We start from the raw sequence: 140,551 nt of genomic DNA, 5'->3' as shown, positions 1-140,551 counted from the left end.
CGAATAGGCAGATATTAATTCAACTTTGAATGACTGGCGCCCAGAACATTCCCTTGTGAATTATTTTTTACACTGCCAGCACACTTGAAAGTGCAACCCCAGAGGTCTTTGGATATTTGATTTCAAAACTTAACTGATACAAGACATCACTGTAACTCCATTTCCTCCATCACAGGAAAATGGCTGTAAGTTGGCATTCCCTTCATATTCAGATATCTTTGAAGATTGACCTTCTAAACATCATCACGCCCCTGCTCCCAGAGTGAGAAGGAAGATACCGTACCTGTGTGTGCTCAAGGCTCGCTGAGAGTCCACTTGTTCCTTCTGTGACTCTGAGTCCCTGGAAGACTTGGTTGAATTGGCTTCTGGGTTGGGGGGTGATTGATGGGGCATCGGCCTCTTCCTCAGTGGGCCAGCGTTTGCTTGGAAACGCTCCCTCCGAAGAGCAAACTTGGATGGCGCATTTCCCCTGGACGTATGAGGCCCTTCCTCTTCATGGATCTCTGCTCCTTGGGGATGAGGTGGAGGTACTTTGAGCCTCATCACCGACTCCGCTCTCATTTTACGCCCCTTCAGCAAACGACTCTTGCCCCTGAATGACAAGGGACGGCCGCCAAATCCCCTAGGGGTGTTGAAGTAATGTGGAATCTCTCTGCGAGGGCGCTTTGGGTGTCCATGCTCCACATCAGGGCCTGCAGGAGGGATCCCGCGCTCCTGGAACTTCCTCTTGTGTGGTGGTCCACTTGGCCTTGCCTGAGGGCTGTTCTCGTGGAAAGAGGACGACGACCAACCTCCTTTCCATGTGGGGGATCTGTGGGGAGGGCTGCCTTCCTGTGCCCACTCAGTGCTGCGGCGTCCGCTGCCCTCCCGCTCCCTTCCCACCACTCCATGCTGCTGCCTGGGATCTTGCTCAGCAGACCACCTGCACATCCATCACAAACAATACAAAAAATGATTACATTGGAAGATCCATTATCGTGTGAAGTGGGAAACGGAGGTTTAGCTTTCCTTTATGCTGCCCCTTCACCATTATGCCATGATACAGGTAGGAGAGTAAAACCTTCAGAGAGCATATACTTTCCAGTGGCAGGTGACTAGTAGTGTAATAACATCAGATCACGGCATTTTACTGTTTATCAGCATTGTAATACTGAACGATAATTTTGACCTCTGACGCAGAGGACTACGTGAGTTTACACTTTTCCCCCTCCATTTATATTACCCAGCCCATACTGTATCTTCACTCCTGTACCTCTCTGGATAAGGACCTCTGCCATGAAAATCCCGTAGCTTTCTCTGGGGGGAGCCAGAGGGCCCACGTTCACCATTGTGTGGTCGGGGAATGGGCCCTGGCCCATTCCAGCGCATCCCCCCGCGACCTGGGCGCTCAAACTGCCTCTCCCTGGGACTATAAGGCGGCCGGACACCCCAGCTCCTGTCCTCTTCGTGAGACGGACTTGGGCGCTTGTGAGGGCCCCTGAAGGAACTGTGGGGGGACTGTGAGGGTTGTGGCCTCCTGTCAGGAGGTTGGTTATGATAATGGCGTGGTGAGGGGGATCTGTAACCTGAATGGTTTCCATGGATAAGTGCACCCCTCTGGCCCTGGGGCCCTTGTCCAGGAGTATGAGGGGAGGACCTATGCTGAGCTGGGGGGGGACGGTTTGGCCCGGAAGGGGAAGGCCTCCTGTGGCCATGATGGGGCTCCGTTTGGGAGGGGTATGTGTTGAAGGAATCCTGGTTTTGGGACCTCCACTGATTGAAAGGTCGCTCCCTCCGTTCTCCCATCAGTGGGGGCCTCCGTTCTCCCATCAGTGGGGGCCTTTTGGCAAAGTGAGCACGTCCTCTGCCTCTGGAATCTCTCCAGCTTGGAGGGACCTTTCCTGAGTGGCCCCGGAATCCTCTCTGACTCCTGGGGTGGGGGCTGTAATTCTCTTCATATGGCATGTTGTAGCCATCAGAGTAGGGCCTGTTGAATAACAAAACAAAGTCTTGAAGAAACTTGAAACACCCACACAATTAATGTTATTTATATCATTATCAATATATAGTCTACACAAGTAAAATAGACTAAAATCCAAATTAATTGACATCACCAATTATTAATTAGTATACACTGCCCCTTTTGTTGTAACTCTGCACATACCTGGGTTTGAACCGAGGAGGTCCGGAGTAAGGTCTGACCATCTTTGGGATACACTGAATAATCTGCAGACAAGAAATAACGTTTTTGCATTGACAGAGGTGCCAGTTAGTGGTAAAAAAAAATATGCCTAACTAGCTAGCCGATTTTGCGAAACTATAGCTGGTTAGCTACTGACGTGACACACTCGAATAAATAAGTACCTAGCTGAACCTTTACGACCCTTGCGGCCATTTTAAAAGGGCACATGTTAGCCGGTAGCTTGTTAGCTAGCTAACGTTAGCTACCCCGGGTTGTCAGAACTGTGCGAATGTATCTAATTAGCTAGTTACAGTTGTAACGTTATGTAACAGCTGCTATAAAAAGTAGTTCGTCATCTGATAAAAATTGAGATCTACGAGTGGAGGGAAATGTGGGATGATGTTATGACTAAACGCAGTGTACCAAACAACTTCGACTATAGTAGGCCATGTTATATCAGTAACGTTATATTTTGATATCGTCTCGCAAAACAAGTCCACCTAGCTAACTAAGTCAACTAACATTAGTTGGCTCGCGTTAATAAACAAACGTTGCGGTTTACATGATTAAATAGCCATCTGTTATTGAATATAATTTAAGAGGCCAGTGTTACACTGTACGTTCCCGCTAGCTAAACTCCCAAAGCCTGTGTTGGCTAACGTTAACTAGCTACCAGCTAGCGACGTCTCTATAAAGTTGATTTGCATACCACCACGTAAAACTAGTTGTTTGTAATGGGACATTTTAATAGTAATTTACCTTTCAATTTTGTAACCGACACTAAACGCCTTCGTTCTTCTACAGTCAGATCCGTCGAAACGAAAATACTGTACTAAAGTTAAATGACATACAAATGTGCAACAACAAAAAAAGATATGGTGGAGGGTGTGCCGCTGCAAATCTTATTATACCCAGTCAAATATTTGTATAACTAACCCTCAGTGCTGCAAACGCTTGAGGCACAGTTAGAACAATGAGACATATTTCACCAGATGTGAAGCAATCCGCTTGGCGTTTACACTCACTACAGAAGATGGAACGAGATGAATTTTGGCCGACGTCCTGCTAATCATCTCATCGATTAAAACATCTGATCTCAATACAGTTTTCAGTTCCCAAAACAGAGTGGACTAATTTTTGTCAAATGTACCCTTTGCCAAAGGAAAAAAACTAATTGCGTTGTATAGGAGTGCATAGGCGAATTGAGTTATTGCACACGCGCACTTCAGAGTAGGCGTCCCCTAACGGAAATACTCCAATAAAATCTCGCTAAATTGTGATTAGCACTGCCAACCTCCTTGCTTGTTCCGCCCACTCTTACTCACTTGTTCCCATTTGAAACGATGGGTTGTGGTTTATCTTGGTTTAGTTATTAACATCTTTGTGTAAACGGTCACTCAGAAACTTTCTTCTTCTATGGTGTTATGGCGGTCCTATAGAAAAAAATATCCATTGTAGTAAAAAAGTGGGAAAGCTGACATCATACAAAATACACACATAAAAAAAAAATCCATTCCATACCTTCTGTCACCTTCCAATTCAAGTCACTTTTATTTTATTTTAGTTAACCTTTATTTACCTAGGCAAGTCAGTTCAGAACAAATTCTTATTTATGATGGCCTACCAAAAGGCCTCCTGCAGGGGGTGGGATAATAAAAAAAAAAGATAGGACAAAACACACATCACGACAAAAGAGACACCACAACAGAGAGACCTATGATAACAACATAGCATGACAGCAACACATGACAACACAGCATGATAGCAACACAATATGTCAACAACATGGTAGCAACACAACATGGCAGCACCACAACATGGTATAAACATTATTGGGCACAGACAACAGCCCAAAGGGCAAGAAGGTAGAGACAACAATACATCACATGAAGCAGCCACAACTGTGAGTAAGAGTGTCCATGATCGAGTCTTTGAACAAAGAGGTGGAAAAAAACTGTCCAGTTTGAGTGTTTTTTGCAGCTCATTCCAGTTGCTAGCTGCAGCGAACTGTAAAGAGGAGCGACCCAAGGATGTTTGTGCTTTGGGGACCTTTAACAGAATGTGACTGGCAGAATGGGTGTTGTATGTGGAGGATGATGGCTGCAGTAGGTTTCTCAGATACAGAGTAGTGAGGCCTAAGAGGGTTTTATAAATAAGCATCATTCAGTGGGTCTTGCAACAGGTATACAGAGATGTTTACAGAGGAGTATAGAGTCTAGTGATGTGTCCTATAAGGAGCAGTGGTGACAGATCTGATGGCCAAATGGTAAAGAACATCTAGCCGCTCGAGCACCTTTACCTGCCGATCTATAAATTACGTCTCCAAAATCTAGCATGGGTAGGATGGTCATCTGAATCAGGGTTAGTTTGGCAGCTGGCGTGAAAGAGGAGCGATTACGATAGAGGAAACCAAGTGTAGATTTAACCATAGCCTGCAGCTTTGATATGTGCTGAGAGAAGGACAGTCTAGCCATACTCCCAAGTACTTGCTCTAAACCCTCAGAGGTCGTAATCACACAGGTGGGGAGAGGGGCATTCTTCTTACCAAACCACATGGCCCTTGTTTTGAAGGTTAAGGGAAGGTTAAGGGAAGAGAAAGCTGGTTGGACACTAAGAAAGCTTTGTTGTATAGTGTTTAACACAACATCTGGGGAGGGGCCAGCTGAGTATAAGACTGCATCATCTGCATATAAATGGATGAGAGAGCTTCCTACTGCCTGAGCTATGTTGTTGATGTAAATTGAGAAGAGCATGGGGCCTAGGATTTAGCCTTGGCGTACTCCCTTGGTGACAGGCAGTGGCTGAGACAGCAGATGTTCGGACTTTATACACTGCACTCTTTGAGAGAGGTAGTTAGCAAACCAGGCCAAAGACCCCTCAGAGATACCAAAACTCCTTAGCAGGCCCACATGAATGGAATGGTCTACAGTATCAAAAGCTTTGTCCAAGTCAATAAAAATGGCAGCACACCATTGCTTAGAATCAAGTGCAATGGTGACATAATTTAGGACCTTTAAGGTTGCAGTGACACATACATAACCTAAGAGGAAACCAGATTTCATACCAGAGATAATACTATAGATAAGTTTAAGGAGCTCCTTTAGCACCTCGGACTCAGTGACCACCTGCAGGGAGAAACTTTGTAGCGGGGCAGGGGAAAAAGAGGGAGGAGCATCTGGGCTAGTCGCATTAGAAAGGTGGGATATGAGGAAATGTTGGACGGGCAAGGAGGCATGGCTGAGTCAAATAGGAATCCTGGCTTAATGAAGTGGTGATTACAGCTCAGTCATGTGCTCCTTGTCAGTAACAACCACATTATCAACATTAAGGGACATGGGCAGAACTTCTCCTTAAAGTAACTAACTTTGGCCTTCCTGATAGCATGAGTGCACTTATATCTTTTTTGCCTGAACGAGAGCCAGTCAGCCTGAGTATGCGTGTGCCAAGCTTTTCACCAAATGTAATTCTTGAGGTTAAGTAACTCTGCCAGATCACGGTCGAATCAGGGGCTGAACCTGTTATTAATTCTCATTTTCTTTATGGGGGGCGTTTAACAATACCACTGAAAATATTAAAAAAGAAGGTCCTAAGCGTCTTCGACAGAGGGGATCAAGCTGATTCTATACCAATTAACAGGAGGTCAGGTCATGAAGGAAGGATTGCTCATGAAAGTTTTTTAGCAAGCACTATTACAAATCAGGACAGGTCGTTTCACTGAACAAGCATTACAAACACAGGCTGTAAGATAGTGACCACTAAGGTCATTACAGACAATACCAGACTGATACCTATCAGGATTATTTGTGAGGAGCGAAGATTATTTCACAATAATTTTTGCAATGCCTCAACTCTAACTCGCTGAGCCCCAAAAAGTTATCTGCTGCACTCACAATAATTACAATTTTCTCTGATTTCTTCATTGTTTGTGCTATGCAGTTTATGACCATTGCAATAAATTCTACAAAGTCCACCTTGTTCATGTAATATATCAGGATCCCTTGGTTGCTGAGAAACATTCACTGGTGCAGTTCCAATTACCATTGAGTCTTCAACTCCACTCGCTCCTTCCACTCTTCTCACTGCCTCCAGATAGGAGACACGCTGGACAACCCTTATTCTTGCCACCTCTGTCTCCTTCACCCTAACAGGGAAATCCGGGGACTCAGGCTCACGTTCACCACCACAGTTGCAACATGTAACCTCAGCTGGCATACAATATTCTTCCCGTCTGCATACACTTGATACATGCCCAAATCATTTCAGTTTATAACACTGGAGGGGCTTGTGCACAAAAGCATAGCTTTACATGAGAAGGGAGAGACTCAGCAAAAAACAATAATATAGACAAAGTGGGTTTTCTTATACCATCCACCATACAGGGCATTCCTCCAAAAAGTACAATCTTTGTCCCCATGTGCAGTTGCAAATGTAACAGTACAAATTTAGACCGTCCCCTCGCCCATACCCGGGCGCGAACTAGGGACCTTCTGCACACATCAACAGTCACCCTCGAAGCGTCGTTACCCATCGCTCCACAAAAGCCGCGGCCCTTGCAGAGCAAGGGGAACTACTACTTCAAGGTCTCAGAGCAAGTGACGTCACTGATTGAAACGCTATTTAGCGCCCACGCTAACTAAGCTAGCCGTTTCACATCCGTTACACTCACCCCCCTTTTGACCTTCCTCCTTTTTCCGCAGCAACCAGTAATCCGGGTCAACAGCATCAATGTAACAGTACAAATTTATAAACCGTCCCCTCGCCCATACCCGGGCGCGAACCAGGGACCTTCTGCACACATCAACAACTGACGCCTACGAAGCGTCGTTACCCATCGCTCCACAAAAGCCGCGGCCCTTGCAGAGCAAGGGGAACTACTACTTCAAGGTCTCAGAGCAAGTGACGTCACTGATTGAAACGCTATTTAGTGCCCACGCTAACTAAGCTAGCCGTTTCACATCCGTTACACAAACCGTAGTCTGGCTTTTTTATGCCGGTTTTGGAGCAGTGGCTTCTTCCTTGCTGAGCGGCCTTTCAGGTTATGTCGATATAGGGCTTGTTTTACTGTGGATATAGATACTTTGTACCTGTTTCCTCCAGCATCTTCACAAGGGCCTTTGCTGTTGTTCTGGGATTGATTTTCACTTTTCACACCAAAGTATGTTCATCTCTAGGAGACAGAAAGCATCTCCTTCCTGAGCAGTATGATGGCTGCGTGGTCCCATGGTGTTTATACTTGCGTACTATTGTTTGTACAGATGAACTTGGTACCTTCAGGCATTTGGAAATTGCTCCCAAGGATGAACCAGACTTGTGGAGGTCGACAATTTCTTTTTTGAGGTCTTGGCTGATTTCTTTTGATTTTCCCATGATGTCAAGCAAAGTGGCACCGAGTTTGAAGGTAGGCCTTGAAATACATCCACAGGTAAACCTCCAATTGACACAAATTATGTCAATTAGCCTATCAGAAGCTTCTAAAGCCATGACATAATTTTCTGGAATTTTCCAAGCTGTTTAAAGGCACAGTCAACTTAGTGTATGTAAACTTTTGACCCCCTTGTGTCGTGCACAAAGTAAATATCCTAACTGACTTGCCCAAACTATAGTTTGTTAACAAGAAATTAGTGGAGTGGTTGAAAAAAAAGTGTAGGTAAACTTCCGACTTCAACTTTAAGTGTTCAGACTTGCTGAGACTTGAAATTGAGCTTAGTTGCATCCTGTTTCCATTGATCATCCAACTTGATTGGAGTCCACCTTTCGGTAAAGTCAATTGATTGGACATGATTTGGAAAAGCACATACCTGTCTATATAAGCTCTCACATTTGACAGTACATGTCAGAGCAAAAACCAAGCCTTGAGATTTAAGGAATTGTCCATAGAGCTTCGAGACAGGATTGTGTCGAGGCACAGATCTGGGGAAGGGTACCAAAACATTTCTGCAGCTTTAAAGGTCCCCAAGAATACAGTGGCTGTAAGGGCGTTCGTCTGTAGGAGGAGGAGAAGCGGACCAAAGCGCAGCGTGGTGGTTATTCATATTTTAATAAATCACTACACATGAACAAACTAACGAAAACAAGAAATGTGAGAACGCAAAACAGTCCTATCCTGTGACGACAAACACAGTGACAGGAACAATCACCCACCAACACACAGTGAAACCCAGGCTACCTAAGTATGATTCTCAATCAGAGACAACTAATGACACCTGCCTCTGATTGAGAACCATACTAGGCCGAAAACATAGAACTGCCCCACAACATAGAAAAACAAACAGACTGCCCACCCAACTCACGCCCTGACCATACTAAATAAATACAACACAAAGGAAATAGAGGTCAGAACGTGACAGTACCCCCCCCCCAAAGGTGCGGACTCCGGCCGCAAAACCTTGACCTATAGGGGAGGGTCTGGGTGGGCGTCTGTCCGCGGTGGCGGCTCTGGCGCGGGACGCGGACCCCACTTCGCCATTGTCTTAGTCCGCCTTATTGTCCGCCTCCGTGGCTTACTCACCATGCCCACCCCTCTCAATGACCCCACTGGACAGAGGGGCTGCTTGGGACAGAGGGGCAGCTTCTCGGGACAGAGGGACAGCTGCTCAGGACAGAGGGACAGCTGCTCGGGACAGAGGGACAGCTGCTCGGGACAGAGGGACAGCTGCTCGGGACAGAGGGACAGCTGCTCGGGACAGAGGGGCAGCTGCTCCGGGCGGAGGGGCTCTAGCGGCCCCTGGCTGACTGGCGGCACTGGCGGCACTGGCTGACTGGCGGCACTGGCGGCCCCTGGCTGACTGGCGGCCCCTGGCAGACGGGCGGCGCTGGCGCTGGGCTGACTGGCGGCGCTGGCGGCGCTGGGCAGACGGGAAGCTCCGGCAACGCTGGGCTGAGTAGCTCTCCTAGCGCCGAACAGGCGGGAGACTCCGGCAGCGCTGGAGAGGAGGAAGGCTCTGGTAGCGCCGGAGAGGCGGGAGACTCCGGCAGCGCTGGAGAGGGGAGAGCCCCTGCAAGGATGGGCCGGAGAGAGAGCCTGGTACGGGGAGCTGCCACCGGAGGGCTGGTGCGTGGAGGTGGTGACGGATAGACCGGGCCGTGCAGGCGCACCTTACCCGGTTGAATGGTCCCGGTCGCCCTGCCAGTGCGGCGAGGTGGAATAGCCCGCACTGGGCTATGCAGGCGAACCGGGGACACCGTGCGCAAGGCTGGTGCCATGTAAGCCGGCCCAAGGAGACGCACTGGAGACCAGATGCGTAGAGCCGGCTTCATGGCACTTGGCTCGATGCCCACTCTAGCCCGGCCGATACGCGGAGCTGGAATGTACCGCACCGGGCTGTGCACCCGCACTGGGGACACCGTGCGCTCCACAGCATAACACGGTGCCTGCCCGGTCTCTCCAGCCCCCCGGTAACCACAGGAAGTTGGCTCAGGTCTCCTACCTGGCGTAGCCATACTCCCTGTTAGCCCCCCCCCAAGAAATTTTTGGGGCTGACTCCCGGGCTTCCATCCACGACGCCGCGCTGCCTCCTCATACCAGCGCCTCTCCGCTTTCGCCGCCTCCAGTTCTTCTTTGGGACGGCGATATTCTCCTGGCTGAGCCCAGGGTCCTCTTCCGTCTAATTCCTCCTCCCATGTCCATACCTCCTCGCGCTGCTCCTGCTGCTGCTTTCTCCGTTGCCCATTACCACACCGCTTGGTCCTGTTGTGGTGGGTGATTCTGTAAGGGCGTTCGTCTGTAGGAGGAGGAGAAGCGGACCAAAGCGCAGCGTGGTGGTTATTCATATTTTAATAAATCACTACACATGAACAAACTAACGAAAACAAGAAATGTGAGAACGCAAAACAGTCCTATCCTGTGACGACAAACACAGTGACAGGAACAATCACCCACCAACACACAGTGAAACCCAGGCTACCTAAGTATGATTCTCAATCAGAGACAACTAATGACACCTGCCTCTGATTGAGAACCATACTAGGCCGAAAACATAGAACTGCCCCACAACATAGAAAAACAAACATAGACTGCCCACCCAACTCACGCCCTGACCATACTAAATAAATACAACACAAAGGAAATAGAGGTCAGAACGTGACAGTGGCCTCCATCATTCTTAAATGGAAGATGTTTTGAACCACCAAGACTAGAGTTGGCTGCCCGGCCAAACTGAGCAATCAGGGGGAGAAGGGCCTTGGTCAGGGAGATGACAAATAACCCAATGTTCACTCTGACAGAGCTCCAGAGTTCCTCTGTGGGGATGAGATAACCTTCCTGTTAGAGGAATTTATTTCCTATATGTTCAATTAAAACACTGTCCGTTTCTAAGAATTTGTAAGACACTTATTTTTATAAAATGGACAGAGACCAGTCTCATAATTAATCAGCAGCGTTTATTTTCGAGAGCTCTTGTCATAATACAATGTACATTGGTTTATATACATAACATTTCGTTGTAAATGTCTCTCCTCCTCTCAGATACAATGGCAATATAGTTCACAAGCCTTCCCACATTGTCTGTCACCTGTTAAACAATCTACTACTAGCCCAAGGTCTCTCCCCTCCCTGGGTAGAGACAGAATGTCCTGTAAGGAACACAGTATTCCAGCCGGTCTGACGATAGCTCCATTCGTTTCTAACAAGGAACAGAAAGTCCTTGTTCTAATTTTTGATGAAAACTACACACATTACATTCAGTATTATGATTATAATAAGATTTATACATCCCTACAGTAACATAGTAGTATTCTGTTTAGTTATAGATCTGATTTAAATGCATACATAATTTAGTCATTATTCATAAAAATCCCTTAACACTTCCAGAACTACAACCGTCTCTGCAGCACTTCCACCAATCAGGCCTTTCTGGTAGAGTGGCCAGACAGAAGCCACACCTCAGCAGAAGACACATGACAGCCCGCTTGGAGTTTGCCAAAAGGCACCTAAAGGACCCTTAGATCATGAGAAACAAGATGCTCTGATCTGATGAAACCAAGATTGAACTCTTTAGACTGAATGCCAAGTGTCACGTCTGGAGGAAATCTGGCACCATCCCTACGGTGATGCATGGTGGTGGCAGCATCATTCTGTGGGGATGTTTTTCAGCGGCAGGGACTGGGAGACTAGTCAGGATTGAGGGAAAAGATGAACGGAGCAAAGTACAGAGAGATCCTTAATGAAAACCTGCTCCCGAGCGCTCAGGACCTTAGACTGTGGCAAAGGTTCACCTTCCAACAGGACAACGACCTTAAGCACACAGCCAAGACAACGCAGGAGTGGCTTCTGGACTGGTCTCTGAATTTAGTTGGGTGGTCCAGCCAGAGCTGAACTTGAACCCGATCAAACATCTCTGGAGAGGCCTGAAAATAGCTGTGCAGCAACGCTCCTCATCCAACCTGACAGAGCTTGAGAGGATCTGCAGAGAAGAATGGGAGAAACTCCCCAAATACAGGGGTGCCAAGCTTGTAGCGTCATACAAATCAAATCAAATGTTATTTGTCACATACACATGGTTAGCAGATGTTAATGCAAGTGTAGCAAAATGCTTATTTCTAAATGCTTTTACACAAGTGTAAAGGGATAAAGAATATGTACATAAAGATATATGAATGAGTGATGGTACAGAACGGCATAGGCAAGATGCAGTAGATGGTATCGAGTACAGTATATACATATGAGATGAGTAATGTAGGGTATGTAAACAAAGTGGCATAGTTTAAAGTGGCTAGTTGTCATGTACTGTCATGTTGTGTCTTGTCTCTGTCCTTTCCCTTCACCCTGTCTCCCTCTGCTGGTCGTTGTTAGGTTACCTTTTCTCCTCCTCTTTCCCCCAGCTGTGCCTTGTCTCCTCCTAACTACCCATTCACCCCGTTTCCCACCTGTTCCCTTTTTCCCTCTGATTAGGTCCCTATATCTCTCTCTGTTTTTGTTCCTGTCCTTGTCGGATTCTTGTTTGTTGTGTTTCATGCCTGAACCAGACTGTCGTCATGTTTGCTGTAACCTTGTCTTGTCCTGTCGGAATCTGCCGGTCCGTCTGAGCCTACCTATGTTTGGTAATTAAAGAAGCTCTGTCTAAGTTAATTCGCTTTTGGGTCCTCATTCACGCACCGTAACAGAAGAATCCGACCAAGAATGGACCCAGCGACTTCGGATCCTCTCCACTCAGCCGTCGGGATCCAGGGAGCGATGCTAGGCAGACACGAGCAGGAAGTGTCTGCTGCTCGACATGCCGTTGAGACCCTGGCCACCCAAGTCTCCAACCTCACAGAACAGGTTCACCATCTCCGCCTCGATCCACCGGCCACTTCCAGGGCTTTCGAATCTCCGGAGCCCAGAATCAATAACCCGCCGTGTTACTCTGGGGAGCCCACTGAATGCCGCTCGTTCCTCACCCAGTGTGATATTGTGTTTTCTCTCCAGCCCAACACTTACTCCAGGAGCACTGCTCGTGTCGCCTACGTCATATCTCTCCTTATTGGACGGGCTCGTGAGTGGGGCACGGCAATCTGGGAGGCAAGGGCTGAGTGTACTAACCAGTATCAGGACTTTAAGGAGGAGATGATACGGGTTTTTGATCAATCTGTTTTTGGGGAGGAGGCTTCCAGGGCCCTGTCTTCCCTATGTCAAGGCAATCGATCCATAACAGACTACTCTATTGAGTTTCGCACTCTTGCTGTCTCCAGTGGCTGGAACGAGCCGGCCTTGCTCGCTCGTCTTCTGGAGGGTCTCCGCGCAGAGGTAAAGGATGAGATTCTCTCCCGGGAGGTCCCTTCCAGCGTGGATTCCTTGATTGAACTCGCTATTCGCATTGAGCGACGGGTTGATCTTCGTCACCGAGCTCGTGGAAAGGAGCTCGCGCTCTCCGTCGCCCCCCTCTCCGCATCACTACCGTCTTCCTCTGCCGGCTCGGGTGCTGAGCCCATGCAGCTGGGAGGTATCCGCATCTCGACTAAGGAGAGGGAACGGAGAATCACCAACCGCCTCTGTCTCTATTGCGGTTCCGCTGGTCATTTTGTCACTTCATGTCCAGTAAAAGGCCAGAGCTCGTCAGTAAGCGGAGGGCTACTGGTGAGCGCTACTACTCCTGTCTCTCCTTCAAGATCCTGCACTACCTTGTCGGTCCATCTACGCTGGACCGGTTCGTCAGCTTCCTGCAGTGCCTTAATAGACTCTGGGGCGGAGGGCTGTTTTATGGACGAGACCTGGGCTCGGGAACATGACATTCCTCTCAGACAGTTAAAGGAGCCCACGGCCTTGTTCGCCCTGGATGGTAGTCCTCTCCCCAGGATTCAGCGTGAGACGCTACCTTTAACCCTCACTGTTTCTGGTAATCATAGTGAAACCATTTCTTTTTTAATTTTTCGTTCACCTTTTACACCTGTTGTTTTGGGCCATCCCTGGCTAGTTTGTCATAATCCTTCCATTAATTGGTCTAGTAATTCTATCCTCTCCTGGAACGTCTCTTGTCATGTGAAATGTTTAATGTCTGCTATCCCTCCTGTTTCCTCTGTCTCTTCTTCACAGGAGGAGCCTGGTGATTTGACAGGGGTGCCGGAGGAATATCACGATCTGCGCACGGTGTTCAGTCGGTCCAGGGCCATCTCTCTTCCTCCACACCGGTCGTATGATTGTAGTATTGATCTCCTTCCGGGAACCACCCCCCCCCCGGGGTAGACTATACTCTCTGTCGGCTCCCGAACGTAAGGCTCTCGAAGATTATTTGTCTGTAGCTCTTGACGCCGGTACCATAGTCCCCTCCTCCTCTCCCGCCGGAGCGGGGTTTTTTTTTGTCAAGAAGAAGGACGGGTCTCTGCGCCCCTGCATAGATTATCGAGGGCTGAATGACATAACAGTGAAGAATCGTTATCCGCTTCCTCTTATGTCTTCAGCCTTCGAGATCCTGCAGGGAGCCAGGTTTTTCACTAAGTTGGACCTTCGTAACGCTTACCATCTCGTGCGCATCAGGGAGGGGGACGAGTGGAAGACGGCGTTTAACACTCCGTTAGGGCACTTTGAATACCGGGTTCTTCCTTTCGGCCTCGCTAACGCTCCAGCTGTCTTTCAGGCATTAGTCAATGATGTCCTGAGAGACATGCTGAACATCTTTGTTTTCGTTTACCTTGACGATATCCTGATTTTTTCACCGTCACTCCAGATTCATGTTCAGCACGTTCGACGTGTCCTCCAGCGCCTTTTAGAGAATTGTCTTTTTGTGAAGGCTGAGAAGTGCACTTTTCATGCCTCCTCCGTCACATTTCTCGGTTCTGTTATTTCCGCTGAAGGCATTAAGATGGATCCCGCTAAGGTCCAAGCTGTCATTGATTGGCCCGTCCCTAAGTCACGCGTCGAGCTGCAGCGCCTTCTCGGCTTCGCGAACTTCTATCGTCGTTTCATCCGTAATTTCGGTCAGGTGGCAGCTCCTCTCACAGCCCTTACTTCTGTCAAGACGTGCTTTAAGTGGTCCGTTTCCGCCCAGGGAGCTTTTGATCTCCTCAAGAATCGTTTTACATCCGCTCCTATCCTTGTTACACCTGACGTCTCTAGACAGTTCGTTGTCGAGGTTGACGCGTCAGAGGTGGGCGTGGGAGCCATTTTTTCTCAGCGCTCCCTCTCTGACGACAAGGTCCACCCATGCGCGTATTTTTCTCATCGCCTGTCGCCGTCGGAACGTAACTATGATGTGGGTAACCGCGAACTGCTCGCCATCCGGTTAGCCCTAGGCGAATGGCGACAGTGGTTGGAGGGGGCGACCGTTCCTTTTGTCGTTTGGACTGACCATAGGAACCTTGAGTACATCCGTTCTGCCAAACGACTTAATGCGCGTCAGGCGCGTTGGGCGCTGTTTTTCGCTCGTTTCGAGTTCGTGATTTCTTATCGTCCGGGCTCTAAGAACACCAAGCCTGATGCTTTGTCTCGTCTCTTCAGTTCTTCAGTAGCCTCCACTGACCCCGAGGGGATTCTCCCTGAGGGGCGTGTTGTCGGGTTGACTGTCTGGGGAATTGAGAGGCAGGTAAAACAAGCGCTCACTCACACTCCGTCGCCGCGCGCTTGTCCTAGGAACCTTCTTTTCGTTCCCGTTCCTACTCGTCTGGCCGTTCTTCAGTGGGCTCACTCTGCCAAGTTAGCCGGCCACCCTGGCGTTCGGGGTACGCTTGCTTCCATTCGCCAGCGTTTTTGGTGGCCCACCCGGGAGCATGACACGCGTCGTTTCGTGGCTGCTTGTTCGGTCTGCGCGCAGACTAAGTCCGGTAACTCTCCTCCTGCCGGCCGTCTCAGGCCGCTTCCTATTCCCTCTCGACCGTGGTCTCACATCGCCTTAGATTTTGTCACCGGACTGCCTTCGTCAGCGGGGAAGACTGTTATTCTTACGGTTGTCGATAGGTTCTCTAAGGCGGCTCATTTCATTCCCCTTGCTAAGCTTCCTTCTGCTAAAGAGACGGCACAAATCATCATCGAGAATGTTTTCAGAATTCATGGCCTTCCGTCAGACGTCGTTTCGGACAGAGGTCCGCAATTCACGTCTCAATTTTGGAGGGAGTTTTGCCGTTTGATTGGGGCTTCCGTCAGTCTCTCTTCCGGCTTTCACCCCCAGTCTAACGGTCAAGCAGAACGGGCCAATCAGACTATTGGTCGCATCTTACGCAGTCTTTCTTTTCGTAACCCTGCGTCTTGGTCAGAACAGCTCCCCTGGGCAGAATACGCCCACAACTCGCTTCCTTCGTCTGCGACCGGGCTATCTCCTTTTCAGAGTAGCCTCGGGTACCAGCCTCCGCTGTTCTCATCTCAGTTCGCCGAGTCCAGCGTCCCCTCCGCTCAGGCTTTTGTCCAACGTTGCGAGCGCACCTGGAAGAGGGTCAGGTCTGCACTTTGCCGTTATAGGGCGCAGACTGTGAGGGCTGCTAATAAGCGTAGAACTAAGAGTCCTAGATATTGTCGCGGTCAGAGAGTTTGGCTCTCCACTCAGAACCTTCCCCTTAAGACCGCTTCTCGCAAGTTGACCCCGCGGTTCATTGGTCCGTTCCGTATTTCCCAGATCATCAATCCTGTCGCAGTTCGACTTCTTCTTCCGCGATACCTTCGTCGCGTCCACCCGGTCTTCCATGTCTCCTGCATCAAGCCCGTCCTTCGCGCCCCCGCTCGTCTTCCCCCCCCCCCCCCCCCATCCTTGTCGAGGGCGCACCCATCTACAGGGTCCGTAGAATTTTGGACATGCGTCCTCGGGGCCGTGGTCACCAGTACCTCGTAGATTGGGAGGGGTACGGTCCTGAGGAGAGGAGTTGGGTTCCCTCTCGGGACGTGCTGGACCGTGCGCTGATCGAGGATTTCCTCCGTTGCCGCCAGGTTTCCTCCTCGAGTGCGCCAGGAGGCGCTCGGTGAGTGGGGGGGTACTGTCATGTACTGTCATGTTGTGTCTTGTCTCTGTCCTTTCCCTTCACCCTGTCTCCCTCTGCTGGTCGTTGTTAGGTTACCTTTTCTCCTCCTCTTTCCCCCAGCTGTGCCTTGTCTCCTCCTAACTACCCATTCACCCCGTTTCCCACCTGTTCCCTTTTTCCCTCTGATTAGGTCCCTATATCTCTCTCTGTTTTTGTTCCTGTCCTTGTCGGATTCTTGTTTGTTGTGTTTCATGCCTGAACCAGACTGTCGTCATGTTTGCTGTAACCTTGTCTTGTCCTGTCGGAATCTGCCGGTCCGTCTGAGCCTACCTATGTTTGGTAATTAAAGAAGCTCTGTCTAAGTTAATTCGCTTTTGGGTCCTCATTCACGCACCGTAACACTAGTAATACATGTATTACATAAAGATACAGTAGATGATATAGAGTACAGTATATACATATACGTACATATGAGATGAGTAATGTAGGGTATGTAAACATTATAATAAGTGGCATTGTTTAAAGTGGCTAGTGAAACATTTTTTCCATCAATTTCCATTATTAAAGTGGCTGGAGTTGAGTCAGTGTGTTGGCAGCAGCCACTCAATGTTAGTGGTGGCTGTTTAACGGTCTGATGGCCTTGAGATAGAAGCTGTTTTTCAGTCTCTCTGTCCCTGCTTTGATGCACCTGTACTGACCGCGCCTTCTGGATGATAGCGGGGTGAACAGGCAGTGGCTCGGGTGGTTGTTGTCCTTGATGATCTTTATGGCCTTCCTGTGACATCGGGTGGTGTAGGTGTCCTGGAGGGCAGGTAGTTTGCCCCCGGTGATGCGTTGTGCAGACCTCACTACCCTCTGGAGATCCTTACGGTTGTGGGTGGAGCAGTTGCAGGCGGTGATACAGCCCGACAGGATGTTCTCGATTGTGCATCTGTAGAAGTTTGTGAGTGCTTTTGGTGACAAGCCGAATTTCTTCAGCCTCCTGAGGTTGAACAGGCCGCGCTGCGCCTTCTTCACAACGCTGTCTGTGTGGGTGGACCAATTCAGTTTGTCCGTGATGTGTACGCCGAGGAACTTAAAACTTACTACCCTCTCCACTACTGTCCCGTCGATGTGGATAGGGGGATGCTCCCTCTGCTGTTTCCTGAAGTCCACAATCATCTCCTTTGTTTTGTTGAAGTTGAGTGTGAGGTTATTTTCCTGACACCACACTCTGAGGGCCCTCACCTCCTCCCTGTAGGCCGTCTCGTAGTTGTTGGTAATCAAGCCTACCACTGTAGTGTCGTCCACCAACTTGATGATTGAGTTGGAGGCGCAGTTGTGGGTGAACAGGGAGTACAGGAGAGGGTTCAGAATGCACCCTTGTGGGGCCCCAGTGTTGAGGATCAGCGGGGTGGAGTTGTTGTTACCTACCCTCACCACCTGGGGGCAGCCAGTCAGGAAGTCAAGTACCCAGTTGCACAGGGCGGGGTCGAGACCCAGGGTCTTGATGATGAGTTTGGAGGGTACTATGGTGTTAAATGCTGAGCTGTAGTCGATGAACAGCATTCTCACATAGGTATTCCTCTTGTCCAGATGGGTTAGGGCAGTGTGCAGTTGCGATTGCGTCGTCTGTGGACCTATTGAGGCGGTAAGCAAATTGGAGTGGTGTCAGGTAGGGTGGAGGTGATATGGTCCTTGACGAGTCTCTCAAAGCACTTCATGATGACGGAAGTGAGTGCTACGGGGCGGTAGTTGTTTAGCTCAGTTACCTGAGATAATACCTAAGAAGACTCAAGGCTGTAATCTCTGACAAAGGTGCTTCAACAAAGTACTGAGTAAATGGTTTGAATACTTATGTAAATGTGATAATTAATTAAAATATATATATACAGTGCCTTGCGAAAGTATTCGGCCCCCTTGAACTTTGCGACCTTTTGCCACATTTCAGGCTTCAAACATAAAGATATAAAACTGTATTTTTTTTGTGAAGAATCAACAACAAGTGGGACACAATCATGAAGTGGAACGACATTTATTGGATATTTCAAACTTTTTTAACAAATCAAAAACTGAAAAATTGGGCGTGCAAAATTATTCAGCCCCCTTAAGTTAATACTTTGTAGCGCCCCCTTTTGCTGCGATTACAGCTGTAAGTCGCTTGGGGTATGTCTCTATCAGTTTTGCACATCGAGAGCCTGAAATTTTTTCCCATTCCTCCTTGCAAAACAGCTCGAGCTCAGTGAGGTTGGATGGAGAGCATTTGTGAACAGCAGTTTTCAGTTCTTTCCACAGATTCTCGATTGGATTCAGGTCTGCACTTTGACTTGGCCATTCTAACACCTGGATATGTTTATTTTTGAACCATTCCATTGTAGATTTTGCTTTATGTTTTGGATCATTGTCTTGTTGGAAGACAAATCTCCGTCCCAGTCTCAGGTCTTTTGCAGACTCCATCAGGTTTTCTTCCAGAATGGTCCTGTATTTGGCTCCATCCATCTTCCCATCAATTTTAACCATCTTCCCTGTCTCTGCTGAAGAAAAGCAGGCCCAAACCATGATGCTGCCACCACCATGTTTGACAGTGGGGATGGTGTGTTCAGCTGTGTTGCTTTTACGCCAAACATAAAGTTTTGCATTGTTGCCAAAAAGTTCAATTTTGGTTTCATCTGACCAGAGCACCTTCTTCCACATGTTTGGTGTGTCTCCCAGGTGGCTTGTGGCAAACTTTAAACAACACTTTTTATGGATATCTTTAAGAAATGGCTTTCTTCTTGCCACTCTTCCATAAAGGCCAGATTTGTGCAATATACGACTGATTGTTGTCCTATGGACAGAGTCTCCCACCTCAGCTGTAGATCTCTGCAGTTCATCCAGAGTGATCATGGGCCTCTTGGCTGCATCTCTGATCAGTCTTCTCCTTGTATGAGCTGAAAGTTTAGAGGGACGGCCAGGTCTTGGTAGATTTGCAGTGGTCTGATACTCCTTCCATTTCAATATTATCGCTTGCACAGTGCTCCTTGGGATGTTTAAAGCTTGGGAAATCTTTTTGTATCCAAATCCGGCTTTAAACTTCTTCACAACAGTATCTCGGACCTGCCTGGTGTGTTCCTTGTTCTTCATGATGCTCTCTGCGCTTTTAACGGACCTCTGAGACTATCACAGTGCAGGTGCATTTATACGGAGACTTGATTACACACAGGTGGATTGTATTTATCATCATTAGTCATTTAGGTCAACATTGGATCATTCAGAGATCCTCACTGAACTTCTGGAGAGAGTTTGCTGCACTGAAAGTAAAGGGGCTGAATAATTTTGCACGCCCAATTTTTCAGTTTTTGATTTGTTAAAAAAGTTTGAAATATCCAATAAATGTCGTTCCACTTCATGATTGTGTCCCACTTGTTGGTGATTCTTCACAAAAAATACAGTTTTATATCTTTATGTTTGAAGCCTGAAATGTGGCAAAAGGTCGCAAAGTTCAAGGGGGCCGAATACTTTCGCAAGTCTTCAAATAGTCACCCTTTGCCTCAATGAGAGCTTTGCGCACTCTTGGCATTCTCTTAACCAGCTTCAACTGGAAGGCTTTTCAACAGTCTTGAAGGAGTTCCCACATATGCTGAGCACTTGTTGGCTTCTTTTCCTTCACTCTGTTGTCCAACTCATCCTAAACCATCTCGATTTGGTTGATGTCAGGTGATTGTGGAGGCCAGGTCATTTGATGCAGCACTCCATCACTCTCCTTCTTGGTCAAATAGCCTGAAGTTGTGTTGGGTCAATGTCCTGTTGAAAAAAAAATGATAGTCCCACTAAGCCCAAACCAGATGGGATGGCGTATCACTGCAGAATGCTGTGGTAGCCATGCTTGTTAAGTGTGCCTTGAATTCTAAATAAATCACAGACAGTGTCACCAGCAAAGCACCCCCACACCATACCAACTCCTCCTCCATGCTTTACGGTAGGAAATACACATGCAGAGATCATCCGTTCACCCACACCTCATCTCACAAAGACACGGTGGTTGGAACCTGTTAGAATTATTATGAATAAATGAATAAACAATATCCCCATTTCAAATAGAACTGTAACTAAGTAAACTTATACTCTGTTTTATTATATCTGATTAACAATATGAGTTCATAAGAAGGGAATGTGTGACACGGACAAGGAGTAATTAAAGTTAATGAACACCATTCCAACTAGGAAGAAACGAATGGGTTGTGGATTAAGTAAACAGATAAGGTAGTTAACCTATGGTTGAACCGACAAAACTGAGCTCTGGGGTTTTTAGATAAGGAAGTGAGTGCATTCCTAGGTTTTCTATTAATTAGAACTGTCAGCTAAGTGGTGATCGATAATGTTGGTGGGTCAAAAGTTAATTCAGTTATGTTGTGTGACCTGTGAGTGTGTTGGTAAGTTAGAATGAACTTTTAACCTCACTTTGTCCCGGTCGAGAGGAGGGGATTCTGTTAAGCAATGAAATTACATCATGTTATTGTATATAAACTGTTGCTCGTGGTAACGTGGCAGCGCGCTCCGAGAATAAATTATGTTACCTATTATTGAAATGGCTGGTGTCTGTCTATTTTATGCAAACAAGAATCTTACAAATTCTCATAAAATAGATTAAGGGTTTTCAATAAATGAAAACACATTGGCATAATTAAATTACAGTAACAGAACCCAAAATTTCCAATTTGGACTCCAGACCAAGGGACAAATTTCCACCGGTCTAATGTCCGTTGCTCGTGTTTCTTGGCCCAAGCAAGTCTCTTCTTCTTATTGATGTCCTTTTAGTAGTGGTTTCTTTGCAGCAAGTCAATCACGAAGGCCTGATTAACACAGTCTCCTCTGAACAGTTGATGTTGAGATGTGTCTGTTACTTGAACTCTGTGAAGCATTTATTTGGGCTGCAATTTCTGAGGCTGGTAACTCTAATGAACTTATCCTCTGCAGCAGAGGCAACTCTGAGTCTTCCATTCCTGTGGTGGTCCTCATGACAGACAGTTTCATCATTGCGCTTGATGTTTTTTACGACTGCACTTGAAGAAACTTTCAAAGTTCTTGAAATTTTCCGTATTCACTGACCTTCATGTCTTAAAGTAATGATGGACTGTCGTTTCTCTTTCCTTATTTGAGCTGTTCTTTCCATAATATGGACTTGGTCTTTTACCAAATAGGGCTATCTTCTGTATACTAACCCTACCTTGTCACAACACAACTGATTGGCTCAAAAGCTTTAAACTTCTTCAGGATTGGTGGGTCCCCCACAGGATGGTTGAGCTAACATAGGCTAATGCGATTAGCATGAGGTTGTAAGTAACAAGAACATTTCCCAGGACATAGACATATCTTATATTGGCAGAAAGCTTAAATTCTTGTTAATCTAACTGCACTGTCCAATTTACAGTAACTATTACAGGGAAATAATACCGTGCTATTGTTTGAGGACAGTGCACAGTTATGAACTTGAAAAGTTATTCATAAACCAATTAGGCACATTTGTATGTATTTTGGGGTAATTTATCTTGTCGCAGTACAATCCTGTGATGCCCATTGTATGCAAAGGATAATGTGTCCAATGTTGTTGTTATTAACCACCGTTGTACCCTGAATTGCCAGCCTATTTCACATGAAAATTGAAACAACATTTTTAACAGAAATACAATGGTTCATTGGATCAGTCTAAAATGTTGCAGCTACACTGCCTCCATCTAGTGGCCAAAATCTAAATTGTGCCAGGGCTGGAATAATACATTAAGGCCTTTATCTTGCATTTCAAACATGGTATAAAAAAAATACAAAGAAACAATTGATATTTTTCTTTGTATTTTATTTTACCAGATCCAATGTGTTATATTCTCCTACATTCATTTCACATTTCCACAAACGTCAGTGTTTCCTTTCAAATGGTATCAAGAATATGCATATCCTTGCTTCAATGCCTGAGCTACAGGCAGTTAGATTTGGGTATGTCATTTTAGGCAAAAATTGAGGGGCAGATCCTTAAGCGGTTTGAAGAAGGAAAGAAATCCACAAATTAACTTTTAACAAGGCACACCTGTTAATTGAAATACATTCCAGGTGATTACCTCATGAGCTGGTTGAGAGAATTCCAGTGTGAGTAGAGTGTGCAAAGCTGTCATCAAGGCAAATGGTGGTTATTTGAAGAATCTCACATTTTGATTTGTTTCATACTTTTTTGGTTACTACATGAGTCCATATGTGTTATTTCATAGTTTTGATGTCTTCACTATTATTCTACAATGTAGAAAATAGTAAAAATAAAGAAAACCCCTTGAATGAGTAAGTGTTCTAAAACCTTTGACTGGTAGTGTACATTTGCAAAAATTTCTAAAAACCTGTTTTTGCTTTGTCATTATGGGGTATTGTGTGTAGATTGATGAGGGGGAAAAAACATTTTCATACATTTTAGAATAAGGCTGTAACGTAACAAAATGCGGAAAAAGTCAAGGGGTCTGAATACTTTCCGAATGCACTGTATATGGCTAAACCTTTCCACATAATTGGAATGAATAGCACAACACCTTAAGTGCTATAGCCAATAGGATAAGAAAAAGTCAATCAGTTGGTAGAGGCATCGGGCTGTTTTCTAACAATTGATGAACAATTGATTGTAGGATGAAATTTGGGTTGGTACACTGACTTTGTACAACATTTTTGCAGTGCAAACATCATTAGTTATTATCAAATGATTGTACAGGACATGAAAACATTAAGACATTGGTATTTACCCACTGGGCACACACTGGCTAGTCTTGTTTTTGACATTTCATATTCAGATTTTTATCAGATATCAATTATTAGATTTTTAAGTGGCTTTGTGACCTACTGTAGGCATTCAGATACAACAATACATTATTGTTTTAAGGTTTATTAATAGTACTGATATTTATCATCTCATGCTAATGACCCATGCACAATGTCTACAATAGTCACATTTTTTAAATTCATTGCAATGCTGCTTTAGTTAGAGATACGACAGACACAGTAGGTTTGAACTGTTCATTTTCTCTTTAAAACTGATTTTCTCTTTAAAACTGATTTTCTACATCCCTGGTTGCTTAGACTTCAAGTAAAAAATCTTGCCTTCTTCTGGTGCATTATTTCTCAAAACACAATACAGTCATAGTGGAACCAGTGACTGTCCACTTACATCTGTGCAAATACACACCAAAAGTACTTAATTTTGACAACACAGCCAACTGGATTCCATCTTACAAGCCATTTAACATTCAAATGATACCAGCTTACTGGCTTCAGACTTTTGAAGGATCAGGCACAGCTCCATACTTTGTTGATCGAGGAGGAAAGAGAGAACAAAACCTGCAATGCATGGGTTGGTGACAATCTGGATTATACTGAGGAATGTTTCTGTACAGCTTCTTTATTTTGACTTTTGAGTTGCCTACTGTTTGACCTGGGTTCAAGTATTATGGCACACATGCTACAATCCCAATCGCACAGCAGGTTGGACACATACATTATGACAACAAGCTTGAGTCTCTTGGGAGTGAATTATGTCCAGGGAGATACAAGCTAGCCTGAGGCATCCACAGACAGAAAACGGTGGACTTTTCAGTGGAACAATCTAATTGAAAGATCAGTACATACTAAACTACAGTGGGTGGATACATACCAATATTAATCTTTCAATCATTAAAGGAACAATACTTCTGTCATTAGAGGAACAATACTGCAGTAGCAAAGGCAAATTACTGATATGATTCTCTACATGGGTGTGGGGTCTTGCTTCATGGGCACTTTGTTTCATTGAGACAGTCTCTCTCACGCAAGCACGCACGCACGCACGCACGCACACACACACACGTTTCAGACACTAACAACAGCTCTATGCAGTACATGACATGACACAGATAGCTATGACTATCATCAAGGTATTATCTGAGAAGTACAGTAAATCTATGAATATTATTGTCACTTATGCTCCGTGGTCCAAGGCTATAAAGACAGATGTATTGTAGGAGGTTGAAGGTTAATGGACATTCAAGGTTGGAGACCAACAAGGAGGATCAAAAACTACATTCAGAGTGCTTTCTCTCTCATCTCAAGAGGTGCCAGATTTCCATCCTCAATAACACCAGACAACATAGATGCTTTCCCCCTGCTCTCTCCATCATGGCTTGCCAGTCCAGAGCTCTGAAAAGAAAAAGGTCATCATAAGATTCTGTGTGTTTGAGAGAAGCTAGTGTGGGCGAGCTACTGTATGTGACAACTTGCGTTTGTGATTTAAAGTGTGTAAACATGCACCTGTGAACATTCTCACAGATTCACATTCTCATCTTCACATACAATTTTATGTACCGGACTACTGGATGTTGAACTTGTGTGAGGGTGGAGGATGAGATTGGATGAGCTTGGAGTCGGCACCGGGGCTGCAGAGCCCCTCGATCAGGTTCTTGTTGCAGTCTCCTAGGCTTCCCATGGGGGAGAGTTTGGGGTAGGCCACATGGCCCGTCAGGTCCAGCAGATCTTCCAGGGCTCGGGCATTACTCATGCCAATGTGCTGGACCTCATTGACTGGGGAGTACTCTGGGATGGAGACGAGCTCCTCCTTGGAAACTGGGCTGAGAGAGGACAAGGGATGGAGCAAATTTGTGAATGTCATAATGGTTATTCCCTCGATGGTATACTACTATGGAGCATGCTGCCCTTGAGTAAACGAGGGCGGATATGAGGTGAATAATAAATGTGAAGCCATTTTCATTATCAATATTCCTCAGGGTATGACGAAGTGCTGTGGAAAAGCTCGGAATAGGATTCTGTTGATACAAAATACGCCCTGAGGGTAACACACATAGGTAGCTGGTATGGTGGGCAATACATATGCAAATGTTCATACAGTTGCATTTATTGTTTGAATCAGTTATACGTACATCATCATGTATTCCTGTAGATAGACATGGCCTTGCTCTGATGGCTTACCTGACCTCCATGGACTGCACCTCGTCATACACCCCGCTGCTTTTCACAACCAGAGGCTCCAGGTTGATGAGTGGAGGTGGGGGTCGGCCCACCGGTAGGGACGCCATGGACGGTTTCTTGGGCTGCACCTCTTGTGCGATTGTCTGTGTGGTCAACTTCACATTTACTTGGGTACACTCCTGGATTTTGAGCTGAGCAGTGGCTTGGCTGCTCACCTGGGTTTCCTCCGGTTTCTTCACCTGTACACTCTCTTGCTGGTTCACTTTGGAAGCGACCCGTCCCTTTACAAAGACACTCTCTTGCTTGAGAACCTGGGCTCCACCCTGTCCATTCACTTGGGCTGTCTGTTGTTTATTTATTTGTTTAGCGTCCTGTCCCTTTTGCAGATCAGTCTTCAGTGGGGTTACCTGGTAGGTGGCTTGACCCTTCACCAGGGCACTGTCCTGCTTGTTGACATGGACAGTGACCTGTCCATTAACCTGAGACTCAACCTTTGGGTTTTCTTGCACATTCACCTGAGCATTAGTTTCAATCTTCAACTTTGAGTTAATTTGCATTTCCCCTGTAGAGAACAAAAATTATCACATTGCACAGGACTATTCCCCGAGAAAGAGCACCACAAGACCTGACCAAGGACAGCTTAAAAATATGCTAAATATACACAAATCCCATGCCTCCCCTAGAATCATGTCAGAATTTGTTAAATTACCCCTTGAAACATATCATACATGCTTTGTGAGCCAGAGGGGTTTCCAAGATCAAGTAGACAGGCAGATTTGCTACTGCCCTCTGTTCTACATCAGCTAATCAAATAGAACAAGAAATGCAGATTGGTCTTTCTCTTCAATTTCATTACATTTTCTAAATACTGTATGTATTAGGTAACAACACATCCGCCACAGGAGGGAGGGGTGCGTGCTCAGTTCCCTCCTGTACTCCCTGTTCACTCATGACTGCACGGCCAGGCACAACTCCAACATCATCATTAAGTTTGCTGATGACTCAACAGTTGATCACCGACAACGATGAGAGACCTGACCATGTTTTTTTTACATTTTTTATTTATTTTACCTTTATTTAACTAGGCAAGTCAGTTAAGAACAAATTCTTATTTACAATGACGGCCTAGGAACAGTGGGTTAACTGCCTGTTCAGGGGCAAAACGACAGATTTGTACCTTGTCAGCTCGGGGGTTTGAATTTGCCCAACGCTCTAACCACTAGGCTACCCTGCCGCCCCCATGTGGTGCAAGGACAACAACCTCTCCCTCAACATCAAGACAAAGGAGTTGATTCTGGACTACAGGAAAAGGAGGACCGAGCACGCCCCCATTCTCATCGATGGGGATGTAGTGGAGCAGGTTGAAAGCTTTAAGTTCCTTGGCGTCCACATCAACAATAAACTAACATGGTCTAAGCACACAAAGACAGTCGTGAAGAGGGCACGACAAAACCTATTCCCCTTCAGGAGGGTAGTGTGTACGGCCCAGTACATCACCGGGGCCAAGCTTCCTGCCAACCAGGACCTCTATACCAGGCGGCCCTATACCAAGGCCCTAAAATTGGTCAAAGACTTGTTGGGGAATAATCAGAATTGGTTGGTAACATAGGGAAGATGTTTTATATTCATCATATGTTTGTAAGTTACTTCTCATCAGAATGTGTTTGTATAATACTGTGGCGGGGTTGCAGTATCTGTTCTATGTCAAGACTAAGTTGCTTGGGCCGGAGAGAGGGGAGAGGTCAAGCGTGTATCTCTTGGCTCCACAATGTCTGTGTGCCAGTCAGTGTGTCTCTCTGATCTTGTCAAGATAGGATGGATTTGATATATGCCTGTTGATATGGAGGATTGGTTTATGGTTCTGAGTTTGAGAAAAGAGCATAGTTTGGGAGACAAAGCTGAGCAATAAATTATGTCTATGCTGTCTGGCTATGTGTGTTTTTTGCTATTAAAGGATCTCAGTTGCAATGTGGAAGGGACTCTCAGAGAATTCATTGATAGACACTGAATTGATCTGAGAGTCACAGGGTTGTGATAGAGCTCATATAATAAAAGATGGACTTTGATAACTAACTCTGACTTGTGTGTGGTTTGCTCTCATGATTTGGTAAATAGAGGAAATTTCCACGACAGACTCCAGCCACCCTAGTCATAGACTGTTCTCTCTGCTACCGCACGGCAAGCAGCACCGGAGCGCCAAGTCAAGGTCCCAGAGGCTTCTAAACAGCTTCTACCCCCAAACGATAAGACTCCTGAACAGCTAATCAAATGGCTACTCAGACTATTTGCACCCCTCCCCACGCTGCTGCTACTCTCTGTTATTATCTATGCATAGCCACTTTAACAACCCTACCTGCATGTACATAATTATCTCAATTACCTCGACACCGTGCCCCCACACATTGACACATTGACTCTGTACCGGTACACCCTGTATATAGCCCGCTATTGTTATTTACTGCTGCTCTTTAATTATTTGTTTTTCTTATCTCCTACTTTAAAAAAAACTTTGTTGTTGTTGTATTTTCTTAAAACTGCATCGTTGGTTAAGGGCTCGTAAGTAAGCATTTCACTGTAAGGTTATTTCACCTGTTGTATTCGGCGCATGTGACAAATAACATTTGATTTGATGTTCAACCTTTCTAGTGAAAAATAGTACGGATGAAGTTACATGCTGAGAGCTGCATTTTGGCAGGAACAGAAGAGTTATAAATAGCCAAAGACCTTGAACATAATCTAGGATGCAGAGCGAATCCAATCCTCTCCCGAGGACAGGTATTGGAAAAACACTGCTAAATTACAGCCATGCAGGAGTCTCCTATGTTGATGGAAAAGTACTGGGGTCTCTCACCCACCATGCCCAGACTACTTTCTGCTGCCACTGGGTGGGACTCCTATACAACATGCTTTAGTAAGCATTGATATATTCATAGGGGGTCTTTCCTGCTCAGAGTATCAGTGGGTGAGTGGAATGGATCACCTACCTGGTGGTGAGACAGGCTGAGGCAGAGTATCCACCTGCCCTTCCTCATTCTGCTTCAATATGGAACAAAGATGGAGGCAACATTTATTATTCCACAGCAAATAAGAACAAAATGATGTACAATACTGTGTGATTAAGACCTGTAGTAATCAGGACGCATAAACCAATGTATCAACAATGATACAATTTAATCCTGATAATGATCACAACATAGATATAAAAACAAAAGCTCTTGGGGGGGGGGGGGGGGGGGTACAAGCTCCAAAGCACATACTATGTTAGTATGCAATACCTTACAAGATCCCACAACATCACATGGATAATACAACAGTCAGCAGGTCCCTTTCCTTGAAGCGGTGCAGAGCTATGTGAACAGCAGGCACATCTACAGTACCTTCATCTCAGCCTGGTTCTCATCACTCTTCCTGGTTCTCTTCATTATCTCCTCAATTCTCTGTGGGGATTGCATCAACATTTGATTAAGGACTGGTCCAGACTTTGATGACGTGTATTGAGCGGTGCAGACTGGGTTTCAGAGAGGCTGATTTATTCAGTAATAAGCATTGAGTTCTGAGTCATAAAAACCTTCTTCCGCAGATGTCTCTCCTCTTCTTGTTGTAGCTTGAGTATCTCTCTCTCCTGACGCTGACGCTCCGCATCCTTCTGTGCCTGTAACTCGGCCTCCTCCTTCTGTATTGATGAAGATAGAGGATTTATGCTTGGAAGTGAAACAGTACTGTGTGCTGTGCAAACAACTCATGTTAAACATGCACCAGAGTAGACATTCTGCATATCACCATACAGACAGTCACAACATAGTGACCCCCCCCCCACCTCTCTGTCCATCTTGACCTGTAGCTCCTTATCCTGGCCCTCTTTCTGCAGTTTCTCCTCTTCCTCCCACGTCCTACGGAGGTCCTCCTGTCTGCTCCTCTCCTCCTCAGCCCGTCGAGCCGCCTCCTCCTGCCGTGCTCGCTCCTCTGCCTGTCTCCTCCTCAGCTGCTCCGCCTTCAGACTGAGTGACACAGAGACAGATATGATGACTTGCAGTATATGCCATCAGTCACATTCACAGACACGCAGACACACCATCTGTCCGGCATGTACTGACAAACAAAGAGACGCATGGTGACACTAACCACTGAGAGACACAGTCTCCTTACCGCTCATCCTCCTCCTGCTCACAACGTTGTTTCTCCTCCAGCTCCTTCTGCACCCTGGCCAGACGCCTACGCTCCGCTAGCAGTCTAGATGCTTCCTCTGCGCTTGTCGTCCCAGCAATTCCTTTTCCTGTTGGCGTCACTGACGATGGCTCTGTCACAAAGATAAAGGCACAAATGTGTGTGCATTGAAAGTCGTGCCCTTTTGACAATGCACTGATAGATGTACTTAAATATTGATATACACAAAACGATTGGTAAAGAGTTTCACCTGTGCTGTTGTTATCTGTATTCAGGTCGCTGCAGGCGGACTTTGGCATCTTCTTGTCTGGAGTGTCTATTTTGGAGGCTTTCCTATCAGCAGTCTCAGCCATAGGACTCTTCTTATCAGGGTTGTCCTTCTTTTCAGAAATCTCACCTTTTAAGTTCTTACTGGGGGTCTCAGTTTTTGGGAATCTCTTTTCTGGGGTCTCAGTGTTAGACAGTTTTTTTTCAGCGGTGTCGGCTTGAGAAGACTTCTCAGGGCTCTGAATATCAGACATCTTTTTCACAGGGGTCTCTGGCTTGGAGACATTTCTGTCACTGATGTTGTTGTGCCCTTTGGCTTCTTCAACTTGTCCGTCCTCCTTCTTGTTGCTGTCGGTAACCGGGGTGGTGGGTCTGTGCCTGATGGGAGAAGAGTGGTACTGGCGCACAGTGCAGGGAGACTGGGTACAGCTCTTAGGCAACAACCTAGCAACAAGAAAGACATCATCACCCTCTGTCACAGTAACTAGGACCGACCACATGGATTCAGCAGCAGGACAGCGAGTCTTACTTGGGGGTGGCGGGGGAGGCTGAGCGTCTGGTGAACATGGCTGGGTATTCTGCTCTTCTCACAGGGGAGCCTGTCGCCGGGGAGCCAGTCCTTCTCTCTCTGCGCAACCTCTCCTTCTGAAAACACACCAGAGAGAATGTCAGTGTGTGTGCATGTGTGTGTAATCCTGCCAACATGGCCCTGCCAACTCTCAACTGGTTTCTGTCTATTCCACAACCAAGTGGGTAGGTAAACAAGTCTGACCTTGGGGGTTTGAGGGGTGGAGATAGACCCCCCTGCTGACTCCTCTGGAGAGCCCTGGAGCCTCCGTCGATTAGCACGGCTTGGCGAGCCCCGATAGGGTGACCTGTGGGGGCTGCAGGGAGCTGCACAACGACAGACATCAGACACTGAGAGGTCAAAGGATAAAATAATTATCAAGTTAAGATGTATTGTGGTCAGAGGAGATACAATGATGGTAATTCCATATTTTCCGATCAATATCCACAGTATAGGTATGGAGGAAACTAACTATACTATCCATTTTTGTAATGAATCATACAAATTATTTTGTCTTTTCGCATGGTCATATGTCGCAAGTTAGAGTGATGTTTGCAGAATCCCCCCAAATACTATATAAATTGGCATTTAGAAAATAAAATAAAAACACCCACACACATTACTACTGCCATATTTACAGTGGTGAAGTGGAGGGTAAACACCGTTTACTCACCTTTTTTATTTCACACGAGCGTTACAGAAAAATTCATTGAAAGTACTGTGTTTATCCACCTATTTTGTTTACCACTACATCACTGTACATTATGTAAGGCATGCAATGTTAAGCAACACTTTTGTGAAGCATCTTAGCGTGTAGGTTTTCTCCTTGTCACTCCAAAACATACACAGAAACACAGTAGACAGCTGTTACAAACATACTGAATACACACATTTAAACACATCTATACCCTCATACACATACATTCAAAAAAGCCAGACCTAGACATAAATAAAGTAGATAAAATGTCATGTCTATCGGCAGAAGTAGAAATGCTGCCATGCAGTCCCTAGTTTCTACATCACTAATGCTGCATGATGTCACTGGTGTGTTACAGTGCCTTGCGAAAGTATTCGGCCCCCTTGAACTTTGCGACCTTTTGACACATTTCAGGCTTCAAACATCAAGATATAAAACTATTTTTTTGTGAAAAATCAACAACAAGTGGGACACAATCATGAAGTGGAACGACATTTATTGGATATTTCAAACTTTTTTAACAAATCAAAAACTGAAAAATTGGGTATAAATGCACCTGCACTGTGATAGTCTCAGAGGTCCGTTAAAAGCGCAGAGAGCATCATGAAGAACAAGGAACACACCAGGCAGGGCCGAGATACTGTTGTGAAGAAGTTTAAAGCCGGATTTGGATACAAAAAGATTTCCCAAGCTTTAAACATCCCAAGGAGCACTGTGCAAGCGATAATATTGAAATGGAAGGAGTATCAGACCACTGCAAATCTACCAAGACCTGGCCGTCCCTCTAAACTTTCAGCTCATAAAAGCAACACAGCTGAACACACCATCCCCACTGTCAAACATGGTGGTGGCAGCATCATGGTTTGGGCCTGCGTTTCTTCAGCAGGGACAGGGAAGATGGTTAAAATTGATGGGAAGATGGATGGAGCCAAATACGGGACCATTCTTTCTGCAAAAGACCTGAGACTGGGAAGGAGATTTGTCTTCCAACAAGACAATGATCCAAAACATAAAGCAAAATCTACAATGGAATGGTTCAAAAATAAACATATCCAGGTGTTAGAATGGCCAAGTCAAAGTCCAGACCTGAATCCAATCGAGAATCTGTGGAAAGAACTGAAAACTGCTGTTCACAAATGCTCTCCATCCAACCTCACTGAGCTCGAGCTGTTTTGCAAGGAGGAATGGGAAAAAATTTCAGTCTCTCAATGTGCAAAACTGAGAGACATACCCCAAGCGACTTACAGCTGTAATCGCAGCAAAAGGTGGCGCTACAAAGTATTAACTTAAGGGGGCTGAATAATTTTGCACGCCCAATTTTTCAGTTTTTGATTTTTTTTTAAAGTTTGAAATATCCAATAAATGTCGTTCCACTTCATGATTGTGTCCCACTTGTTGTTGATTCTTCACAAAAAAAATACAGTTTTATATCTTTATGTTTGAAGCCTGAAATGTGGCAAAAGGTCGCAAAGTTCAAGGGGGCCTAATACTTTCGCAAGGCACTGTACCTGCCTGGAAACACTTACTGCCTATGTGCAAAAACTTGTCGGTCCAAATGCTTTGTCTAGCTGCTACCTGTGCATCGGTGGCAGGGCAGATGGAGGTCTTCTGCACTGTGGCACTGGGTCATAGAGGAGTGAGTGTGGGTAAGAAGGCGGTGGACCATCAGGCTCTCCACAGAGTTCATGTGACAGCGCTGGGCTGATGGAGGGGTCAGGCGTCAATGGAGGAGTTGGCAGGAGGGGACGGAGATGAGGATGACGAACAAAACAAAATGCCATGAGGGACATGAGACGGAGAAATGAAGGTGCTCGAAGCAGAAGGAGAATGGGGCTAAGAATGCTTGTTCTAGACTAGTGAGTACTGTACACCCGGACAATGAAAAAGATGTATGGGTCTGCCTCAAAAATGTCTCATTGTCATTTGTGATGACGCTGACAGAAGTAGCTATTAGCAGTGAGGGTGAGAGTAGCAGTTGCCAAAGTCATAGTGTTTAGGTTAGTAGTAGTAGCATTGATAGTAGTAGTAGAAGTGATAATAGTACTAGTACTAGTAGTGGTGATAGCAGCCGCAGTAGCAGTAATAGTAGTAATAGTGGTGATAGTGGTAGTACTAGTGGTGATAGTAGTAGAAGGAGTAGTAGTAGTTGTGATAGTAGTAGAAGGAGTAGTAGTAGTGGTGATAGTAGTAGAATGAGTAGTAGTAGTGGTGATAGTAGTAGTACCTAGTGGTGATAGTAGCAGTAATTGTAGCAGTAATGGTGGTGAAAGAAGCAGTAGTAGTAGAGGTAATAGTAGTAATAGTGGTGATAGCAGTCGTACTAGTGGTAATAGTAGTAGATGGAGTAGTATGATTGGTGATAGAAGTAGTACTAGTGGTGAAAGACGTAGTAGTAGTAGTAGTAGTACTAGTGGTGAAATAAGCAGTTGTAGTAGTAGTAGTACTAGTGGTGATAGTGACAGTTGTAATAGTAGTAGTAGTAGTAGTACTAGTGGTGATAGTAGTAGATGGAGTAGTACTAGTGGTGATAGCAGTAGAAGGAGTAGTACTAGTGGTGATAGTAGAATGATTAGTAGTAGTAGTGGTGATAGTAGTAGTAGTAATAGTTGTAGTAGTAGTGGTGATAGTAGTAGTACTAGTAGTTGTAGTGGTGATAGTTGTAGAAGGAGAAGTAGTAGTAGTACTAGTAGTGGTGATAGTAGTAGAAGGAGTAGTAGTAGTAGTGGTGCTGATAGTAGTAGAAGGAGAAGCAATAGTAGTACTAGAAGTAGTAGTGGTGAGAGTAGTAGAAGGAGTAGTAGTAGTAGTAGTGGTGCTGATAGTAGTAGAAGGAGAAGTAGTAGTAATACTAGAAGTAGTAGTGGTGATAGGAGTAGTAGTAGTAGTAGTAGTAGTAGCAGTGGTGCTGATAGTAGTAGAAGGAGAAGTAGTAGTAGTACTAGTAGTAGTAGTGGTGATAGTAGTAGAAGGAGTAGTAGTAGTAGTAGTAGTAGTAGTGGAGCTGATAGCAGTAGAAGGAGAAGTAGTAGTAGTACTAACGGTAGTAGTAGTAGTAGTGGTGATAGTAGTAGAGGGAGTAGTACTAGTGGTGATAGAAGAAGGATTAGTAGTAGTAGTAGTACTAATAGTAGTAGTGATAGTAGTAGTAGTAGTAGTAGTAGTGAAAGTTGTAGTGGTGATAAAAGTAGTAGTAGTACTAGTGGTGATAGTAGTAGTAGTAGTACTAGTAGTAGTAGTGGTGATAGTAGTAGAAGGAGAAGTAGTAGTAGTACTAGTAGTAGTAGTAGTAGTAGTAGTGGTGATAGTAGTAGAAGGAGTAGTAGTAGTAGTAGTAGTAGTAGTAGTGCTGCTGATAGTAGTAGAAGGAGAAGTAGTGGTAGTAGTAGTAGTAGTAGTAGTGGTGATAGTAGTAGAACTAGTGGTGATAGTAGAAGGATTAGTAGTAGTAGTAGTAGTACTAGTAGTAGTGGTGGTAGTAGTAGTGATAGTAGTAGTGGTGATAGAAGTAGTAGTAGTACTAGTAATATTAGTGATAATAGTAGAAGAAGTAGTACTAGTGGTGATAGTAGTAGAATGATTATTATTAGTAGTAGTACTAGTAGTAGTAGTAGTGGTGGTAGTAGTAGTGGTGATAGAAGTAGTAGTAGTACTAGTTGTGATAGCAGTAGTAGTAGTACTAGTGGTGATAGTAGCAGTAGTACTAGTAGTTGTAGTGATAGTAGTAGAAGAAGTAGTACTAGTGGTGATAGTAGTAGAATGATTAGTAGTAGTACTAGTGGTGATAGTAGTGATAGTAGTAGTGGTGATAGAAGTAGTAGTAGTATTAGTGGTGATAATAGTAGAACTAGTGGGGATAGTAGTAGTAGTAGTGGTGATAGTAGTAGAAGGAGTAGTAGTAGTAGTAGTATTACTAGTGGCGATAGTTGTATTAGCAGTCATAGTAGTAGTGGTGATAGTAGTAGTACTAGTGGTGATAGTAGTAGAAGGAGTAGTAGTAGTAGTAGTAGTGGTGCTGATAGTAGTTGAAGGAGAAGTAGTAGTAGTACTAGTAGTAGTAGTGGTGATAGTAGTAGAAAGAGTAGTAGTAGTAGTAGTGGTGCTGATAGTAGTGGAAGGAGAAGTAGTAGTAATAGTAGTAGTGGTGATAGTAGCAGAATAAGTAGTACTAGTGGTGATAGTAGTAGTAGTAGTAGTAGTAGTGGTGATAGTACTAGTGGTGATAATAGTAGTACTAGTGATGATAGTAGTAGTAGTAGTAATACTAGTGGTGATAGTTGTAGAAGTAGTAGTAGCAGTCAGAGTTTTGGTGATAGTAGTAGTAGTGGTGATAGTAGTAGTACTAGTGGTGATAGTAGTAGTAGTGGTGATAGTAGTAGAAGGAGTAGTAGTAGTAGTAGTAGTAGTAGTAGTAGTAGTAATAGTAGTGGTGCTGATAGTAGTAGAAGGAGAAGTAGTACTAGTACTACTAGTAGTAGTGGTGATAGTATTATAAGGAGTAATAGTAGTAGTAGTGGTTCTGATAGTAGTAGAATGAGAAGTAGTAGTAGTACTAGTAGTAATAGTGGTGCTGATAGTAGTAGAAGGAGAAGTAGTAGTACTAGTAGTAGTAGTAGTAGTCCTAGGGGTGATAGTAGAAGAAGGAGTAGTACTAGTGGTGATAGTAGAAGGATTAGTACTAGTAGTAGTACTAGTAGTAGTAGTAATGGTGATAGTAGTAGTAGTAGTAGTAGTAGTAGTGATATTAGTAGTGGTGATATAAGTAGTAGTAGTACTAGTGGTGATAGTAGTAGTAGTACTAGTAGTTGTAGTGATAGTAGTAGAAGTAGTAGTACTAGTGGTGATAGTAGTAGAAGGATTAGTAGTAGTAGTAGTTGTAGTAGTGGTGATAGAAGTAGTAGTAGTTCTAGTGATGTAATAGTAGTACTAGTTGTGATAGTAGTAGAAGGATTAGTAGTAGTAGTAGTTGTAGTAGTGGTGATAGAAGTAGTAGTAGTTCTAGTGATGTAATAGTAGTACTAGTGGGGATAGTAGTAGTAGTAGTAGTAGTAGTAATACTAGTGGTGATGATAGTAGTAGTAGTGGTGATAGTAGTAGTACTAGTGGTGATAGTAGTAGTAGTAGTAGTACTAGTGATGATAGTAGTAGTAGTAGTAATACTAGTGGTGATAGTTGTAGAAGTAGTAGTAGCATTCTTAGTAGTAGTGGTGATAGTAGTAGTAGTAGTGATAGTAGTAGTACTAGTGGTGATAGTAGTCGTAGTAGTAGTACTAGTGATGATAGTAGTAGTAGTAGTAGTAGTAGTAATACTAGTGGTGATAGTAGTAGAATGAGTATTAGTAGTACTTGTATGTAAAACTGGTGGACTACCTGTCCCTGTGCATGTTGAATGGCAAATACTGCTCGTTGCTTCATTATTTTTGGGTTATGTTTTCCAAATACTCGTGGGGATAGGATGGGCTCTCTGAAATACAAAATATATAACACTGAGTATTTCAATGGGTGATATTACAGATTGTTAGGATGCAGAAAGAAACCTTACGAATGTCAAACCTCAACCAAAGTGTTGTGACTGAGTGACATATGCTTTCAATGAGGAGCGACAAGGAGGTTTCAAACAATGAAAAGGAGGAAGTGAAGTGGTGTACATGTGCCGTGGCCTCTCTTGTTCACTTTCTTCTCTGTGTATCCTTAAACCCTACATCTCTATTGTTATCCCTTGCTGTCTCTTTTGCTCGACCCGGATTGACTTGCAAGTGCCAAAAGACAACTAAGATATCAAAATAGCAAAGCTGAGCACAAACACCTACACATACCCTCACACATACACACGTAAAAAAAATATTGATAAAAGCAGCAATTATACAACATCAATGTGCACTTGTACATTAGTAATTGTTCCAGGCACACAACTCCTCCCACACACCCTCATGCTTCCAGATACACTTTCTGATTTAGCTGTTGCACATGCATTCTGGGAAATATACATAAAACCTTTGAGTCGGCATGACATTTCCCTAAAACCAAACAGCCAATGAGAGCAGTGGTCACTCTGGGGTGGAGAGCAGGATGGGGGACAGGGGATTGGTGGACCGAACGGGAGGGGTTCATAACATTACCGGATTCGCTGGCAGCAGGAAAGGGGGCGGCGAGTTCATGGGGAAAGGTGGAGGCGGGGAGAGGGGCATTCTCACAGTCACCTATAGGCAGCGGGCGGAGCAGAGCAGAGAGAGCACAGCGTTATGGCCAGAGCTGCCACTCATGGCTTTACCTGATGACCCCCTGATATACCTGTGCACCCAGCAGGGTGCTCCGGTAGACAACTGTCTGGGGAGGTAAACCCATGCAGCAAGGCTGGAGGCAATGAGCAGGCCAGGGAAAAATACTCTCTCTCTCACATACACACCTTTATCCTCCATATACATGTATCCCTCTATGACCCAATCCAAATCACATGTACAAACACATTCAGAAAACAGTGTAATAAACATCAGCATCTACATTTAGAACATTATGTTTCTGTATCTCAGTCCTCCATCTTAATCCATAAAGAACACCAAACTCCCAGTGCCCCATCGAAATGAAATCATCAATACCTGACTCAGGACAGAAGCCCTCAATAATGCCGTAAACCAACAGCAAGTATGCTGTCAATTCTAAAACTGTCTGCTTTGCTCCCCTCAGGGTTGACTGAACTGATTACTATTTCCACGGTTTACAACAGGTCTGGGACAGGCAGGCACAGAGACATCACAGTCTGACCTTGTGTCTAGAAGGGTGGAGGAGAGTCATAAGCTACCAGCAGCTTCCAGAACAACACCTATCGTGTGCCCGTTTATCTGATGGACTGCTTGTGTGCTAGTTTATCCGATGGACTGCTTGTGTGCTAGTTTATCCGATGGACTGCTTGTGTGCTTGTTAATCCGATGGACTGCTTGTGTGCTAGTTTATCTGATGGACTGCTTGTGTGCTAGTTTATCTGATGGACTGCTTGTGTGCTAGTTTATCTGATGGACTGCTTGTGTGCTAGTTTATCTGATGGACTGCTTGTGTGCTAGTTTATCTGATGGACTGCTTGTGTGCTAGTTTATCTGATGGACTGCTTGTGTGCTAGTTTATCTGATGGACTGCTTGTGTGCTAGTTTATCTGATGGACTGCTTGTGTGCTTGTTAATCCGATGGACTGCTTGTGTGCTAGTTTATCTGATGGACTGCTTGTGTGCTTGTTAATTCGATGGACTGCTTGTGTGCTAGTTTATCTGATGGACTGCTTGTGTGCTAGTTTATCTGATGGACTGCTTGTGTGCTAGTTTATCTGATGGACTGCTTGTGTGCTAGTTTATCTGATGGACTGCTTGTGTGCTAGTTTATCTGATGGACTGCTTGTGTGCTAGTTTATCTGATGGACTGCTTGTGTGCTAGTTTATCTGATGGACTGCTTGTGTGCTAGTTTATCTGATGGACTGCTTGTGTGCTAGTTTATCTGATGGACTGCTTGTGTGCTAGTTTATCTGATGGACTGCTTGTGTGCTAGTTTATCTGATGGACTGCTTGTGTGCTTGTTAATCCGATGGACTGCTTGTGTGCTAGTTTATCTGATGGACTGCTTGTGTGCTTGTTAATTCGATGGACTGCTTGTGTGCTAGTTTATCTGATGGACTGCTTGTGTGCTAGTTTATCTGATGGACTGCTTGTGTGCTAGTTTATCTGATGGACTGCTTGTGTGCTTGTTAATCCGATGGACTGCTTGTGTGCTAGTTTATCTGATGGACTGCTTGTGTGCTAGTTTATCTGATGGACTGCTTGTGTGCTTGTTAATCCGATGGACTGCTTGTGTGCTAGTTTATCTGATGGACTGCTTGTGTGCTAGTTTATCTGATGGACTGCTTGTGTGCTAGTTTATCTGATGGACTGCTTGTGTGCTTGTTAATCCGATGGACTGCTTGTGTGCTAGTTTATCTGATGGACTGCTTGTGTGCTTGTTAATCTGATGGACTGCTTGTGTGCTTGTTAATCCGATGGACTGCTTGTGTGCTAGTTTATCTGATGGACTGCTTGTGTGCTAGTTTATCTGATGGACTGCTTGTGTGCTTGTTAATCTGATGGACTGCTTGTGTGCTTGTTAATCCGATGGACTGCTTGTGTGCTAGTTTATCTGATGGACTGCTTGTGTGCTTGTTAATCTGATGGACTGCTTGTGTGCTTGTTAATCCGATGGACTGCTTGTGTGCTAGTTTATCTGATGGACTGCTTGTGTGCTTGTTTATCTGATGGACTGCTTGTGTGCTAGTTTATCTGATGGACTGCTTGTGTGCTAGTTTATCTGATGGACTGCTTGTGTGCTAGTTTATCTGATGGACTGCTTGTGTGCTTGTTAATCTGATGGACTGCTTGTGTGCTAGTTTATCTGATGGACTGCTTGTGTGCTAGTTTATCTGATGGACTGCTTGTGTGCTAGTTTTTCTGATTGACTGCTTGTGTGCTTGTATCTGGTAGAGAGGAGAACTCCAAATGTGTATCCTATAACTTTAGAAGCCACAAAGGGACATGCCAAATCGAATTAGCCTAGAACATTTAGTGTGGTTCCTCCCTCCCTCTCACCATTTCTCCTTCCAGTCACTGATTCATCATTCACACCTCATTGTACTCCTCTCCATCTCCCTGTTGTGGACTCACCCTGTGCTCCTCCAGCTCCGCCCCATGTCCAGCGTTTGGGCCTTTGCTCTAGCTGCAGGCTGCGTTCCAGGGAGCGTTTCATCAGAGCGTCCAGTCGCTCCTGGTTGTTCCGTTCCAGGACCGGGAAGACAAGGGACTCTATCACTGAGCTGCTCCCCTGGACCTCCCACGAGGACCAGGCTGGTCGCTCCATAACCACCACCTCTCTCTCCTCTTACACAGCACAGTACAGTCTCACAGCACAGCACAATCTCACTTTACCTCATAAGGCAGATAGAAAGAGAGCACAGCTGCCTGGGGACTCCACCCCTCCAATCACATACACATGATGACACAAAGACACTCACACAGTCAATCTCCCAGCATGCAACAGTATTGACACAGTTTGGAGACTAGCTCCCTTCTTCCTTTATCCTATACCCCCCTCTCTCTATTGGCCTCCTGTTCTACTCAGATTTTCCCCAGTAAATCATCTTTCATCCAAGCTAGTTAACCCTTTCCCACCCACAGTGTTGCCATGGTACACAGAGCAGGAGACAAAGCCATATGGTAGGGAATCAACCATTGCCAACATTTGTCCATTTACAATTGTTCCATCTTTTCCTCCTATATATCCCTGCTCTTCCTTTTAATTTCTTCCTATCTAACACAGAAGAATACATGGACATGCACCGGCAATATGAACTACACACACAGATGAAGCCAGCACAATAGCAAATATTTGAATGAGAATGACACTGCAAAGATTCAATAAAGGGTGAAAAGAAAGTGAAGAATCTTAGTAACACAGAAAAGCAAATCCGACAACAGGCTCCTCCTGTTTTTCTATTGGTCTAAAATCACATCATCCAGAGGATATAATCCATCCAATAGGAACACACACACGCACACAATCGATCCGGGTGAGATTGATGCCCAGGTAAATGCTGTATCATCCGTCTCAAAAATGCATGATCTTATGAATATTACCACTTTTATGAAGATATCAAGAGAGCAGACAAAAATTATAATTCATGTTATTTCATTCCACTTAGACTTACTTAATTCTCTATAACATACATGTTTATGCTAGGTTTGAAGGCTAAACGGTGGAATCAATGTAGGCTACAAATCCCTAAAATAAATGGACCCGTCTTTGGAAAGTGGCAGTGTGTGACGTGGTTTAAAAAGACAAAGCTGCCAATGTCGTTGTGGCTGAGCAGATATTTTGGGAAGCATTGACAAATTGAGAGCAATGACAAAGCAGGATTAGGATCAGATTAAACAAATTGAATGGCAGAGACATTCATTGATTAGGCTGATGAGGTCACTGAGATTTACATAGAGATCAATACCAATGGCATCAGCTTCCCAGAAGCCAGTGTTGACTGGTATGCAGGGTGGGATAGACAAGAGGGGGTGGGTGAAAATCCCCATTACCTAACAGAGCAGAGGTCTACCCAATATTTGATTGGGAGACGACATTAAGTACTGTGATTAATGAACTACAGGATTTGAGTGAATTAAAGAGCATACATTATGTTCCTGCTTATCTCTCTCTCCAAAACCCAAAACAACGTTGCCACTGAAGGATTTCAACATCTGGCTGTTGGGGCTATTGCTGCACATGCCACACACACACATAGAAACAAAAACAGAGCATACAAACTGAATAATAAACACGCAAAAATGGAACTGAAACTGAACTGTAGCTGAAAGAGCTAAGTGTGAGCACAGAGGGAACTACATCATGCACTGGAAGATGTAGTGGCTAAGTGGTGAGTCTGACCTTTTCCTCCTCCAGCCTCTGTCTCCTCTTCTCCTCCACAGCAGCTCTGCGGAGCTCCTCCTTCTGTCTCTGTTCCTCCAGCTTCCTCCAGCGCTCCTCCACGGTACGCTCATACTGCAGCTGAGCCCGCCGCTCCTTCTCCATGATCGCCTGCTCTCGTACCGCTGGAAACACCAACCAACACACCCAGATTACCACCCTCTCCAACACCACTTTAAGAACCAACAACAATCTTTGTTCCTGAACCTCACTACTGGCTGGAAGTTTTATGGGGCAAAATTATAGAACACTTCTGCTAATCTGCTATAATAAATTATATAACATTTCTGCTAATCTGATGTAATAAATTATACAACATTTCTGCTAATCTGCTGTAATAAATTATACAACATTTCTGCTAATCTGCTGTAATAAATTATACAACATTTCTGCTAATCTGATGTAATAAATTATACAACATTTCTGCTAATCTGCTGTAATAAATTATACATTTCTGCTAATCTGCTGTAATAAATCATAGAACATTTCTGCTAATCTGCTATAATAAATTATACAACATTTCTCCTAATCTGCTGTAATAAATTATATAACATTTCTGCTAATCTGCTATAATAAATTATACAACATTTCTGCTAATCTGCTATAATAAATTATACAACATTTCTCCTAATCTGCTGTAATAAATTATATAACATTTCTGCTAATCTGCTGTAATAAATTATATAACATTTCTGCTAATCTGCTATAATAAATTATAGAACATTTATTTTAACCCGCAATAATAAATTATACAACATTCCTGCTAATCTGCTATAATACAAATATTGGCTTCAATAAGATATGATTTCCATCAGTCTAAATACTGACAGGAACATCACTTACCTAAACCTTTATCTCTTTCCTCACGTCTCTCTTTGGCTAAACGCATCCTGTCATCTGTCCTCAGATACCCTTCCACATCTGAGGGAATGAGATATAAAGTGATATGAAATGGGATTAAAAAAGAGAAACAGACAAGCTAGACAGAAACAGAGCAAGGAGAGACGTTCAAATAGATAGTGAGGGAGAGATGTGCTTATAGAGAGGACCCTTGAAGATCTTAAGCAGCTTTCATATCTAGAAAAAGGGAAAGATTCTGTAGGGGAGCTTAACAGCCACAGTGGGGGTGAGAGTGTGACTTACACTGTTTACCTGCATGATTGTTAGTGTTGTTGCCTGGCAGACGTAAAGGGGAGGGGAGCCCATTGAGCTGGGGCTTCTTCTCTATGACCAATGCTGGGCTCAGCACCTCGTCTGATATGGGAGAGATAACAGTCCCCACAGTTTATCAGCAGAGGAAAGCAGTGCTATACATAGCACTAAACCACAGTATTGGATGCACTGGATGTGTCATCTCTGCAGGGTCCGAACGGTTTGACCTACAAACTATGACCACTCTATGGAAAGAGTGGTCATACCAGAGTGGTCATGCTCTACGACCCCCACAAGCATCATGGGACTCGTCTGAAGTCGGTACAGTTAATCTGCCAGTAGGCTACACACTAATACAACATGTAGGGTCTTTTGCTCTAGGACACCCACAGGACTCACAAGACTCGTCTGAAGGTCCCCTGGTACCAGTTAAAAAAATTATTACAGTATACTATATATGGAGACTGTTTTACGCCAAAAATACTTCAATACATTTTTATTTTTTATTTGACTGTTTCCTGATATCTCTCAGATATAAGACAGACACTTCAAAACAAACGTCCTTTAGATTTTTGGGTGGGACTATCTGTTGTTCCATGTAGTGAATCTGTTATTCAATGTGATTGTACGGGCTAATAGTAGCAGTAAGGCCAAATACAATAATTATTAAAGTCATTCTGTAATGCACCTTTTCAATTCAGACAAGTACCCAATAAGCACCCAATAAATATTTTTAAATGTTAAGAGTGTAAGCCATCAATCAGTTGGAGCAGTTTACTGTTTTTCACAGCTGGGCTCCCTGGATGAAGTACAACACGGGCTGGGGAGCCATGGCTGTTGCTTTGGGGTCTCTTCTCCGCAACTGACGGTGGAGTCAATCCTTCGGCTGGAGAAGGGAACATATGAGTCAAGCGAAAAGTCTGAATAGCTATTGTATGTCAGTCAAGGACAAATAGCAGCCAGGCCATTGATTTATTCTGTACTAGATTAAAAACAACAGCCATAATCTGTCCCTGTTACTTATGCATCACTCACCAAAATCTAATACAGCTCCCAGTCAAGGAGAAACCTATCAAATCACAACATTGGGTTGTACACGGCCTATAATGAAAGAACTGACTTTTGGGAAACTAGGAATTAGCCTAGATACTGAGGGGTGTTTTCGCAGACCCAGTGTAAGTAAACCTATAAATTAAAAAGCACTTCGATTGAGACTGTCCATATCATGCTTTTAGAGTATAGGCTATAAACTTAAATCGGGGTCTGCCAGGACAGGTCTTATAGGTAGGCAACTAACAAGAATACCTTTTCACTGGCCAGGTCACATGTCTTTAACTATTGATAAATGGTATGTGTTCTGGTGAGAAACCATATGTTTCAAGTCCCTGATTTGATTTGATTTTTAGATACATGTCTACCCTATGAAAACTAAATAAGGCCTCAAAACCAGATGTGCCTTTGATCAGCCCTAAATTCTAAGCTACTGGGCACTTTTGATTGGACATACTCAGCTCTAGCTAAGGAATGCTTAACTCCTCGGAGAACGTAGTTGAGCGTTCCTTAGCTAACACAGATCAGGTTACATCTGACTGGGTTATTTGAGCACAAATCATACCTTGATGATGACATTTGTACCAGTAACTGAAAACAATTACCTTGGACACCAAAATCTAGGCAACGGTTAAAATTGACCCAAGAATTTAATTTGTGGCGTCATGCACCCTGTCCATAGGTTGGTTTCAAACAGCTGAAACAGCCTTTTCCTGTAATGTAAAAAAATATATATGTTTATGTTTCTGCATATCTAATCATACCTTTTGAGCTGTCTGTGGTTATTTTTTCAAACTAAATATGCTTATCTGCATCTCTGCTAAAAATCGTTTTATTTGATTTTATTCAACCTTGATTTACAATGGCGGCCTACTTGTAAAGCCCCCCCAGCCAAATCTGGATGACGCTGGTACATTTGTGCGTCGCCCTATGGGACTCCCAATCACGGACGGTTGTGATACAGCCTGGGATCGCACCTGGGTCTGTGGTGACAACTCTAGCACTGCAATGCCTAAGACCACAGAGCCACTCGGGAGTCTGGGTAAAGGATTGAAAGGAATGTGAGTCTTATTCGGTGAATTTAGTAATTGCTTGATTTTCTAAAGTCTACAGCTATTCGGCTATTTCAGCCACACCCACTGCTGACCGGTGTATAAAATAGAGCACACAGCCAAGCAATCTCCATAGACAAACATTGGTAGATTGGCCTTAGTGAAGAACTGTGACTTTCAACGTGTCACTGTCATAGGATGCCATCTTTCCAACAAGTCAGTTCGTCAAATTTCTGCCCTGCTAGTTAATGTGAAGTGGAAACAACAACAACACCGCAAAGTGATAGGCTACACAAGCTCAAAGATTGGGACCGCCGAGTACTGAAGCGCGTAAACACTCCCTATCGAGTTCCAAACTGCCTCTGGAAGCAACATCAGCACAAGAACTGTTCGTCTGGGGCTTCATGCAATGGGTTTCCATGGCCGAGTAGCCGCGCACAACCTACGATCCCCATGTGCAATGTCAAGAGTCGGTTGGAGGGATGTAAAGCTCGCCACCATTGGACTCTGGAGCAGAGGAAACATTCTCCGGAGTGATGAATCATGCTTCACCAACTGGCAGTCCGACGGACTAATCTTGGTTTGGTGGATGCCGGGAGAACACTACCTGCCCGAATGCATAGTGCCAACTGTAAAGTTTGTTGGAAGAGGAATGATGGTTTAGGCCCCTTAGTTCCAGTGAAAATAAATCTTAATGCTACAGCATACAATGACATTCTAGACGATTATGTGCTTCCAACTTTGTGGCAACAGTTTGGGGAAGGCCCTTTCCTGTTTCAGCATGACAATGCCCCCGTGCACAAAGCAAAGTCCATACAGAAATGGTTTGTTCGAGATCGGTGTGGAAGAACTTGACTGGCCTGCACAGAGCCCTGACCTCAACCCTATCAAACACCTTTGTGATGAATTGGAACGCCGACTGCGAGCCAGGCCTAATCAGCCAACATCAGTGCCCGACCTCACTAATGCTCTTGTGGCTGAATGAAAGCAAGTCCTCGCAGCAATGTTCCAACATGTAGTGGAAAGCCTTCCCAGAAGAGTGGAGGCTGTTATAGCATCAAAGGGGGGACCAACTCCATAATAATGCCCATGATTTTGGAATGAGATATTCGACGAGCATGTGTCCACATACTTTTGGTAATGTAGTGTAGATAGACAAACTAGCTACTCTAACTTTATTGATCGCCTGAAATGGCTTATTAGTAGCTAGTTGTGAGGTTGGGAGACTGGGAACCTATCTGGGCTAAATAACACCAACTTCATAAAATTACTAGGTGGCTAGTAGCATTACAGAGAAACAACCCAAAAATAAAAATAAAACATCTAAAATTAGAATACAATTTTTAAACAGGTGGTTGGTTACCTGCCCCTGTGCCCCCTATTGGCATGACGCCTCTGGCACAGAGACAATCAATTTGGCAATCAACAAAGGTGCAAGTTGTCCTTTCGATGTAACAATAATTAATTGTTTAGGCAACTGACCTTCAATACAGTCAACGATATTTAGCATAGGCTACATTAGGAATGACTGAAGACTACAATGAAATGCAGTTTGGGGATACAGTGATTTATGCGCGTAGCCCTATGCCAATGTTATAGAACCCTTGACAAAATAGGCTACAGTGGAGAGAAACATTGGATATTGTAAACAATAGACCGTTAACGTTTTACCTAGCTTACCTGTCAAGGCGCAGGACGCTGTATTGACTGCCTTCTCCGCCATCGTCGTAGTCACTAGCGGATCACCCTCAAATGTATGGGTGCAATGTCAAACACCCCGCAGCAAAAGGCTCCAAATCAAGCCGAGGGAAACCGCATCACCAGCTTCTACCTTCAGGCGCATGAGAACATATGCTGCGCTATCGAAGATTGTATCTGTTTTCCACTGCCTGCAATATGTGCGCTCCCCCGGAACGGTGCACAGGCGATCAGGAGAGCAGTAGGATATTCGGGTGAATGCGGTTACTGAATGAGGCAATAGGCTGCTGTTTAGTGGACTAGTTTGAAGGTCAAAAGTGTTCGTGGCTAGGTATCCTTGGATAACTGTTGGGAAGGAGGGGAGAAAATTATGCGCTCCAGTTCAGGGAGTAGAGCTGGATAGAGATGATGTGCGAATATTCGACAGCGCGTCAGTGCCTCGCCAGCCGGGTCCGCATTACATCATTGATGGAGGGACAAACTGTAGCCTAAGCAAATGCATGAAGTAGGCTAAAATCGAATTATTGAATTGCATTTAATAGCATTATACGTTGTCATCAAATAATTGGATACATGATGGGAGTGGGACAGACAGTTGTTTCGTGCGTTTTATTTTCCATTGGGCTATATTTGGGGTGAAATAATACCTTTCTTAAAAAAGCCCAATATGAATTTGGAAATAGATAACTGATGTCTTAATTGTATTATTAATATGCTTTCTTCAAATAGGCTATTAGTGAAAAACATTACAATGACAGCGTCAAAACTTTTGAGTGGATGTGCCTCTGATCCCCTCTGCCCAGAGACGTGAGCGTGGATTAAGTGGTGCGCAGCATCTGAGCAAGACTGGGTACCCTGCGGCGGCCTGGCTCCAGACTCAAATTAACCTCGCCCGGTACTGTCAGTCTGACTTTGTAGCAAAGCCAGCCAAATTCTGTGCGTGTCATCAAGCCATAGCAAATAAAACAAATGCGAAGAGACCATTCTTGCCTGAGTTCACCCGTGATCATGCTGTGGGCCTAGCACAGATCTTTTTGAGCACCCCTAATTTGGTTACAAATCTGGGCGAAGTATCTGTTTCCTTTGCTTAAATGCAGCATTGTTATTGATAGGTGGAATACTGTATAAAAATGAGGCACTATTACATACTAGGTCCAGTGTTGTGCCAATACTGTAAATGCTAAATAAAAGGTTTACCAATAGGACAGAGTTCCTCTACCTGCTTTCACCATTTTTACAAAGTGACATTTCTGTTGCCAGCCAAGATGGTTTTTGATTGAAAAAGGCATATCAAATTAGCACACATTTTAAAATAATTACTTTATTGATCATCAATATCAAGAAAACAAAAGTATGTTCTAAAAAAGGGTAGGATACTTTGTTTTAGACAACAAATCTTCAGACCAAACATTTATTTCAGTTTTTTTTATTTTAAATTCTGGTGTTCTGTAATTTGAGCCTATATTCCGCATGAGATGGAATAAAATATAAATATATTACACCTATAACAAAAATATGAAGTGTGAACTGAAGTAGGTGTGATGATGTTCTCAGTTGACAGATTCCAGGTCTTAAGCAGTCTCAACTGACTTGAGGATTATAGAAATGTCCACTTTCCTCTGCGTAAATGATGTGGCACACAATAGTCCTGATTCAGATCTGAGAGGAAGGGGAGAGAGGCATGTTACCAAGTAGTATTACCTGACCCAATAGCAAAGACAAAACGTTCAAGCAAAATGCACAGAGCGAAAAAGCATTTCACTCAATTGTATGTGATTTCAGTTGATTGACTACATCAGTTATCCATTTGGGTTGGGGGGGTATTCAGATTCCATACCGTTTCTGTGCCATACCAGGGTATACAGTATTACCAGAAGTGCACACAAGGGGCGCACAAAACAATTTAGGCAACAAATCAAATCAATTTATATAGCCCTTCTTACATCAGCTGATATATAAAAGTGCTGTACAGAAACCCAGCCTAAAACCCCAAACAGCAAGCAATGCAGGTGTAAAAGCACGGTGGCTAGGAAAAACTCCCTAGAAAGGCCAAAACCTAGGAAGAAACCTAGAGAGGAACCAGGCTATAAGTCCTCTTCTGGCTGTGCCGGGTGGAGATTATAACAGAACATGGCCAAGATGGAACATTGTTACAGGGATCTTAATCCAGGCAGGGATTGAATGTCTCTGCTGTAACCAAGAACCTTGATGTTGACATTTAGCCACTTAGTAGACTAAATGTATACCTGGAGCCCTGTGCTGTATATAATTCATGGCATCTTAGATTTCCTAGTTATACTTAACTTATAAGCAGTGGTGTTGCACGTGCCCCCGCCTCAACCCCCAAAAACAGTATAGAAAATCATACCGTATTTTGAAATACCCTGGTATGCGGTATATCGCCCAAGCCTATTACTCATTGACAGCTTTCCTTGTGACTTGCAAGAGGAACCTTCTACTCACATCATCAATGTCCTCGTCATCATCTCCAATGTCATCAAACTGAATGTCCTCGTCGTCACCAGGTCCAAACGTGTCGGTCTCATTGATTTTAGCTAGGGAGTTAGAACATACACTCACTGTTAATGAACTAGTTTGCCTTAAAGAGTGCACATGTGCCCATAATCATAAGAGTACATGGCCATTAAAGCCAGATCGGTCTTCAAGATGATCAAATGTTCATAAATGACAAACAGGGTAAAATAATAATCACAGGTCAGCACCTCAGAAGTAAATGTCAGTTGGCTTTTCATAGCTGAGCATTCAGTGGTCGAAAAACAGGTAGGTCCCAGATACTTACCATGTTCAGGAAGCTCCCCATAGGCCTTCAAACTCCTGGCCTCGTCTGCATTGTACTTCAGGATAACATCAGCTTTTTGGTCCTTTAAGGAAGAATGTAATGTATTATCATTAAAAAAATACAAACCATAGCTGATTTTTGTCTCTCATAATTATTACCTGGTAATCTCGAAGTCCCACCAGGATGATGTCTGAACTGTTGATCCAAACCTGCCCAAGAGAGAATAACAAGATGTCAGCAAGGAGAATGTGGAGTATAATAACTGTAATACTTCCATCATAGAACTGGACACATACAGCCCAGGTAGAAGAGTCTGTCAACCCTCATGTCATTTCCAACCCAAAGCATTACGGAAGTAGCGCGTAAAGGATGATGTCATTGGATTGCATTTATACAGTTCACATATCAGCCTGCAGCTATTTGCCAAATTTTGTGACTGGTAGCACTAACGCTATATAGGCTACTGTGTACAGAATTACCTTTTTCCGTAGTTTTCCTCGGATGTGGCAAAGTCGCTTGACTCCATCAAAACACATAGCTTCCAGTCGTCCATTACCCAACATCTTAATGACCTGTGCATATTCTAGATTAGAACAGACGAACAGAGATGAAGCAGTTAGGCAATTCATATAGCGGTCACGAGGTGACTCAAATGTAAGTGCTGAACTGGTAACCAGGGAGCACACAAATGTTGAATACATCTAGATCATAACTGTATTCGATTAGTAGCTACACTGTTAGCATGGTCAGTGTACACTGTTAGCATGGTCAGTGTTAAAGCAGTTGACAATTGGTTGAAATTATGTCAGAACCTATTTGCTAAATTTACAGACTAAATAAGGTTGAAGGGGGACCTTGCACTCACCTTGGCCATCCTCTTTGAAAACCAGCTCTCTCTTTTCTGATTCATTCTCATTTTTACCACGTCGTCGATTCTTTCCTCCCTTACCTGTAATGAGAGGATGAGTATTAGAATGCCCATTTTTCTAATGGGTGACTGTCATTCCAATTCCACCAGTCATTGGCAACATGAGTCAAATAAACACGGATAAATAGGCCAACCAAATGGCTGTAGCCTAGCTACAAATATACTTTAATTAATCCCTTTTACCTGTGCTAGTTAGTTAGTTAATGTGACAGAATCAGGGCTGAGGCTCAAGATGATAGGCACAGGGCAGGGATATTTTTGGCCTACCGCACTAGTTGGTACTAACGTTATTCAGTTGCGCAAAATAATGTGACAAAAGGCAGTTCATAGTTCGCTAGTCGAATTTCTAAATTATTAATAGTCAAATTGCGATAATATAAACAATATGACACTGGTGGTAATGAAGGTTAAGCAACGTTTCCACACGTTTAAATATTTGTTAAATGCCATACGGTGCCTTCCTCCAGTCACGTTGCTAAGCATGGGCCCGGGTGGCTAGCTAGCTAGCATAAACATAAACCATTCCATGGAATAACGTTAGCTAACAACCAAAGGCAACATGTTTGCTACTTACCTTTATTCTTCGGCATATTCCCAAACTAACAGGCTTTGTTAAATCAGTCCTGTTTTGTCCGTATCGAATTGTGTGTTATAAAAATGGAATGAAATACCAATCCGTGACGATGTCACACACTTAAAGTTAGCAAGCTTGTTAGCTTAGCTTTCTCGGGGAAACCACTTCCGCTTGCACCGTGAAGCAGTATTAGGGTTTAAAAAGTGGCTTCCCATGTTTCCTAACCGATCTGGTCTCCTACATCATATACTCATTAAAATTGATAGTTATGTGGCCTTTCGGTGGAGGAAAGAATGAACAATTGATGCATTATTTGATTGTATATTTATTTGATGTATTCATGATCATTTTTTAGGTTACAAATGAAGCTGCAGTCACTTGCCTGGCCCACATCTACTGAGAAACATTTCTCTGTAAAACATGGAAACCAGAGGGGAAAGACGCTATCTATTCACCCCTCCATCTAGCATGTTACATTTCCCCAGCATCTTCTTGGAAAGCCCTTCCCTAAAACCCCCCCCCCCAAACTAAAGCTGTCCTGTGACCATCATGCACACCAAGTAGAAAATGTTTCATTCATCAACATATACAAAAATACATTCTTAATGGTCTCTTAAAAGTAGACTGGAAAAGTAATCTTAATTGCTATAAGTATATCCCAAGTTCACGTTTCCCTTTATGATTATGAGAAGGACAAAAAAAATTAAAGACTAAGTAAAGCAAGAAAACTCCAACCCCTCTGGGCCCTGCCCCAACACAAAGGTCTGAGAGAAAGTGCAGCAGCAGATACTGGAGTGAGGAAGGAGGTTAGCACTTTTTCTCCCCCATTGCTGACAGGGCCTTGGTAAACTGTTGCACTATTAAGGAGTTTGTCAGTGTCCAAACCCTAATTGCCCAATAAATAAGCAATATAGTAATAATTCCATGTTGCTTATTCCCAGAGCCTTGTATTTAGAAAGTTGAGTCAATGCGGTTTCCGCATCATGATGCATTTTATATTGACACTTCAACATTCTATGGCAGCCATGTTAGCTCACTATTAACAATAGCTACATGGGGAATATAAAAATAAAATAGAAAATTGTATAAAACTGAATGTCTGAATTGGGCAATGATGCAAAAACATGACACTAAAACATTCCATGGCAGCCATAATAGTTCCATAGAAATAGAATGAATAGAACAGGCATCCCCATTAAAGTCAACGGTAGCATAATGGCTGGACTGGCAGCCATTGAGTGTACCTATGACTAGGTTGAATATGACAAAGGTTAAGAAAACAAGATTCTAATAGCCCATAACTCTTTGCAAGAATAGGACCAGCTGTGCTGGTTAGCAATGGCGCTGGTAGTTAACGAACACCAATGATCCCAGATTTGTGACGACGTTGTCTTAACCTGTATATTTTTTCCCTAGACCAATGGCAGGAAGTAAAAGCAAGAAGTATAAACTTCAATCTGTTAAGTCAACTCAACTGACATCACAAAAAATACATTCATGAGCCACATCAGCTAGCACACGAGTGTCAAAATCATTCCACGGAGGGCTGAGTGTCTGCGTGTTTTTGCTCCTCCCTTGTACCTGATTGATGAATTAAGATCACAAATTAGTAAGGAACTCCCCCCCACACTTGGTTGTCTAGGGATTGATTGAAACGAAAAACCAACAGACAAGTCCCTCCATGCAAAAGGTTTGACACCCCTGAGCTAGCATAATTTGAATTAACATTCTACATTACCATGGCAATCCAGAATCTATTGATAGAATATTCCAAATAAAACCTAGGGGTCAAACAAGGAAATGGCTCCATTCATTTTTCCCATAGGGGATTTTAGAAACACTTAAAATAAGGGCTTTTGATAACGGTGTAAATCTCTCTAGGACAAGGTGACTTATAAATATATTTGCCTGTATTTACCCCCCCCCCCCCCCAAAAATGACAATTATGTATTTAAATTGACAATTATGTGAACTGTCTTGACACAATAACTGTTAGCAAAGGTGTCAGCACGTGCATGAGCTTGCAGGTATTTGTAATCTTGCGTGATGTCTACTTGGACACTAATTAGCATTTTTGAAGCAGAGTAAATGGAGACAAATATATCGGTTAGTCAACTTGTCAGAGATTTACATGGTCATCAAAATGACACGCCAGGGTAAACCTACACCAAAAATAGCCCTTATTAAGTATCATATGGGAAAAATGAATGGTGGAAAAACAATTGGAACCATTTCCCTGTTTAACTGCTAGGTTTTAGGAGTGTTATGACACCTTCACTGTGGGGCTATACGGTGAGTTCGTTAACCAGTCAAATTGCCAGGGTTAGAGCACCAAGTCAGTTCCATTCATTCTATTTCTATGGTTAGCTCCCCATTTAACATGACATGGGGAATATTTAAACAATGCTATGTAACCAAATGTCTGGAATTAGAACAATATAACATTCTAAAAAATTGGCCTAACTAAAAATATGACTGTTTACACGCATCTAATATTTTCAGATCTATACAAGTGCATAGGTAGGGGGTAGGGGCTTAGCGGTTGATTTGGAATAAGGGGGACTGACTGCTCCATGCAACTGGGGGAAACATCATTTTAACCCTTTCCAAACCCCTTCATCCCCCAGTGCTTAACACAATCTCTGTTTAAACACAGACCTGTAGGAACCCGTATACATTTAATTCTATTTTTGTAGTAAATATCTCATTTTCATAAAATATACAGTTCAGCCTTTCCAAGAGTTTGTAACTCTTGGTCTGAAGGCAGTGATGATTGTACAAGCAAATACATGATGCATTTTCTCAGTGAATGGGTTACCGTTTCTTTTTGGTCTTACACACTGTTCTTCTAACACAGCGGGAGTCGAAACACACTAATGCACTGGTGCAGTAGCATTAAACAGGTGAGATTGATACTAGTGGATCACAGGGCTGTGGAGGTCAACTTCTTCACTCCTCTTCTTTGAGCTAACGAGGAGCGCCCTACAGGGTCCAGCACAGGGGGAACATGCATGTTCAGAGCAGAATAAGTGGCTGCCATCGCACCCTGTAAGAGGGAGAACAGTCTTGGTGTTAATTTATCAATACCCAGCAGAGAAGCTTTCAGAGTGTCAGAAAAGAGAGACTTGTGCATTGAATAAAGTTTTGTTACCTTGACCAAATGAGGAGCATCCTGTCTATTGAGCTGGTACTTGGGCAACTGGTCCTTGTGTAATATCCAAGGGTGTCGCAGTACCTGAGCAGCAGTTAGCCTCTGGTGGGGGTCCACATGCAGCATCTTGGACACTAGGTCCTAAAGACAGCAACGTCAATGTTCAGATTGTGCATACTATCACTTCCATCAAGTATACAGTGCATTCGGAAAGTATTCAGACCCATTCACTTTTTCCACTTTGTTACATTACAGACTTATTCTAAAATTGATTAAATCGTTTTTATTCCCTCAATCTACACACAATGACAATTCAAAAACAGGTTTAGAAATTTTTGAAAATGTATAAAAAAAATCTAAAACATCACATTTAAATAAGTATTCAGGACCCTTCACTCTGTACTTTGTTGAAGCACCTTTGGCAGCAATCACAGCGAGTCTTCTTGGGTATGACGCTACAAGCTTGGCACACCTGTATTTGGGGAGTTGCTCCCATTCTTTCTGCAGATCCTCTCAAGCTGTCAGGTTGAATGGGGAGCGTCGCTGCACAGCTATTTTCAGGTCTCTCCAGAGATGTTAGATTGGGATCAAGTCCGGGCCACTCATGGACATTCAAGAGACTTGTCTTGAAGCCACTCCTGCGTTGTCTTGGTTATGTGCTTAGGGTCATTGTCCTGTTGGAAGGTGAACCGCAGTCTGAGGTCCTGAGAGCTCTGGAGCAGGTTCATCAAGGATCGCTGTACTTTGCTCCATTCATCTTTCCTTCGATCCTGACTATTCTCCCAGTCCCTGCTGCTGAAAAACATCCCCACAGCATGATGCTGCCACCACCATGCTTCACTGTAGGGATGGTATTGGCCAGGTGATGAGCAGTGCCTGGTTTCCCCCAAATGTGACACTTGGCATTCAGGCCAAAGAGTTCAATCTTGGTTTCATCAGACCAGTGCATCTGTTTCTCATGGTCTGAGAGTCCATTAGGTGCCTTTTGGCAAATTCCAAGAGGGCTGTCATGTGCCGTTTACTGAGGAGTGGCTTCCGTCTGGCCACTCTCTACTATAAAGGCCTGATTGATGGAGTGCTGCAGAGATGGTTGTCCTTCTGGAAGGATCTCCCATCTCCACAGAAGAACTCTGGAGCTCTAGGAAGAGTCTTGGTGGTTCCAAACCTATTCCGTTTAAGAATGATGTAGGCCACTGTGTTCTTAGGGACCTTCAATGCTTCAGAAATGTGTTGGTACCCTTTCCCAGATCTGTGCCTCGATACAATCCTGTCTCGGAGCTCTACGGACAATTTATTTGACCCCATGGCTTGGTTTTTGATCTGACATGCACTGTCAACTGTGGGACCTTATATAGACTAGAGATCGACCGATTAATCAGAATGGCCGATTAATTAGGACCGATTTTAAGTTTTCATAACAATCAGAAATCGGTATTTTTGGGCGCTGATTTGCCTATTTTTTTATACCTTTATTTAACTAGGCAAGGCAGTTAAGAACACATTCTTATTTTCAATGACGGCCTAGGAACGGTGGGTTAACTGCCTTGTTCAGGGGCAGAACGACAGATTTTCACCTTGTCAGCTCGGGAGATCCAATCTTGCAACCTTACAGTTAACTAGTCCAACGCAATAACGACCTGCCTCTCTTGTTGCATTCCACAAGGAGACTGCCTGTTACGCGAATGCAGTAAGCCAAGGTAAGTTGCTAGCTAGCATTAAACTTATCTTATAAAAAACAATCAATCATAATCACTAGTTAACGACACATGGTTGATGATATTACTAGATATTATCTAGCGTGTCCTGTGTTGCATATAATCTGACTGAGCATACAAGCAAGGCAGTGTCCCCAGTTTACAATTGGCTCATTCATCCCCCCTCCTCTCCCCTGTAACTATTCCCCAGGTCGTTGCTGCATATGAGAACATGTAAAATAACGAATAAATAAAAGCATACAAGTATCTAAATATCTGACTGAGCGGTGGTAGGCAGAAGCAGGCGTGTAAACATTCATTCAAACAGCACTTTCGTGCGTTTTGCCAGCAGCTCTTCGTTGTGCGTCAATAATTGCGCTGTTTATGACTTCAAGCCTATCAACTCTCGAGATGAGGCTGGTGTAACCGAAGTGAAATGGCTAGCTAGTTAGCGCGCGCTAATAGCGTTTCAAACATCACTCGCTCTGAGCCTTCTAGTAGTTGTTCCCCTTGCTCTGCATGGGTAACGTTGCTTCCATGGTGGCTGTTGTCGTTGTGTTGCTGGTTCGAGCCCAGGGAGGAGCGAGGAGAGGGACGGAAGCTATACTGTTACACTGGCAATACTAAAGTGCCTATAAGAACATCCAATAGTCAAAGGTTAATGAAATACAAATGGTATAGAGGGAAATAGTCCTATAATTCCTTTAATAACTACAACCTAAAACTTCTTACCTGGGAATATTGAAGACATGTTAAAAGGAACCCCTAGCTTTCATATGAAACGTTAGCTTTCTTACATAGCACATATTGCACTTTTACTTTCTTCTCCAACACTTTGTTTTTGCATTATTTAAACCAAATTGAACATGTTTCATTATTTACTTGAGGCTAAATTGATTTTAGTGATGTATTATATTAAGTTAAAGTAAGTATTCATTCAGTATTGTTGTAATTGTCATTATTACAAATACATTTTTTGTATTTTTTATTTTAAAATCGGCCGATTAATCGGTATCGGCTTTTTGGTCCTCCAATAATCGGTATCGGAGTTGAAAATCATAATCGGTCGACCTCTAATATAGACAGGTGTGTGCCTTTCTACATCATGTCCTATCAATTTAATTTACCAGAGGTGGACTCCAATCAAGTTGTAGAAACGTCTCAAGGATGATCATTGGAAACAGGATGCACCGGAGCTCAACTTCGAGTCATAGCAAAGGGTCTGAATACTAATTTTGTTTATTTTTAATACATTTGCAAAAAATGTCATTATGGGGTATCGTGTGTAGATTGATGAATTTAAAAAAATAATAATTTTAGAATAAGTCTAACAAACATTTGGAAAAAGTGAAGGGGTCTGAATACTTTCCGAATGCACTGTATAGTGCTAGGAAAAGGATTCCGTTTTGAAACCACTATCATAGAGTAATTGGATACTATGGAAAGCACAGTGCTGCAGTACAACCGACGTCCCAGACATACCTTGGCCTCTGCGGAGACTGAATTCCAGTAGCCACCCGTCAGAGAGAACTTTCCACTGCCGATCCGAGCCAAGATCTCTTCGGGAGTATCCTCTGGTCCATTGGCAAAAGGAGTGAACCTGAAATATCAAGATAAATACATACTAATAATAAGGACTAATAAAATATTAGTGTACTTTATTGTTGCTATTGTATTAGTGGGGCGAACAAGTATTTGATACACTGCCGATTTTGCACGTTTTCCTACTTACAAAGCATGTAGAGGTCTGTAATTTTTATCATAGGTACACTTCAACTGAGAGACGGAATCTAAAACAAAAATCCAGAAAATCACATTGTATGATTAAGTAATTAATTTACATTTTATTGCATGACATAAGTATTTGATCACCTACCAACCAGTAAGAATTCCGTCTCTCACAGACCTGTTAGTTTTTCTTTAAGAAGCCCTCCTGTTCTCCACTCATTACCTGTATTAACTGCACCTGTTTGAACTCGTTACCAGTATAAAAGACACCTGTCAACACACTCAAACAGACTCCAACCTCTCCACAATGGCCAAGACCAGAGAGGGTGTAAGGACATCAGGGATAAAATTGTAGACCTGCACAAGGCTGGGATGGGCTACAGGACAATAGGCACGCAGCTTGGTGAGAAGGCAACAACTGTTGGCGCAATTATTAGAAAATGGAAGAAGTTCAAGATGGCGGTTAATCACCCTCGGTCTGGGGCTCCATGCAAGATCTCACCTCGTGGGGCATCAATGATCATGAGGAAGGTGAGGGATCAGCCCAGAAATACACGGCAGGACCTGGTCAATGACCTGAAGAGAGCTGGGACGACAGTCTCAAAGAAAACCATTAGTATCACAATACGCCGTCATGGATTAAAATCCTGCAGCGCACGCAAGGTCCCCCTGCTCAAGCCAGTGCATGTCCAGGCCCGTCTGAAGTTTGCCAATGACCATCTGGATGATCCAGAGGAGGAATGGGAGAAGGTCATGTGGTCTGAGACAAAAATAGAGCTTTTTGGACTAAACTCCACTCGCCGTGTTTGGAGGAAGAAGAAGGATGAGTACAACCCCAAGAACACCATCCCAACCGTGAAGCATGGAGGTGGAAACATCATTCTTTGGGGATGCTTTTCTGCAAAGGGGACAGGACGACTGCACCGTATTGAGGGGAGGCTGGATGGGGCCATGTATTGCGAGATCTTGGCCAACAACCTCCTTCCCTCAGTAAGAGCATTAAAGATGGCTGGGTCTTCCAGCATGACAACAACCCGAAACACACAGCCAGGGCAACTAAGGAGTGACTCCGTAAGAAGCATCAAGGTCCTGGAGTGGCCTAGCCAGTCTCCAGACCTGAACCCAATAGAACATCTTTGGAGGGAGCAGAAAGTCCGTATTGCCCAGCGACAGCCCCGAAACCTGAAGAATCTGGAGAAGGTCTGTATGGAGGAGTGGGCCAAAATCCCTTCTGCAGTGTATGCAAACCTGGTCAAGAACTACAGGAAACATATGATCTCTGTAATTGCAAACAAAGGTTTCTGTACCAAATATTAAGTTATGCTTTCTGATGTATCAAATACTTATGTCATGCAATAAAATGCAAATGAATTACTTAAAAATCATACAATGTGATTTTCTGGATTTTTGTTTTAGATTCTGTCTCACAGTTGAAGTGTACCTATGATACAAATTACAGACCTCTCCATGCTTTGTAAGTAGGAAAACCTGCAAAATTGGCAGTGTATCAAATAGTTGTTCTCCCCACTGTATGTGTTCATATTTTTATGAACATCATTGGCTGCATTACTATTGGTAAAGCACGCATACCCAGTAAGCATTGTATAGAGCAGCACTCCTAGACTCCAGATATCACAGGCTGCATCATAGCCCTGTTTCTTCAGGACCTAACAACAATAGGAAGTATAGCACACTGCATTAGAATACATAATGCAAAGAATGCCATGTCAGTTACTAGACAAATATATTGAAAACTGAAAATTCGATGAACTTGTTATAGTTAGACGACCATTAGCTGAGCATGCAGGTACTAGTCACAGAAACACGTAGAAGAAGAGACACCTCGGGGGCGACAAAGTTGGCCGTGTAGCAGGGAGTCATCAGGAGTCCATTTTCAGCTCTCAGCTGTTTGGCGAAGCCAAAGTCACAGATTCGGATGGACTCTGGGTTTCCAGACTCATCCACGTACAGTATGTTACTGGGCTTCAGATCTCTATGGACAACCTGAGCAGGGGGACAGAAATTCCAACAGTGACATAGTGAGTCAGGGAGGCAAATTGTAGATTGTCAACTCGTATTGCTTATACAGTAGAAAGGTCATGTGTATTGAAAGTAGCAAAGTGCTCAAAATATAGTATATACTTGGAACACGTAATATATCAGTTATGTATCATTGTGATGGTGAATGTTTTACCCCCTGTGCATGCAGGTACTCCACAGTTTTGGTGATGGTGTGGAGAACTGCACTGGCCTCCCTCTCAGAGAAGAACTTCTGTCTGAGGATCTTATCCAGCAGCTCTCCTCCTTTCATGAGCTCTGTCACCAGGTACACTGAGCGCCCATCGTCAAACACCTACAGTTAACAGGGTACACAACCTCACAATGTCACCCAGAGAGACACTCACAAATAACAACTCATTATAGAAGAGTATTCAGCACACAAAAAAATATTCCCATAACTCTCAGAACATCGACATACTAGCCAAACAATGGAACAACAATTCAATTGTGAATCTACACTGAACTCAACGTGTAAAATGTTGGTCCCATGTATCATGAGCTGAAACAAAATATCCCAGAAATGTCCGACACGCACTAGGGTTATATATTTTCCCGGTATTTTACAAATGTTCCATCCTGCGAATAAATCACTTTCCTCCCGGGTAAACCGGTATTTCCCGCCAAAACTGGAAGTGTCATTCAAAAGTATATAATGTCTGGATTTGATTGGAGCTTTGATCAGCATGAGAATTCAAACCTGATGTGCCATATATTAAATATACTGAACAACAATATAAAAGCAACATGGAACAATGAAAAATATTGTACTGAATTACAGTCAGTTTAAATTAGTCAATTTAAATTATTATTATACCTTTATTTCAACAAGGAACACAGACTGAGACCAAGGTCTCTTTTAAAGCTGGGACCTGCGTATACATGTTTACACATACAGTTGAGCAAATTAGGCCCTTATCTACGGATTTTACATGGCTGGGCAGGGGTGCAGCCATGGGTGGGCATAGGTCCATCCACTTGTGAGTCAGGCCTACCCACTGGAGAGCCAGTAGCAGCCAATCAGAATGAGTTTTTCCCCACAACAGGGCTTTAATACAGACAGAAGTTGAGTTGCACTTTTTGCACCAAAGTACGTTCTGTCTTGCGTCTCCTTCCTGAGCGGTATGACGGCTGCATGGTCCCATGGTGTATATACTTGCGTACTATTGTTTGTACAGATTAATGTAGTACCTTCAGGCGTTTGGAAATTGCTCCCAAGGATGAACCAGACTTGTGGAGGTCTACATTTTTTTTTCTGAGGTCTTCACTGATTTCTTTTGATTTTCCCATGATGTCAAGCAAAGAGGCACTGAGTTTGAAGGTAGGCCTTGAAATACATCCACAGGTACACCTCCAATTGACTCAAATGATGTCAATTAGCCTATCAGAAGCTTCTAAAGCCATGACATCATTTTCTGGAATTTTCCAAGCTGTTTAAAGGCAGTCAACTTAGTGTATGTAAACTTTTGACCCACTGGAATTGTGATAGATTATTTCACTTATACAGTGCCTTGTGAAAGTATTCGGCCCCCTTGAACTTTGCGACCTTTTGCCACATTTCAGGCTTCAAACATAAAGATATAAAACTGTATTTTGTGAAGAATCAACAACAAGTGGGACACAATCATGAAGTGGAACGACATTTATTGGATATTTCAAACTTTTTTAACAAATCAAAAACTGAAAAATTGGGCGTGCAAAATTATTCAGCCCCCTTAAGTTAATACTTTGTAGCGCCACCTTTTGCTGCGATTACAGCTGTAAGTCGCTTGGGGTATGTCTCTATCAGTTTTGCACATCGAGAGACTGACATTTTTTCCCATTCCTCCTTGCAAAACAGCTCGAGCTCAGTGAGGTTGGATGGAGAGCATTTGTGAACAGCAGTTTTCAGTTCTTTCCACAGATTCTCGATTGGATTCAGGTCTGGACTTTGACTTGGCCATTCTAACACCTGGATATGTTTATTTTTGAACCATTCCATTGTAGATTTTGCTTTATGTTTTGGATCATTGTCTTGTTGGAAGACAAATCTCCGTCCCAGTCTCAGGTCTTTTGCAGACTCCATCAGGTTTTCTTCCAGAATGGTCCTGTATTTGGCTCCATCCATCTTCCCATCAATTTTAACCATCTTCCCTGTCCCTGCTGAAGAAAAGCAGGCCCAAACCATGATGCTGCCACCACCATGTTTGACAGTGGGGATGGTGTGTTCAGGGTGATGAGCTGTGTTGCTTTTACACCAAACATAACGTTTTGCATTGTTGCCAAAAAGTTCAATTTTGGTTTCATCTGACCAGAGCACCTTCTTCCACATGTTTGGTGTGTCTCCCAGGTGGCTTGTGGCAAACTTTAAACGACAGTTTTTATGGATATCTTTAAGAAATGGCTTTCTTCTTGCCACTCTTCCATAAAGGCCAGATTTGTGCAATATACGACTTGTTGTCCTATGGACAGAGTCTCCCACCTCAACTGTAGATCTCTGCAGTTCATCCAGAGTGATCATGGGCCTCTTGGCTGCATCTCTGATCAGTCTTCTCCTTGTATGAGCTGAAAGTTTAGAGGGACGGCCAGGTCTTGGTAGATTTGCAGTGGTCTGATGCTCCTTCCATTTCAATATTATCGCTTGCACAGTGCTCCTTGGGATGTTTAAAGCTTGGGAAATCTTTTTGTATCCAAATCCGGCTTTAAACTTCTTCACAACAGTATCCCGGACCTGCCTGGTGTGTTCCTTGTTCTTCATGATGCTCTCTGCGCTTTTGACGGACCTCTGAGACTATCACAGTGCAGGTGCATTTATATGGAGACTTGATTACACACAGGTGGATTGTATTTATCATCATTAGTCATTTAGGTCAACATTGGATCATTCAGAGATCCTCACTGAACTTCTGGAGAGAGTTTGCTGCACTGAAAGTAAAGGGGCTGAATAATTTTGCACGTCCAATTTCTCAGTTTTTGATTTGTTAAAAAAGTTTGAAATATCCAATAAATGTCGATCCACTTCATGATTGTGTCCCACTTGTTGTTGATTCTTCACAAAAAAATACAGTTTTATATATTTATGTTTGAAGCCTGAAATGTGGCAAAAGGTCGCAAAGTTCAAGGGGGCCGAATACTTTCGCAAGGCACTGTAATTCACTGTCTGTAAACAATTGTTGGAAAAATTAATTGTGTCATGCACAAGGTAGATGTCCAAACCGACTTGCAAAAACTATAGTTTGTTAACAAGAAATTCGTGGAGTGGTTGAAAAACAAGTTTTAATGACTCCAACCTAAGTGTATGTAAACTTCCAACTTCAACTGTAATAGATAAAGGTTGAACTCTGAAGTTTATACACACATACATACATACATACATACATATATATATATATATATATATATATACAACACTCTGCAAAAAAAGAAACGTCCCTCGTTGAGGACCCTGTCTTTTAAACACTATTTCCCATGCTTGTTCAATGAACCATAAACAATTAAATGAACATGCACCTGTGGAACGGTCATTAAGACACTAACAGCTTACAGACGGTAGGCAATTAAGGTCACAGTTATGAAAACTTAGGACACTAAAAGAGGACTTTCTACTGACTCTGAAAAACACCAAAAGAAAGATGCCCAGGGTCCCTGCTCATCTGCGTGAACGTGCCTTAGGCATGCTGCAAGGAGGCATGAGGACTGCAGATGTGGCCAGGGAAATAAATTGCAATGTCCGTACTGTGAGACGCCTAAGGCAGCGCTACAGGGAGACAGGACGGACAGCTGATCGTCCTCACAGTGGCCACGTGTAACAACACCTGCACAGGATCGGTACATCCGAACATCACACCTGCGAGACAGGTACAGGATGGCAACAACAACTGCCCAAGTTACACCAGGAATGCACAATCACTCCGTCAGTGCTCAGACTGTCCACAATAACCTGGACTGAGGGCTTGTAGGCCTGTTGTAAGGCAAGTCCTCACCAGACATCACCGGCAACAACGTCGCCTATGTGGACAAACACGTCGCTGGAACAGACAGGACTGGCAAAAAGTGCTCTTCACTGACGAGTCGCAGCTTTGTCTCACCAGGGGTGATGGTCGGATTTGCGTTTATCGTCGAAGGAATGAGCGTTACACCGAGGCCTGTACTCTGGAGTGGGATCGATTTGGAGGGCCCATCATGGTCTGGGACGGTGTGTCACAGCATCATCGGACTGAGCTTGGTGTCATTGCAGGCAATCTCAACGCTGTGCGTTACAGGGAAGACATCCTCCTCCATCATATGGTACCCTTCCTGCAGGCTCATCCTGACATGACCCTCCATGTCTGTGAAACTTGTTCAGTTTATGTCTCAGTTGTTGAATCTTATGTTCATTTAAATATTTACACGTTAAGTTTGCGGAAAATTGACAGTGAGAGGACGTTTATTTTATTGCTGAATTTAGGATAATAACACCATCCTGCTGTAACTTCAGTCAACGGTGACAACTGAGGCTTAAAAGCAAAACAGCGCAGGGCCTCCCGAGTGGCGAAGCACACACTCTAAGGCACAGCATCGCAGTGCTAGAGGAGTCACTACAGACCCCGGTCCGATCCCAGGCTGTATCACAAACAGCCTTGATCAAGAATCCCATAAGGTGTCGCACAATTGGCCTAGCATCGTCTGGGTTAGTAGAGGTTTAACTTGGCTCGTCGTGCTCTAGCGACTCCATGTGGCAGGCTGTGGGCCTGCAGGCTGACCTCAGTTGTCTGTTGAACAGCGTTTCCTCCGACACATTGGTGCGGCTGGCTTCCAGGTTAAGTGAGCGGGTGTTGAGAAGTGCTGTTTGGCAGGATGCATGACTCGCCTCCCGTTGGGGAGTCGCAGTGATGCGAGAAGATCAAAATCAGGAAGAAAAAGTAAAATACATAAAAAAATATTTAACAAACATTGCTGCTTGCTTCATTCGCATACTGCTGATGTAATGACTCACATCTTTGAGAGTGATGATGTTGGGGTGCTGTCCATAGCGCAGAAGAATCTCCACCTCTTCTGTTGTGTCCCTCTTGGCCTTACTGATGATCTGGGATAACAACATCAGTAATAACAGTTAATCCTACCATTCTACCATGGGCATTCCCAGGGTGTGACATGGGCAGCCCCAGCGTTACAGCTCACCTTTACAGCATAATCCATACTGTTGCTCTTCTGAACACAGCGTTTGCATATGGAGTAAGAGCCCACACCAATGTCCTCCTTCACATCGTAGGCATCACTAAACTGTGCTGTGTTTCTGTGGAGTTGCTGAAGAGAGAGATAGACACAGAGACCAATTCTGTTATTTCCACACACAACCATATTATAATAAATAAATACAGGGACCTATCCAGTGCGTGCGTGTGTTGGTACCTGTATAGAGGACATGTTGATGTTAATGTTCTGTGGAGGTTGACTCTCCTCATCTGAGATAGCCACGAAGCTGAAGCCTCTAAACAGCTGGTTGGTGTTGGCACTCGGGGGACAGCCGGGAGAGTCTGTGGGGAAAATCCTCATGTCAACCCTCACTACTTTTCATTCACACACACAATTATGAAACTGCGTATTGTATAAAGCGCCAAACAAGAATCTGTAATTTACCCCGTGGAGTTTTTGCAGTGAATTCAGAGTCAAAGTAGATGGTGTCATCAGGTCTGCCACTCGCAGGTTTGAAGGGGGGATGGAGTTCTCTCCTGAATAATTTCTACAGGCATACCAAAAAAAAAGGGGGAAACATTGGAATAAACCTTAACATGTTCATTTTATTTAACTCAGTCAGTTAAATTCTTTGGGATGGGGGGCAGCATTTTCACTTTTGGATGAATAGCGTGCCCAGAGTGAACTGCCTCCTACTCAGTCCCAGATGCTAATATATGCATATTATTATTAGTATTGGATAGAAAACACTGAAGTTTCTAAAACTGTTTGAATGATGTCTGTGAGTATAACAGAACTCATAAGTCACCCCTATCGAATACACAGTGGGATATGGGTTATTTTGCGCTTCCTAAGGCTTCCACTAGATGTCAAACGTCTTTAGAACGTTGTTTCAGGCTTCTCATGTGATGTGTGACCGGATGGGAGCTCTTTGAGTCAGTGGTCTGCCCTCTGCCTCGTTCTTAGTCACGCGCTTTCACTTGAGAGGTAGCTGTCGTTCCATTGCTTTTCAACAGACAATGTAATTCTCCGGTTGGAACATTATTGAACTTTTATGATAAAAACATCCTAAAAATGGATTCTATACTTAGTTTGACAATTTTCTTCAACCTGTATTATAACTTTTTTAACGTTTCGTCCAAATGGACCAGATCGCGCATTTGGATTTGTTTACCAAACGCCCTAACAAAATAAGCTATTGGACATAAATTAAGGACATTATCAAACAAAACAAGCATTTATTGTGGAACTGCGATTCCTGAGAGTGCATTCTGATGAAGATCAAAGGTAAGTGAATATTTATGATACTATTTATGAATAATGTTGACGACCCAACATGGCGGATATTTCTCTGGCTGGTTTGGGCTCTGAGCGCCGTTCTCAGATAATGCTTTTTCCGTAAAGTTTTTTTGAAATCTGACACAGTGGTTGCATTAAGGAGAAGTGTATCTAAAGTTTCATGTATAATAGCTGTATTTTCATCAACATTTATTATGAGTATTTCTGTGAATTCATGTGGCTCTCTGCAATATCACTGCATGTTTTGGAACTACTGAATCTAACGCGCCAATGTAAAATAAGATTTTGGGATATAAATATGAACTTTACTGAACAAAACATAATGTATTATGTAACATGAAGTCCTGTGAGTGTCATCTGATGAAGATCAAAGGTTAGTGATGAATTTTATCTCTATTTGTGCTTTTTGTGACTCCTCTCTTTGGCTGGAAAAATGGCTGGGGTTTTCTGTGAGTTGGTGGTGACCTAACATAATCGTTTGTGGAGCTTTTGCTGTAAAGCATTTTTTTAAATCAGACACTGTGGCTGGATTAACGAGAATTGTCTCTTTAAAATGGTGCCTAATACTTGTATGTTTGAGAAATTTGATTTATGAGATTACTGTTGATTTGTATTTGGCGCCCTGCAATTTTATTGGCTGTTGGCGAGGGGTTCCGCGAGAGGAATGGAACCTCAGTCCGAGACAGGTTAAGAACAAATTCCTATTTACAATGATGGCCTAATCCGGCCAAACCCTAACCCGAACAACGCTGGGCCAATTGTGAGTCGCCCCTTTGAGACTCCCAGTCACGGCTGGTTGTGATAGAGACCGGGATCGAACCAGGGTCTGTAGTGACACCTCTAGAACTAAGACAGCTGCGCCACTCGAGAGTTTAAAAACATAAAGCATTTATAATACACACTGACAGAGGAGCAGGCAGATGGCAAACGCATATTAATAGGCAAACTTACGTTCCAGTCAATTGTGGAAAATAAGGAATGTCTCTTGATCTCTTCCACTCCGTCTGGACCAGCACCTGTGAACAACAAATCCACACACATTACAGGATACCTGTGGTATCTTTTGTAATATGATTGCAGTTCAGTGATGACAAATGTCAAACACTACTATAAATTATTATTATTTTTTTTTAATTCATCCCAATTTTATGGTATATAATTGGTAGTTACAGTCTTGTCCCATCGCTGCAACTCCCGTACGGACTCGGGAAAGGTGAAGGTCGAGAGTCATGCGTTCTCTGAAGCACGACCCTGCCAAGCCACACTGCTCCCTGACACACTGCACGCTTAACCCGGAAGCTAGCCGCACCAATGGGTCAGAGGAAACAGTCCAACTTGCGACCGTGTCAGAGTGCCCGGCCCGCCACGGGAGTCGTTAGAACGCGATGTGACAAGGACATCCTTGCCGCCCAAACCCTCCCCTAACCCGGACAATGCTGGGCCAATTGTACACCGCCTCACGGGTCTCCCGGTCACGGCTGGCTGCGACACAGCCCAGCTCTGTAGTGACGCCTCTAGCACTGCGATGCAGTGCTTTAGACCACTGCACCACTTGGGAGACAACCAAACACTATGTTCCGCCTAGAGTGAGATTCATTTAAGGGGCAATCTGTGATTTCCACAAACATTTTTGGACTTGTGAATGAATGATGTGTGCAGTTGAAGTCATACGTTTACATACACTTAGGTTGGAGTCATTAAAACTTGTTTTTCAATCACTCCAAAAATGTCTTGTTAACAAACTATAGTTTCGGCAAGTCGGTTAGGACATCTACTTTGTGCATGACACAAGTAATTTTTCCAACAATTGTTTAGACAGATTATTTCACTTATAATTCACTGTGTCACAATTCCAGTGGGTCAGAAGCGTACATACACTAAGTTGACTGTGCCTTTAAACAGTTTGGAAAATTCCAGAAAATTATGTCATGGCTTTAGAAAATTCTGATATGCTAATTGACATAATTTGAGTCAATTGGAGGTGTACCTGTGGATGTATTAAGGCCTACCTTCAAACTCAGTGACTCCTTGCTTGAAAAAAATGGGAAAATCAAAAGAAAATCAGCCAACAAAAAATTGTAGACCTCCACAAGTCTGGTTCATCCTTGGGAGCAATTTTCAAACACCTGAAGGTACCATGTTTATCTGTACAAACAATAGTACGCAAGTATAAACACCATGGGACCATGCAGCCGTCATACCGCTCAGGAAGGAGACGCGTTCTGTTTCCTATAGATGAACCTACTTTGGTGCAAAAAGTGCAACTCAATCCCAGAACAACAGCAAAGGACCTTGTGAAAATGCTGGAGGAAACAGGTACAAAAGTATCTATATCCACAGTAAAACGAGTCCTATATCGACATAACCTGAAAGGCCACTCAGCAAGGATGAAGCCAATGCTCCAAAACCGCCATAAAAAAGCCAGACTACAGTTTGCAACTGCACATGGGGACAAAGATTGTACTTTTTGGAGAAATGTCCTCTGGTCTGATGAAACAAAAATAGAACTGTTTGGCCATAATGACCATCGTTATGTTTGGAGGAAAAAGGGGGAGGCTTGCAAGCCGAAGAACACCATCCCAACCGCGAAGCACGGGGATGGCAGCATCATGTTGTGGGGGTGCTTTGCTGCACTTCACAAAATAGATGGCATCATGAGGTAGGAAAATTAGGTGGATATATTGAAGCAACATCTCAAGACATCAGTCAGAAAGTTAAAGCTTGGTCACAAATGGGTCTTCCAAATGGACAATGACTCCCAAGCATACTTCCAAAGTTGTGGCAAAATAAGGACAAGAAAGTCCAGGTATTGGCGTGGCCATCATAAAGCCCCGACCTCAAAAATTTGTGGGCAGAACCGAAAAAGCATGTGCGAGCAAGGATGCCGACAAACCTGACTCAGTTACACCAGCTCTGTCAGGGGGAATGGGTCAAAATTCACCCAACTTATTGTGGGAAGCTTGTGGAAGGCTACCCGAAACATTTGACCCAAGTTAAACAATTTAAAGGCAATTCTACCAAATACTAACTGAGTACATGTAAACTTCTGACCTACTGGGAATATGATGACAGAAATAAAAGCTGAAATAAATCACTCTACTATTATTCTGACATTTTACATTCTTAAAATAAAGTGGTGATCCTAACTGACCTAAGACAGGGAATTTTTACTAGGATTAAATGTCAGGAATTGTGAAAAACTGAGTTTAAATGTATTTGCCTAAGGTGTATGTAAACTTCCGACTTCAACTGTATTTGTTGAATAAGATAACTTATAAAATACCTCATGAACTTAGTTCAACTGTTGTACGCCATAACTCAAAATAAGCTGTTTCTACTCCAATGTTTGTAAACAAAGTAAATGTAAAAACACTTCATAGCCTAAACCTTTAAAACTATAAATGTTGATATCATTAATGGTCAATCTTTGCATCCATAGCTATGTCTATGAATTTAAGAGTGGTAACATTTCTCCAGCCCCACCCCTCAGCTTTTTACCAAAACAAAGGCAGGGATGCGCTTTGTTATTGTTTCAACTGCTCATTGCCACTTTAAGCAATCATCAGTTACAAGCCATGGTGCACAATACCCTTTTAGTGATGGAGAATGATTACCTAGTCTGTTGCCTGGGTTGCGTTTGAAAAGGTTACGTAGGAGAGATTGGGCGTCTTGGCTCAGGAACTGTGGCATTCCCAACTTGGCCCTGCAGTGCAAACAAAACAATTACCATGGTAGATTGAGATCAAACTTATGTGCGAACAGCCTGGTTAAACTGGTACTCAAGACAGGTTGAGTAAGACGCACTTCAGTATCATGGTCATGGTTTCCTTCCGGTCCTTCCCTTGGAAAGGCAGTGTCCCAGTCAGCATCTCAAACTGGGGAAGATGAAAACAACATTTTATTAACATGTCTAATCAGTGGCAATGTCAGCCATTGGACACATTGGCCCATCCAGGCAGATATGAATGTGGACACACTTGATACTGGATATCAGATATTTGAACAGGGTAATGAATTGCAGAGAGACAGAACCATTTGGAACTACAGCACTCACCATGAGCACGCCATAGGACCACCAGTCAGCGCTAAGGGTGTGTCCTCGGCGGTTCACAACCTCTGGTGCCATGTACTCCACTGTTCCACAGAAAGAGTAGGCCTTGTTCTCATGATCAATGGACTCTTTACTAAGGCCGAAGTCTGGAACAAACAAAGGGCAGCAAAATGAGCCGAGCTGAAAATGGTACATAGGAAGACTAAGGGCTCCTAAAATTAAAAGGCATTACAAACACTTTCTTATTCTGCTCGGTGGCTGAGTCAGGCTGAGTGTGAATATGAAACATTAATATGTAATAGGAGCAGAAAATCACCCACCAGTGAGTTTGATATGGCCCTCCTCATCTAACAGAATGCTGAAAGGACAGAGTGATCTCAGTCAGAGAGGAAATTCAACATCCGCCAGCAGAAACACATACAGTAAACAGACAGTATATAACATAACTTCGAAGTTCAAAATAACATTAGATTTATATAAAAAAATATGCAATCATTTCCCAGGTTGCTGATTGGAAGAGAAACAAGTACCTAATGGGAAGAAGCAATGTCATAGCATTAGTGTAATATGTACTTCTCAGGTTTAAGGTCTCTGTAGATGATTCCCAGGCCATGCAGATGGTCCAGGGCCAGAGCCAGCTCTGCCAGGTAGAACTTCACATCTTCCTCTGTGAACATCACCTGGTAGACAGACTTGTTAAAAACAACACACCTAATATAATATGGACATGAATTACCAGGAAAAAACAAACCATTTTTTTTATGTAAAAAAAAATAAATATATACATAAATTATTTGAATTCTGCTCACCTCTTTAGACAGCCGTGTGAATAGATCTCCACCTCGGAGGAAGTCCAGAATCAGGTACAGCTTCCCTTCTGTCTGGAATGCTGTGAAGAATCATGGGTTGAAGTCAAAACTCATCTGTAAGGTTTAATGACCTGTGCTTATATCAGACGTAGACATATGACAGGGCAGGCAGATGATGTCTGATAACTCACCGTAGTGTAGTCTGACTATGAAAGGATGGTTCACCTCTACCAGAATGTCTCGCTCCATCTTGGTACGGACCCTATCTCGCACTGGTGATTCGTGAAAGAAATGACAATTAAAAACACGACTGTAATATAATTCAACAAAAAATGTACTGTAGTTGTAAAGTAGTTTTAAAACCATTGAAAACATAATATATTCAATATCAACAAATTCACAGAAAAAAATAATTATCACAGCAGACTAGTGTACCTTTCAAAGTGGCCTTTTTCAGCACCTTCATAGCATACAGCTGTCCAGCATCAGGCCCTGTTATTTTCTTCACAAGGAACACCTGAACAGGGGAACATAGATAAAAGACACAAATCAGTTCAGCTATTAAACCCAACAGCATCCATCAATCAGTCAGTCTAATATACACAAATGTTCAGAGATATGAAAACCATAATTCATAATTAAAAAAAAAAAACATTTTGACCACTACACAGTTTCATCTCACACACTGTCATTTACCTTCCCAAAGGATCCCTGTCCCAGTACCTTGCGGAGCTCAAACTGCCTAGGATCAGCCCTTTCAGAGCCCTCTTTAACATGGTTTGTGATACTGATCTCATTCACGGAGCCCTCATCCTGTGAAAGATTAGAGACACAGTCAAAACAAAACCAGGTACACGCACGCCAAATACACCGCAGTGTGGAGAGAGAATAGGAATACACAGTAATTCTATAAAACAAACACACAAATGTACAGACACACGTCACAAAGAATAATAAAGAGAAGCAATGGAATTAATCAAATAAAATACATTCACAAGTTTTGAAGTAAAACCCTACCAAGAAAGAGACTGTTTCAGCGCTGCATACTCAGAACCTTTTCTTTGCACTAGAGCAGAGAGTCATACTGTGGGAGGATGGAGAAATCAAATCCCATGCTTTCCCACCCAAACACAACACCAAGCCACATCAGACCCACGTACAGCACACCAGCTCTCAGCAAATTCCTTCTTTGGCCCGTGTTCTGCCCCAGCGGTGTCCAAATCCCCCATCCCGGTGCTGGGCCAGCAGAGCCCCTCTCCCTGTGTCAGTGTGGCTGCGATGGGATAGACTGCGCTACGCTCTGATCTGCCGGGGGAGGGAGCTGCCGACGGACAGCTTGCAACCGGTTCCACACATCCAACACCCCCTCCCACTGCATCAAAAGGTGTGGAGGAGGATGACTAAAAGACATAGCATGCACTCTCCCTCTTTCACAGTCGCTTTCACTCTTTCACTACCCTTATCTTCTCTTTAATCATTTTGCTCTCACCGACCCCACCACTAGTCCATATTAATACATAGTACTCAGTATTATTGTGGAGTGCCTGGATGTAGGTGTGTGAGTAGGTGAGAGAGGACAAAGAGAGAAAACTGAATTGAGAGAGAACATGAAACATAAATACATATGCACACACCAGTGGAGGCTAGTGAGGGGAGGACGGCTCATAATAATGTCTGGAAAGGAGGAAATGGCATGGCATCAAACACAGATACCATTCCAATGATTCCTCTCCAGACACCACGAGCACGTTCTCCCCAATTAAGGTGCCACCAACCTCCTGTGAAAACGAGACAGTCTGGGAGAAGACAGGTGAGATTATTAAAAATGTTTACTCACACTACATACAGTTTCATCCTCCCCCATTGAGTCATCCATGACCTGTAACACAGAGAAAGCGATTTAACTTTGTCTCTCACACAAAATTGGGGTGGATTCGTGTTTTTAAAACTGTAATACGCTTCAGGGCCAATTGTTAGTTGATTAGAACATATAGAAATAAAAATGCATTTAATAGACCTAGTTTAGACTTTAGAAATGGCAACTTGAACGATAAATATCACATGTTCGCTGTAGTGAGTAGTTAGCGATTTGTCCCCCCCCTCACGATGTCCTGCAACAAATGGCTGTTACAGTTATCAGCCTGCACTTCTTGAGAAATAAGACAGCTTTAATCACAAATATGTGGTCCTTTTTTTAATCGCTTAAATTTAATAATCAGTTTATGCGAAACTAAATCGAAGTTGGTGTCCCACAAACTGTGTGAGGAAGTGGATTCACAACAGCCCGCGTCAAACGTTGACAAATACAGCTAAGGTGGCCATCGTTCATTGGCATGTTCATTACCTCGTTTTCCGAATTCTCCAAGGCCATTTTCTGCCATGGGTCTGCTCCAAACTGTGCCAAGGGCATCTTCGACAAGAGTTCAGTCGCTGCCGCGCGCTTTCAGTGACTTAACACTGTCAAGGGTGGGATTCGGAAAAGTATTTCTTGAGGGGGGGGGGGGGGTTCTCTTAAACGAGAAAACCAAAATAGTAAAATGGTTCCAGTTCAACTCTAACTGTGCGTTTAAACGGGTTTCATCACTCTTGCCAATGTTTTCTAGGAACTTCATAAACACTTTTTCCACATCAAAAATCACTCACTTCCGTTCTCTCTCAATATGGCGCCGTGGTTCGGTCTACCTGTAGGTCAGAACGAGGCTCTGGAATGCGTCATACGTCATTGGTTGGGAGGGACATGATTTGGCATCAAAACAGGTGATGATAAGCAATTACTAGGTTAAAGTTGATCAAATATGCAATAAGCCTCGATGTGACATGGAAAATGTAACCTAGAACTTACATCACAATAGGGTCATATAAGTTGAATAGCCATGTAATTGTTTAACATTAAGCCCCCCATCCATGCCTTTTGTTTAGAACAAGGATCACACATTCACACTTCAGACACATTTGTATACAAAGCTTTCTTTCTAAGTTTATTTGTTTGATAGACTGTACAAAGACAATCAAGGCATACATACACTTCCTGACACATTAGCATCTCTGGGGAAAACTAGGACAGATCTGTGTGTAGTGCCCCACTGTTCTCTGACCATTATCCACTGTAACAGTTGACGACCCCCCCAAAAAATCAGCATTTTCTATTCCTGCTTAAAGTAGTTGTAGTTTGAACAAACCGCACTGGGATGTCAGTTACAAAACACATTCAGCAATAAATACATGAGGCTGATAGAGAAAAAAAAAGAAAAACAATTCAGGGAACAAGAGAGCAGGGCAAATAATGATTTAGAAGGACAATCATTGTCTACAAAGTTGGGGTATGACTGACAAGATTGTGAAGGCATGAGGTCAACATGATTTAATAATATCTCTGAAGCATCACACCACAATATCCAGACTTCATCCACGTGGCTCTGCAGTGTTTGTGTTCTGCTATGAGTGACCCGCAGCCTAGAGACGCTCATCGTCGAAACACAGGCACAGATTTGATTTGGCATGACAAAAAAATAATCCCCATGTAAATCACTTGATTTAAAATACCTTTTAATCTTATATTTGGAGAGAAAACCAACCACAATCATTGAATAGGAGTAACTACGCCTGTAATGTTGATAAGGACAATTGGTCCATGTGACCAGTCTCAGAACATTTGGAGAGGGACAATGAAAGGTTCTTAACTTCTCTGTTTGGGGCAAGAGATTAGAGTCCATGAAGGCCATTGGCTGAGATGGAGAAGGTGATGTGTGCAAAGAGAAATGTGCGTTGATGGAGGATAGGGGAAGGGCCTGGGAGACAAAGGGGTGGGGCACAAGAGCCTTTAGCTCAGCGTTTCCCCAAGCTCAGGCCTGGGAGACAAAGGGGTGGGGCACAAGAGCTTTTAGCTCAGCGTTTCCCCAAACTCAGGCCTGGGGACCCAAAGGGTGCACATTTTGGTTATTGCCCTAGCACTACACAACCCATTCAAATAATTAACTAATCATCAAGCTTTGATTATTTTAAATCAGCTGTGTAGAGCGAGGGAAAAAACAAATGTGCACGCCTTGGGGTCCCGAGGGCAGAACGGGAAACGCTACTTTAGCTGGTCGACGTCAGCTTGGTCCATGGGGTGGCACCACGCACTTCAAAGGGCTGATCGTTGGCAAAGATGTGGCTACACAGGTCATCCAGAGGGGGCTCGGGGTCTGTGGTGGCGAACTGTGCAGCATCTTCAATCTCCTTCCTCACCGCAATGTCAATCTCCTGCACACATACAGGACAATGGAAGTTTGGTCTTTACATCCTCAAAGACATGCTTCAGTCAGCTGTAACTATTTTCAATGTGTCAATAATCATGCGTTTTTCAAACAAATTCAGCTATTTGACTTTGTGTAGGTAACTGTCAAAATAAAGGAACTTTTTTTTTTTACTTTGAAAGAGGGGCCTCAAGGGAGCATAGGGGGTTTAAATGGTGTGTGTCAGTCAACTTCTTGTAGCAGGCATTATAGAAAATTAACACAGATCTCAAACAATCTCTCAAGCACAAGCACACTTGCTAGTGAGTAGCCAGCTAATCTTTACAGTTAAAGTAAACTTGGATCTATTTGCTAGCTAACAAGGTAAAACAGTTGAATTGTTATGAAGACACCCTTCTGTCTCCAACTGTTTGAACAGCATGCTAGCCTGTCCACTTTGTTCAGATGTTGAAATCAAGTGGCCTACCTTATTTCTCAGAATAAGTTGCTAATTCCTTATATAATAACTTTTTTTATGGCTATTGCACATTTATAAAACACATACTAGCTGTCTAGTCTAACAGTCTGTGGGTCAAATGCTGCTAGCAGTACATGGTACCGCAATGTCGCGCGCAATGTCACTGCGTATATATTTTCCAGAATCAATGTTCATTGATACTCCCGTTTTAGTAGGGTCTGCTCTTTGCACAATTTGAGTTGAAACATAAAAAGGGTATTCTTAGAAAGATACAAACATCAAATGCAAATAGCGAGTTGAAACCGCTTATTGAAGAAGTGATGTTTCTTCTTTGTTGTCGTGAGTGTGAAGTTCATGTTTTAAGTATATATTTGTATTATTACGGGGCTATCACTCTGTCAAAAGTGCGCCTGCACGGGAAGTTTAGTTGTTAATGGACCTAGCCTTGAGTGGAATGGCTACCTTGCAGTGTGTTCACACGGTATAGTAAAGTATGTTAACTTGAAATGACAAGGTTCCAGTTTAACAGTAAGTGCCAGGTAGGGGAGTGGCTGTGTGTAAATGGGAAGGTGTACAGTCACATCAGAAGGAACGAAAGAGACCAATAGAGAACAAGCGGACGGACATAAGCTCTCATTAAAAAAACTAGATTCTTGTGATACGGGTATTTGGAATATTGTGCCAAAACAAACAAATTAATTTGATATGTCGCCCAGCCCTACCAACACCCTGTGAAGACACTGTTGGCATTTCCTTTATTATGGCAGATACCTGTATATGCTGCCTATTCATACTGTGTTGAATGTGCAGTATATTAGTGAATGTTTGAGAATCACCTTGAGCTCCTCTATGCTGGCCATGTTGTTGCTGAGCATGCGGTCCTTCAGCATGGAGATGGGATCGCTCTTACTACGGACCTCCTGGATCTCCTCACGTGTGCGGTAGCTGAGGAAGGGGGAAGAGCGGGTAGGGATCAGGGCTATGCAGTGTCACTACAGGGGGGGTAGGAGGGCAGGGAGGAGGCTACTGGGGGACATAGCAGAGTGCAGGGACAGCAATATATTAGAGCACTGAAAGCTTAGCTGAATCCCTGGTGCGTTGGCATTGATGGAGTAAAAAAAAACATAGGTATGTAACAATAATCATGTCAATAACAACAATAGTAATCCAATAATAACAATATAGATGTAGACTTTTACCTGACCCCAGGATCGCTCATGCTGTGTCCATGGTAACGGTAGGTCTGTAGCTCCATGAGGATAGGGCCCTTAACACAGGTGGTGCACAGAGAAAGTTTAAGTTGTGCTACTTCAACTAAAAACACACAAACCTGTACACAGTACACACAGAAACAAATCAACCATCCTACCCACTAAGGTTGATGCTCACCTTTCCAGATCGGCAGTGAGCAGCTGCAAACTTGGTGGCCTCTCTAACACACAGGACATCCATCCCATCCACCTGGATACAGATGCATTGTGTGAGACTACAGAATATATTTTGTAAGAGGTACAGGAGTTTGAATATATTAGTTAGCGGTCTACCCTAATGCCAGGAATGTAGTCTCCTCTCTTGTAGTATTCGGTGCTCGCAGCAGAGCGCTCTACTGATGTGCCCATGGCATATTGGTTGTTCTCACAGATGAAAATGATGGGCAACTTCCACAGAGATGACATGTTATATGTCTCAAAGATCTGACCCTGTGGATGAATAAAAATTCTGTCAACAGCTGGGGTCAAATAAAAACTTGAAGTTGAGTGTCCTTCATATGTTTAATGCATGCAGGGTTCAAGAAGCATGCCTTATGTCAAACCTGATTGGCTGCGCCATCACCATAGAGACTGACACACAGCTGATCATTGCCCAGGTACTTGCAGGCCAGGGCTACACCGGCTCCCAGCGGTACCTGAGCGGAAATTAGGCAGGTGTTATATTTGTGAATCTTTGAATCGGATATAAACCAGATGCAAATGAGGTTAAAAAAAAAAGAAATCAAAATGGGATTCTTTCAAATCTAAGTTAGAGGAATAAGGCTAGGCCTTCGTGAATTACCTGAGCTCCCACAATGCCATTGCCTCCATAGAAGTTTTTAGTATACATGTGCATAGAGCCTCCCTTGCCCTTAGCAATGCCTCCTCTACGACCTAAGAGACAGCAAAGGAAGAAAATACAAAAATTAGGGAAGAAAACAAAAAGAGCGAAAGAGGTTAGTTTTAATGTTTAGGGAGATAAAATCAGAGGTTCAAAGTACAGTGATTAGATCTTATTAGGGTTCTCTATTGGACTGAGTCAAGTCCACTCACCAGTGAGCTCTGCCATGATCTCCCTGACAGTCCCACCCCTGGTGAGGGTGTAGCCATGGGCACGGTATGCAGTGATCAGGTGATCTGACAGGGTGATACCCCCCTCAATGCCAACCGCACAGGCTTCCTATCAAAGAATAACAATCTCTGAGCATTCATATTAAAATCTAATTTTATTGGTCACAAATATTTAGCAATGTTATTGCAGGTGCAGCGAAATGCTAGCTGCTATTTGAATGCAGTGTGTGCCAGTGGAGGCTGGTGGGATGAGCTATAGGAGGACAGGTTCATTATAATGGCTGGAATGGAATAAATGGAACAGAATCAAAAATGTGTTTTCCATGTTTTGTGTGTATGATACAGTTCCATTTGTTCCATTCCAGCCATTACAATGAGCCTGTCCTCCTATAGCTCCTCCCACCAGCCTGCAATAGTGTGTGTTAATGTGAAACTGTATGTTTGCTTATACAATAGGTGAGTGAGATTGTGTCTTCTGACCTGGCCATCATACAGGTGACAAAAGCCTCTGATGATCTTCTGCTTATAGAGCTGGTCAGCCTTCAGCTCCATGCGTCTTATGGTCTGCATGGTACGATAATACTTCAGCCCCTCCTCCCGGGTCAGAGTGGATGTCAGGGGTGGGCCCTCCTCCAGACGATGAAGGTCAACTTTCTGCAGGAGAACACACAATGAGAACTCAACACGGCAGACTGTGAGGATCAAAATCAGCTACACATTGTGTATATTTTTTGTTTTACCTTTATGTCAAAGGTGGCCTCAGGAGTGAAATCAGCATACGAGCGTGATGCCACCACCAGACTGGCACCCTAAAATAAAAAAAGAGGACACTTGAGAGATTCATTTAACCAGACATCATCACGTCTTTTCACAACACAAATCTACTTCGCAAGACCTGCGGTTGGGCAAGCCGGGAGAGGTAGCACAAAAGCATCTGCAGTAGGACAGACCCATAAAGTGAGAAGTAGAGAGAAAAACTATGGTATGGAACATAGCTATACTTCCAGAGGTTGATCCACACACCACAACAATGAGACTGAAGAAACACTCCATTGTCACTGACAAGCACCGGTGAAAAGTCAGACTGTCTTGAAAAACACTGAACCAATCAACTAACAAGAATGCCTCATTGGCTGAAAAAGACATATCCAGAATATTTCCGTCACTCTGAAAATCAAATGTGTGTTCAAATGTGAATGGTTAATGAAGAAGAAATATATTATTGTGTTGTAGACCAAATTTCAGGGTGGGCAGGTTCACACAGCCAGTCAATTCAAGCACAAAGGAATATGAGTGATCACACACCATGGGATAGCCTTACATGCTGACCACACCGGTCGGGTTGCGTGCACGAGCGTTGCAAAATAAATTTACACATACATGTTATTCAATCATTGCACCCACACTGCTCACGCGCGCTAAAATAGAAGTTGATTCTATTTGTCGCAGAACGCACTGCAAGTCCTGCCTCTCCCAACTTCTCATTGGGTTTTAGAAGCCTAGACCCACGTGCCATCTTCTCATTGGTTTTTAGGAACATATACCCACAAGGGTGATTGACAGATGAACTTAAGTCAGTTGTGGTAATGCATCTTATTATGAAAGTTAGTTGTTAATCACCATATAAAGTCCAAAGAAGAAAAAGCCTGGAAGGAGGAAACGATTCGGTTGACCGTTTTGTGTGTGGATTAATTGTCGGAGTAGAGGACCTTGTGCAGTTCAGGTAAAATAACAGCTCAATGTTTATATCCCAGGACAAATTAGCTAGCAACAGCAAGGCTTTTCAACCTGTCCCCAAATGAATATAATTGGTTCAGAGTTTGTTTTGATACTTGAACCTCCACGTCGTGATCACGTTTGGTGTGGGGGGACAAAAACAATTTGTGCATGATGGCAGACGCACGTGCGCGTCTGGTTAGGGCATGGTGTTGGTGAGAGAAAACAGGCAGATCACAGCATCAGGCAAAGTACTGTAAAAGCATGAATGGTTGTGAGGGGAGGAGTGTAAGATACAGAGGGGCTGCCGCTACTCCCAGCAAGCTGTAGCTCTGGTAAAGGAGTGTCTTCAGTCAAGCTAAGGGCAATCTCAGGGTGTTGAAGCAACGCTATGTCAGTATTCTGGCTCCTCTCTGCCAGCTGAAGCTCAAATATGGATGAGTCAGAAGCACCCCTGTTAGTACTGATGTCAGGTTCTGAAACGTTTCATTCCCGGGTTGGTTGGTCCACTTTAAGAGGTATTTCTGGTGATGGTAGTTCTAGCGTTAGTCGGTCAGATACCATTTCTGCTTCTGTTAAAGTGTGGTCTATGATGCATAGCATAATTGCTGACCGAGAACATTTCCAAATGAAAATTATTCTAATGGGGGTGGGTAAATGCAATGTTAAATTATTCCGTAATTGGACCCCAAATAAATAACTAAATGAATGAGTGAAAGTATAGAATATAATGTTAACATGTGAAAGGGAAAGAAATCATTAGGAATAAAGATGGAGCACAAAATAGGCAGAATCGGGTGTGCCACAGGGATTGTGTCACCGACTACACTACAGTAAAACCACATCTTACCTCTGACACAACCTGGGCTCCCTATCAGGCAGCCAATGGGAGAGAACCAGAGAAGGGAAGCAGTGAGGGAGTACAACAGGAGACATCAAGATATAAAGAGATAGATACATTAGAGAATCACAGGAAAGATTTTATGGTCAGACATGAAAGGGTAAATTCAGACAATTCTGTGCCACAAATATTTGAGTTGTGTTATTCATGGTGACCAGCCAATCATTGCAAATATTAATTCCCCCCTCCTCTAATTAAAAAAAAATATCGCTAGCTGCAACAGAATACCATTGTGGAATGCATTATTATGTCTACGAGTCCAGTATGAAGGAAGTTTATTTAACTAGGCAAGTCAGTTAAGAACAAATTCTTATTTACAAAGACGGTCTACCCCAGGCCAATTGTGTGCCGCCCTATGGGACTCCCAAACACAGCCGGATGTGATACAGCCTGGAATTGACCCAGGGACTGTGGTGACACCTCTTGCACTGAGATGCAGTGCCTTAGACCGCTGCATCTAGTTAAAGGTATTTCGCAAGCCAATGCTGTCTAGCATTAGCGCAATTAGTGGAAGTCTACAGCAACAGTTAGCATGCTAGCTGTTCATCTGACTCTGGGGAAGTAGATAAATGGCTTCATAGCCTAAATATATCAATTTAATATGAAGAAAATTAGTAATTGGAGCTAAATACAGGGGTTTTTCCTTTATAGAAAATTGTTAGGTGGTTCTAAGTGATCATTTTCAAAAGCACGCAGAAAATATATTGAACTATATTTATTTTTAAATACCATCTCTGAGAACTAACAATCAAAATGAATTGGTAGAACTACAGAAAATTTGCTTCACAATAAGCACAATTCTTTACGCCGCCAATATACTTTTCTAGGTAATAGACTGTTAGAGTTTACACTTCCAATGAACTGTGGAGAGGTCAAAATAAAGAAATGTCTACCAAATATATTAATAAAAGGTTTTTCATTAACGGTACTTCTACTTACCATTATTCACCTATGAGCCTTCGTCAAAGCTTTTTCTCATAATTGAGACGGTTGCTACTTACCACTGGATATCTTGATTAAAAGCTGACATGGTGGCAGAGAGTTTGAATGAGAAAAGTATTGTAACGACCCTGGGTTTATAAGCGCGGAAATCGACCCTGCCGGACGTCGGGCTAGAAGGTCGAGGGTTCGAGCACTGCTCCCTGCCTGTTTCATTACAGTTGAATTACTTTTCAAAGCGCTGGCATTGCATTTCTATCACCTGAAACATGCGAACAATATAAAAATAGATGCACAAGACACATGCACGTGTTTACATGGTTGTGCACATGCTTTGGGTAATAGAAAACGGAATGAACTACCAGCGCATTGAAAAGTAGATGTAATTATACTTCCTGTGGACATATTGTCTCACATTACAACAGCAAAAATGACCAACCGCACAGACAACCGGTAAAGTACGTTGAAATAAATTTGTATTCAACATGCTGGCTTGTTGAGGTCGTGATCGATCACTTTCCTGATTCAAACTCTGATTTCTGTCCGACGTAGAATTCTATGGAATTGAACATCGGGTTTCCCAATCCAGGCAATCTTGAACGCACCACGATGATAACTATTTTGACAAGTTGGCAGCTAACTAAGTAGGCATATGATTCTTTGGATTATAGCTAGTTCGCAGATTTACCTAAAACTTGCCAAGTCATATTTAGCTAAAGCCAAGGGCGGCTAGCAAGTTACTGCGGTACGGGTACGAATCGGGGCCTATCGGGACGGCAAGGTCAGGACCGCAGCTCGTCTCGTTTTTTAAGAAAAGGACAAGCGGTCATGTGTAACCTATAGTAAAATACTATACATAAACAGTACTTACATTTCTTCTTGCGCTACCCCTCAGCACGTTGGAGATTATTGTCAACATCTTTTGCATACTATTTGGCCGCCAGCGATCTGCAGAAGGTTTTCCCCTCCGTCCTTCCTGCCTGTCAAAACAAACGCTACCAAAATGACGTCACCGACAAAATCCAAGTCGACTGCAGATGACGACATGCGCTACGCCTAAAAATAAATACATGCACGAGCTTCGAGATTTTGCAGAAGCACAGGCTTCTTTCTGTACGAGCGAGTTCCTCTTGAAATATTTGATTGCACAATGAATTACCAGGTACTTATTCGTTTGTTTAACGGCGGATTGCATCCAATACATGTTGCATTACCGCAACCAACTGAAAAGAGGAGCGACCTTTAACATTATGTTCCCCAAAGCACACACATCCCTGGGTCGCTCCTCTTTTCAGTTCGCTGCAGATAGCGACTGGAACACTCAAATTGGACCATTTTATCTCCATCTCCTCAAAGACTCAATCATGGACACTTACTGACAGTTGTGGCTGCTTCGCGTGAGGTATTGTCGCTACCTTCTTGCCCAATGTTTCTACCATGCTATGTTGTCTTAGGTCTCTTTATGTAGTGGTGTGTTTTGTCCTACATGTATTTTTGAATTTGTTATCCCTGTCCTCAAAGAGGAGCCATTTGGTAGGCCGTCATTGTAAATAAGAATTTGTTCTTATCTGACTTGCCTAGTTAAATGAAACTAGACGGGGGTTTTTTTTTTGTTAAATGTAAAAAAGCAACCCAACCCTCGTCCTGAAGATCTACAGTTCTGTGGGGGTTTCAGTCCAACCCTAATTTAACACACCTGATTATACTAATTAGCTGCTCAAGACCTTAACTAGCTGAATCAGATATGCTAAGTTGGGGTTGGACTGAACCTAGCTCTCCAGGAAGAGAGTTGGACAGTCCTACCTTATACTTTTAGGGAAGATATCGTTTTTAAATATCCTACCATAACCCTCCACTCATTTAAAAACACACCACGCTAGTTGACTATTTAAACATATTTAATCCTACCTCAGGCCAACAGCCTGGAAAGACAGGACATCAACACACCCTGTAACTCTGACGTCAAATCTCGTACACCAACATATTTTTATGCAGCTGCCACCACAACCTCTATTTTCTGCGACTTATGTTCCATCCCTGTGGTACAGTTGATAACCATAGCTATGAATGCTAAAAAGCCAAAGCCAATTCTCACACTAATCCTCCCAGGATCCCTCCCCCTTGACCCATCTTCCTCTACTTTCTTCACTGCCTCAACATCTGACAGACACCCTCTGCACTACTCTAACCTCAACCTGTCTCTCGCACCAGACATTTCTGATCCCCAGCCCCATGGGCACCTGTACAATTAACACACTGCTTTTTTCCCTTCAATACTACACATTCCTTTGTCTCATGCCCTTCTGCACACCTGGTAACCTCCCTCCTACACACTGCTGGGACATGCCTATAAGCTTGACACCTGTAACAACATAATGGATTCGTCACAAAAGCTTGTAGTGGATAACTGAAATATCCAAACATCACTTTGTCGGTCAAAGACTCAACATCAAAACTCAAAAGAACAAACAATGACTTCTGTTTCACCTGTCACTACACCCTGTCTGTGTCGCACCAAACGATGAGCGTCACAAACACTGGGAATCTTCCCCTTCAGTTGGTCCACTTTCACATTTACCGTTACCCCAGTAATCACTGTTTTCAACAGCGCTCTTTTCTTTAGCGCAAAACAAGTCCCATCTCTGGTCCCCATTCGTGTGGCGCGGAACCCCTGCTCCCTCTGACCAGCGGGAAACACAAACAATTACCACAAGGCCACGTAGGGTTACCTTAACCGATACCACAGCACCCAACGTTTTAACCCACTCTGAAACCATATATGGATCAGCCAAAAGGCACCGGTAAACTTTCTGCAAAAATGTTACTCCTACCATCACAGACTTAAAACAAATCTTTATCATCACCATCAGTGCCAGCCTCGGGAATTACCAGGCACATACAAAAGAAAATGGTAAATAGTCATAAATAGAAACGATGTATAGACTGGTATATGATTTTTTTTATACAGGGACCTAGTTTCTTTCGTTTTTTCTTCAAAGTTGTATTAGTATTTGTTCTTTTTTTTCTTTTGTATTTGATTTTTGATTGATATTGTTATTCTACTGCATTGCTGAGGAGTTAACAAACAAGCGGTTCACTCTACCATGTGCACGTGACCAATAAACTTCGATTTGATTCTGCACATCCCTGTTTAAGATGAAGTAACACAATATGAACTATATTGTGAGGACCCTTGAATGCAAAAATAAGAATGATCAAATAAACAAAATAGGAAATATATGCGTTCATCACATCGTTTTCATATAGTTTGATATACCAAAATCGATCATTATCAGACACTAATAACCATTTCTGTTGACTTGAACAAGGAGGACGACCTCCTTTCAGGAGAAAGGGAAAGTACCTTGCGAAAAGGTTCTATCGATCGAGGCCAATTGCGCGTTCACGCGAAATAGGGCCCCTGCACTTTCCTAGAAGCTAGCTAGCTACGTGCTTTTAGCAAGACAGTGTAATGGACGTCATGCTTCATATGAAGATGTTAGACATTTTAAGTGTGTTTTGCACAATTTGTTTGGTCACCAATTTTTCCACTGCAGCCCAAGACGGTTCTAATGGGAAAAAGGACCAAGAGTGTCACAACTACGCTGGAGGACACGTCTACCCTGGAGAGGCTTTCCGTGTGCCCGTCTCTGACCATTCCCTGCACCTCAGCAAGGCGAAAAGTGGGTATTGTCCCTGTCCCCCTGCACAGTTGTACTTAACAATCCCATTGACTCAAAAATAATAATTTAAAATAATTTTATTTTACTCAACATTATATGCATATGGTACTTTTGTTTTTAGCTACGGCGCTGCTAGCTTGACTGCAGGCAGCTTAATAAGCTAACGTTAGCTGACTTGATTAGCTAGACACGGTGCCAATTATCTGCAAATTGTCCAGTTTTCCCTTGCCAAGTTCACCACTGACGTTAGCATAACATTTGTATGCGCGTTATTGTAACAATGCCAGCTTTTACTTGTAGAACAACATTCATAAGTAGTAGTTAGTACATTTGGACACGTCAAGCCAAAACGTTGCTCCAATTACTTTGTCGAGTACAGGAGTACCCGCGCAATAACAATTGCTGCGTACCACACAATCCCAATGGATGCATCTCAGTCAGTTATGTTAAGTGGGTTCCTCTTCGAGCTCACGCATTCATCAGCATTCGTTAAGAGGCAAGTGAAATGTAAATTCTCAGTAGGTGGCCTCCATTCGCTTTCACATTTCCTGCGTTTTCCAAACAGAAGATGGCTAGGTGACAAGGACGCCAATACCAGACTTCTGAGATGCACCCATCCAGAATACACTAATGTGTATATATATATTACTGCTCAAAAAAATAAAGGGAACACTTAAACATCAGAATATAACTCCAAGTCAATTATACTTCTGTGAAATCAAACTGTCCACTTAGGAAGCAACACTGATTGACAAATTTCACATGCTGTTGTGCAAACAGGTGGAAATTATAGGCAATTAGCAAGACACCCCCAATAAAGGAGTGGTTCTGCAGGTGGTGACCACAGACCACTTCTCAGTTCCTATGTTTCCTGGCTGATGTTTTGGTCATTTTAGAATGCTGGCGGTGCTTTCACTCTAGTAGTAGCATGAGACAGAGTCTACAACCCACACAAGTGGCTCAGGTAGTGCAGCTCATCCAGGATGGGACATCAATGCTAGCTGTGGCAAGAAGGTTTGCTGTGTCTGTCAGCGTAGTGTCCAGAGCATGGAGGCGCTACCAGGAGACAGGCCAGTACATCAGGAGACGTGGAGGAGGCTGTAGGAAGGCAACAACCCAGCAGCAGGACCTCACACTCCGCCTTTGTGCAAGGAGGAGCACTGACAGAGCCCTGCAAAATGACCTCCAGCAGGCCACAAATGTGCATACGGTCAGAAACAGACTCCATGAGGGTGGTATGAGGGCCCGACGTCCACAGGTGGGGGTTGTGCTTACAGCCCAACACGGTGCAGGACGTTTGGCATTTGCCAGAGAACACCAAGATTGGCAAATTCGCCACTGGCGCCCTGTGCTCTTCACAGATGAAAGCAGGTTCACACTGAGCACGTGACAGACGTGACAGAGTTTGGAGACGCCGTGGAGAACGTTCTGCTGCCTGCAACATCCTCCAGCATGATCGGTTTGGCGGTGGGTCAGTCATGGTGTGGGGTGTCATTTCTTTGGGGGGCAGCACAGCCAGAGGTAGCCTGACTGCCATTAGGTACCGAGATGAGATCCTCAGACCCCTTGTGAGACCATATGCTGGTGCGGTTGGCCCTGGGTTCCTCCTAATGCAAGACAATGCTAGACCTCATGTGGCTGGAGTGTGTCAGCAGTTCCTGCAAGAGGAAGACATTGATGCTATGGACTGGCCCGCCCGTTCCCCAGACCTGAATCCAATTGAGCACATCTGGGACATCATGTCTCGCTACATCCACCAACGCCATGTTGCACCACAGACTGTCCAGGAGTTGGCGGATGCTTTAGTCCAGGTCTGGGAGGAGATCCCTCAGGAGACCATTCGCCACCTCATCAGGAGCATGCCCAGGCGTTGTAGGGAGTTCATACAGGCACGTGGAGGCCACACTGAGCCTTATTTTGACTTGTTTTAAGGACATTATATCAAAGTTGGATCAGCCTATAGTGTGGTATTCCACTTTAATTTTGAGTCTGGCTCCAAATCCAGACCTCCATGGGTTGATACATTTGATTTCCATTGATAATTTTTGTGTGATTTTGTTGTCAGCACATTCAACTATGTAAAGAAAAAAGTGTTTAATAAGAATATTTCATTCATTCAGATCTAGGACGCGTTATTTTAGTGTTCCCTTCATTTTTTTGAGCAGTGTATATATATATATATACACAAAAGTATGTGAACACCCTTCAAATTAGTTGATTCTGCTATATGACAGGTGTATAAAATAGAGCACACCGCCATGCAATCTCCATAGACAAACATTAGCAGTAGAATGGCCTTATTGAAGAGTTTAGTGACTTTCAATGTGGCATTGTCATAGGATGCCACCTTTCCAACAATTCAAAGTCCAAACTGCCTCTGGAAGCAACGTCAGCACAATAACTTTTTGTCTGGAGCTTCATGAAATGGGTTGCCATGGCTGAGCAGCCGCACACAAGCCTAACATGCTGACCAGACCGGACACGGCGCGTGCCCGAGCATCGCAAAATACATTTAGAAATCCATGTTATTCAATTATTGAGCCAACGATCTGCGACGCCAAGGGCTAAAATATAACTCCTTTCTGTTTCTGACGCAGATCGCGCTGCAAGTCCTGCCTCTCCCATCTCCTCATTGGTTTATAGAACCAGGTACCCATGTGCCATCTCCTCATTGGTTATACCCACGTGGGTGATTGAAATACGAAATGTTTTGCCGGTTGTCGTGGTAATACTATGAAAGTGTTGAGCCAATCAAAATGCCAAGCGTTGCCTGGAGTGGTGTAAGTCTCGCCGCCATTGGACTCTAGAGCAGAAAAAACACATTCTCTGGAGTGGTGACTCACGCTACACCATCTGGCAGTCAGATTGATGAATCTGGGTTTGACGGATGCCAGGAGAATGTTACCTGCCTCAATGGATAGTGCCATCTGTAAAGTTTGGTGGAGGAGGAATAATGGTCTGGGGCTGTTTTTCATGGTTCGGGCTAGAGGTCGACCAATTATGATTTTTCAACGTCGATAGCGATTATTGGAGGACCAAAAAAGCAGATACCGATTTAATCGGCCAATTTAAAAAAGAAAAAAAAAAAATATATATATATATTAAATAAATAATATTGATTTGTAATAATGACAATCTCCTCGCTCCTCCCTGGGCTCGAACCAGCAACACAACGACAACAGCCACCATCGAAGCAGCTTTACCCATGCTGAGCAAGGGGAACAACTACTAGAAGGCTCAGAGCAAGTGACGTTTGAAACGCTATTACCGCGCGCTTACTAGCTAGCCATTTCACTTCGGTTACACCAGCCTCATCTCGGGAGTTGATAGGCTTGAAATCATAAACAGCGCAATGCTTGACGCACAATGAAGAGCTGCTGGCAAAACGCACGAAAGTGCTGTTTGAATGAATGTTTACGCGCCTGCTTCTGCCTACCACCGCCCAGTCAGATACTTAGATACTTGTATGCTCAGTCAGATTATATGCAAGGCAGGACACGCTAGATAATATCTAGTAATATCATCAACCATGTGTAGTTAACTAGTGATTATGATGGATTGTTTTTTATAAGAAGTTTAATGCTAGCTAGGAACTTACCTTGGCTTACTGCATTTGCATAACAGGCAGTCTCCTTGTGGAGTGCAACGAGAGAGAGGCAGGTCGTTATTGCGTTGGACTAGTTAACTGTAAGGTTGCAAGATTGGATCCCCCAAGATGACAAGGTGAAAATCTGTCTTTCTGCCCCTGAACAAGGCAGTTAACCCACCGTTCCTAGGCCGTCATTGAAAATAAGAATGTGTTCTTAACTGACTTGCCTAGTTAAATAAAGGTGTAACTTTTTATTTTTAATATATATATATTTTTAAATCGGCGCCAAAAATACAGATTTCCGATTGTTATGAAAACTTTGAATCGGCCCTAATTAATCGGCCATTCCGATTAATCGGTCGACATCTAGTTCGGGCTAGGTCTTAGTTCCAGTGAAGGGAAATCTTAACGCTACAGCATACAATGCTAGACGATTCTATGCTTCCAACTTTGTGGCAACAGTTTGGGAAGGCCCTTTCCTGATTCAGCATGACAATGCCCCTGTGCAAAAAGTGAGGTCCATACAGAAAGTGTAGTGTAGATAACAGCCCTCTGCTTGCTTACAGCAGCACTGGGGTCTGACCGGCTTCCTGTTTAGATTAAAACATTGCAGAGCCAGCGTGAGATATGGCTTGGAAAACATATCTTAATCCAGGGATAAGAAATGTGTTATACTCTGAATAGGACCATTATCCCAACTGTTACACGAAATAACTGCCCTTTTCGAGCTCATGCTAGGTAGCATAAGCCACACCAGCCATTTTGGAATGGCAGTGTCAGCCTTCTTCGAAGTTTAACAGCGGTTGGTATCCAATAAATGTTGCATTACTACCACCACCAACTAGACTTTGCTTTATCTTGGCCAGGTCGCAATTGTAAATGAGAACTTGTTCTCAACTTGCCTACCTGGTTAAATAAAGGTAAAATAAAAAATAAATAAAAAGTGTATAACCTTATGTATAACCCTTATACTTTGCTTGAAAAAAGGAAAATAAATAAAATAAAAATAAAAAAACCCACCTCCCTACTCCACTCTAAACCTATCTAGTCCTACCTCAGGCCAACAGACAAAGGACGAGACACCACCACTCGACACAGCCTGTAACTCTTGTAACGTCAAATCTCGTACACCAAAATACTTCTTGTTTGTTATTCAACCTATGCCTTTCCATAATGGCAGCTGTGGCTACTGCTACCTAGCATCAGGATGGAAAAAAGCTAGCAGTTGTTTAATCTTTGAGGTGTAACAGTTGGGATAACGGAGTACAACGCAGTTCTTAACCCTGTATTGAGGTTTTGTTTTCCGAGCCATATCTCGCGCTGGCTCTGTGTTGTCTTAATCTAAACAGGAATCCTGTCTGACCCCAGTGCAGCTATAATCAAGAGTAGGGTCGACATCTATTCTGGCTAATCAAATCAAATCAAATTTTATTTGTCACATACACATGGTTAGCAGATGTTAATGCGAGTGTAGCGAAATGCTTGTGCTTCTAGTTCCGACAATGCAGTAATAACAAGTAATCTAACTAACAATTCCAAAACTACTGTCTTGTACACAGTGTAAGGGGATAAAGAATATGTACATAAGGATATATGAATGAGTGATGGTACAGAGCAGCATAGGCAAGATACAGTAGATGGTATCGGGTACAGTATGTACAAATGAGATGAGTATGTAAACAAAGTGGCATAGTATAAAGTGGCTAGTGATACATGTATTACATAAGGATACCGTCGATGATATAGAGTACAGTATATACGTATGCATATGAGATGAATAATGTAGGGTAAGTAACATTTATATAAGGTAGCATTGTTTAAAGTGGCTAGTGATATATTTACATCATTTCCCATCAATTCCCATTATTAAAGTGGCTGGAGTTGAGTCAGTGTCAGTGTGTTGGCAGCAGCCACTCAGTGTTAGTGGTGGCTGTTTAACAGTCTGATGGCCTTGAGATAGAAGCTGTTTTTCAGTCTCTCGGTCCCAGCTTTGATGCACCTGTACTGACCTCGCCTTCTGGATGATAGCGGGGTGAACAGGCAGTGGCTCGGGTGGTTGATGTCCTTGATGATCTTTATGGCCTTCCTGTGACATCGGGTGGTGTAGGTGTCCTGGAGGGCAGGTAGTTTGCCCCCGGTGATGCGTTGTGCAGACCTCACTACCCTCTGGAGAGCCTTACGGTTGAGGGCGGTGCAGTTGCCATACCAGGCGGTGATACAGCCCGCCAGGATGCTCTCGATTGTGCATCTGTAGAAGTTTGTGAGTGCTTTTGGTGACAAGCCGAATTTCTTCAGCCTCCTGAGGTTGAAGAGGCGCTGCTGCGCCTTCTTCACGATGCTGTCTGTGTGAGTGGACCAATTCAGTTTGTCTGTGATGTGTATGCCGAGGAACTTAAAACTTGCTACCCTCTCCACTACTGTTCCATCGATGTGGATAGGGGGGTGTTCCCTCTGCTGTTTCCTGAAGTCCACAATCATCTCCTTAGTTTTGTTGACGTTGAGTGTGAGGTTATTTTCCTGACACCACACTCCGAGGGCCCTCACCTCCTCCCTGTAGGCCGTCTCATCGTTGTTGGTAACCATCGTTGTTGGTAAACCTCAACCTCTAATATGCACCCAATGATGTGATGCTCCCCATGGAATAGCCAAGTGTGCCACAAGCCTGGCCTGAGATATAGGCCTACCTGCACACTGCTCACCAACAATGAACAAATACTATTAGTTGTCCGCCACACATAATATACTGAACAAAAATAGAAACCCAACATGTAAAGTGTTGGTCCCATGTTTCATGAGCTGAAAGAAGATCCCAGAAATGTCTAAATGCACAAAAAGCTTATTTTGTGCACAAATGTGTTTACATCCCTGTTAGTATTTCTCCTTTGCCAAGATAATACATCCACCTGACAGGTGTGGCATATCAAGAAGCTGATTAAACCTCATTATCATTACGCAGGTGCACCTTGTGCTTTGGACAATAAAAGGCAGCTCTAAAATGTGCAGTTTTCACACAACACAATACCACAGATGTCTCAAGTTTTGAGGGATGTGCAATGTGCATCCTGACTGCAGGAATTCCCACCAGAGCTGTTGCCAGAGAATTTTAATGTTAATTTCTCTCCATAAGCCACCTCCAACATTTTGTTTAAGAGAAATTGACAGTTTGTCCAACTGGCCTCACAACTGTAGTCCACATGTAACCACAACAGCCCAGGACCTCCACATCTGGCTTCTTCACCTGCAGGATCATCTGAGACCAGCCACTTGGACAGCTGATGAAACTGAGGACTATTTCTGTCTGAGGAAAAACTCATTCTGATTGGCTGGGCCTGGCTCCAAAGTGGGTCGGCCTATGCCCTCCCGGCCCACCCATGGCTGCACCCCTGCCCAGTCATGTGGAATTCGTAGATTAGGACCTAAAGAATTTATTTCAATTGACTGATTTCCTTATATGAACTGTAACTCAGTAAAATTGTTAATTGTTGCATGTTGAGTTTTATATTTTGTTCAGTATAAATGCAGTAATCATGTGCACAGCAGGATTTGTACCCTTCCTGTTACTTTTTCATTTTGAATCTGAAGACTTTTGATTTGTTTGTCCCTAAAAGGTGATCAGCAAATATCTTGCTTGCTCGTGCTTTGAACCATTATCAAATTATATATTTTTTCTTATTTTTGCAGTTTCAAAGCCGGCACCTTATTTTGAGGGATCAGCTGTGATCGATGGAGAGTTTAAGGAGCTCAAGCTGTCTGACTACAAAGGGAAATACCTAGTCTTCTTCTTCTACCCCCTGGACTTGTGAGTACTATCTTTTATTGACCTTCATCCTAAAACAAATCTCTGTACTGTTGGTTGCAACTGTCAGAAAATGTGTTCATAGGCTAGTAACTTTCTGTTAGTGACTTTGTTACTCTATAACAGTGGTTGACATTCCAGGCATCCCTAGTCGATCACCAAACTTTTCTGTAGAAAAGTCAACGATAAAGGCTGGCACTTTTTTTTTTTTTTTTTTACTGTTTGTTGCGCTGTTGGCGGTAGGTGCACTTGATTCAGAAGTCCGTAGCAAAGTGTTCCCATTTTTAACTATTTTTTTTCTGTCTGAAAAGACTAACTCTGCCTACCCGGCGGACCGGGATATCTTTGGCCACTCAATGTAGCCAATCGGATAGTTCAAATCACTGTGCCTACAGAAATTCCATGCCCCCGGCCATGGCAAAGTTTGAGACTAGCCTACGTAAGATGTAATCATTTTTCAAACCATGACCTCAGAGACTGTCAAACAATAAAGCAAAGAGCTGCTGTTTTTGAATAAGTTCATGTTTACATTTTTTAAAATGACTTTTTATCCCCTTTTCTTCCCAATTTTGTGATATTCAATTGGTAGTTAGTCTTGTCCCAGTCTGTATGGACACGGGAGAGGCAAAGGTCAAGAGCCATGCGTCCTCCGAAACACGACCTTACCGAGCCGCCCGGCACCAATGTGTCGGAGGAAATACCGTACAGCTGGCTACCGCAGTCAGCGTGGATGGGCCGGTACTGCCACAAGGAGTCGCTAGAGCGTGATGGGACAAGGACATCCCAGCAGGCCAAACTCTCCCCTAACCCTGACGACGCTGGGCCAATTGTGCGCCACCTCACAGGTCTCCCGGTCGTCGCTGGCTGCGCCACAGCCCAGAATCTAACCCAGATCTGTAGTGACACCTCTAGCACTGTGATGCAGTGCCTTAGACCACTGTGCCACTTGGGAGGCCATGTTTACGTATTTGTTCAGCAGTGTCGACACTTTTGTAATTGTGTTGAATAAAAATATAAAACGTGTTTCTCTACTTCCACTCCTGCTGCAACCGCAATGAATGAGTAGCCAAGTGTATCGATAGCTCTGCATTTTTAAAATTATTATTAGCAGCTTGTCTATTTCACTATTGCGGAATATTTCATTTTCTCTAGTCATAGGAACAAAAGCTAGATCCCGACTACGAAAAATAGTTTTGAAAGGTTATCCAACTCATCATGATTTGACATATTTTTTTATCTTCTCCCGAGTTCCCTGTTGTCTTGAAAGCACAATCAGATGCATTTATCATCTGCCCAGTAAAATTAAAAGGCAAATAATTTAAATTTATGTTCCGCAGTACACCGCAAGTGCTACACTAACTTATCTATTTTGTTATCAAAGCTCGAATTTTGAAATCGAATACTGTCTGAGAATAACAATATTGGCAGGCCAGGCATAAAGGTAATATGCTGTGTTAATGTTTAGGCCTACTGCCCAAACCTCATTCCTACAGTATTATTTTTTTTACATGAACCTAATAAACCAGTTAAGTCATGATTAGAAAATAAGCAACAATCTGAGCGGTAGGTCTCTGCTTTGTTTTTGACTGCAAAAGTTATCCTGACTGAGAAAAGGTTGGTGACCACTGCTCTAAAAGATCAAATAGAAATCTAAATAATCTGGGGTGTATTAATTACCTCTTGCAATGGAAACCGTTTACTAGTTTAAGAACCAAACAGAGCAAACGAAACAGGGAGGAACCTTCCTGTAGTTGTCCAATAGAAACTTTTGCAACAGAATTGAGTAATGAATACACCCCAGCTTTTAATCATGAGACTGGCCTATTTGTTTTAGTATTTTATCATAAAATATACACTGTAGTAACTGTTTATACACTTTTCTGAGTTCTTACCATGACATTTTCTATATTCTAGAATCATTGACTGAATGAAAATGCAGTATGCTCTGTCTAAAGTAATAATGCTGTTGGCTATGTATTATTCTGATGACCCTCACACTGTGTACCTGCAGCACGTTTGTCTGCCCGACTGAGATTATTGCATTCAGTGATCGTGTGCACGAGTTCCATGCCATCAATGCTGAGGTTGTTGCCTGCTCTGTTGACTCACAATTCACCCATCTGGCATGGTAAGATTATAAGCATCACACCCCTCTTCAGAGGTGCTTGGACTTTTTCAGAGCACTTCAGCTTTTTTCCCTTGACCCTCTGGTTTTATGTTAACAGGATCAACACACCTAGGAAGCAGGGTGGACTTGGGCCAATGAAAGTCCCTCTGCTGTCTGACCTCACACACCAGATTTCCAAGGACTATGGAGTCTTCCTGGAGGATGCAGGACACACACTCCGGTGCAGTTACACTCACACACAAAGTAGAAACTACTACAAAAGATGATGCCTAGTATTGGTTTGATACAACTGCTATAGCCAGAACATTTTTCCTCATTAACCTCCTTTTATAAATTGGTTCAGTGAAAAACGGTATAACAAAATACCTGTTAACTGTTTTAAGTTCATGAAGTCTAAATTCATGCAGTTTGAAACTGAAGCAATCATTGTTGTCATTCTCCCCCTCAGGGGCCTGTTCATCATCGATGACAAGGGAGTCCTGAGGCAGATTACCATGAATGACCTCCCGGTAGGGCGCTCTGTAGATGAGACCCTGCGGCTGGTCCAGGCCTTCCAGTACACTGACAAACACGGTGAAGGTATGGTTCAGTCTCATCACATAACACATTCTCAGATATTACAGCTAGATACTTAACTACCTGTGGTTGCTATGGATGGTCTTTGTTTACAGTTTGTGTGAAATAAATACTTTTTCTTTTTTGCAGTGTGCCCAGCAGGATGGAAGCCAGGCAGTGACACGGTGAGTTTCATACTGTGTGTGTGTTTCCAAGTAAGTGCGTGCATGTGAGAAATATTGTTTTCATAGACATTGCTTGAGACTACTGTACTAATTCAGTGTATTACTCCCCATAGATAATCCCAGACCCATCGGGCAAACTCAAGTACTTTGACAAGCTGAACTGACCCTCCCTTGCTCTCTAAACACTTTGGTTGAAGCTCAGAATAAAAACAGAGTTTTGATAATCTGGTGTCTGTTTTGTTTTAGCAATGTACAGGCATATTTGACATAATTAAATCTCATCTAGTGATCTCTGCGTAAACTGGTTACCTTTGAGATGAGAAACAGGCCACAAACTACAACAACCAAATAATGCCTTTTGGAACTGAGTCACCCTTTCCTAATGGGAGACATTAGATGGCGCTGTTGATGAAATTAGTGAAATGCATGTATTCAATGTTTCTCCTATGATTTTTTTTTTTCAGCAGGGTTGGCAAAGTTAGTGTAGTGGGCGTGGCCACTTTTCTTTTTTTTTTAAGGCACTCTTGGCCGCAGACACAATGTTGCTGTTTTAAAATGAATTTCTTGCAATTCTACACATTTTGCATTGGTTTATGGCGTGTTCCTATGCTATAGTGGTGCCCCAAGTCATGACATTTTGGGAATTTTAGATTCTCCCTGACTTTTATTTTGGTGATTGTTAGTTCTCAAAGATGAGAATTATTAAATGACATACTTTACATACATACTTGATCTAGTTTTAGTCATATTTTTGGAGTCTAAATGAATATAGGGGAAACTGTTCTTATATAATATGTTGAGTGTGGCAAATATGTCCCACTCCAATGGACTGGACACCAGATAACAGTTGGCTATAAACTAGTCGCTTGAGTATTGGGCATTCCTGGGGAGGGGTCCTATAACAAATAAATACTCTGGAATATTTTATTTATTTTTATTTTATTTTACCTTTATTTAACCAGGTAGGCAAGTTGAGAACAAGTTCTCATTTACAATTGCGACCTGGCCAAGATAAAGCAAAGCAGTTCGACAGATACAACGACACAGAGTTACACATGGAGTAAAACAAACATACAGTCAATAATACAGTATAAACAAGTCTATATACGATGTGAGCAAATTAGGTGAGAAGGGAGGTAAAGGCAAAAAAGGCCATGGTGGCAAGGTAAATACAATATAGCAAGTAAAACACTGGAATGGTAGTTTTGCAATGGAAGAATGTGCAAAGTAGAAATAAAAATAATGGGGTGCAAAGGAGCAAAATAAATAAATAAAATACAGTTGGGAAAGAGGTAGATTGGGCTAAATTATAGGTGGGCTATGTACAGGTGCAGTCATCTGTGAGCTGCTCTGACAGTTGGTGCTAAAAGCTAGTGAGGGAGATAAGTGTTTCCAGTTTCAGAGATTTTTGTAGCTCGTTCCAGTATTGGCAGCAGAGAACTGGAGAGGCGGCCAAAGAAAGAATTGGTTTTGGGGGTGACTGCTGGAGCGTGTGCTACAGGTGGGAGATGCTATGGTGACCAGCGAGCTGAGATAAGGGGGGACTTTACCTAGCAGGGTCTTGTAGATGACATGGAGCCAGTGGGTTTGGCGACGAGTATGAAGCGAGGGCCAGCCAACGAGAGCGTACAGGTCGCAATGGTGGGTAGTATATGGGGCTTTGGTGACAAAACGGATTGCACTGTGATAGACTGCATCCAATTTGTTGAGTAGGGTATTGGAGGCTATTTTGTAAATGACATCGCCAAAGTCGAGGATTGGTAGGATGGTCAGTTTTACAAGGGTATGTTTGGCAGCATGAGTGAAGGATGCTTTGTTGCGAAATAGGAAGCCAATTTTAGATTTAACTTTGGATTGGAGATTTTGATATGGGTCTGGAAGGAGAGTTTACAGTCTAACCAGACACCTAAGTATTTGTAGTTGTCCACGTATTCTAAGTCAGAGCCGTCCAGAGTAGTGATGTTGGACAGGCGGGTAGGTGCAAGTAGCGATCGGTTGAAGAGCATGCATTTAGTTTTACTTGTATTTAAGAGCAATTGGAGGCCACGGAAGGAGAGTTGTATGGCATTGAAGCTTGCCTGGAGGGTTGTTAACACAGTGTCCAAAGAAGGGCCGGAAGTATACAGAATGGTGTCGTCTGCGTAGAGGTGGATCAGAGACTCACCAGCAGCAAGAGCGACCTCATTGATGTATACAGAGAAGAGAGTCGGTCCAAGAATTGAACCCTGTGGCACCCCCATAGAGACTGCCAGAGGTCCGGACAACAGACCCTCCGATTTGACACACTGAACTCTATCAGAGAAGTAGTTGGTGAACCAGGCGAGGCAATCATTTGAGAAACCAAGGCTGTTGAGTCTGCCGATGAGGATGTGGTGATTGACAGAGTCGAAAGCCTTGGCCAGATCAATGAATAAGGCTGCACAGTAATGTTTCTTATCGATGGCGGTTAAGATATCGTTTAGGACCTTGAGCGTGGCTGAGGTGCACCCATGACCAGCTCTGAAACCAGATTGCATAGCAGAGAAGGTATGGTGAGATTCGAAATGGTCGGTAATCTGTTTGTTGACTTGGCTTTCGAAGACCTTAGAAAGGCATGGTAGGATAGATATAGGTCTGTAGCAGTTTGGGTCAAGAGTGTCCCCCCCTTTGAAGAGGGGGATGACCGCAGCTGCTTTCCAATCTTTGGGAATCTCAGACGACACGAGAGGTTGAACAGGTAATAGGGGTGGAAACAATTTCGGCAGATAATTTTAGAAAGAAAGGGTCCAGATTGTCTAGCCCGGCTGATTTGTAGGGATCCAGATTTTGCAGCTCTTTCAGAACATCAGCTGAATGGATTTGGGAATATGATGGACATGCACTCTGGAAATAATTTGAAATGTTTTAAATGTAAATTAAACTACAGTACATCCATAATATGTACCTCAAAGTGCACACACAATTCATTTACACAACATGTACAGTATGTTTGCATGGTCACATGTCTCAATTAATGAAATGCCATCAGAATACCACATGCAGGACCAGTCAAAGAGAAACCAAACGTAAAGAGTTTCGTGGCAGTTTAAGGTCACAAGTTCATGGATCATGCCAGCACCTGCTTCCCTGGAGATTTTAGTACATCTGAGTCACTACTGTGAAGCTTTGCAGAGCAATGCCATGGACTGAGCCATATTTTTTTTTTTAAATATGGTCTCTTATCTAGTTTAAATTACTTAGACTTTTATAACTAACTGACACTTCCAATAAATCCTGGGATTTCACATAACTCAGACTGGCAGTAGAATATTGCTACCAACAGGTTTGGCCAAGACTGCAGGCCAATTTGACAAGAATAGGTGTTTTTTTCTTAAGAATATTGGAGATTTTGTTGACATAAAGAAGAGATGAAGGGCCCTTAACCTCAGTGATTCACGTTTAAGTGGCCTAAAGCCTATGTATTTACAATTAAGTTACAAAGGCGGGTACTGTGTAATTACAGTGTAGGTACACAGGGTTATGGTACTTACAACTGTGACATGTAATTAGTCTACATGTGCCTACCAATGTGTACAATAATTACTCTGTAGATGTGCCTACCACGTAACTACATATGTTTTTATGTCCCTTGATTGACCATCCCTTCTCAGCCTTGTGATACATCATAAACACATGGACTATGTGTTTCTGATGGTACTGTGAAACAGATGTGTATGCATGTGGGACAGCTTCAAGGCATTGTGTGACCCTGTTTTTACAATGTGGGTGTCGCACAAATACTGTACACCATGTGACCAAGAGAAATGGGTTACATAACTTTGATGGTCATTTCATGCAATAATCACATGACCTTTTTATATAAAACATGACCCATTTACAATACTAGTAAAAGTGTGTCATTGTGCACTGATTTTAATAACTTAATTATTTTTTTTTAAATAGACCCATTCCACAAAGTCAAGTAGGTGGTCTAGACAAATATGACTGAATTAGAGTTAACCCTAAACCTATTGTAGAGAGTCTTTACAATGCATGGACAGATGTAGACCTACTGTACATGCATTGTCATCAAGAGATGAGCATTAAGCAGCCTGCAGAAGTCCTAAAATGGGCGCGTTTGAGCGGGTCAATTTTGTCTAGTCCGATGGTCACCGCCTTTGAAAGTGTGTTGCATTGTGGGAATAAAAATTAACTTTACAAAAACCATGTGATCAAAGATCATGCAGATTTGATGAAATTGCCTTCAAGTCACTGGGAATGCTTCTCATCAACTTCAACCTACAGACAACGGTCAGCTAATGCAGGGTTTCCCGAACCCCCCCCCCCCCCCCCAATACATAGCTGAATCAAATAACCCAAAAGGAAGAGGCGAAGCGAGAGGATTTACCCTAAAATCTGTCTGTGTAAAATAAGCAGACCTAGTGGAGTTTTTTTTCTTCCTGTGGAGGTCAATGAGTGTCGAATTACACTGGGCCTATTTGATCCAATAGAGGTTTGCAATGTTTAGGCTGCTAACAAACGTACTGATATGAGTGGATGTACATGGCATTCCTGCAAATTTTAGAAAAAATACTTTAGTTGTGCCTGTTGTTCACAGCCTGTTGTTCACAGTATGTCTGCCCTCTCATTTGCTAGAATGGTCCCATCTGATCTTGCCTGTTTCCCCATCTTTTGAGGATTTGTATTTCCAATGTTGGAGCGGTCACTCAACTATCTTGTCAATATAATAGATACTCTTTGACGTGATTGAAACAGGAACCAATTTTGCTGTGATTCTAAAAGCTACAGGGGATACCTCTCTGAAACAATTGCACGCGCGTCATGTTTTCAATTTGAGTGTGTATGATGTGGGGGTATAGAAAAGTATATTTCGACATTTTGTAAAGAAAACGGATTGTTTATAAATGTTTGTTGACACTGCCATGTTGATCCGAGCCTTGCTGTTAGAAAAGCACTAACGTTGGTGTTCGTCTGTCGCAGGTGCACTTTTCTGAGTTTAACGCGGCATTGCTGAACGCACCACACCCAATGGACGGCAGAAACCCTATGACGTTGTTAGGCTATTTCCCCGTTTAGTCTGATTGAGATTAGATAGCACAGCCACAAATTCTAAATGCAATTTCTCATAAAAATGTATGAAAACAACATTGGAGCTTTTTTGTCTTCATTTAAGGTTAGAGTTAGACACTAAGTTCGCAGTGGGGTCAAGGTTAGGTTTAAAATCACATTTTAAGAATATTAATTTTAGAAAATACTTTGTGGTTGATGGAACTAGTGACGACCGTTTAGTCATCCGGATGTGATTGTGACATGCTTACGAAGTGCGTATAAAAAGGGGTAAAGCACTCTAGAAAGGTATTGCCCTGCCTGCGACCTAGGCGAATGTAATTCCACAAGAGCTGGAATCCTAACCTTACTGCGGGGGGTGAACTCCTGAGAAGCGGATGAAGAAACAGGTTTTGCTTCTTTTTACATTCCGAGGACTTGTAAGAAAAGGAAAAAAGAGTAAAAGAAGAAAATGTCGAACTTTATATTACGGAAAGCTGAGCCCAAGGACGTGTCAGACATATTGCGACTCATAAAGGTAGGAGGTTCCATTCCCTGTGTTTAATGATTTGTGTAGAAATGTATCTAGTCTTTCTCAAATCCTTGTTATAAAAGTTAGATTTTCTTGTTCATAAAAAAAAAAGCCTAGGCATATTTCTCAATGTTAGTGTGACATATTTAACTAACAATTATTTTATTAACTATAAGGATTTTTTTTTTTTTTTTCATGCCCTATATTTCCAGGAACTTGCTAAATTTGAAGAAATGGAGGAGCAGGTCATCTTGACAGAGAAAGGTAGTCTACTCTTAGGCCCGTGTTTGTTTGGCCTATTGTGACCATATGAAATGTTTCCCCAAACAAATCCGAAGTCTCTTCATAAATGTCCTCATAATTTACTTTAGAACTACTCGAGGACGGCTTTGGGGATCATCCGTTCTACCATTGCGTCGTCGCGGAAGTCCCTGAGGATCATCAGAGCTCAGATGGTAAAATATGTTATTTTGTTTCCACGTTCTCGCTCACACCACACACCTCTTTCAATGACCGTTTGTAAGGAAATAGTGCAACGGTTAAATCATTCAAGGGAAAATCCACTCAAACTAAATTTTTTTATTTTATTTTTTACATTAGTCCAATGTTTATAGTCCCAACAAGTTTTGCATATGTCAACAGGCAAGTTTTCAAGATATTGGACGTTCAAGAAGCAAACTAACACCTGCCATCATTGGGATGAGACAATATGCGTTTGAGTGGCGTTTCCCTTTTAAATTCAAAACTTGAAATGTGCAGTGTTGGTGTGCATAACTCGAAGTCCAGTTTCAACTCGGACAACCTTGCAGAGCATGATTCATCTCAAGGACCAACCTGACCAAGCATGGACTCTGATATTAATCATGATGTGGTTTGGAATGTCAACTTATAAATTCTCCAACACCTCCTAGTTATATCATAATTAGGCCCCATAGATTTTCCTGACTGACAAAGACCAATCTCCATTATCATACACAATAAGCCCAGTGGGGTTTAGCATCAAGTCCTAGTAGTATAATAGTTTTACACGTACTTCCTTGATGGTTTTGATGTGGATGTTTTCACTGTTTTAGGATACACTGTCATTGGGTTTGCCATGTACTACTTCACCTATGACCCCTGGATTGGAAAGCTGCTCTACCTAGAGGACTTCTATGTGATGAAAGAGTTCAGGGGTAAGTATTGTCTACCCTGAGTCTTGTCATAACATAATTATTTTTTTTATTTTACCAAGTAAGCTAGTTGAGAACAACTTCTCATTTGCAACTGCGACCTGGCCAAGATAAAGCATAGCAGTTCGACACACACCACAGAGTTACACATGTAATGAACAAAACATAACACATCATATCTACGGTATTATTGACTATTTACATTGAAGGCAAAGCAACTGAATCAGGGTCCATGGATCCAGAGCTTAAAAATCAATCTAACCTTTGATCCTGTTTTTTCTCAGGTTATGGTATTGGGTCAGATATCCTGAAGCTTCTGAGTGGGGTAAGTCTACTTTTTTGCAATCAATTCACTGGAAGGACATTTTCTTTTCCAAAACATGAAAAAGTTGAGCCTATGGAACAATCTCAAGCTATTTGATGACCCTGTCCCGCCTAACTTTATTGTCCTCCCTTCAACAGACGGCAGTTAAGACTCGCTGCAGTAGCATGCACTTCATTGTAGCAGAGTGGAACAAGCCGTCCATAGAGTTCTACAAGCGCCGTGGAGCCTCAGACCTGTCTGATGAGGAGGGCTGGCGACTCTATGCGATTGAGAAGGATGACCTGGTTAAGATTTCTACCAAGACGCGCTAAATTCATCAAATGATTACTGATGGCAAAGCCTTCCCCCTTTGACTCCATTGGCAATATTTTTAATTTTTTTTTAAACGTGTATCATTAAATACAAAAACCAGTATTTGTTAAAGTTCTTCATGCAGGACATTTTTCATGAATATCAGTTTTTTTTTTTTTATAACTAAAGTCAGCAAGTTTAATTTACTTGTATCTGACTGGTTGTGAGTGACCTACCTTCATCAAGGAGAAAGGAAATGGGGATACCTAGTCAACTGATGTCTTAAACATTTAACCCCACCCCAGAACTACGCTGACATCAGCTAGTCATGTGATTGTGTACTAGCACATAGCGGAATCGGCATGTTGCTTTCGAAACTTCTTATAACGTTTTTCTACCAATGATAACGTCTGGCTCAGAAGTGGGTCTTGTTTATGGAAGGACAGGACTCATAAATGTCTTGTCAAACACTTTTTTTCTCTCACTCATTTGTCCTCACATGCCTAGGGTGTCTTAGTATTTTTGTGGCCTTTAGTTTACTGTAAAAAAGCAATGTTGTCAATACATTTTCAGGTCAACAAATACAGTACATTTAAATCACAATTCAACATCAATTTTATAACCTAAGTGACTGGTCCTGGGTAAATGCCAGAAACACTGGGATATTGCAGGTTTGGGAGTGAGCCTAACAATATGTACAGTAGCATACAGGGAGCTGGACCTGGGAATACTGCTAATCTTGTTTTGTCAATGATCCTATCACACTTTCTGAAAAAAGTCATTAAGCCTTTAGCTGCAATTTGTTAGCATAAGCCCCTGCTATGTAAAGTACACTGATTAAGTTTTATCACAAACATTTTTCGTGAATTGACAAGTGATTGGGGTGTTCTATACATCTGCAGGCTGATCAAGAGGCTAATTGACCAGGTCAATGAAGGTGCTGGAAGACTGGTATTGTGCAGAAATGTTCAGGTTTGTAGCTGCTGTGATCAGGGTTTGGACTGCAGCTGGGCTGTTTTCCTCTTTGTTGTTTTTCATTGGCTGTGAAAGTAACCATGGCAGCATGTGAAAATTCTGACTTGACAACCCATTACACATTTTTGTAACCTTTTATTTAACTAGGCAAGTCCACTTGGAACAAATTCTTATTTACAATGACGGCCTACCCCGGCCAAACCCTCTAACCCGGATGACGCTGGGCCAATTGTGGGACTCCCGATCACGGCCGGTTGTGATACAGCCCGGTATTGAACCAGGGTCTGTAGTGATGCCTCTAGCACTGCGATGCTGTGACTGCTGCACCACTTGAGAGCCCACAAATAATCTGTACTAGTTTTGGACCTGACAGGATGAGCTCATCTTCCCCTCTACTGGTGTGGTGGCGGACTTGAAAAATGTCTCTATGTTAGCGTAGCCCTGCAGGGCGAAATCGTACAACGAGTGTTCTGTGGGAAGGAAAAATAGGCTTAAACACAACAGTATACTGTACATTGAGAACTGAATATCACAAGATTACCCTACAACACTATGTCTTGGCATGGAACAATATTCATTTTCTCCCACACGCAAGTACAAATAAAAACCACACACGACATACGATATATTGACACGCTCACTCACCTTGGCGATTGATGCTGCCGCTTGGGGGTAGTACATAGTGTCCCGCAGCCATCAGCCCTGTAGGGTAGATGAGCTTCTTCACCCTGGAGCCTAGGAGACACAAGAGAGAGGACCACATACTATTTTATTCAAGAAGATAGATTAGAAGCAAGAAAGGGAAAACCGGATAGGGCAACAGGAAGCAGTAGTAGGCCTGATATTTGATATGGTCTGGAGGCAACAGCTCTACCGCTAGACCAGACTCTAGCTCAGAGACTCACTGATACAGAGTGTTTGCTTAAACACAGAGACAAAGTGGATAAACCCAAACACACAATGGAGATAAAAAACAGGGTACTCGTCATCCAAACTCAAAACTAATACCTCTTGCAAGAAAGAGTCCAATGATACCAGCAAATCCAATGACCGCAACCCAATCCAAAGTGACTATTAAACAGGTGTGCATACATTTACGTCTGAGTGGCCCCAGTGGGAATTGAACCCACGCGTTACAAGCACCATGCTTTAATAACTGAGCCACACAGGATCACAGTAATGAGTAATGTGTGCACTTTGTGTGTATCACGGAGCGTGTGTTTTCTTACCACTTCCTAATTGGATGGCACTTTCAACCTTGGGCTTCACTTTTACAATGGCGCCCTGAACCCCACAGGAGAGGACAGTACAGTGAACATGTAACATACATCCGCTAATATCACCCAATGTCTGCACCTTGAGAGCCATTCAATTGTTAAAGAATAAGTTCACATTTAATAATATGATAACATGATAATACGATATTTCATAGTAAAAATGCTCTTGCCGAATAGTCTTCAATTTAAGGTTACTGAGCACACTGTGCACCTGTGATGCTTTACGTTGTTTGTACTGGTACTATAACTAGTGGTAGGACTGCCATGCCCCCAGAAACCTCATCCAGTTCTGTGGGCCTTAAGCACTGGCCATTCTGTTATCCAGTAGAGTGCTCGAGTTGAACATCAAACAACAGCACTTTGTGTACCCTTGACCCATTGTAAAGACATTCTGCACTGTACAAGAACAACTACCAATAAAGTTCCAGCCAAGTCACTGTACTGACAAACATGTGCTGTATGTTAATGAGCTGCTTATCTCTGGACTGAAAGAGTCAATGGGGAAGAGGTCAGGAGGGCAACTAAGAAACAGTGAACACAGTGACAAACACAGATGTCGCGTTCCCCTGCTCAGACGTTGCATGCATATGGTTGAGTGTGTCATCGACTCACAGATTGCTAAAACATATGATGTGGTTAGCTGATACAAAAAAGGACCTATCCAGGCATTGTAAGGTCTGGCATGTGTCAGCAGTACCTGTGAATTTTTACATTCTTTATAGAGTACTTTACCAGTCTCTTAGAATTAACTAATCAGCTTAATCTTTATCCCCCTCTTTGAGTTTATGATGATTCTGTGTGTGTGTGTGTGTGTGTGTGTACACAAGTGTATGTGTTTGTGGCTATGGGGAGTACCTGAACCTTTTCCACTGTCGAATGGCTTGTTTGCTAAAAGGGTAGCAGATCGTTGGTGTGATCATATGGGCAGAAGCAGAGCAGCACAATCACAACTAACACTTCACAGCAGACAGACAAAATCATTCCAACACGTGCAATGATTATCGATTGCAGCATGAATTCACAGTAAAGGTCTACTGATCCATGTGAAATGCGCAGTACAGATTTACTGCCGCCGTGATATGCAAATTTTCAGGGAAGTTAGGAACAAATATACACAGGCAGTTAGGAAAGCTAAGGCTAGCAGAAATTTGCATCCTGTAGCACAAACTCAAAAAAGTTCTGAGACACTGAAGTCCATGGAGAATAAGAGCACCTCCTCCCAGCTGCCCACTGCACTAAGGCTAGGAAATACTTTCAGAGCTGGTCATGGGTGCACCTCAGCCACGCTCAAGGTACTAAACGATATCATAACCGCAACTGATAAGAGACATTACTGTGCAGCCGTATTCATCGACCTGGCTAAGGCTTTCGACTCTGTCAATCACAACATTCTTATTGGCAGACTCAACAGCCTTGGTTTCTCAAATGACTGCCTCGACTGGTTCGCCAACTACTTCTCTGATAGAGTTCACTGTGTCAAATCGGAGGGCCTGTTGTCCGGACTTCTGGCAGTCTCTATAGGGGTGCCACAGGGTTCAATTCTCGGGCCGACTCTCTTCTCTGTATACATCAATGATGTCGCTCTCGCTGCTGGTGATTATCTGATCCACCTCTACGCTGACGACACCATTCTGTATACAGTGGGGCAAAAAAGTATTTAGTCAGCCACCAATTGTACAAGTTCTCACACTTAAAAAGATGAGAGAGGCCTGTAATCTTCATCATAGGTACACTTCAACTATGACAGACAAAATGAGAAAAAAAATCACATTGTAGGATTTTTAATGAATTTGTAAACTCTCCTTCCAGACTCACATTAAACATCTCCAATCCAAAATTAAATCTAGAATCAGCTTCCTATTTCGCAACAAAGCATCCTTCACTCAGGCTGCCAAATATACCCTCGTAAAACTGACCATCCTACCGATCCTCGACTTTGGCGATGTCATTTACAAAATAGCCTCCAACACTCTTCTCAACAAATTGGATGCAGTCTATCACAGTGTCATCCATTTTATCACCAAAGCCCCATATATTACGCACCACTGCCACCTGTATGCTCTCGTTGGCTGTTCCTCGCTTCATACTCGACGCCAAACTCACTGGCTCCAGGTCATCTACAAGTCTCTGCTAGGTCAAGCCCCGCCTTTTCTCAGCTCACTGGTCACCATAGCAGCACCCACCCGTAGCATGCGCTCCAGCAGGTATATCTCACTGGTCACCCCCAAAGCCAATTCTTCCTTTGGCCGCCTTTCCTTCCAGTTGTCTGCTGCCAATGACTTGAACAAACTGCAAAAATCACTAAAGCTGGAGACTCTTACCTCCCTCACTAGCATTAAGCACCAGCTGTCAGAGCAGCTCACAGATCACTGCACTTTTACATAGCCCATCTGTAAATAGCCCATCCAATCTACCTTATCCCCATACTCTTATTTATTTATCTTGCTCCTTTGCACCCCAGTATCTCTACTTGCACATTCATCTTCTGCACATTCTACCATTCCAGTGTTTAATTGCTATATTGTAATTACTTCGCTATTTATTGCCTTACCTCTCTTATCCTACCTCATTTGCACATGCTGTATATAGATTTTTCTACTGTATTATTGATTGTATGTTTGTTTATTCCCTGTGTAACTCTGTGTTGTTGTATGTGTCGAACTGCTTTGCTTTATCTTGGCCAGGTCGCAGTTGCAAATGAGAACTTGTTCTCAACTAGCCTACCTGGTTAAATAAAGGTGAAATAATATTTTTTTTTAAATAAACTGACCATGGTGAAACACAATGTACAGTATTTCTAGACCAGGGGTTCTTAAACTTTTTCAGCTCGAGACCCAAATTAGAAATGTACTGTGCTCCCATGACCCCAAATCTTCCTCTAACGACCCAAATTAAGAACAAATAGTGTGTTATTATAGATGTATAACTAAGAGTGTGTTATTATAGATGTATAACTCACAACCCACATTTCATATGCCTCGGGCCCACATTGGGTCCCGACCCATAGTTTAAGAAACCCTGGTGTAGACACATAGGAATACCAGTAAATATTAATGGGTCTCTGGGAAAATAATTACTGTGGATACTCAATACGCAAAGAGAAATTTAGATGAATGACAATAGTGAGACCTACTGCAGTTAATATTTACCGGTCACAACTAATCATAGTAAATCTTTGGAGGTCACAGGAAAAAGGGTGCATTGTAAAATATGTAAAACCAGCTGGGATGATAATGTAAAGCATGGCAAAAACATTTCAGTGCCCATGTGAAGTTATTTTGGGTCCATGCAGTGAGGCTGGGCTATCAGACATTATGAATCTTCTGTCTTTATTTTCTGAGAGGAGACTGTTCCTAACAAAGGAAATAATGACTGTCACCCAGTAGCTCACTGGTGAGTAGGGTTATCAATGTACCTGACACCAAGTAACATATGGCTCTGCCAGTTTCCTTAGAGTGGTAACACCTGGCTCCAAGTGCCCTATATCTGGCTCCACATAGGAGAACTTCTGCTGCGGTGTAGTGTAGAGAGAGAGAGCTGTAACAAACAACATTTTACATGGATCAGTTACCTCATCCCAATGTTGGCTTGCCTCAGACAGGAAGTATGCTGACAGACTTCAGAAAGTGTGATTCTGTGCACAATGCAGTATCTCATTTGTATTTAAGGTGACATTGGGCTTGTCCTCGGCGGCAGCAAACACAGTACCTGACATCAGGCTGAGAGTTACAGGCACAGCAGCCACCCCTGCTACCTGAGGTGACACAGAACAACTGGGACATCAACAGTTTGGTCTACACTCTCTCAGTCACACAGAGAAATGGTAGGTCTCAAGGCTGTTATTCACGTTTTGCAGTTGAGAGCATATCCACTCTACAGCATAGCCTGACGATAAGCAAACACACGTCACATTTTGGAACAAAGAAACATTTACACAACACACTCAATTTCAAAGTTTTGATCTCTTTCTGAAACACATAATAACAAAAATATGTATTGGAAGCTCTTGAGGTTTTTTTTTCTGTTTTTTGACTGAGTCAATAATTTACATGAATTTAGTTTGACATACTGTTCAGTGGATTATAGACTTGGCTCATGCTTGTGTGCAAAGGTCAAACACATGAACACACAGACACACATTTTAGATAATGTGAATATTGCTTTCATTAATGTTACGTATTAAAAACAATTGAATACTGAATAAATACTTTCCAAATATTTGGCTAAAATGTTACATTTAGTAGCTGAGACATACTATTGGAGGGCTCAATGGAGCCATCCCAATGTTGAACGTTTCACAGGCCCAACAGTCCATTCAGACCTGCAAACACCCTAGGAGTAGAAGCTAGAAGTTGTAATAAAATTGAGAATTGAGGCCCTTAAGATTTACAAAAAAACTATGTTGCCATCTAGTGTCAAATAAGTGTATTGTTAATCCCATTAAGTGGGGACTTGATAGCTACACACATTTACCGGTTTATCAAGTGTCTGTCCAGTTCATGAACTTCTAGCAGTCACATCATAGCCTAAAGCATTTCCACACTGTAGCAACAAGATGACAAAATGGTAAACTCACTGGTTAAATAACACGTGTGAAAAACTAACTAGGCAAGTTTACTCACTTTATAAATTAGCTGGCTATGGATTACTGGTGACATATTGGCTACCTTACAGCGCCAGAAGGAGTTAACGTTGTTCAGTTGGTTATTAATGTCCCCGACATACTGCATTTTTAAATGTATTTTTTATTATAGGTTTTATACTACATTATGCATTTCTTGCAAAGCAATGCCCTTGACAGTCTGGTGTCTGGCTCGCTGTCCTCTGCCTCTGGTGCGTCACCGTGAGTTCGAGTCCCCTAAATATTTTTTTCATGAAACAGATCGCTATTCAATTCAAAGAATAACATTTAAAAACACGACAATACATCTATGTGCACTGAAGACGACATACATCAATGCAAGTGATTTAGTTGTTACGTAGTAAATAAAGTTTATATTCTCACCTTGTACATGATCCTTTTTGCGGTGCCAAACTTAAAGTACCTACGGCATATGAGAGGGGACATCCTGCTTCTCTGGCTGCATTCCAATCCGTTCTTGTTACCTTCTTTCAATTCTGGTTCATCTACTATAGGCCGGTGCTCTCATAATAAAACCAATGAATAACCTGATAATTACTTGATAGTAACTTGTTATTTAACAAATAGCAGAATGCAAATGTCGACAATCAGTTTACTGTAAAGTTTTTGTGGTCTTTTTTTCAGTGCTCATTAGCTCAGGAAAGGTGGATTTGACATTGGCTCGTGAAGTCAGTATTCTAATCATCCTTTAGCAACTCTTCTCAAACAAGTCAGTAGCCCAACAACATTGTAGGAGTGGATAACGAAATATGGGTAAGGGGCCATATATTCATTATACAAGACGAGGCGCACATGATCAAGTCTGCCTTTGTTGTTAAATGTCTCACTGAGATACACTACATGACCAAAAGTATGTGTAAACCTGCTCGTCGAACACCAAAATCATGGGAATTAATATGGAGTTGGTGTCTCCCCTTTGATGCTACAACAGCCTCCAATCTTCTGGGAAGGCTTTCCACTAGATATTGCTGCTGGGACTTGCATCCATTCAGCCACAAAAGCATTAGTGAGGTCGGGCACTGACGTTGGGTATTTAGGCTTGGCTCACAGTCGGCGTTCCAATTCATCCCAAAGGTGTTCGATGGGGTAGAGGTCAGGGCTCTGTGCAGGCCAGTACAGGAAAGGGACTTCCCCGAACTGTTGCCACAAAGTTGGAAGCACAGAATCGTCTAGAATGTCATTGTATGCTGTTGCCTTAAGATTTACCTTCACTGAAACTAAGGGGCCTAGCCCGAACCATGAAAAACAGCCCTAGACCATTATTCCTCTTTCACCAAACTTTACAGTTGGCACTGTGCATTTGAGCAGGTAGCGCCAATAGTGTCCGAAGCTGTCACCAAGGCAAAGGAAACTTTGAAGAATCTCAAATATAAAATATATTTTGACTTGTTTAACACTTTTTTGATTACCGCATTTTTCCATGTGTTATTTCAAATCAAATCAAATCAAATGTATTTGTCACAGACACATGGTTAGCAGAAGCGAGTGTAGCAAAATGCTTGTGCTTCTAGTTCCAATAATAACCAAATTCCAAAACTACTACCTTAATCACACAAGTGTAAAGGGATAAAGAATATGTACATAAAGATATATGAATGAGTGATGGTACAGAACGGCATAGGCAAGATGCAGTAGATGGTATCGAGTACAGTATATACATATGAGATGAGTAATGTAGGGTATGTAAACAAAGTGGCATAGTTTAAAGTGGCTAGTGATACATGTATTACATAAAGATGCAGTAGATGATATAGAGTACAGTATATACATATACAATTGAGATGAGTAATGCAGGGTATGTAAACATTATATTAAGTAGCATTGTTTAAAGTGGCTATTGATATATTTTCCATCAATTTCCATCAATTCCCATTATTAAAGTGGCTGGAGTTGAATCAGTGTGTTGGCAGCAGCCACTCAATGTTAGTGGTGGCTGTTTAACAGTCTGATGGCCTTGAGATAGAAGCTGTTTTTCAGTCACAGGATTGTGTCTAGGCACAGATCTGGGGAAGGGTACCAACAAATGTCTGCAGCACTGAAAAACTTGAGAATGTCAGCTACAGTCTCCTCAGAAAGTATTCACAGCCCTTGATACTTTCCATTTTCTTTTGTTTTAGAGTGGAATTACAATAGATTTAATTGTAATTTTTGGTCAACCATCTACACAAAATATTTTGTAATGTAATTCTAACATTTATTACAAATTAATAAAAACAAATCTTGATTAGATAAGTATTCATCCCTCTGAGTCACTGTTAGAAACACCTTTGGCAGCGATTACAGATGTGAGTCTTTGAGTCTCTAATAGCTTTGCACACATGAATTGTACAATATTTGCCCGATATTCTTTTTAAAATTCTTCAAGCTCTATCAAGTTAGTTATCGATCTTTGCTAGAAAGCCAGTTTCAAGTCTTGCCATACATTTCTAAGCCGATTTAAGTCAAAACTGTAACTAAGCCACTCAGGAACATTCAATGTTGTCTTGGTAAGCAACTCCATCGCAGATTTGGCCGTGTGTTTTAGGTTATTGTCCTGCTGAAAGATGAATTCATCTCCCAGTGTTTGTTTGAAAGCAGACTGAACCAGGTTTTCCTCTAGGATCTTGCTTGTGCTTAGCTCTATTCCATTTATTTTTATCCCCCCAAAAACCCTAGTCCTTGCTGAAGACAAGCATACCCATAACATGATGTAGCTACCACAATGCTTGAAAATATGAAGAGTGGTACTTAGTGATGTGTTGTGTTGAATTTCCCCCAAAAACAACACTTTGTGTTCAGGACAAAAAGTACATTTCTTTGCCACGGTTTTTGCAGTATTACTTTAGTGCCCTGTTGCAAACAGGCAATAAGCAATATGGCAGCATAAGTGGAGTGTGGGTGTTATTGTGAGTGTGTGAGATACTGGTAGCAGGAATATATAAATATTTATGGTAATATACTGATGGTAAAATAATGTACACTGCTCAAAAAAATAAGGGGAACACTTAAACAACACAATGTAACTCCAAGTCAATCACAATTCTGTGAAATCAAACTGTCCACTTAGGAAGCAACACTGATTGACAATAAATTTCACATGTTGTTGTGCAAATGGAATAGACAACAGGTGGAAATGATAGGCAATTAGCAAGACACCCCCAATAAAGGAGAGGTTCTGCAGGTGATGACCACAGACCACTTCTCAGTTCCTATGCTTCCTGGCTGATGTTTTGGTCACTTTTGAATGCTAGCGGTGCTTTCACTCTAGTGGTAGCATGAGACGGACTCTACAACCCACACAAGTGGCTCAGGTAGTGCAGCTCATCCAGGATGGCACATCAATGCGAGCTGTGGCAAGAAGGTTTGCTGTGTCTGTCAGCGTAGTGTCCAGAGCATGGAGGCGCTACCAGGAGACAGGCCAGTACATCAGGAGACGTGGAGGAGGCCGTAGGAGGGCAACAACCCAGCAGCAGGACCGCTACCTTTGTGCGAGGAGCAGGAAGAGCACTGCCAGAGCCCTGTAAAATGACCTCCAGCAGGCCACAAATGTGCATGTGCCCGATGTCCACAGGTCCCCCACCTGTGCTTACAGCCCAACACCGTGCAGGACGTTTGGCATTTGCCAGAGAACACCAAGATTGGCAAATTCGCCACTGGCGCCCTGTGCTCTTCACAGATGAAAGCAGATTCACACTGAGCACGTGACAGACGTGACAGAGTCTGGAGACGCCGTGGAGAACATTCTGCTGCCTGCAACATCCTCCAGCATGATCGGTTTGGCGGTGGGTCAGTCATGGTGTGGGGTGGCATTTCTTTGGGGGGCCGGACAGCCCTCCATGTGCTCGCCAGAGGTAGCCTGACTGCCATTAGGTACCGAGATGAGATCATCAGACCCCTTCTGAGACCATATGCTGGTGCGGCTGGCCCTGGGTTCCTCCTAATGCAAGACAATGCTAGACCTCATGTGGCTGGAGTGTGTCAGCAGTTCCTGCAAGAGGAAAGCATTGATGCTATGGACTGGCCCGCCCGTTCCCCAGACCTGAATCCAATTGAGCACATCTGGGACATCATGTCTCGCTACATCCACCAACGCCACGTTGCACCACAGACTGTCCAGGAGTTGGCGGATGCTTTAGTCCAGGTCTGGGAGGAGAACTCAGGAGACCATCCGCCACCTCATCAGGAGCATGCCCAGGCTTTGTAGGGAGGTCATACAGGCACGTGGAGGCCACACACACTACTGAGCCTCATTTTGACTTGTTTTAAGGACATTACATCAAAGTTGGATGAGCCTGTAGTGTGGTTTTCCACTTTAATTTTGAGTGTGACTCCAAATCCAGACCTCCATGGGTTGATACACTTGATTTCCATTGATCATTTTTGTGTGATTTTGTTGTCAGCACATACAACTATATAAAGAAAAAAGTATTTAATAAGAATATTTCATTCATTCAGATCTAGGATGTGTTATTTTAGTTCCCTTTATTTTTTTGAGCAGTGTATATACATGTAAACAGGAGTAATAGTGACCAGTAGCAGGGCAAATGGCTAGATACTAATGGCAATCAATAATCAATGAACAGCAGCAGAATGGTAGTAATAAATCTAATCAATAATCATTTAGCAGCAGCGTAGGTGTGAGGGGTGTGTGCATGTGGGTGTAAGTGTGTGGCGTCAGTGATGTGTGTGTAACATTATTTGAGTAACTGTGGTTTATGACTCGTGACAGACTGCAATATAGTCTTCACTTGATCATAGGTCTCCTGCTGCACCACCCTCTTCTGTGGTTTCTACAACACCCCATCCCTCACAACCTGCCACTAACTCCATACCCCTCCCCTCAACTCGCCCCTCTGCCCGTGCATGCACCACAGCTGCCCGCAAGACGCATCTGTATATCCTTGGGGGTACACTGAAGGTGAGTCGACATCCAACATATTCATGCACACCATAAATTATACTTGCTTGGTTATTTTTACATGAATCAATACACTGTGCATTAGAAAACAGGACATAGAAGAAGCCACTTTCATGTACTGGTAGCCATTCTTGATTCCCGATCAGTTTCTTTCTACATCTTTCTACAGGATGAGAATAATGAAGTAACAGAGGAATAAAACCAACCATTAGAGAATGGAAGCTGCCCAAAATTAGACAAGAGAAAAAGACATGGAAGGAAGTATTGTGAAGCACCCCAGATAGTTGTGCCATTGGGACTGAAGGAAAACTCCAGTGAGGATTCCCTCTCAGATTTTGAGTGGGAAGAGGAAGCAGTGAAACTCTGCTCTGGACAATGTGATGCCCACCTGAACTACTGTAGAACTTCACCTGGAAAAGACTAAAGGATACAGAATTAAAATGACTATGGGTAGCATTACCCTGCTCCACTCATATGGGTGGGTTAGTTTTCTGTTATTTCTTTGCACACAAATCGTATAAAGTATTTTGTGTAATACAGTGTGTGACTGTGAGTGGTCTATTGCCTTTAGCTGAGGCCTGTTTTTTCGTATTACAGGTGGTAGAGCAGTAGCCTCTGCACCGTAAAACTGTAAAATCGATGCTGTTCGCTCTCCCGCTACACTATTATTATGGTATTATTATGGTGTCACGGGTGCTGTAGAAGTACGTGTCCCCTGCTAGCAGGTGGGGCTTTGTGCACGGAGACACTTCTTGGGGAATAGGCTACTGTTTGTGTAAGTGTTTTACTGCTTCTACACGAGACCTGGGCTTTTACCGTACATGTGGTAGAGCGTGTCCCTCAGCACAGGAAGAAATCGAGCCCCCTGTCAGCTGGTCTCTCTCTTGCTACATTCAAAATATGTTCTTATCTCAAAAGGCATCAAATTGCAGGCAAGAGAGAAGATCAAGGAATATCAACTGTAATAATAAATAGTGTCAAATGACCCAGAAGAAGTGGTCAATCAATGGCAAATATGTAGCCGTGAAGTTAACCTGTAGTGTAAGTTGGTAGTAACAAACCAAGGGTTTTATACAGGGCTAAATATAGATGTAAAATAACAGTATCTTGCTAATTAATGGCGGCAGCAGTTAAAGTTCTCGCAGTTTGTTCTTGATTTTTAGAGACATTCAATGAAGCAATACATGAACAAACTAAACCAGTCTTTCAAAAGGTATGCAAAGCAAACAGATGCGGTGTTGAGTCCCTGATCGTGGCCTGCCTGCAATTACCAGTTAGGTTTCCAGACTTCTTCCGCATTTTCCTACGACTTTCGGGCTGTGACGTGAATGCTGACGGCGGCCTTGGTGCTGGCGGAGCTGGGGGCTGTAGCGATTCTGAGTATCAGTGGAGCTTCGAAAGTCTCGGCCCCTCCCTCCCTGCGCCTCAGCGGCCCGCCCAGCTAGCGCAAACTCCCGATTGAATCCTGCCCGAGTCTGGGGAAACCGGACGGCCTGGAAATCGAGCGACGGAGAGAGGCCAACCCGTACTACAAAATCTGGTAAGCAGGTTATCTTGCGCTTTTTTATGTGCACGGAGCATATGAAATGCCTTGCATATGTGATTGCGTTTACATTATTCTATTTTTCTATCTGACAAGCGGAGAAGCGCACGAGGAGTTGGGCCTTTCTTGCTTATTTGGGCCCAGGCCTTAAGCAGGCCACAATTACGGCCTAGAAAATCCGGGAGGGGATTTTTCTAAACATCGGTAACATTAGTCTGCTAGTCAGATACCCCCACAAAATACAATAGTAGACACCATGTTCAAATATGATACTGTGCATGCATTATTATGCAATAGTGGGCAAAATGTTTGTCCAGTGATCTCCAACACAAAATGGCGTACTTCTGTTTTTGAAAACACTGAAGGAAATGGGCGTTAGCTAGCCAGGGTAGCCGCCATAGTTACCTAGCTATAAACCTTTCAGGTGGCTCGCGAAATAGCTAGCTACATGCATTGATATTGACTATCGGATGGATGTGTGTGCTCTTGTCATGAAACTCATGTTTCCATTTATGTTAGCTAACTCAAAGCTGCCCCAAACAACATTAACCACATTTAGCTAGACGAGCTACTGTTTGATTTATATTAGGTATGACGTAACCATTTTATTACGACGGCCAGATAATTTGGTGAAATGTCCTTATTTTGTTTGCTTGCAGACCTTTTGTCTTAAATGTTTTATTGTGTAAAATACATTATACCAGTCGTTTTTGTACTGAGTTCGTTCCTATTTTCATGTTAGGCCAGCTAAAGGTTTTGAGTCAGATCAGCTCATTATGCAGCTGCACTGCCTGTCTCGCGCTCCCACACCACTGCTGTCAGATTTGACCATGGGGGTGGGTGAATTGGACGAGAAATTTAACGGCACATTGCCCAAACACTTTTTGTCTCGATGCATTTCGGCAAGTAACCACATGGATTCCTTCACATTGCAAGACTATGAGGATTAAGATAGTAATGTTTTTGCATGGCTGAAAACGTCGCTCGTTATGTCAAAGCACATTACAATAAAAGTATGATATTTTCATTCCTATCACAGATGTAATAAACCTAATCGCTGCCTATACCCTTCCTCATTTTGGTTTAGGCAGTAGGCCAAGTAAAATAGCTAGCTAGTTTAGATTGCCCCCAAATGAAGTGCAGACCAATATAATTGATGTCTAGACCGATTGGGACATGGCTACATTTCTCAGGATGGGAAATACATGTGCTTAATGATATATGTTACATTGTAACATGATTGCTTCTTGTTAGAGAGAAAAATATGTTTGAGATTTAGGATTTGAATATGGTAGACTATGGGACAAACTGGCAGGGGGGACCTCGCTCAACATTTTTTGGGGCATCTAAAGCTCATTTCCTGTATTTCTACCAGGGCTGTCCTTGATAAAAAAAAATATTAGTCAACCAAAAGTAGCCTTTTCTTTCGACCAATCAATTTAGTCAAAATGTTTAACCGTGTATTTTACCATTATACAGACACACCCTCCCTATATGTAGGCTACAAACCTTGTCTGATGCTTTAAGCACACTGTTTTATTAAATAATTAAGACACACATATGACTCAAGGGAGCCAGAGATCAAGATAGCCTAACCAGGAGGAAAAAAAACCTGTTCCTGACCCCCTTCCTCCCACTGCTGCTGGCCTTCGCAGATTCTGGCGCTACGCTCCTGAAGTTGCCAGTAATAGGCTACATTTGGAGTGCCAATTTATTAAACATTTCTACCAATCTACGTGCCAGTTATGATTTTCATATGCTCGTTATCATGGAACAGTTTCATTTAATTTATAACAGTCTTTGTATCTAAAAATCATTGTTTGTGGTTAATCGACATTCTATCTAAATTAAAACTCTATAAATCTAAAAGTAACTTTTATTGCCATTGTCAACTATGTAAAAATAGCCTACATAAAGCCAACACATGAAAACATTGCAGCCTGCAGGTAGAAAATATCCTGATAAAAATAAAAATCCTATAAATCACATTGCAGACAGGCCAATCGTAGCCAAAGAACTTGAAACATTGTATAAACTGGGTCGACCAGAATCTCCTGCAAACTTGAGACGTTGTATGAAATATTCTGGGCCCTCTAGTTGCTCCAGACAGACACAGCTGTAGGCTATTTGTGCAATGGATAAGAAGTAATCAAATATTTGATAATGTTTCCACTGGATCAGAACGTTCTATTTCCCCCTTTCATGCCGAGTGGTTATCGAAAGGGAGAGCTGGAAATATTGTCATTATCAATTGATTATAAAAACAGACTTCGTTTACTTGCTGTTTGAGGGGGGAAATGGCTTTGAGAAGCTCCACAGCTCATTAGTGGTGGTGAATTAAGGCAATCAGAAATACTCAGACATCCCCACATTTATAGGCCTACATTTGTGCGGAGGCCAGGTAGACTAGTCCTACTTCTATATGCGTAATCGGGTGCTCATCCTTACTAAACTTTGACTGACAGGAACGTTTCAAACAAAAGACGATAAATAAATTGACAGAACTCGTAAATGGAATTAAATAAACAAAAACGTGCTTCTCAAGTGTAGCATAAATTGTGAGTTCTGCAAAACAGATGTCCACTCCGATAATGAGAACGGTAAATGACTAATAATAATATATTGAATGCATTAACAGAAATTAGAATAACCAAACACATTCCAGATTAGAAATTATGGGAATTAACGGTAAATGTAGGCTACTACTGGTGATTATATGTAATGGGGAATTGATACACAGAAAACAATGCACACAATGAAATGATGAAACATTGAATACCCACAAATTGGCGGGAGAGAGCAGCACATTCTGGAGAGAGATGTGCCGTGTGCATCTGAGCCACAATCCTCATATTCTTGGACTGGCATCCCTGTGGCCTCCAATTGATTAGTCCACTGAGACTGGCTCAAATCAGACAGGTGCAAATCAGACAGGTGTTTTGTGTGCCATGAAAAAAAGTATCCATTTGCAACTGCTCAACTAGAAAATTCAAATGTTTTCAATACAGACCCCTTTCGCCATACGGTATTCCACATAAGGCGCCCATACCTTATGAAAGTTGCACAGTATACTCTTAATCTTATAATGATTAAAATCTAGTGATTAGAGGTCGACCGATTATGATTTTTCAATACCAATACCGATTATTGGAGTACCAAAAAAGCCGATGCCGATTAATCGGCCGGTTAAATGTTTTATTTTTTTGTAATAATGACAATTACAACAATACTGAATTAATATAAGACATCAATAAAATCATTTAGCCTCAAATAAATAATGAAACATGTTCAATTTGGTTTAAATAATGCAAAAACAAAGTGTTGGAGAAGAAAGTAATATGTGCCATGTAAGAAAGCTAACGTTTAAGTTCCTTGCTCAGAGCATGAGAACATACGAAAGTTGGTGGTTCCTTTTAACATGAGACTTCAATATTCCAAGGTAAGAGGTTTTAGGTTGTAGTTAATATAGTATTTATAGGACTATTTCTCTCTATACCATTTGTATTTCATATACCTTTGGATGTTCTTATAGGCACTTTAGTATTGCCAGTGTAACAGTATAGCTTCCGTCCCCCTCCTCGCCCCTACCTGGGCTCGAACCAGGAACACATCAACAACAGCCACACTCGAAGCATCGTTACCCATCGCTCCACAAAAGCTGCGGCCCTTGCAGCGCAAGGGGAATAACTACTCCAAATCTAAAAGCGAGTGAAGTTTGAAACAGTATTAGCGCACACCCAGCTAACTAGCTAGCCATTTCACATTGGTTACACCAGCCATTAGGCTGATAGGCTTGAAGTCATAAACAGCGCTGTGCTTGCGAAGAGCTGCTGGCAAAACGCACGAAAGTGCTGTTTGAATGAATGATTACGGGCCTGCTGCTGCTCAGTCAGACTGCTCTATCAAATCAGACTTAATTATAACATAATAACACACAGAAATACGAGCCTTTGGTCATTAATATGATCGAATCCGGAAACTATCATTTCGAAAACAAAACGTTTATTCTTTCAGTGAAATACGGAACCGTTCGGTATTTTATCTAACGGGTGGCATCCCTAAGTCTAAATATTCCTGTTACATTGCACAACCTTCAATGTATGTCATAATTACGTAAAGTTCTGGCAAATTAGTTCGCAATGAGCCAGGCAGCCCAAACTGTTGCATATACACTGACTCTGCGTGCAAAGAACGCAAGAGAAATGACACAATTTCACCTGGTTAATATTGCCTGCTAAACTGGATTAGTAGTTATAACTAGTGATTGTGATTGATTGTTTTTATAAGATAAGTTTAATGCTAGCTAGCAATTTACTTTGGCTTCTACTGCATTCGCGTAACAGGCAGGCTACTTGTGGAGTGCAATGGTTAGAGCGTTGGACTAGTTAACTGTGCGGTTGCAACATTGGAACCCCTAAACTGACAAGGTGAAATCTGTCATTCTGCCCCTGAACAAGGCAGTTAACCCACAGTTCCTAGGCTGTCATTGGGAAAAAAAAATAACAATCGGAAATCAGTATTTTTGGGCGCCGATTTCCGATTGTTATGAAAACTTGAGATCGGCCCTAATTAATCGGCAGTTCCAATTAATCCGTCGACCTTTACTAGTGATGCATATCTTGACATTTCTGCCATCCATTGTGACATTGTGGGAAGATAACCAACCTTCCAATTAATAGCAATGCATTTCTTAGTTGAACATTACTGGACATTCAAACATACCAGTATCCATTCATCATCATCAATAGTGTCTCCAGGTCTTCCTCACATTTTTGCTTGGAGTGTTTTGTGTCATTGGGAAAAGCCTCTCAAGCCTTGATACTGTTTGGAAATCAACTTTAGAGATTTGTCAGACTGCCTTAAAATAGTTTCAATCTATGAAGCATCTGGCTTGTCCAGTGTTTTCTACACAGAGATAATACAGTGTTGTATCTGCAAAAGTTCACCTCAGTGCTGTGAGACTGGTCTTCCCTGGTTGCCTGACGATGCTGAGTCCCCTGTCACCATCTGATTCTGCTCAGACGAGGCTTGAAAAATAATGACCTTGGTGTACATTTATACATTATATTATCCAAGAACAGCATCCGTGGTTCAATAATTGAAATGGCCGTTATTCCCAGATCCCAGACTGTAGCCAACCCATCAACGCAAGATGGAACTTTGTATCCATTCACTGATTTTTATATACTGCAATATTCCCCTGAGCTCTGTAGACTGGTCTTCCCTGGCTGTCTGATCCTGCTGGGACACCTGTCACCACCTGATCTGCTAAGATATGATGAACATAGTGTTGTGTACCGACTGTGCACCATGACAGTGTAGCCTGTAGAGCTGTTTATACTATGTCAGAGTGAAAAGTAGGGAATTAGCTAGAGAAACTGACAGATCAATAACGTTACATTGCTATAGTGACTAATATAAAATCACATTGCGTTGTCAAAAGAAATTCTGAATATTGTCCCTCAAATTTTTTGGTCACTGGTTTCCTCGTTTGATTCAGGTCTAGTGTGATTGAGGCAAAAATAAATAGCTGAAATTAGTGAGCTGGCTAGCTAATGTTAGCCAACTTTTGACTAGCTCTAATTCTACATCAACAAGCATAAACTAGGCAAGTTAATTTGCTTCTGTTGAAACGGGACAAAAAGGCTACAAAACATTTCCATACACAGAACAGCTGTTAGATGCTGCTATCTGACAGATTGATAGAGGCTAGAACTGTGGCAGCTATTAGCTAGCTAGTTAGTTCTCTTCAGGCAGAACTTCTTGAGAGGGATGAAACATGTCATGTTACATGTCAGTTACGCTACTATCTCAGCACTGGGAATACATACTTCTAAGTCAAACGACAGTTACCTTGCCAGCTGCATCAATCAAATAAAAAGTAGCCAGTTTCTGCTCTGCTTGCTTTTACAACCTGGAAAAAATGCACAGCAGATGCAGGCAGCAGCACCGTGCTGGTCCTATAATAATAGCTTTGCCTTCATACAGCCTGTCCGCACGCTCTGTGGTTTCCGTGCGGTCCTAAATCCTGCCTGCTGAAACCGGCAAACAACCTACCCAACTGCTCTGAGGCTTCTGCATGGTTCTTAAGCACACCTATGACACTTTTAGTATCACACAGCAATGATAAAATGGGGGGAACAAAAATGTAATTTTAGAATATGTTGGGGTCATGTCTCCCCTGTCTCCAGTGAAAGTTGCACCCCTGTGGTAGACTCATTTTGGTTACCATTAGGCCCATGTGACTGATTTGACTGGTCAATTATTGCCTCCAGTGCTGCAGTGACCAATGAGGTGTAAGGACAATGGATGAGGACGAGACCAGGCTGGCACTACATTCCCAAGAGCCTAAAATCATTCTCCATGGATCAGGTAATAGCAACCTTTTGTTTGCGCATTCAAGTAATTCCCTGTACTGTTCGTTGTTCTGCACAAAAATCGAACATTTCTTCCAAGTTTTTTGTTGTTATTGTCTGTGTAAGAGTGCATGATTGTGTTTTCTGCAGCATGTTTATGTAGGCCTATGCTGAATATATCCAACTGTTCCTGTGTTGATGTGTTCCAGATGAGGGTGGTGCTGCAGGGGAGGAGTTTGTGGTGGAGCTGCAGGAGACTGTGCTGGTGTCGGAGGGGGAGGGGGAGGGAATGGCGGTGCATGGATTTGCTTCAGACGAGCTGGTGATCCAGGATGCTGTTGAGGACGTGGTGTCTGAGTATGTGCACTGCGATGAGGATGAGGATGTTGCCGTGGAGACGTGTGTGATGTCACTGGAGGGGGAGGACGAAGGTGTTGCCATGGGGGACATTCCTGAGGATGTGATGGTCGCAGATGGGCATACCCAGGATGAACTGGACCCAGAGCAAGACACAGACGGCTGTGGGGACTACCTGATGATCTCCTGTGAGTACCAGGCTGCTTCTCTCCTCTCCAGTTCTACATCAATACCACTGTCATCTGGCCTCTTTATTAAGAAAACATTACAGTTAAACTAATGAACAGTAGTGAATGGGTCTCTCACTCTGTCTCTCTCTTTTCGTCTTCCTCCAGTGGATGAGGCAGGCAAGATGGTGTCAGACGATGGCACAGAGGTGACTGTGGAGGGAGCCGAGGAGGACCAGGAGGTGGAGAAGGATGAGGACGGCCAGGAGGTGATCAAGGTGTACATCTTCAAGGCAGACTCTGGGGAGGATGACCTGGGTAAGGAGACATATGAATAATGTTTAGTACCTCAGGAAAGAGGGATTCTATAACCTATAATAGTTGATCACCAAGGAGTATTATATCAGTGTGTGGTTGTCTGTGTAGGAGAAACAGTGGACATCAGTGATGGAGACACAGAGGATGTGGCACTGACGGACTCTACAGGCCGAACGCTCAGAGAGAAGATGGTGTACATGTCTCAGGGGGACCATGGTAAGTGATCAATTGTGTGTGTGTGTGTGTGTGTGTGTGTGTGTGTGTGTGTGTGTGTGTGTGTTTTTTACGGTTGTGTTGTAACTAGTATGTTACCCTGCAGGTTCATCAAAGATATCTGATGAGGTTTATATGGAGGTGGTGGTGGGGGGTGAGGAACCAGTGACCCACGAGCGGTCGTACGACGGCACGGCTCTCAGCAAGGACTTCATGCCTGTGGCCTGGGCAGCCACGTATGGTCAGTAACACACTTTACATACAAACATACAGTGTAATAACAAGGCAGATAATGTCTTCTTGCTCACCTGCCTTCTGTAGTGATAAGTGTCTCTGCTCTAGCAGGGGTGAGAGAAGCTGTGCATTTGCATCAAACGTTTGCTGTGTTATTCCAGGTTCTGAGGACAGTGAGAGCTGTGAGAACAGAAACGGTGCTGCCAGTGCTCTGCTGCACATTGATGAATCAGACGGAGTGGACAAGATCAACAGGCAACGAAACAAGAACAAGAGAACAAGGGCTGAGCCTCGCCAGGTCCAGACAGGTACACAGCTGTCAGATGGGACAAAATAACTATCTGGTACTGATTCTATGGCTTGGGTTTTCACATAGAATTTTTTGAATACAGACCATCTGTTGTTTTTACACCGTCAAGTGATATCTGTGAGTCATGTATCTGCCCTAATTTTCTTCTCTCTTGCTGTTTCCCATCCTAGCCATCATAATTGGTCCGTATGGCCAGCCTCTGACAGTATATCCCTGCATGCTCTGTGGCAAGAAGTTCAAGTCGCGAGGCTTCCTGAAGCGCCACACCAAAAACCACCACCAGGATGTCCTGACCAGGAAAAAGTACCAGTGCACGGACTGTGACTTCACCACCAACAAGAAGGCCAGCCTTCATAACCACATGGAGGTGCACACGCTGAGCAACAAGGCTCTGTTTGAGTGTGAGGTGTGTGGCAAGGAGTTCCACCAGCAGGCGGCGCTGTTCTCCCATCGACTGCAGCACCACCACCGTGAGCCTAAGAGCCCTGTGCCTTCACAGGCCAACAAGATGCACAAGTGCAAATTCTGTGACTATGAGACGGCTGAACAAGGACTGCTCAATCGCCACTTGCTGGCCGTCCATAGTAAGAGCTTTCCCCACATTTGTGTGGAATGTGGCAAGGGTTTCCGGCACCCCTCCGAGCTGAAGAAACACATGCGCACGCACACCGGCGAGAAGCCTTACTCTTGCCTCTACTGCGACTACAAGTCTGCTGATTCCTCCAACCTGAAGACGCATGTCAAGACCAAGCACAGCAAAGAGATGCCCTTCAAGTGTGAACGCTGCTTCCAGACCTTTGCTGAGGAGGAGGAGTTGCTGCAGCACGGGCTGACGCACGAGGAGGCCAAAACCCACCAGTGTGCCCACTGTGAACACAAGAGCTCCAACTCCAGTGACCTGAAGCGCCACATCATATCGGTGCACACCAAGGACTACCCCCACAAATGTGCAGTCTGCGATAAAGGTTTCCACCGGCCGTCTGAACTGAAGAAGCACTCGGCGTCGCACCGTGCCAAGAAACTGCACCAGTGCCGACACTGCAACTTCAAGATCGCGGACCCCTTTGTGCTCAGTCGCCATATCCTGTCAGTCCACACCAAGGAGCAACAGGCCTCTCCTGAAAAGAACGGAGCCAAAAGGACCTTATTGGGACCTTCCCCTGCCTCTGCCTCTGCCAGTGCACCGGTGGCAAAGAAGCAGGTTTTGGTGCCTGGTGCTAGTTCTAGTGCTGCGGGCTTGGCCACAGGGCCCAGGGAGAGGAGGGTGTACCAGTGTCAGTACTGTGATTACAGCAGTGGGGATGCCTCAGGCTTCAAGCGCCATGTGATCTCCATCCACACAAAAGACTACCCCCACCGCTGTGAGATCTGTTCTAAAGGCTTTCGCAGGCCCTCGGAGAAGAACCAGCATATCGCACGCCACCACAAGGACTTGGTGCAGGCAGAGTGACCCTGGCACTGCCCACCCTTCATACCACCAGAACAACACTAATGCAACCACCACCACACCGTAATCAATTGAATGTGTGTGTGTGAGTGTGTGTGCGTGTGTGTCTGCTGCATTAACAGGGAACATCTATTATTTTTACCGCAATGACTCTCAAGCCAACTTTCCTGCAACTGAAAATGAATTTACGTGTACATATACCGGTGTAAGGCCTATGGAATAAGGTGACAAAGCCCTGTACAGACTTGCACTTTATCTGCATGTCCCCCTGCTGGTGACAGTATTGCATGGCAGAATGTGCAAGAGTCGCAGGTCTCTCTGAGGTCTTTGTAGATTCATTGTTTTTACTCCACAGCCACAATCAGTTCTTTATTAAAGTGGCGATTTTTAAGCCTACTTTAACTTGGCACACGACTAAGATAAAATATGATCTACAAGCTGTTTGTATTCACACAATAAAATGGACACTCACCTGCTAAGAGAAAAAGCAGATCCACTGAGCAGAGTGGTCGAGATTAACTCAATTCTAATAGCACTTGCCACCAATTTATTTTAAGAATTATGAATGCAGTAGTCACGAACTCATTAATTATACCTGATGCTTTGAACGCTGAGACACGAAGAGTATGTGTGTTGTATGTAGTTGAGTGCTTGCTTGTGTGTATGTATGCCTGTTGTGAGGGATGTCAGTTAATGTATCTATTGTGCTTCCTGGTAGTCTGACCCCACATCTCTCTGTTGTCTTATCTTTGGTATTCTGAGAACTGTCGTTGTTGTTCTGAGGAGAACTGTCTGTCCGGTGAAGGAGTTGACTGCATCATAGCAAATAACCAACTTCAGAGAAGGTTTATTAGTTGATTCGCTTCTTAACACAGTGAGATACTAGATGTGGCCAACCATGCCATCTGGGTAGAGGGATCTAATATACAGATAAGCAGTATCAACTCCAACCCATAAACCCCTCTTTATACACATTATTTTACCCCTAATAAAGCTTGATTATCAGACACCTGACTGAAGTGTGATGCAGCGCCAGCAAGGCCTTCGGAGTGAGGATGCACACTATCTGGTACCACTAATTCATGACCACAACATTACACGCTCCTCAAAACCTATTGGATGAGAGAGCCATAGGTCCATCCCCTCTGACCTTCTCCATTGGATTTTGAGAAGGAGAGGATGTGAGGAGTATGCGATTGAGATTCTCCCATCTACTTATGTCAGTGACCAGTGAGCGGTATTAGTTCCCTGAAGAGAGATGTAACTCGTGGTATGTTTGTACTCTGGCTTCGACAGTTCCTTCCCCTGTGATAATTTTTAGTTTTTATATTTATTTCATCATCATGAAATTTGTTGTATAGTTCAGTGTAACTAGAATTCTATGGGACGTAAATTATTGTTTTGTACACAAATCTGTAAAAAGTGTGTAGATGTAAACACTTACATAAAAGGAGGAATCAGAACTGTGTTGTTATGGATGTACTTGATGTATTTGTTAAAAAAAAAGATATGAAAAAAGATAATAAAAGCAAAGTATTTTACCTGCTTGTTTGTCTTTTTAATAACTGACCAATACAGTGCCTTCAGAAAGTACTCATACCCCTTGACTTATTCCATATTGTTGTTACAGCCTGAATAAAACATGGAATTTTTTATTTATTTAATAAAAGTGAAAACATGTTTTTAGACATTTTTGAAAATGTATTGGAAATTAAATACTGAAATATCCAATTGATGTAAGTATTCACACCCCTGAGTCAGTACATGTTAGAATCACCTTTAGAAGCGATTTCATCTGAGTCTTTGGGTAAGTTTCCAAGAGCTTCGCAAACCTGGATTGTACAATATTTGCACATTATTATATATTTTTTTTATTTGAGCTCTGTCAAGTTGATTGTTGATCATTGCCAGACAGCCATTATCAAGTGTTGCCATAGATTTTCAAGATGATTTTAAGTCAAAACTGTAACTAGGCCCCTCAGGAACATTGAATGTCGTCGTGATAAGCAATCTGGCCTTGTGTATTAGGTTATTGACCTGCTGAAAGGTGAATTTGTCTCCCAGTGTCTGTTGGGAAGCAGACAACCAGGTTATCCACTAGGATTTTGTCTGTGCTTAGCTCTATTCCTTTTATTTTTTATCCTAAACAACTCCCTAGTCCTTGCCAATGACAAGCATAACCATAACATGATGCAGCCACCACCATGCTTGGAAAATATGAAGAGTGGTACTCAGTGATGTGTTGGATTTGCCCCAAACCTAATATTTTGTATTCAGGACAAAGATAATTTCTTTGCCACATTTGCAGTTTTACTTTAGCGACTTATTGCAAACAGGATGCATGTTTTGGAATATTTTTATTCCTTAGAGGCTTTCGTCTTTTCACTCTGTCATAACTACAATGTTGTTGATCCATTCTTAATTTTCTATCACAGCCATTTTACTGTTTTAAAGTCACCATGGGCCTCATGGTGAAATACCTGAGCAGTTTCCTTCCTCTCCGGCAACTGAATTAGGAAGGACGCCTGTATGTTTGTAGTGACTGGGTATATTGATACACCACCCAAAGTGCTATTAATCATTTCACTATGCTCAAAAGAATATTCAATGTCTGCTTTTTTAATTGTTTTGCCATTTACTGATGAGGTCTTTTTGGTTGAATCTGTGTTTTAAATTCACTGCCCGACTGAGGGACCTTACAGATGTGTGGGGTACAGAGATGAGGTAGTCATTCAAAAATCATGTTAAACACTATTACTGCACACAGAGTGAGTCTATGCAACTTATGTGACTTGTTAAGCACATTTCTACTTCTGAACTTATTTAGGCTTGCCATAACAAAGGGCTTGAATACTTATTGACTCAAGACATTTCTAAAAACATATTTCCACTTTGACATTATGGGGTATTGTGTGTAGGACAGTCAGTGTTGTAAAAATACTTTAAAAAGTCATTTTTATGGTTATCTGTACTTTACTATTTATGTTTTTGACTACTTTTACTTCACTACATTCCAAAAGAAAATAATGTACCTTTTACTCCATACATTTTCCCAGACAGCCAAAAGTACTAGTAACATTTTGAATGCTTAGCAGGACAAGAAAATGGTCCAATTCACACACTTATCAAGAGAACATCCCAGGTCATCCCTATTGCCTCTGATCTGTATGACAATTGGGTAACTTTATCCACCACAGGCCATTGACACAAAATCTCAATGTAATCCATTTTAAATTCAGGCTGTAACACAACACAATGTGGAAAGAGTCAACGGGTGTGAATACTTTCTGAAGGCCCTGTGTGTAACTGCAAGGAGTAGGATAACATTTTATTTTACAGCTGGGTTTACAATAGGGCATACATGTGATCAGACTTCTAAAGCAGCTTATATTACTTAGGATCAGAGGTATTAAATACCGTCATATATAAGAGTAGGATGCCTGACAAACTGATAAAGCACCAGACAGTATTTTATTGGAACAAATCGGGGAAGTGGAAAACTAGGCTTCAGTGGGTAATGTAGCGTAGCTGCAGGTTAAGGCGGAACCAGATGGGTCACTGCAGCTTAAGGTGGTTCTTGGTTGCCACAGTTGCCATGTGTCTGCCTACCCATCAAGTAGCAAAGCCATGCAGAAGGATCAAGGGAGGACGCTTTGGAAGTGATGAGCATCGATGAAATTACGCAGCGGGACACTCATCTGTAGAAAGAGCGAAAGAAGGCCTGAGACATTCCACACTTCTAACCATAAATATTGTTCAACTTAGGGCTCTATTCAACCGGTACCGCTGAAGCATTACAGATTGCAGGCTGGAAATGTTAAGGTAAATCTGATTGAGCAGACATATGCAGCGGTTACATATGCACCATGAAATGCAGTCTCCGCTAACTCAGGAACATTGCCTTTAAATTTCAACCACGCTGTAACGCTGAACTTCCGCAATATGGATTTAATAGAACCCTTAAATACACGTCACAAACATAAATGGGACTAACCGTTTTTGGGGAGGATAGCAATGTTCTCAGGCAGAATGCCAGTGTCCAGGGAGAACTGCTTAAACTTCTGCAGCAGGTCAGGGCTCAGGTCTGTCCCGCGGGCTGTAGACACCACACATGCAGAACATGGCAGACTAAATATACTATGAAGGATACAATACAATTTATTACGCAAGATTGCTAACAAATTATGGGGGAAAAATAGTGACAAAATGAGACTGAGTTATAGGAATTAACAGAGGAGTGGAAAAGAACTTACCATACAGTTTGTTGAGCACAGTTGAAACACCTCCCTTGGTCTTGATGGTGTGAATGAGGGCGTACTCATCATACTTAACATCAACGACACGCATGTCATTTTCATTATTCCAGCCTAGAGAGGGGTGAATAGAAGATGAATAGACACACACATTTTTTTTGTGTGTGTGTGTCTATATATATATATATATATATATATATATATATATATATGAGCAGGGTTCCAGGCATAAGCAACATATGTTAGTTTTTTTAGGAACTCAGTCGGGTCTCAACAAACAGTTTATTCATACACTAGATGACTGACAGGGGGCGATGTCTTGAAGCCACCGCGTCTCCATCTTGGCACTCCCCCACCATTGTAAAATATATTTTGGAAGCTATAGAAAGGCTTTTATAAAAGTCTACATTTGCTTTTGAAACACTTGTTCTATTACAGACACCTTAGTGCATACTTTTAAACTATATTGTGTGAGCTAAACATAAAAAATGAAACATTTGAAAAGATATAAAACAAGTTTATATAATATTTTATATAATACTTAGAAAGTACTAATGTTACTGTCCCCACTACAACAACAAAAACACTTAAATACATGTAATTGTAATTGTTGCATTTATTCCTACGGGGGACTGCTTTTCTGAGGAGTGCCAATATGGCCATCCAGTGGCTTCAAAGTCTCTCATGGCCTAATACATAGCATCAGCAATCCAGGGTTTACATACATCATTGGTAAGAATAGTAGAATACACCAGGTGCAATTTGGTTGTGCATCATCAGTTGGGGAGCCCCCATCGATTTTGTTAGTCATTCTCACTCAGACCATATTAATGTGGCATAAGTCATAACAAAGTTAGTTATAAAACTGCAAAGTTTTCTCTCCACCCCATGGCCAAATGTGTATAATTGCGGAAAATGTACTTTAAAACTGCAACAGTTTCTCTTCGCCCCATGGCAAAATGTATAGAATTGCACGGAATGTTTCTCTACACTGTCTAGAGGGGGCCACTAAAATGTTTTTCTGCGAGGTGTGGGCCCTGTAACCAAATCTCGCTTAGCAAAAGGTTATAACCGGCCCTGTATGTGTGTAGGTTCTAGACTTACGCTGGCTCTTGAAGATGAATTTCCCAGGAAGGTTTGTCTTCTCAGCCAGGTGGTTCATTCTCCAGCAGGAGCCATCAGTGCTGCAGAGACAATACAGTTCATTCGGGTTCAGCAGAAAGTCTCTCTCTCTCTCACTCACTCACTCACTCACTCACTCACTCACTCACTCACTCACTCACTCACTCACTCACTTCAGGCTAGCATATGCCATGTCCAGGTCTCCTTCAACAGTTGGTGTCAGCATGGCGGTGCCCATCTTCATGCCGTCCCTGTGGCTGACAAACCACTGGGCATTAGTAGCAAATCCAATCAGGTACCACTTTCCTGCAACCTGAAAAAACCCCAGCCCTGATTAGATTACAACACCTTCTCATTCCTGTCTGTGGGGTCACAGAATTTTTCGATCCTAAATCTGTGAGAGCTGATACTGGAATATCCCTGAATCATTTACAAATGATATTCTCAATCTGAAAATGTGTCACTAGAATTCCCACATTTCTCTTAATCATTTCCATTTGTATCAGTTTCTTTTTTGTATTTTTTTAGTACATTTTTTCTCTATAATAATCTCTAGTTTGGTCCTTATCATTTGATTTTCAATGTATCCCTGATTTGTTAATCCCTCTCTTCATTCTCTCTCTTACCCCCTGTAGATTGAAGTCTCCTTGGGGAAGAACCTCAGCGGTGACAACCAAGGAGCAGAGCAGTGCTCCTAGCGCTCTCAGCAGCATGGTCGTCATGACTACAGCTGAGCAGGGTCAGTATCAAGAATTCAAAAGTAAGTGGTTGTACGAGGAAGAGGACAGAACAGGAGATCTGTTTTTCTTCACTGCCTCTCACTCCTATATATACTGTAGAGCATGAGCTTACATAACCCCCCCCCCCCTTCCCATACACAACCTGCTACCTGTCACCATCTCTATACCACACCCCCTAGACACACATACACACACACCACACCACACCACACACCCACACACACACCCACACACACACACACACAATACCAACGGGTGGAGATGGGGCTTGTGGGGGGTGTGGCCGGGACCTCCCAGTCATTCCTCCCTCTATAGAACCCTGGAGGTGGGATGGGTTCAAACAGGAGCAGCGTCCCCCCCATCCCCCACAAAGACAGTGATGAACAATGCAGTGTCTGCCTCTCCAGTGCTTTCTGTGGGCAGGAAACAGATAATCAAAACTAACTGTCAGCACTTTGGATGGTAAACAGAGCTCCCCCTAACACACAAGCCCTGAATCTCTTTGTGTGTGTGTGTGTGTGTGCGAGCGAGCGTGTGTGTGGCTTAATATTAAATCTAACTATCAGTGTAAAACCTTGCTGGAAGAGGTAGAGCAAGCCTTCATGCAATCTCAGTTTGATTTATCTCAGGTCAACATTTTTAAATGTATAGTCCCCTCAAAACACAACCTAATATGATTCTCCACTTATCTTTTTTAGGGGATCTATCCCTTTAAATCGGATAGTGCTTCAGGCAAGTAATTCTTATAAAAGTTGTAAAACACGAGATGTTGTAAGAAACTATTTTCCAGTGGTAAATGTTTCACTCTTTTGACTGTTGGACTTAAGGTAAGGCGATAGACATACTGGGATGGAACTCCTGAAACAGGTGTGGGCAAGTCTAAAAGCCACAGACACACCTGCAACCCACATACCTTGCCAGTTGAAACAGTGGTTTGGAAACCATGAATCAGTCCAATATTGAGAAATCAAATCAAGAAATGTTCTCAGTATCTAATGACAATATTTGTGTGCTTAATTCAAGTGTGCAAATAAAATCAAACCACTTGATTGAGTGGACAAAATAGTTTACTGGAACATTCTCTTATTAACAAAAAAAATGTCATTGTAAATGTAAATGTTAAGTTTGACCTAAGGTTGCCACTTATGTATGGTTTGTAGTCTACTGACTGAACCTGCACGTTTGGGTATTTCTATGTTACGTTCCAGATGAACTAGTATGTACTATGAGCAAGAAAATGGACAGTCATCAGTTGTATTGAATCCCTGTAAGATAGTGTGCCACTATGTTCATACTGACAGATGGCAGACTCAGTTTGTGGTTTGACTGCAGAAGCTTCAAAATGTTACTGCAAGTCTTTTCACTCCAACTTCGCACCGTAGCATATTCCATGAGGAAGAGGACCTCTGCTGTCCATCTACAGTATTGACATGGTGTTCTTCAAGTTGAGGACAGAGGAGAGTACAAGTCTTTGAATCATTAGATGATAGAAAGCAGAACATCTGTTACAGGGGTATTCAACTCTAACCCTACGAGGTCCGGATCCTGGTGGTTCTTCTGTTCTGCTTGATAATTAAATTAAATATGCGTATTAATACACACGTGTACATGTGTGAAATAGGACAAACATAAGCACTGACCTAATTATATATATATTTTATAAAATCCCTGATAAATAGCTGACTGTAGGGATAAAGGACAGGAGGAAACCAAATGAGGGAAACTAATCAGACAACAGTCCACTCTAAAACATTCACAGTATGTGTATGTTGTCTTCATTAGGTTTCTCTCAATTTTACTATGCTCACCTGTCTTACAGACACCCTTAACAATAACTTTTTCTAAATTGAAAGATCAGAAATTGTTGTTTTAATCTCTGATGAATGCCAGACAGGCAGACAGAAAAACAGACAGAAAGGACAGAGAAAAATGTGGATATGAAACGTAACAGTTTTAACATCAAGGCTCTCAATTCTTAATACAGTTTTAATCACCACACAGTGTCACATGCAAGGAATCACCCAGAAAACACAGTGGTGGTGTGGGGGAGAGAAAGAGAGGAAGAGTACACAGGCAAACAAGTCAAGTTATAACGTATGACTCCCCCAGGGCTTCTTGAATCTTCTTCACTCCTCTGGGTAATGACATCCTCTTTTTCTTGGTTTTGCGTTTCTTTGTGTTTCTTCAAATAAAAAATATATAAAACAGGGAAGTCCCGTCAACTGTGAGTCACTCAAGATTGTTTCTGTAGCCTATCCTGTAACACTTATCATAATCACATGATTATGTCTTGAGTGTCACGCTGCATACTATGTTATGTCATACTCGCCAGCTTCAGTAAGCAAGACAATGCCACCACGAGCATCACGATCAGCATTAACCTTATTCAAGGGTGCATGCTTTTTCCCTTTCTGTACTCCCTGTTCACCCACGACTGCCTGGCCAAACACAACTCCAACACTATCATTAAGTTTGCTGACGACATAACGGTGGTAGGCCTGATCACCGACAATGGCGAGCCAGGCTATAGGGAGGAGGTCAGAGACCTGGCAGGGTGGTGCCAGTATAACAACATCTCCCTCAACGTGAGCAAGACAAAGGAGCTGATCGTGGACTACAGTAAAAGGAGGGCCAAACACACCCCCATTCACATTGACAGGCTGTAGTGGAGCAGGTTGAGAGCTTCAAGTTCTTTGGTGGCCCATCATCAACAAACTATCATGGTCCAAACACACCAAGACAGTCGTGAAGAGGGCACAACAACACCTATTCCCCCTCAGTAGACTGAAAAGATTTGGCATGGGCCCCTAGATCTTCAAAAAGTCTAGGTCCAAAAGGCTCCTTAACAGCTTCTACCCTGAAGCCATAAGGCTGCTGAACAATTGGCTACTTGGACTGCTGCTACTCGCTGTTTATTATCTATGCATAGTCGCTTTACCCCTACCTACATGTTCCATACCAGCCAAAAGTTTGGACAATCCTACTCATTCAAGGGTTTTTATATATTTGGACCATTTTCTACATTGTAGAATAATAGTGAAAACGTCAAAACTATGAAATAACACACATGTAACCAAGAAAGTGTTAAATCAAAATGTATTTAAATTTTAGATTCTTCAAAGTAGCCACCCTTTGCCTTGATGACAGCTTTATAAACTCTTGGCATTCTCTCAACCAGCTTCAACTGGAATGTTTTTTTCAATAGTCTTGCAGGAGTTATGCTGAGCACTTGTTGGCTGCTTTTCCTTCACTAAGCGCAAACCAGATGGGATGACGTATCGTTGCAGAATGCTGTGATAGCCATGCTGGTTAAGTGTGCCTTGAATTCTACATAAATCACTGACAGTGTCACCAGCAAAGCACTCTCACATCTCCTCCTCCATGCTTCACGGTGGGAACCACAGATGGGGAGATCATCCGCTCACCAACTCTGCGTCGCACAAAGACACAGCGGTTGGAACCAAAAATCTCCAATTTGGACTCATCAGACCAAAGGAAAGATTTCCACTGGTCTAATGTCCATTACTCGTGTTTCTTGGCCAAAGCAATTATCTTCTTCTTATTCGTGTCATTTAGTAGTGTATTTTCTTTGCAGAAATTTGACAATGAAGGGCTGATTCAGTCTCCTCTGAACAGTTGATGCTGAGATGTGTCTGTTACTTGAACTCTGTGGAGCATTTATTTGGGCTGCAATTTCTGAGGTTGGTAACTCTAATGAACTGATCCTCTGCAGCAGAAGTAACGCTGGGTCTTCCTTTCCTGTGGCGGTTCTCATGAGAGCCAGTTTCATCATAAGCGCTTGATGGTTTTTGCGACTAAACCTTTTCCGTATTGACTGACCTTCATGTCTTAAAGTAATGGACTGTTGTTTCTCTTTGCTTATTTGAGCTGTGACTGCCATAATATGGACTCGGTCTTTTACCAAATAGGACTATATTCTGTATACCACCCCTACCTTGTCACAACACAACTGATTGGCACAAACTCATTAAAATGGAAAGAAATTCCACAAGTTAACTTTTAAGAAGGCACACCTGTTAATTGAAATGCATTCCAGGTGACTACCTCATGAACCTGGTAGAGAGAATGCCAAGAGTGTACAAAGCTGTCAAGGCAAAGGGTGGCTACTTTGAAGAATCTAAAATATATTTTGTTTAACGCATGATTCCATGTGTTATTTGATAGTTTTGATTTCATCACTTTTATTCTAAAGAAAAACCCAGGAATGAGTAGGTGTGTCCAAACGTTTGACTGGTACTGTACATATTCTCTCAATTACCTCGACTAACCTGTACCCCCGCACAATGACTTGGTACCCCCTGTACAGTGTATTCGAGAAGTACTCAGCCCCTTTTACACACACACACACACACACACACACACACACACACACACACACACACACACACACACACACACACACACACACACACACACACACACACACACACACACACACACACACGTCTATTGGAAGGTCAGAGACTTTAGCAAATGTATTAAAAATTAAAACTCAAATATGACATAAGTATTCAGACCATTTACTCAGTACTTTGTTGAAGTACCTTTGCAGTGATTACAGCCTTGAGTCTTCTTGAGTATGACGCTACAAAATTGGCACACCTGTATTTGGCACACCTGCATTTTGGTATTTTCTCCCATTCCTCTCTGCAGATCCTCTCAAGCTCTGTCAGGTTGGATGGGGGGTGTTGCTGCACAGCTATTTTCAGTTCTCTCCAGAGATGTTTGATTGGGTTCAAGTCCGGGCTTTGGCTGGGCCACTCAAGGACATTCAGAGAATTGTCCCGAAGCCACTCCTGCATTGTCTTGGTTGTGTGCTTAGGGTCGTTGTCCTGTTGGAAGGCTATCCTTCGCCCCCAGTTGGAGGTCCTGAACACTCTGGAGCAGGTTTTCAGCAAGGATCTCTCTGTACTTTGCTCTGTTCATCTTTGCCTTGATCCTGACTAGTCTCCCAGTCCCTGAAAAACATCCCCACCACCATGCTTCACCGTAGGGATGGTGCCAGGTTTTCTCCAGACTTCACACTTAGCATTCAGGTTTCATCATACCAGATAAATCTAGTTTCTCATGATCCGAGAGTCCTTTTGGCAAACTCCAAGCGGGCTGTCATTTGCCTTTTATTGACGAGTGGCTTCTGTCTGGTACTCTACCATAAAGGCCTGATTGGTGGAGAGCTGCAGAGATGGTTGTCCTTCAGGAATGTTATCCCATCTCCCCCGATTGCTCAGTTTTGCCGGGCAGCCAGCTCTAGGAAGAGTTTTGGTGGTTCCAGACTTCCATTTAAGAATGGAGGCCACTGAGTTCTTGGAGACCTTTAATGTTGCAGACAATCTTTTTCTTTAACCTTCCCCAGAGCTGTCTCGACACATTCCTTCGACCTCATGGCTTGGTTTTTGCTCTGACGTGCACTGTTAACTGAGGGACCTTATATAGACAGGTATTTGCCTTTACAAATCATGTCCAATCAATTGCACAGGTGGACTCCAATCAAGTTGTAGAAACACCTCAAAGATGATCAATGGAAACAGGATGCACCGGAGCTCAATTTTGAGACTCTTAGCAAAGGGTCTGAATACTTATGTAAATAAAGCATTTCTTTGTTTAAATTTTTAATACGTTTTTGCTTTGTCATGTGATATTGAGTGTAGATTGATGAGAAATTTAAAAAATAAAAATACATTTTAGAAATAACGTAACAATGTGGAAAAAGGGGTCTGAATACTTTCCAAAGGCACTGTATATAGCCTTATAATTTCATGGTGTTACTTATTTTTGTAAAACTGCATTGTTGGTTAAGGGCTAGTTGTAGTCGGCGCATAGGACAAATACAATTGTATTTGATCATTCTAGTGGTGTTCACCTACTCTCTTAATCTGGTGGTTTATAGGAGACTTAAATGTACAAACTTTAAGAACACCTGCTCTTTACATGACAGACTGACCAGGTGAAAGCTATAATCCCTTATTGATGCCACTTATATCCACTTCAGTGTAGATGAAGGGGAGGAGACATGTTAAAGTGTATACGCCTGGAGACTTGGATTGTGTATGTGTGCCACTCATAAATGCAAAATAGGTTTTCAAACAGTATCGAGCTATAATCAGAGGCTTCTTTACAGGAAGGAGAACTGCACGAGGGTGTCAAATCACTTCCTCCAGCTGTACCGATTTTAAGGAGACCTTTATTTGAGAGACTGCACTGGATTTAAACTTTTTTTTCTAAATGAAAAACAAACCCAACTGAATCGCTCCTCCCCGAAATGTACCAGGCAATCCCGAGAAACATGTTAGTCACTCCTAACCGCCACAGATTGACAAAAACAAGTCTTCTGTCAAATTTGTATTTATGTTCTGGCAAAAGCCATTTAGTCGAAGGTGTAGACAGCTTTTAGTACAAAAGACAGACATTTACCAACAGACGTATACAATACAGGTGACCATAATAAACAAGGGTACACATGATCCAGGCATGGAGTAGATGTGTGGCATCCCCTGCAGGGAGTTACAGGTAATCAGAAGAAACCAATGGGGTCATTGTGAGCTTTGGATGTCTGTACGCCATGAAGCTCCAGTTTCCCACCAGCGTGGGGTAGAGTTCTATGGACCCGCAGGTGCACAAATTCATCTCCACCAACATGGACCTATGAGAAAAGGATGGATTTATTATTTTTGCATAACTGAAAGGCTAGAAATGATATTTATACAATTAAACACTCACTTTAATGAAGAAGTTGGTCCCAGCCACAACTTGCGTTGTGAATGTTTTGGCAGCAAAAACGTCAAACTTCTTTGCAGCTTTCTCCTCTGCATATGGCTTCATCTAGAAACATTTAAAAATACTCAGGCAATGACTCAGCTGTTCCCACAGCATCTCACATTTCCTCCATATAGCCTACGCACAAGCACACCTACAGTCCTATAGATTGAACGTTGACAATACACACTGTAGAGCTTATTATTCAATAAAAGGTTTAAGATCACACCTTCATCAAGTATGAGTCTCAACGCTGTTAAAAAGATGAGGATGTTCAGTGGGACAGATGAGGAATGCGCAACTCCGTTCCTATATCGTGGCGGAGGTGAGAATTGATAACTGGTCATGAGATTCTCGCAACTACGTTGAGTCACCATCAGCCGATACTAGTAATAATGACGATTCTGAAAAAGCTTTCCTGCATCCAGGTTTGTCCTGTACAACTGCGATCCTTCCGCAGGGTGCTGAAATTCATAATTTTAATAAATACTTTTCGAGAACCGACTTTTTCTTAATTTGCTTTAATCAACTGGAGACGTAGCGGCCTTGAAGTAGTAAACTACAACTGGGACTCTCGCGCGTAGTTGAGCAACACAAATCGGTGGTTGTATTCGATAAATGTTCATTAAAAGTATGACTTTCAGCACCCCGCTGAAGGACCGCAGTGGTGCAAGACAAACCTAAGTACAGGTAAGTGTTTACATTATTGTAAAAATAGAAATCAACGAATGGGAACCCAATGTTAACAGTGTTGTTAGCAAATCGCGCGACCAGTTATCAATACTCAACTCTGCCTCGATAACGGAGTTGAGCGTTCCTCAGCTAGACTATGCAGGATAAATGAAGGAAATATGCTTACCTCATCGCAGATTTGCTGCACTTCGGGTGTGGCATCCTTCGCCTCGGCGGTACCGCCACACTTCATTACGATTAATTGCAGATGGAAAGTTACTTACGACTGAAATATTTCACACATGGATTTAAACTTCCTTATTTATATTGTCGCATCACATGACTCGAGTCATGTTTTTTTTAGAAGGTACCATTATGTTTATGAAGTGGAAAAACAGCCGCTGTATCTTATAATGAAAAACATAGGGCACTTAAACCAAGCTTTAACATTTGTAGTTAATGCATGTTTAAATTCATATATTGTGTCATTTAGGGTATATGTGACCAGAAAGGTGCTCTTTTAATCATGTATAAAAATTTGCTAAACCCCCTTCAACCGTAGAATAGTTTAGGCGGAGGTGCGGCTACAGTAGTGGGCGGTTCGATCACGAGGCTGCGTCTCTTTTTTTAAATTTTTATTATTATTATTATTTTTTAAATAATTTTTATTATTATTTTATTAACAAATCAATACATAAAGAACATGAGGGAACACAAGCATACATAGATTACAAACAATAGACAATCGAGCTAGGGGGTATAATATCACATTACAATTACACAAGGACCTTAAGGGACATGCATATACTTACAATTCTAACAGCTTTTTTGTTAGTAGAGCATTTAACCGTCTTAAAATACAGTTAAATTTCTTTTTGTAGGGTACGAAAATGTGGTTTTCTGTTTGTAAATTTACATTTGTGTATATGAAATTTGGCCAAAAGAATAATGAAATTAATTACATAAAAATGTTTCCGCTTAGTTCTATTGTATGTAAAGAATCCAAACAGTACATCTCTTCACAATAGTGTAAAATCTTCATAAATGTGTTCAATTATAAACCTACTGATGTCTTGCCACAGTTTTCTTACATGCATAAAATGCCAAAAAAGATGCAAAACTGTTTCTGGGTGGTCATTACAAAAGGAGCAATTTGAGTTGATGTTTTCCTTGAACTTCTTCATATAGTGGTTGGCAGGATAATATTTATAAATAATTTTAAAGGAAACTTCCTTAATTTTGTTAACAAGTAGATATGTGTGTGGCAACATCCACACTTTTTTCCAACATATATTATCAATAAATCCATTCCAATAAGGCATGACAGAAGGTATACAACATCCTGCTGAAACAAGGTTCGTATCGCTCTGTTGTTGAATAGACCAAAAGACAAACAATTCTTTCCTACTGATGAGTCAACAGTGTCAATAGAAGGTAGGCTCTGAGGGTCAGGTCTTGACACGTTCCTGAATAACAGAGCAACACCTGAGGGAATGGCATCTAAAACAATTGCAAAATCTTTAGGTGTTACTGGGACCTTGTAAAGTGATAAGAATTCTTTATAA

At 42.9% G+C, this 140,551-nt stretch overlaps 11 protein-coding genes across 54 annotated transcripts in view; 3 read left to right on the top strand and 8 right to left on the bottom strand.

Moving 5' to 3' along the window:
• Positions 1-3,421, bottom strand: part of si:ch211-114c12.2 (uncharacterized) — a 9,041-nt gene extending 5,620 nt beyond the window's left edge. For 4 of the 16 annotated variants that reach the window (XM_021591365.3, XM_090226629.1, XM_090226622.1 and 1 more), the window contains exons 1-4: positions 2,921-3,404; positions 2,144-2,205; positions 1,253-1,966; positions 284-922 (exon numbers count right to left, since the gene is read on the bottom strand). In XM_021591365.3, the coding sequence (XP_021447040.3) occupies positions 284-922; positions 1,253-1,966; positions 2,144-2,184 (1,394 nt within the window). In that variant the 5' untranslated portion in view covers positions 2,185-2,205; positions 2,921-3,404. Of the gene's footprint in view, positions 1-283; positions 923-1,252; positions 1,967-2,143; positions 2,206-2,920 lie in introns of all 16 variants that reach the window. The other 12 variants (XM_021591363.3, XM_090226626.1, XM_090226618.1 and 9 more) reach the window with 5 other exon arrangements.
• Positions 3,422-23,377: 19,956 nt separating this feature from the next.
• Positions 23,378-47,071, bottom strand: LOC110510067 (MAP7 domain-containing protein 2). Of its 23 annotated transcripts, none has more exons than XM_021591373.3 (18): positions 46,576-47,071; positions 43,572-43,679; positions 42,785-42,895; positions 42,485-42,562; positions 41,603-41,766; positions 39,835-39,934; positions 37,278-37,358; positions 30,669-30,790; positions 30,426-30,541; positions 29,880-30,340; positions 29,612-29,762; positions 29,283-29,463; positions 29,034-29,138; positions 28,843-28,902; positions 28,450-28,501; positions 25,466-26,027; positions 24,833-25,107; positions 23,378-24,679 (listed from the first exon to the last, which is right to left on the bottom strand). In XM_021591373.3, exons 1-17 carry the CDS (start codon positions 46,616-46,618, stop codon positions 24,849-24,851), a joined length of 2,754 nt encoding a protein of 917 aa, XP_021447048.3. In that variant the 5' UTR covers positions 46,619-47,071; the 3' UTR covers positions 23,378-24,679; positions 24,833-24,848. The 23 variants fall into 23 exon arrangements, with proteins under 23 accessions (XP_021447048.3, XP_036823158.2, XP_036823160.2 ...); XM_036967263.2 differs by having other exon boundaries at positions 24,845-25,107; XM_036967265.2 differs by having other exon boundaries at positions 24,845-25,107; positions 28,450-28,498.
• A 932-nt stretch (positions 47,072-48,003) lies between these two features.
• LOC110510069 (eukaryotic translation initiation factor 1A, X-chromosomal) lies at positions 48,004-51,031 on the bottom strand. The gene is made up of 7 exons (XM_021591383.3): positions 50,896-51,031; positions 50,259-50,342; positions 49,873-49,976; positions 49,552-49,602; positions 49,394-49,475; positions 49,057-49,148; positions 48,004-48,252 (listed from the first exon to the last, which is right to left on the bottom strand). The coding sequence occupies exons 1-7, from the start codon at positions 50,909-50,911 to the stop codon at positions 48,247-48,249; spliced, it is 435 nt and encodes a 144-aa protein (XP_021447058.1). The 5' UTR covers positions 50,912-51,031; the 3' UTR covers positions 48,004-48,246.
• A 171-nt stretch (positions 51,032-51,202) lies between these two features.
• Positions 51,203-73,563, bottom strand: LOC110510068 (ribosomal protein S6 kinase alpha-3). 4 transcript variants are annotated; one of them, XM_021591379.3, is made up of 22 exons: positions 73,184-73,563; positions 72,677-72,718; positions 71,536-71,652; positions 71,275-71,356; positions 71,031-71,111; positions 70,840-70,919; positions 70,604-70,710; positions 70,351-70,388; positions 70,034-70,176; positions 69,784-69,854; positions 69,594-69,682; positions 66,931-66,995; positions 65,125-65,227; positions 64,897-65,021; positions 64,666-64,791; positions 64,481-64,570; positions 59,663-59,821; positions 59,311-59,472; positions 59,059-59,135; positions 57,223-57,340; positions 54,047-54,187; positions 51,203-53,941 (listed from the first exon to the last, which is right to left on the bottom strand). In XM_021591379.3, exons 1-22 carry the CDS (start codon positions 73,247-73,249, stop codon positions 53,819-53,821), a joined length of 2,205 nt encoding a protein of 734 aa, XP_021447054.1. In that variant the 5' UTR covers positions 73,250-73,563; the 3' UTR covers positions 51,203-53,818. The 4 variants fall into 4 exon arrangements, with proteins under 4 accessions (XP_021447054.1, XP_021447053.1, XP_090082743.1 ...); XM_021591378.3 differs by having other exon boundaries at positions 70,604-70,722; positions 73,184-73,548; XM_090226617.1 differs by lacking the exons at positions 72,677-72,718; positions 73,184-73,563 and adding an exon at positions 71,857-72,160.
• A 227-nt stretch (positions 73,564-73,790) lies between these two features.
• On the bottom strand, positions 73,791-82,478 carry LOC110510070 (pyruvate dehydrogenase E1 component subunit alpha, mitochondrial). 2 transcript variants are annotated; one of them, XM_090226599.1, is made up of 12 exons: positions 82,280-82,423; positions 80,419-80,439; positions 78,593-78,661; positions 78,333-78,506; positions 77,835-77,961; positions 77,584-77,675; positions 77,345-77,437; positions 77,076-77,231; positions 76,921-76,992; positions 76,731-76,798; positions 76,368-76,476; positions 73,791-75,081 (listed from the first exon to the last, which is right to left on the bottom strand). In XM_090226599.1, the coding sequence occupies exons 1-12, from the start codon at positions 82,334-82,336 to the stop codon at positions 74,917-74,919; spliced, it is 1,203 nt and encodes a 400-aa protein (XP_090082725.1). In that variant the 5' UTR covers positions 82,337-82,423; the 3' UTR covers positions 73,791-74,916. The 2 variants fall into 2 exon arrangements, with proteins under 2 accessions (XP_090082725.1, XP_090082726.1); XM_090226600.1 differs by lacking the exon at positions 80,419-80,439 and having other exon boundaries at positions 82,280-82,478.
• A 2,396-nt stretch (positions 82,479-84,874) lies between these two features.
• LOC110510071 (peroxiredoxin-4) lies at positions 84,875-95,568 on the top strand. The gene is made up of 7 exons (XM_021591386.3): positions 84,875-85,091; positions 92,362-92,479; positions 94,488-94,604; positions 94,702-94,824; positions 95,053-95,183; positions 95,310-95,344; positions 95,458-95,568. The coding sequence occupies exons 1-7, from the start codon at positions 84,881-84,883 to the stop codon at positions 95,506-95,508; spliced, it is 786 nt and encodes a 261-aa protein (XP_021447061.1). The 5' UTR covers positions 84,875-84,880; the 3' UTR covers positions 95,509-95,568.
• Positions 95,569-100,680: 5,112 nt separating this feature from the next.
• On the top strand, positions 100,681-103,159 carry LOC110510072 (diamine acetyltransferase 1). Its single transcript, XM_021591388.3, has 6 exons — positions 100,681-100,907; positions 101,114-101,165; positions 101,273-101,356; positions 101,975-102,076; positions 102,358-102,398; positions 102,536-103,159. The coding sequence occupies exons 1-6, from the start codon at positions 100,842-100,844 to the stop codon at positions 102,707-102,709; spliced, it is 519 nt and encodes a 172-aa protein (XP_021447063.1). The 5' UTR covers positions 100,681-100,841; the 3' UTR covers positions 102,710-103,159.
• On the bottom strand, positions 102,535-110,053 carry LOC149970369 (uncharacterized). Of its 3 annotated transcripts, XM_090226598.1 has the most exons (6): positions 109,947-110,027; positions 108,596-108,695; positions 108,357-108,480; positions 104,310-104,399; positions 104,051-104,134; positions 102,535-103,732 (listed from the first exon to the last, which is right to left on the bottom strand). In XM_090226598.1, the coding sequence occupies exons 2-6, from the start codon at positions 108,596-108,598 to the stop codon at positions 103,605-103,607; spliced, it is 429 nt and encodes a 142-aa protein (XP_090082724.1). In that variant the 5' UTR covers positions 108,599-108,695; positions 109,947-110,027; the 3' UTR covers positions 102,535-103,604. The 3 variants fall into 3 exon arrangements, 1 of the variants encoding a protein (XP_090082724.1); XR_016493230.1 differs by lacking the exon at positions 108,357-108,480 and having other exon boundaries at positions 102,535-104,134; positions 108,513-108,695; XR_016493231.1 differs by lacking the exons at positions 108,357-108,480; positions 108,596-108,695 and having other exon boundaries at positions 102,535-104,134; positions 109,947-110,053.
• Positions 110,054-114,286: 4,233 nt separating this feature from the next.
• On the top strand, positions 114,287-126,966 carry LOC110510073 (zinc finger Y-chromosomal protein 1). The gene is made up of 9 exons (XM_036968313.2): positions 114,287-114,480; positions 114,650-116,020; positions 122,299-122,395; positions 122,589-122,924; positions 123,072-123,221; positions 123,330-123,437; positions 123,541-123,675; positions 123,830-123,976; positions 124,149-126,966. Exons 3-9 carry the CDS (start codon positions 122,329-122,331, stop codon positions 125,426-125,428), a joined length of 2,223 nt encoding a protein of 740 aa, XP_036824208.1. The 5' UTR covers positions 114,287-114,480; positions 114,650-116,020; positions 122,299-122,328; the 3' UTR covers positions 125,429-126,966.
• Positions 126,967-128,709: 1,743 nt separating this feature from the next.
• LOC110510074 (lipocalin) lies at positions 128,710-131,597 on the bottom strand. The gene is made up of 6 exons (XM_090226597.1): positions 131,427-131,597; positions 130,974-131,113; positions 130,783-130,862; positions 129,679-129,792; positions 129,420-129,521; positions 128,710-129,123 (listed from the first exon to the last, which is right to left on the bottom strand). Exons 1-6 carry the CDS (start codon positions 131,520-131,522, stop codon positions 129,104-129,106), a joined length of 552 nt encoding a protein of 183 aa, XP_090082723.1. The 5' UTR covers positions 131,523-131,597; the 3' UTR covers positions 128,710-129,103.
• Positions 131,598-137,887: 6,290 nt separating this feature from the next.
• cpi1 (cystatin B) lies at positions 137,888-139,266 on the bottom strand. Its single transcript, NM_001124499.2, has 3 exons — positions 139,174-139,266; positions 138,279-138,380; positions 137,888-138,201 (listed from the first exon to the last, which is right to left on the bottom strand). The coding sequence occupies exons 1-3, from the start codon at positions 139,237-139,239 to the stop codon at positions 138,073-138,075; spliced, it is 297 nt and encodes a 98-aa protein (NP_001117971.1). The 5' UTR covers positions 139,240-139,266; the 3' UTR covers positions 137,888-138,072.
• Between the last annotated feature and the right edge of the window lie 1,285 nt (positions 139,267-140,551).

The sequence above is a fragment of the Oncorhynchus mykiss genome, chromosome 29 (genome assembly GCF_057628025.1).
Source record: "Oncorhynchus mykiss isolate SJ-2025 chromosome 29, ASM5762802v1, whole genome shotgun sequence".
In the NCBI taxonomy this organism is placed as follows: Eukaryota; Metazoa; Chordata; class Actinopteri; order Salmoniformes; family Salmonidae; genus Oncorhynchus; species Oncorhynchus mykiss.
Note: the sequence above shows the minus strand (reverse complement) of the source record. Positions and strands in the feature narration are given on the sequence as shown.

What these genes read in the sequence shown, in the direction of transcription:
- LOC110510067 (XM_021591373.3), bottom strand. Translation starts at nt 46,618, where the DNA reads ATGGCGGAGAAGGCAGTCAATACAGCGTCCTGCGCCTTGACAG. An exon ending in CGGAGCTGGAGGAGCACAGG is followed by an intron (nt 37,359 to 39,834) that starts GTGAGTCCACAA and finishes CGCTGCCTATAG; the next exon opens with GTGACTGTGAGAATGCCCCT. An exon ending in TACAGATAACAACAGCACAG is followed by an intron (nt 29,763 to 29,879) that starts GTGAAACTCTTT and finishes TCTTTGTGACAG; the next exon opens with AGCCATCGTCAGTGACGCCA.
- LOC110510069 (XM_021591383.3), bottom strand. An exon ending in TTTCAAAGAGGATGGCCAAG is followed by an intron (nt 49,977 to 50,258) that starts GTGAGTGCAAGG and finishes GTTCTAATCTAG; the next exon opens with AATATGCACAGGTCATTAAG. An exon ending in GAGGAAAACTACGGAAAAAG is followed by an intron (nt 49,603 to 49,872) that starts GTAATTCTGTAC and finishes TCTCTTGGGCAG; the next exon opens with GTTTGGATCAACAGTTCAGA.
- LOC110510068 (XM_021591378.3), bottom strand. Translation starts at nt 73,249, where the DNA reads ATGCCCTTGGCACAGTTTGGAGCAGACCCATGGCAGAAAATGGCCTTG. An exon ending in GGTCCTATGGCGTGCTCATG is followed by an intron (nt 69,855 to 70,033) that starts GTGAGTGCTGTA and finishes CATCTTCCCCAG; the next exon opens with TTTGAGATGCTGACTGGGAC. An exon ending in ACATCATCACTCTCAAAGAT is followed by an intron (nt 59,822 to 64,480) that starts GTGAGTCATTAC and finishes TGTTAACTGTAG; the next exon opens with GTGTTTGACGATGGGCGCTC.
- LOC110510070 (XM_090226599.1), bottom strand. Translation starts at nt 82,336, where the DNA reads ATGCAAAAGATGTTGACAATAATCTCCAACGTGCTGAGGGGTAGCGCA. An exon ending in GGGGTAGCGCAAGAAGAAAT is followed by an intron (nt 80,440 to 82,279) that starts GTAAGTACTGTT and finishes GCTGCCTGATAG; the next exon opens with GGAGCCCAGGTTGTGTCAGA. An exon ending in ATGAGCGATCCTGGGGTCAG is followed by an intron (nt 76,477 to 76,730) that starts GTAAAAGTCTAC and finishes CCCCTTCCTCAG; the next exon opens with CTACCGCACACGTGAGGAGA.
- LOC110510071 (XM_021591386.3), top strand. Translation starts at nt 84,881, where the DNA reads ATGGACGTCATGCTTCATATGAAGATGTTAGACATTTTAAGTGTGTTT. An exon ending in GCACCTCAGCAAGGCGAAAA is followed by an intron (nt 85,092 to 92,361) that starts GTGGGTATTGTC and finishes TTATTTTTGCAG; the next exon opens with TTTCAAAGCCGGCACCTTAT. An exon ending in TTCTTCTACCCCCTGGACTT is followed by an intron (nt 92,480 to 94,487) that starts GTGAGTACTATC and finishes GTGTACCTGCAG; the next exon opens with CACGTTTGTCTGCCCGACTG.
- LOC110510072 (XM_021591388.3), top strand. Translation starts at nt 100,842, where the DNA reads ATGTCGAACTTTATATTACGGAAAGCTGAGCCCAAGGACGTGTCAGAC. An exon ending in GGTCATCTTGACAGAGAAAG is followed by an intron (nt 101,166 to 101,272) that starts GTAGTCTACTCT and finishes AATTTACTTTAG; the next exon opens with AACTACTCGAGGACGGCTTT. An exon ending in GGATCATCAGAGCTCAGATG is followed by an intron (nt 101,357 to 101,974) that starts GTAAAATATGTT and finishes TCACTGTTTTAG; the next exon opens with GATACACTGTCATTGGGTTT.
- LOC149970369 (XM_090226598.1), bottom strand. An exon ending in CATATGTTACTTGGTGTCAG is followed by an intron (nt 104,400 to 108,356) that starts GTACATTGATAA and finishes TGTGTCTCCTAG; the next exon opens with GCTCCAGGGTGAAGAAGCTC. An exon ending in CGGCAGCATCAATCGCCAAG is followed by an intron (nt 104,135 to 104,309) that starts GTGAGTGAGCGT and finishes TCCTTCCCACAG; the next exon opens with AACACTCGTTGTACGATTTC.
- LOC110510073 (XM_036968313.2), top strand. Translation starts at nt 122,329, where the DNA reads ATGGATGAGGACGAGACCAGGCTGGCACTACATTCCCAAGAGCCTAAA. An exon ending in GGACTACCTGATGATCTCCT is followed by an intron (nt 122,925 to 123,071) that starts GTGAGTACCAGG and finishes GTCTTCCTCCAG; the next exon opens with TGGATGAGGCAGGCAAGATG. An exon ending in CATGTCTCAGGGGGACCATG is followed by an intron (nt 123,438 to 123,540) that starts GTAAGTGATCAA and finishes GTTACCCTGCAG; the next exon opens with GTTCATCAAAGATATCTGAT.
- LOC110510074 (XM_090226597.1), bottom strand. Translation starts at nt 131,522, where the DNA reads ATGACGACCATGCTGCTGAGAGCGCTAGGAGCACTGCTCTGCTCCTTG. An exon ending in ATGGCATATGCTAGCCTGAA is followed by an intron (nt 130,863 to 130,973) that starts GTGAGTGAGTGA and finishes TTGTCTCTGCAG; the next exon opens with CACTGATGGCTCCTGCTGGA. An exon ending in TGTGCTCAACAAACTGTATG is followed by an intron (nt 129,522 to 129,678) that starts GTAAGTTCTTTT and finishes TGGTGTCTACAG; the next exon opens with CCCGCGGGACAGACCTGAGC.
- cpi1 (NM_001124499.2), bottom strand. Translation starts at nt 139,239, where the DNA reads ATGAAGTGTGGCGGTACCGCCGAGGCGAAGGATGCCACACCCGAAGTG. An exon ending in TGCAGCAAATCTGCGATGAG is followed by an intron (nt 138,381 to 139,173) that starts GTAAGCATATTT and finishes AAATGTTTCTAG; the next exon opens with ATGAAGCCATATGCAGAGGA. An exon ending in GGACCAACTTCTTCATTAAA is followed by an intron (nt 138,202 to 138,278) that starts GTGAGTGTTTAA and finishes CTTTTCTCATAG; the next exon opens with GTCCATGTTGGTGGAGATGA.